The sequence below is a fragment of the Nelumbo nucifera genome, chromosome 4 (assembly GCF_055504915.1).
Source record: "Nelumbo nucifera cultivar China Antique chromosome 4, China Antique-T2T, whole genome shotgun sequence".
NCBI lineage: Eukaryota > Viridiplantae > Streptophyta > Magnoliopsida > Proteales > Nelumbonaceae > Nelumbo > Nelumbo nucifera.
In genome coordinates, this window is record NC_142652.1 from 47186473 (window position 1) to 47324819 (window position 138347).

Genomic DNA, 138347 nt, shown 5'->3' on the forward strand with positions numbered 1-138347 from the left:
CTTTAATAATTCGCTCTGAATTAATTTGAGAAAAAATCCGAAATTAACATTTTCATAGTGATTTGTGGTGGAAGCATAGGGCTTGGGCCGCTATTTGTAAGTCCAAACCGATACGAAAACTTATGTATTTTGCGGGTTTTCTCTCTTGTATGGTTAGTCTTTGTCTTATAAGATAAGTGTGAGACATATGGTGTTTTTGGGGCTTACGAATTTCAATTAACGAGGTTGTGAGTGCTCAACTTTGTATTTCTCCTCCATTGCTGACTACATAGTGGTTTTCTGCTCCTTCACTCGTGGATGTAGATAATAAGCTGAACCACAAAAATCTGAAATGTTCTCTTTATCTCTGTTTTTCTTTGGTGTCATTCAAATATATTTTTCATGGGTATAGGCTACACAAATTTTATTTTCCATCCACACAACCTCACGATAATAACTTTTAGTAGTTAGGTGATAGGGGGGTTTGATCTAAATTGAGGGATGCAAATTATGGAGGCATGATGGCATCAAAAGAGGCCAATTGGAAAGGCCACGTGGAGAGATAGGAAAAATAAATCCTAACACCTTTACGCGATTAGAAAGGACTTTGCTTGAACCATGGACTCGAGGAATTATTGGAGAATCTATAAATGTTCTCTAATGCATATGTTAAGAGCTCGATGAACTGGCGTCCATGGATAGTAATTTAGGATCTTATACATATTATACTTACAAAAATAGCTTCTTCTTTTTTTTTTCTAATATCCCCAAAGTGGTTTTTATTATAGAGCCTAGAGCCTAAGTTCTCTCACCAAATTATCTCCTTTTTACTTAACTAGTAAAAGTGTACATGCATTGCATGTGGCAATATCAAATGATGAAGATGATAATAGTCAGCAACCAAATGACTTTATTCGTTGAACCATTAGCCTATTTAATAAGGAAAATATACTATGATTAAGACATTAATTCATTTTTTTTATCTGTATTTTAATCATTTATATCTTTACTAACAATAATTCTTATTTTTCAAACATATTTTTGTTTAATATGAAGAATATATAATGTTAATGCATGCTCAAAAATTTATATAAAATTTATAAAAATTTAAATATTTTTATTTTTTATTATTTAATTTATGAGATAATAAAAATTACGTATTTACCAAGAGAAAATGCGATTCTAATATATTGTTTGAATATTGGTCTTAAATATTATGTTCAAATCAATTATATATATTATTTATTATTTATTTATAAATATGTTATTTATATTGCATTTTTGTAAGTTTCTTATATGATGAAAATAGTTCAAAAAAATACTTATATTTTTTGTTTTTCTTTATTTAAACTAGTATATATTCTTTTCCTTTTAAAATTTATTATTATTTAAAATTAAATTGGATCTTATCAGATTCAAATATCCAACATCTTGATCGGATTGAGATTCGAATCAATATTTTATGAGATATGATAAGATCTTTGGATTGAATCGAATTCAAATATACCACAATTCAAATCCGACCCGATCTATGTGCATCTTTACCAAATCACTTGTCTACAATGATCTAGCTAATTAAATCATTGAACCATTTGACATGGTTAGTGGGGTCACGTGTTAGACATTAATTATCTTTATTTTTTATCCCATTTATACTATTAATGAAAATAATTATCATTAATCACATTTTTTTTATATGATGAATAAATAATATTATAGAATGTACCCAAAATTATCTACAAATTTTTATATTTTCTATAATTTTATGTATTTTATTATGTGATAATAAAATTATGTGTTTATCCATTTGACATGGATAGTTGAACCACTAACCCGCCACTTAGATGGAAAAACCATTTTTTCCTTTTTTGGATGATTTTAAATATTGTATTCCATTTTCATCATCAATAAAAGTAATTCATATTTTCGCATTTATTTTTGCACGTGGTAGTATCAAATGATGATGATGATGATGATAATCAAGAACCAAATGACCTTACCGATTGTGCCGCTAACCTATTTGACCAGGAAAATGGACTATGATTAAGACATTAATTCATTTTTTTATTTGTATTTTAGCCATTTTATCTTTACTAACAATAATTACCATTTTTCAAAAATATTTTTGTTTAATATGAAGAATATATAATATTAATGCATGTTCAAATTTTTTTATAAAATTTATAAAAAACTATATATTTATGCTTTTTATTATTTAATTTATGAGATATTAAAAATTACTTATTTACCAAGAGGAAATGCAATTCCAATATTTTGTCTGAACATTAGTTTTTAATATTGTTGTCAAATTAATTATTTATATATAATATACATGTTTTTTATTATTTATTTATAAATATGTTTTTTATATTGCAAATTTGTAAACTTTTTAATGATGGGAATAGTTGAAAACAACTTATATTTTTTGTTTTTTTTTTTTTTATTTCAACTGTTATATTTTCATTTTATTTTAATAATTTATTGTTTTTTAATTAAATTGGATCGTATCAAATTTGAATATTTGACATCTTGATTGAATTCGGATTCGAATCAATATTTATGAGATCCGGTCAAATATTTGGATCATATCAGATTTGAATATACCTTGATTCAATTTTGTTATAATCTGATTGCATATTTATGAAACCACTTGCCTACGATGACCTAGCTAATTAAATTATTGAACCATTTGACATGAAAAATAATTATCGTTAATCACACTTTTTGTATGATGAATATGTAATATTATAGAATATACCCAAAATTATCGACAAATTTTTATATTTTATAAAATTTTATGTATTTTATTATTTAATAATAACATCGTGTTTTGATCAATTTGATACGGATAGTTAATAAAATCATGTATATATATGTAAAATATTCGTTACTTAGTTATTACATCGTAGATTGACCCATTTTGACTCGGAATGTTAGATTATTGACCTACCTACCATCTAGATATGGAATTAGTTTAATTTCCAATTTATTTTTAAATATTGCGTTTCATTTATATCTGGTGGAGGGTGATTTTACTCGACTTCCTAAGAAGACGATATGCGGACGTGACTCAACATAAGCAACAGCTAAGCATAACAGCCTGGTTGTGACTGAGTAACGAGCTCGCAGGATAGGTCGCCACAGAATGAGGTCGCTACAGCGCGAGCTCGAGAACTCTAGTGTACTGAAAGGGAATACTCCAAGACAAGTCTATCCCAACTCGCGAGCTAGGATAACCAGCTCACTCCGATACTTAGGCAGGAGAACTGCCCCGAAGGCAACCTCAGGAGAAATCACCTCGAAGTATCCTTAGGAGCTCGCTTCAAAGCAGCTTGCTACGGGATAGCTCGCTACAAGGCAGCTTGTTACTAAGTGACGCGACGTTTTCAGAAAGCTTCTATTTGAGAATATCGTACTGAAACATAGAGGCATTTTAAGAGATTTGCTTGCCTACCAAATAATTCGTAATAAAAGTTAGTAAACAAATCCATGCATTGCACGGGTCCCGAGTAGTTTAGTGAGTTTAAAACGCATTCTACTTCGACTCCAAACGCAGACGATCTCCCGTATTTCGGGGTTGAAGACATTTGAAGAGCTCTCAGTCTCAGGACCGGCGTAAGGTGTTTCAGATATTTATCGTATTTAAAGTGGTAGGTGTTGAAGAACACTGACCGTCGGCATCTGGTACGGTCTCATGTCTCGATATAACGCCCTCTTTCTCTTCCCTGTCATTGATAAGAAGAGGTACTGAAGTTATCTAGGGTTCTATCTCTATCCCTTTCAGGTTATTCCGTTGGTTGTCAATAGGGATCTTAAATTCTCAAATTTAATTGAGGCTGGTGATTTCACTTTTTTTTTGTTTTTTTTTTTCTTTAAGCTATTTCTGAAGATTTATAAATTTAGCAGCCGTTTCTTATTTTAGTAACATTTATCGGAGATGTTGGGTCATATTTGCTACTCTTACCAAAATTACATTGAAAATCTGCTGTATGAGAAAGGAAGGAAAACTTGATTTAAATCTTTGGGGAACACTCCACTGGGTGAATTGACAATTTTTGGATTGAGCTGTTATGTCCATAGTGTTGTTTGTGTTTGGCCCAAATTTTGTGTTATCCTTATGGAGTTGTGTTAATATTGACTACAATTTTAATGCCTAAGAGCTACGCTTCTTTCGGTTCATCCCTGAAATAGAATATAGTGATTTCTATTAATATTTTATTGGTTGTTTTAGTTTTTATAATAGAACCTAATACATGTTATCATGCTTTTGTTTTGAGGAAAATAAAAGCAAAATTAATCTTCGAGGGTTTCACATTGACAATAGAATCGAAGTATCGAACTGAGGAAGATGAGTGAACAACAGCCTCCATCGTTCCCACACAGTTCTCTAAAGTCAAGGTGAGTTAATCAGTTTTCTTTTTCTTCTTCTTCTTAGTTTTGTTATCTGTTTCCTTGTTTAAAACAGTGGTTATACCCCATTTTCTCCTCTTCCTTTTTGTGTCTTTTCTCCAAGTTTTTTGAATCATTTTATTGGACTAAAACAGGGGCTCCGCCTCCTTCTTTTGTTCTTAAATTTCCTGCATGTTTTCAGCTTTTTTTTTCTCATTATTGGTGTCTGAAACAGGGGCGGAACTGGGGCTCCGCCCCTTCTTTTATTCTCCATATTCATCTTTTATTTTAGTATTTTTTCACCAGCTTTTCTGGGTCTAGAACAGGGGCTCCGCTCCCTTCTTTTGTTCTTCATTTCTTCCATTTTTTCAGCTTTTTTTTTTTTTTGTTCTCATCATTGGTTTCTGAAGCAGGGGCTCCGTCCCTTCTTTTTTTCTTCATATTTCTTCTCTTGTTTTAATATTTTTTCACCAGATTTTTTGGGTCTAGAACAGGGGCTCCGTCCCCTACTTTTCTTTTTCTTTTTCTTCTTTTATTTTAGTATTTGTTCCCTATGTATTGTTGATCTAAAATAGGGGCTCTGCCCCCTTCACTTCTTTCAAGTTCTAACTTCTAACTTGTAAGTTGCAACTCTAATATATTGTTTTGCCTACTTAAGCAACACTGCAAGAAATACAAGCACAAAAGTAAGTGCAGAATACATAAAACCAAAAAAACTAGTTCAAAAGAGGTAGAAATCCATCGGCAAGCTATAGTTTTAAATTCCATCGCCTAGGTGAGGGCTAGGCGCCTAGGCGCCTGGGCGCCCTATGGTCGCCTAGCCTTGCCTTGGTGCCTTGAAAACTATGGCTCTAATCCTTTAAAAACAACCTTCTAGAAGAAAAGGAAAAAAGGACTAAAAGAGGAAAGGCTTGTAGGAAAAATCTATGAATAGGGTGGCCTCCTAGAGGTAGAGGACACACACACAAACACCATTCTCATGAGACCTTGAGAAGTTACAACTGTTCCTGCCTCGAGAAACTCTATATTCCTGCTTCTCCCCTCAGATCCCCTTTCTCTACTTTCTCCGACCACCCATTTGTGGCCATTTTACCATCCTTCTAGCAGAGATCCTCACTGTGCCAATCAATCCTCTACACCCTTACAACTTCATATTTGATCTTATCATTTCTAGTTTTTCCACTCATCCATCTCAGCACATCCATTTTGCCACACATGTTTTTGGACATGTTTCTTGGTTTCCCAACACTTTGCTCCATACAGCATTGCATTGCTTGCAATTGTTTTATAGAATGCTCCTTTTAATATATATGTTATTCACCTATCGCATAGGACTCTGGATGAATCCCTCCCATTTTGCCCATCATGCTCTAATTCTACGGGTGAGATCCTCCTCAATTTCTCCCTTGTCATGAATTGTGGAGCCAAGGCATTGGAAAAAGGTCACATTGAGTTATCTCTTGGTGTCCTATCCTTATGTACCCCAACAATTTAAGAGGCATGCCTTAGGTACACCTAGGTGCACAGAGGCGAGACACATTCCAAGACCTGTGCCTCACCTAGACCTAGGTGCAGCCCCTTTAAAAAGGCATGTGTCTGGTGTGCCTTGTGCCTTAGCCTAAACATGTGTTGGTGTCTTACATTGCATATATTCTAGTTTACTTCTTATTGTTTTGTCCATAAACTAAACTTAAACTTTGGTGGGAGCATCCTTGTTAATCTAGGCTCCTCAGGAATAGGAGGGGTGTTTAGAAATAAAGATGATCATATTATTGTACTGTTTTTGGGAACAGTGGGTGTGAGGGACTTGACTACGGTTGAATTTTCTACAGTAATCCAAGGCCTGCAGATAGTTAAGGAATTGAACATGACCAAATTGATTGTTGAAGGAGACTCCAAGCTAGTGGTGGGATGGCTATTGGAAGCCAGAGATTGTTATATGGGTGTATAGGGATGAAGCTAAGATGTTTAAGTGGCTAACTAGAAATATGAGTGTGAGGGTACGATGGGAGAGGAGGTTGGCTAATGGGATGGATGATTCTCTAGTTAAGCAAGGGATCAATAGGGTCTGTTATATTGGGCATTGTAATGTTTTTATTTATTTATTTTTCAATTTGAGAGTTGCATCTTGCATTCCTTCATGTCGTGCTTGTATTGATGTATTTATTGGTCTTTTAATGAAATTGAATTTACTTATAAAAAAAAGCAAATTTGCATGTAATCCTTCACTACAATATCATTAGTAAACAACAAGCACCATAGGACCTCCTCTTGAGTATGTATAGTTAATTTTTTTTTGAAAGGCAAAGTAATAAATTTATTGAATCAGAAGGAACTCAGTACAATAGAAGAGCAAGCCACAAGCAGCTGCTCAGATTACAGGACATGCTACAGATCCCAAATGGATATCGACCTAAATAATTCAGGAACATTCAGCTCTTTAAAATCAGGTGTAATAGACACCCATGAAATCAGCTTGCTGACTGCCTGCTGCACTATCTCCTCAGTGCTCTTAGCTTTGTTGCTGAAGATTCTTCTATTCCTTTCAGTCCAAATTACCCACATTACTGCCGCAGGAATAGTTCTCCAAATTAAACCTCCTTTTTTCTTCAAACCTTGGAGATTCCAGCAAAGCATCAGGTCTTTCATTGAATTTGGCATGATCCAATTAAGACCAGCTGCACCTATGAAATGGTACTAGGCTCTCGAAGAAATAGGACAATGTAAGCACAGGTGGTCTGTGGACTCAGGCAATAAGCCACACAACCCACACATCAGAGAAGGGAGCTGAATACCCCTTCTGTCCAGGTTGAGTCTTGAGAGACATTTGTTCAGCACCATAGTCCAAACAAGGAATATAGACTTCGAGGGAGCACAAGACTTCCATACTTGCTGGTAGGGGAACTCAGTAACCCCTGTACTACTAAGCTTCAAAGCAAGGGATTTGACTGAGAAACAGCCACCCTTACTCCAGGACCCGCTCCATTCATCTTCACCTGCAATGTCTATCGTCTGCTCATGTAAAATCTGCAGAATCTGCATCACACCTTCTATTTCCCAATCAAATAACTCTCTTCTGAACTGAGGATTCCAGATCACTGAGTTGTTAGAAATCACATAAGACTCTGCCACTGATATTTCTTGATTAACTGTACATTGGAATAGAAGGTGAAACGCCTCAGCTAAAGGTCTGTCCATGCACCAGGGATCTTTCCAGAATTTTAGCCTATTCCCACTTCCCACCTTAAACCTCACTCCCTCATACATCACAGGAAGAGATTTTAGAATCCCTTTCAAAACCAAACAACCCCATGTTGGGTATGGATCCTGAGGCTTCCAATTATCCCAATCCACACCAAATTTTGTTGCAATTAGGGACCTCCACCAAGAAGATCTTTCAGTGGCAAATCTCCAACATCATTTACTCAATAAAGCCGAATTAACCACCTTTAATCTTCTAAGACCTAAACCACCCTCTCCCTTAGGAAGACAAACTTGATCCCAATTCACAAGGTGCATCTTCTCTTCTTCCCACCCTCTCCAGAGAAAATCTCTCTGCATCTTCTCAAGTTTCTTTGCAATTTTAGATGGCATAGGAAACATGGACATGAAGTAGGTAGGGAGTATGTTAAGTTAAATCATCAATAACATTAGTCAGTTTCATTCATGATCTTATTAAATAGTTTAGTTAGTCATAATAAACCTACCTCTTCATACCTTTACACACTTCCAGTGGAATCTCATTTGGTCTTAACACTTTTCCCTTCTTCATCTTATTTAGCACCTCCTTCAGTTTCACAATTTTTTATTTTATGAAGGTACATTTTAACACTATTAGAGTACTAATCTCTCCCCCGTTAGCACCCTCCACATGTTTATTAATTATCTTTCAAAATAGCTTTTCCATCTTTACTACTTGATTTTCTCATCTATTACCAAGACTCTTTGATTTTCCTCTTTAATACATCTAACATGGTTTAAATCTCCGCCTTTAGTTACATTCAAAATAGCTTTTCCATCTTTAGTTACATTCTTTTTCACTTTCTTTTCTTATTGTTTTATATTTTTCTAAGTTTTAACTATTTTTAATCTTTTGCTAATCATTATAACATGTTTGTTTTCATCTGGTTATACTTTCTACCTCGTTTTTTCCATGCCAAGTTTCTTTAGCATTTGCCATTTCCCTACTGATTCTCCTAAAAGGTCCTTTGCTACTTTATTTATGCAGTTAGCCATTTCAAGCCACATACTATTAATCTTCCCATCTAAATTGCATTTTCCTTCTGCTGTCATCCTGTCTCGAAAATATGCTAGTTTTTCTTCTCTATTTTTCTTCCCTTGGACATCTATTTTCTTCTCTATTTCTCATTTCCATTTCCCAATGCACACATCTACCGCCACTAATCTCTGTTGTGTGGTTAAGCTTCCCCTGAAATAACTTTGCAATCATTACATTCCTACTATGGCAAAGTTTTATTTGACTTACTTTTGATCTACTTTTAATCTTATTAAAGTTCATCCTTCTTTTTAAGTATGTATGTTTACTATATCCATATTGTAAGCTATTGCAAATTTCAAAATTGTATCTTCTGTTTCATTCCTCTCCTGCACTTAAAAATGTTGATTTGGTGAAATATAATACATTATCAATAGGTGTTGTAGCCTCTAATATTTCTTTTGTGCTTATTTTGATGTAAATTAGATTTTAAGCATAATCTGGAACCATTATATATATATATTTTTCTTTTTTACTTTTTTTGCATTTTTTATTTGAGTGAATTGGATAATTGAGCAAACAGTTGAACTGTTCAACCTGTGACCCAGTGACTAAAGTTTCTACATCTGGTTTGTGTCTGACAAGACTGAGTGTAGGTTCTTGGCCTTTGGAATGGACAACTTGCCTAATCCAAGATTGGCAAACTTCCTCATTGATGGTCTTTTGGTGTGGTGGTGGGGATGCATCGTATTTGAGAATGTCCATCCTGGGGCAATTGTACCTCCAATTGAATGTGTTTCATGTATGTTAGCCTAATGGGCTGTCTCTCTGGTGCTTAATCAATAAACCTATTTTGATCTTGTCACTTATAGGGGGGGGGGGAGTGAAAGAAAAGTTCTTGGTCACTGATTAGTATTTGGTAATATCTGATTGGTTTGTGATGATTAGCAGCAAAGTGTATTTGTCTTTTAATGTAGTTCACAAATAAGTATGTTAGTATGCTGCACCAGTTATCTACCTTGAATTGCCTTGTCTGCTATTCGGTTATTTTCTTTCAATTGAGAAATCTGGAGATTAACTTTTGGATAGTAATACTATACAAAGTACATTATAATAGGACTTTTATATTTTGCCTTATGGCTTCTGGAGATCTCCACTTCATGCATGGAAACATTTCATTCATAATTTCTTATTCTTGTCACTCTGCTGTAGGATGGACTGTGCAGAACTGCTATTGCACTTCTACATTTCAAAAATTTAGGTTTCTTCCTACCAAGATCAACCAGGAGGAGTTTCATTATTTACTGATATTTGCATTTTTAGGAAGAGGCATCTTTACACCATGCCATCTCTACAGTTATTACAGTTAACTGAGCATGGAAAAAGTCTTCTAGCTTCAAGGAGGTACTGCCAGGTCTTCCATCTACCAAATGTTCATTTTCTATATGAATGCCTTAGAAGTGCCACTTATTCTGCTGTCTTGCATCTTGCTTTCTAATGATTGATCTAAATGCTTAATGGAGACAAACTTCTATTTCATTTTGGGTCACTTAAATTAGATAACTTTTCTTAGGCCATGATTAATTTTATTTTACTTTTCTCTAGTATTTTCAACTTGGTGAAAGTACAAAGTACAACCCATATCTTATCCTACTCAATCAGCCAAACCGACAAAAATTATTTGTGGAGTTTTCTCACTGTAATTTGAAAGGAACCAATCTTTTAGCATTTTATACTCTATACCTTATATTTATGTCTTCTATTTTTCTGCAATGTCCTTTGTTTTCCATATTTTAACTTTCTTTACTATGCACCTTGGAATTCTTGCAGCTTGGACTACTAATCAGGATTTTTGTCTTGTTGTTACATGGTTATGAATCTAAGTTTTAATTTTCATTCTTTATACTTGTTTATATGAGAACTGACTATCTATTTGTTTTTCTTGTCCTTTTGGATTATGTTACATGATCAGTTCAAAATGGGTGTCTTACATTTGTTGGGCATGCATGGAGACTATATTGACCCAACAATTGTGGGACTTTTTTTTTTTTGTTGAATCCTTAATATCTGACTAAAGAACCTTGATGTCTTGAGATGAAATACGAGCATGCAATTTGAATTTGAAATACTTGATAACTTAAATAATCAATCATTTGTTGTAGTTGTTTAGTGTTGTTTGCATTGATTTATGCTTCTCCATTTAATTTGTTTTCTTTTCTACCAAGTATTCTATTTTTATATTAAATAAAACACGTATTATTCAAAGAAAAACTTAAAAGTTAGAGTATGCCTGCTGAGTCCCTGAATCCTATTTCTCAGGCTTTTTAATACTTCATACCTTCGTTAATTTCTGACACTTATAACCATGTCCATGTGAATAGCTTTTAGATATATGAATAGAAAGGAATGGTAAAACAGTATTCATGTGGCCGACTCCGTATAGTTGGGAGAAGTTATAAAAAATTATGATAATGATGATAATATATGAATATGTCATGTGATTGTATTTTGTTCAGTTGGTACCATTTTACTTCTACCAGTTGAATTAGATGAATGTAAATTCTATTTCATTTAAATGTCTTTTTTTCCAATTATGGATAATATATATTTTTTGAGACAAAGTACAGTACACACTCCCCAACTCTTTCTGCACATTGTAGAGTTCTTATAATCTTCTTATTGCCAAACAGGAGAGCCTTGGCACTGACTACAGGCATCATAGTTGCTGGTGGAACAGCTGTGTACCTGCAACTACGACTGCAGAGAAGATTTACAAGTCCTGATTCTTTAGATGTTTATGTTGGACCTGTTAATTTTAAAGAGAAAACAAATAAAGCAGATGGCAATGATGGTATTGTAAAGAAAACTAGGCAAAAGAAAGGAGGATTGAAATCACTTCAAGTTCTGGCTGCAATCCTTCTCTCTCACATGGGTCAAATTGGTGCAAGGGACCTTTTAGCTTTAGTGGCTATAGTGGTATGACTTTTGTCTGAAATGTATGAAAGTTGTTTTTTGTATATGGATGGGAGGGTGCTGACTTTAGGCTTTACATTACTGTTCATTTTTCAGGCACTGCGGACTGCACTGAGTAATAGGCTAGCAAAAGTTCAAGGCTTCTTATTTCGTGCTGCTTTTCTAAGACGTGTCCCATCCTTTCTACGTCTGATAATTGAAAATCTTTTCCTATGTCTCCTTCAGTCGACCCTGTTTTCCACCTCAAAGTATATTACAGGGACATTAAGTTTGCGGTTCAGGAAAATATTGACTGAGCTTATCCATTCCCATTATTTTGAGGTACTTGTGTCTGTCACCACGGTATCTTGGTTTCTTTAAATCTTTAATATTTAGAGTTTGTGCTATGTGGTTGTGACTCCTTATACTTTATTTGGTACTTATTTACATATGTCATGTACTTTTGGGTTTGAATTTTTATTCTTGCTAACTTCCTTGGTGAATGACTATTGTTTCCATTTTCCTTTTTTATTGCATTTGCCAAAGCATTTTGTGATTAGTCCAGTTTTACTTCATCAGTCCTTTCCCCCCTTTTCTGAGATTATAATGTTTTATTGGTTGAGTGAGCAGATTTGAAAGTGTCTTTTCTGTTTCTCTTATAAAGTATCTGGGATTTGTTGGCCTTTGGTGAAGTGGTGTGTACTTTTATTGAAAAACTGTCCATTTCAAATAGCAAAACAAGCCTAATGCAATAAGATTGATACCAGGGAAAACAATAATATATTTGTGAGTGTTCTGATGCTGCAGCAGAAATCAAGTGCATTCTAGGATTTTGTGGTGATCAAATTCTGTTTTTTTGGATGGTAAATAAGGAAAATTTTCTTTGAGAAAGAAAGAGATCAGGGTAGATAGAGTGTGGAGGTAAATATTCAAATCCTAACATAGTACATGGACAATGAAGAAAGAAAGTTGAAAACCACCATTGACAATATCAAAAGATAGACCGAAAGTTCAATCTGAAAGATCTCTCCACATCTTCAAATTCTGGATTAGTGATCTTCCCTTCTAGGGTAATGTTTCAAATATCAGTACATAGTTTCCTGCAGTCCCATTTCTTTCTTTTAAGGAAGCCAAGCCACATCCATATATATCTCCAGAATACATCCACTTGAAACAAGGAATATTCTTTTGATTCTTTTTCCCTGAGACTCCACAAGCAATACATAGACAAATAAGGATCTAACAAAATGTTTTCCTTTTAGTTCCTTACAATGCAACTTTACAAGGCAGGAATATTTATGCAACATCTGCTCCATATACATGGTATGGGATCCTTTGGACTGCAAATGGAGGTGAGGTGAATGTTGACGTTAGGGTGGTTGGTAAGTTGCAAGAAAGACTGAGGGTGGTGTATGATAGCCTGGCTGGCAGAGTAGGTAGAGAAAGTTGAAGATTGGGTGGGGTTAGAATGGGGAAGAGAGGGTTATGGGGGTGAGGAAGTTGAACAGAGGTCTGATGCTTTTCATGTTCCACAATAGTCAGGCAGCGGTGTGTGTACTGTTATGGAATATGAGAGATCAAAAAAGAGGTGCCTTGATCTGCAACTTGACTGGTGGCTCCCGGTGGCAGGAGAAGTGTCTGAAGGTAGATGGAGATGGGCAGTGTGGATTGGGGTGATCAGCATACCTTTACACGCATGGAGTATTCTAACGTTTGAAGAGATAGGCAACTGGTGCAGAAGATTCTTGAAGTATGGTGACAAAAATAGGCCCTGGGAAAAACTGGACATGGCGAGAATCTTGATTGAGGTTGAGGATGCCACTTTTATGTTTTATCACATATAGGTGGTTCTTAAGTTTGCAGGTGAAAGCTATGGCCTGGGAGTAATATTCGAAGGGGATGACGGAACGTTCTTAAGAGCGGGGGAGGAGGGTTTGATGGAAGAGCAGAAGAATGTAGAAGAGGAAGGAGATAAGGGAGAGGAGGGAGGAGACAGAGGTGCAGAGGCCTCAGGTAGCAGGGTATTGGAGGAGACAGAGGAAGATTGGGAGCTGAAGAGTTGGGTTGTGGGTGAAGAGGAAGAAGAAAAAGGATGAAGTGGCAGGGGAGAAAGTAAGAGTTGGATGTGTGGAAATCATGAGTTCAAGTGGATGGGTGGGAGATGTCCACGTGGAGGAGGAGAGTTTTAAGAAGATAGAAGATCAAGGGTTGGGTGAAATTAGAGTGGGGGCAGATAAAATACAAATGGTAGGAGGTTTTCACACAAAGGAAATTAGGTGTGGGGCACCACTACTTCAAGAAATTAGTAAGGAGTTTAAAAAAGCAAACTGACACAAGTGGTTGTGGGTGTTAAGGGGTATTTTTGGGAAAGAAAGGTTGGGGCTGATCGGTTGGAGAAGCGAGAGAGACAGAAAGTAAAAATCAGGTCTGAGAGCTCAATGGATGGATGTCTCTGCGTGGTTGTGAGATTTGAGGAAGGAAGATTGCGTTGTTGGATCGCAGTGAAGCAAATCAATATGAGGAGACCAACTTACACACGGATGACCGTTAACTGAAAAGAAAGTTGGTGCTTGAAGAGGAAGTGGTTGCTCAACTCTACAGTTTTAACCAAGAACAGGAAGGCATCTCTTTGATCCAGATTGTGTTGCTGACTGCGGTCCAGTGTCCAAAACCTGTTATTGATAGTGGGAGAAGAGTCTCAAGGACTGCAGAAACTAAAGATAGGGAGAGAGGCAGTGCTAGTCTAGTGAACTTTACAGTGACGGCAAGAAGAACGAAAAAGTTTGTGACTGGTTCAAGATCATTAGAGATCATTCCCTGTCTGAATGCTGAGTTGAGTTTGAATTCCTTGTTCTCTTCAAAGACATTGGAAGAAGTCAATAAGATAAGGGAGGAGGGAATCAGAGCTGAAGAGAAGGGTGAAAGGAGAAACATAAGAAAAAGAAAGCTTACTAACTTGGAATAAAGTTGTGGATAGCAAAGAAGAGTTTACAGCAGAAAAAAGAAGAATAAATTATCAAGGAAATCATGAAGATGGGGCTGATAAGGGGAAGTGTGAGAGCAAGAGGTCTTGGGGGATGGGGTAAAGGAGGGGGGGTTGAGGCAGTTGAGGGCCTTGAGGGGGAGGAGGTTTCAAATGAGAGGTTTAGGGGAGAAAGGGTGGACATTGAGAAGCTAGTGGAGAGACAGGTGGAGGTGGGTAAATCTCTTGGTTTATTTATTTATTTTTTTTGGGAGTGGTGAGAGTGGTTAGAAGGGCAATTGAGCAGTTTGAAAGTAGCAGAAGAGAAGAAAAAAAAGTCTTAGGGGAGGGGGTGTGGAGTGGAAGAAGAGAGGGAAGATGATTTGGTAGAAGAAGAGCGAAGGGGCTGTTTGAAGAAAAAGATAGGAGGGATAGTGGAGGTTGAGACTGAAACGGGACTGTTATCCTGGAATGGTGGGAGTCTTAGAAACGGAAGGAGGGTGTTAGTAAGGAGTTTGGTGAGAAAGTTCATACCTGCAGTCCTCATGGCCAGGAATTAGAGGAGGTAAGATGGCCAGAATAAGTTGGAGCTGTCTTCGATTTTCCGTTTGCTGGAATACTAGGAAAGGAATTGAAGATGTTTTGAAGACAAGTTATGGAAGCTGGACAAGTTGGTCGTGGCTGATGGCAAATCTGTTGCTGACTGGGTTTTGATGTTGCTTGAATTTTCAAAGGTCAAGAGAGAGGCCTAGGGGGAAGTTTATGGGAGGTGGTGGGATTGCAAAATTGTATTATGAATGATTAAGGATGTTTAGTCTTCTACTTGTTTTTGTTGTTAGGTGTTGTCTTAAAACCTACTCAGACTTTTTTTTCTTTTGAATGGAATTTTACTTGTCGAAAAAAAAAACAAGTGAACAACTTGATAATGGAGGAAAAATGTCTTTCTTCTCCTGATAATTCACACCGTATTCATTATTCAGAGTTTTGGGAATCTTAACATATAAGATGAATGATAGTCTAAAGTTTGCCCCTCATCAAGGCCTGAAACTCTATATTCCTAGACATATTTTAGATACCTTTTTTTCCCTTTCTCTCATGACCCCTTGCTTAGCAAGGGAATCAGCTATGCCATTTGCACTCCTCACCCAGTTGACTTCAACATTTAGGTCCTTAACAATACCTCCCACTTTCCTAAAAGAAAGTCTAAGATTCCAAGAAATATGACTGTTACATATTTTTTTATTGATCAGAAAATATGACTGTTACATCTTTTTTTTTGATCAGAAAATATGACTGTTACATCTTTTTTTTTGATCAGAAAATATGACTGTTACATCTTGCCCATCAGATAATTAGCTTTGCTAGTTGAAGTCCTTCCAACAATGCCATCGATTCAGCTTTCAAAGAGTTTTGTAATAGGCCTTGAATATAAGGCCATTACCCTGCTTTAAGAGTTTTTGAAGACACCTCCTATACTTGCCAATCCCGGATTGCCCATCGAGCTTCCATCAAAGTTAGTTTTACTTTGTTACCTTCTAGAGGTTTCTAATCCATCCTTATCATTTCTAGAAGAACGTGCCACCTCCATCCAAGTTCTTATTATTTCACTCATAGAGAAGACCTGAAAGCTTTTTATCGTTTTTACCCAATGCGCAACCTTTATCTTTATGTTGTCTATTACCTCCTCCATTGATCTACTTTTCCCATTGAAGATTCTCCCATTTCTCTCTTCCTATACTACCCAAACCACTGCTGCCTTTACTGCTCTCCACAGTATCCTTCCTCTTTTCTTTTGTTGCCTCAAGAAATTAGGATTGAAAATACCAACCATGTCTTGTGGGGGATCCCATTAGCAACCAAACAATGAACGGAATGACTTGTGGGTACAATGCACAAAAGAGTAGGAGATTAATAAATTGGATAAGGTTTCACCACCAGCCTTGCATAGAAAGCATGTATGAGGAGTTAGGCAAAAATCATCCATTCTTCTCTGCAACATATCACAAGTATTTATCTTTCCAAGGAAATTTCCCAATAGAAAGCTTGAATCTTAGGTGGAATAGGCTTACTCCAAATCTCTTTCACTGGGAAGTTTATCCTGAGGAATTAGATAGAATTAGGTTTTTGAAAAAGAAGGCACAAGTGGTGTATGCCAGCCTTAGTTAGAGCTCTGTTAGAGGAATGACATATTTAGGGACTATCTAAAAAAGGAAAGTTATGCTGGAATTCCATCCCTTTGGCAATGCTGTGGGCTGTGTGGTCAGAAAGGAACAATAGGATTTTTGAAAAAAAAATCTTCTTCTGAAGCCGAGGTCATTAACTTGGCAATAGAGGTTTTGAAAAGTTGGATGTCTATACATACTGTTTTCAAAGATAGTATTTCTGATTATACTTTTTTAAGGATAACAAAATGAATTAAACCAAACTTCTTCTAGTGGGGTTAAGCTTCAACTACACATTCGACATGGTTGTCGACATGGCCGTCGATCAACAACAACCAACGCCCTCTTTCGTCGGTGCTTGCGACCGATGATAGAAGACAATTTTGACCAATGGCAACCGGAGACCCCATAGACGTCCTAACAACTTTCAGAGGTCTCGAGGTTTTCGGAAGCTGAGGCTTACGTAGAGGCAAGGGGGATTTTCGGATCTTTCTTCAGTGGATGACAAGTGGAGGAATTTGCGTGAAGGCAAATCGCAACTCTATCTTTTTGGAAGTAGACAACAAGAGCGTAAAGGAGAGATTGAGCTTCCTACAAACTTGTTTGATAGGAACCTTCGATTGAAAGGGTTTTGAGGTGGACGAAGTCCAAGTCTGGACATCCAAAGTGTGGAAGTGTCTGTAGGGGGTTGATGTGAGGTGCCTTGATGGTGAAAAGTGGCTGTTCTTCCTGCCCTCAAAGGAAGATGCTCGGAAAATACTTAACACTGGTGCGAGGTGCTGTAAAGGAGCCCTGCTCCATTTAGAACCTTGGATAGAGTCTATCGGAACTTGGCAGAAGGAGGAAGACATTGGGGGTTACATTTGGGTAAGGATCTTCGGATTGCCACTATAATTGTGGAGTATTGAAGTCGTCCAAAAAATAGGAGATCTTTGCGGAGGTTTTTTGGAATTAGATGACTCTAGAGCTTATAGAGAGTCTTTTGAATGCATCAGATTAAAAATGAAAACCCCATCAGACGGTAAATGCGGTAGTTGGGAAGGAGATGTTTGAAGTGACCATCTGACTAGAGATAAAAGCAGAATAAATGAAAACCCCATCAGACTTCAAAGCAGCGGTCCCAATAGGTCTTGACCTAATACAAAAGTTGTTAGTAGGTTAGACTAGTGAAGAGGACGTTAGATAGACCTTTGGTGGAGGCTTCAAAGAAGGAGCGGGACATGGGGGCTACTTCTAATGACCAAAAGGATGACGTGCAAGAGTTAACCTCGATCACTAGAAGTGAGGATGAAGGGGGATGGGAGCTAGTCAAAAGGAGGAAAGGTAGAAGACGAATTCAGAAATGTATATTTCAAAAGAAATTGAATGGCTAGGGTGAAATTGTATCTGACAAAGGGAGGCAGAGGTTGGGATTTTTCAAATTTCAAATTTCTCTTAGCTGGACTTGGATGATGTGGAAGTAGTGGACAAATTAGTTGAGACGGTGGTGGGCTGCCTTAAAAAACGAACAAAAGAGTTGTTTGTGGGCCTTAAAGGCCCCCGACTTTCTTTCTTAAAAAGAGAAAAGAATCACATCAAGCCCATAGGGATCCGGGCACATTACGCATCCAAAGCCCTGTTAAGGATAAACACCCTAGTTTCAAGTATCAGCAGGTAGAGGGCAAAGACAATGGCAAAGCCCTGTTTGAAGATTCGACCTCCTCTTCTTCTGTGTTCGAAGCTTCAATCGGAGGAGAACGATCAAGCTACCTTGATATTTGGAGCGAAGACGACTAATGGGATAGTGAGAGGTAGGAAGAGTATCAAGTCGAGGAAGAGTTTTCTCTCTCAGGTCACTCGAGAGACGGATTAAGGGCTCGTTCACAGCCTCCAAAAGAGAGTGGGTTAGGAGGAAAGGAAGTAGAAGCTGTGGCAACTCTTTCACCGGGTTCACCCAAGGAAGCTGCACCATTGTCGGCTAATATGGAAAAGGTAAGACACCTAGAAGTTTCAGTTACAAGCTCTTCGACGGGAACAGAAAGGCAGGGGGGCTGACATTATACGTTGCAGTAACTTCTGACTTTGGCAAGAAGGAAGATTTTCCTCCCTTGGCGCAAGCCCAATTGCAGACAGTGCCAGAACCTTTAGCAGTAGTTCTGCCAGACAATAAACCTCAGCGGACACAGCCACAACAGGTAAATCTGAGGTATTTAGATGATAATGAAATTTCCAATTGGGTCATGTATAAGTTTCTCGATTTTGGGGTGTTTTTGGGGGTCTCTTTCAAAGGGCTTGAAGAAGAAACAAAAGCCTTACTGGTGGTCATTGAAAACAGATTTTTGATGGAAAAGGGGAAGAAAAATAGGAGACAATCGAAAGAGTTACTGAAGCTTGCTTGGGGTTTAAATGACTGTGCTGGAAGTGCGAGAGAAGCAATAAATCTCCAAGAAACTAGCATATGGAAAAACTAAAATTAATTTTGTGGTATGTCCGAGGCCTCGGTTCAGGCAGAAGAAGATTAGTAATTGGGGTTTTTTTAAAGGAATGGAAACCTGATTTTCCTTTTCTTCAGGAAACTAAACTCCTTCAAAGTGGTGACAAGTATTTGGGGTTTTGAACCTTGTGATTGGATTGAAATCCCAGCAGTTAACACTGCTGGAGGGGTTGCACTAATCTGGAACTATAGTTCTTTCAAGTTGATAGATAAGCAAGTTGGGGCTTTTTCTATTTCTGCGAAATTTGTTTGGGAGGCAAACAATATGCTGTTTACAGTGACGGGTGTGTGGGCAGTAGATTCTAGTTTGAAGGAAGAATTGTGGGAAGAATTAGATCGTGTCAGAGAGATTTGGGAAGGACCTTAGGTGTTAGGGGGAGATTTCAATGCCACTGTATGTCCAGAAGACAAAAAAGGCTGTCATAGAAGTAGCAGGAGCATGAAACTTTTTGGAGTTCATTCAGAGATGGGGTCTGATAAATTTACCGCTTTCCGGAGCAAAGTATACTTGGACTAATAACCAGGAAGAATATTCTCTAGTCAGATTGGACAGGTTTCTGATTTCTTCTGAAAGGGAAGAAGCTTTCCCCAATTATAGTCAGGAAGCCTTACCAAGAGCAGTTTCTGATCATGTTCCTCTCCTATTAGATACAGGGGGGCTAAAAAAGAATCATCAACCTTTCAGACTGGAGCAATGTCGGCTGGAATCAGAAGAGCTGGCAACAATTGTTCAGCAGTGGTGGGCTGAAGCTTCTTTCACAGGTTCAGCAAACCATATATTTTTTAAAAAACTGCAATGACTGAAAAGAAAATTTAAATCCTGGCAGCAGGAAAGGGCAAGATTGGATGAGGAAAAAACAAAAGAATGTTTGAAAGTAATAGCTGATATTGATGCAGAGGAAGAAGGAAAGGTATTGGGTGAGGAGGAAAAAAGAAAAAGGAGTGCAGTAAAGAAAGTTTTTGACTCTCTAACGTACCAGAATGAAGTAAAATGGAGACAAAGATCAAGACCTACGTGGCTGAAAGCTGGTGATAAGAACACAGCTTTCTTTCACAAAGTAGCTAATGCAAGAAGAGGAGTTAACTAGGTAAAGAAGCTGGAAGTTGGTGGGCAAACTGTGGAACAAGAAAAAGACATAGCAAACTCATCTGTTAGTTTCTTCAAAGATCTTTTCAGTGAACCTTGCAAACGAAGACCAAAACTGGATGGCTTGGTGTTCAGCTTTCTCACAGAGCAGCAAGCCTCGGACTTAGAGAAATCCTTCCGGGTATGGATGGTTTTACGATGCTATTCTTTAATAAATTTTGGGAGTTAATTAAAGCTGACTTGATGAAGGTGCTGGAGGAGTTTCACGTGTCCACTTCTCTGGAAAGAAGTTTGAGCGCACCTTTTATAGCCTTAATTCCTAAGAAGAGTGGAGGAGCTGAACTGAAGGATTTTAGGCCAATCAGTTTGATCAGCAGTGTTTACAAAATTTTGGCCAAAATTCTGGGTACCAGACTAAGAGGTGATGGATACACTAATCTCTAAGTATCAAGGTGCCTTTGTTAATAACAAGCATATTCACGATGTTGTTCTCATAGCCAATGAGTTGATTGATTCAAGAAGTGGGAGGAGTGGGCTGGTCTGTAAAATAGACATACAGAAAGGCTTATGACCATGTCAACTGTGCCTTTTTGGATTATTTGTTGATGAGAATGCACTTTGGCTCTAAGTGGAGAAGTTGGATGAAAGTCTGCATAACTACCCCGAGATTCTCTGTCCTAATTAATGGTTCAGCAAGAGGTAACTTGAACTGTTTGAGAGGTTTGAGGTAAGGGGATCCCTTGTCACCGCTGCTATTTCTATTAGTAATGGAAGGTCTTGGTAAAATGGTTGATAGGGATGCAGAGCTAGAGATGTTGGAGGGTTTTGAAGTGAGAACTAATGGCACAAAAATTCCCATTCTGCAATATGCAGATGTCACACTCTTTTTCTGCAGTGCTTTAGAGGACCAAATCATTAACCTGAAACATCTTCTGTTCTGGTTTGAGATAGTATCAGGCCTAATGGTAAACCTAACAAAAAGTGAAATGATTGCTGTTGGAGGATAAAAAGTTTGATTTCTAAGTTGGAGGATGATGGGGTGTCTATTACTTGGCAAGATGAGATTTCTAGGGCCTTTGTGGAGCACTTTAAGTCTATATTTAGAAGGCCCTTAAACCAGAGAATCTGGATAGAAGGTTTGGATTGGCCAAAATTGTCTGAGGAGACTAAGAAGTGGCTTGAAAGCTCCAGGACTGGATGGATTTACTATTGGCTTTTTACCAAGACTGTTGGGAGATACTAAAGCAGGATATCATTAAAATTTTCAATGAATTTTTCTAGAAGGGGGCGATAATTCCGGGGCTGAACTCAACTTTTATTGTTTTGGTCCCAAAGAAAGTTGGAGCAAGTCACCCAAGAGTCTGTAGGCCTATTAGTTTGGTTAATAGTCTGTATAAAATTATTGCTAAGGTCATGTCTAAAAGATTTAGAGAGGTGCTTCTGGATTTAATATTATAGAATCAAGGGCATTTGTGGGAAACAAACAAATTGTGGATCAAATTTTAATTGCCAATGAGTGTGTGGAAGTCTGAGGAGAACAAGAAAAAAAGGGATTATGTGCAAGTTGAACTTATAAAAGGCTTATGACATGGTTGATCTTTTTTAATGCACGTGATGGATTGTTTTGGCTTTGGGGAGAAATGGTGTAAATGGATTTTGGGTTGTATTGAGACTTCACATTATTCCATCTTGATGAATGGAACTATAATGGATCACTTCCTAGTTATTAGGGGAGTTAGACAAGGGGACCCCCTCTCTCCTTTCCTTTTTACCTTGATTGTAGAAGTTTTGGGGAGGTTAATTGAGAGAGTAGATTCTAGAAGTCTTGTGAGGGGGTGGAGTGTTGGAAAAGATAATATTCCTATCACCCACTTGTAGTTTGCTGATGATACAATTCTATTTTGTGAAGGGGAGGATGTGAGGTGGGCCAGAAATATGAAGTTGGTGATTCAATTGTTTGAAAAAATGTTAAAGATGAAGGTGAATTTTGAGAAGTGCTTTGTGGTGGGGATCAATATGGAGGAGAGAGCTATAATGGAGAGGTCTGAAGCTTTGGGATGTGTGGTGTCTCAATGGCCTATGAATTATTTGGGGATGCCTCTAGGGGATAATCCGAGGAAAGGTAGGTTTTGGTGCCTTGTAATTTATAGGTTCACTAAGAAATTAGCCTTTTGGAAGAAGAATTACTTATCTCTGGGTGGCAGAATCACCTTGATTAGGAATAGTAGGCAGGATCACCTACATTGGCTAGCTTGCCAGTGTATTACTTATTAGTTTTTAGGATCCTGGTTAAGATAAGTAGCGTTTTGGAAAAGTTGATGAGGGACTTCTTGTGGGAACTAGGGGAGGAGAGGAAGGATCACAAGGTGAATTGGGAAATGGTCTCTAAAAGTAGGGCTGATGGAGGTTTTGGGTGAGCTGATTCCTCCAAGGATTTGAGCTTTTTGTTGGGAAGCCTTCTTGGAGAGATGTAATACTTGTGACTTACTCCAAAGAAAAAGGCTTTTTTCGTGCTTGTCTCCAAATTGGTGCGTTCTTTGCAAGTCTAATGGTTAAAGCTCTTACCACTTATTAATTTCTTTCCCCTTTGCTGCTGGTATTTGGGACTAGTATCTTTCTCTATTTAGTTGCAGGTGGATTCCGCTGCAAAGATATTCAAAGCTTGTTTAGCTCTTCTTTCCTCAGGTGGCCAAAGAAAAGGGGAAGGATTATGCGGAGGTGTGTGAGGGCTGCTATTTGCTGGGCTCTATGGGATTAAAGGAACTCTAGAACATTTTCTGAAAGTGAAAGAAATAAAGAAGGTATTATTGAAGTAATAACAGTTAGGGTGGTGCATTGGTTAAAACCTTTGGACCTATTTGATGATGTTTCTACGGGTATGTTGCTGAACAACTGGATGGAGGTGGGATATTCTGTTCCTGCTTGTTCTTCTGCTTGTCCTGAGGTCTATGCTGTACTGGATGGTATAGGAAAGACCAAGGAACTGAATATACAAAAGCTAGTTGCATATTGATACAAAAAAACGCTACTCATCTTGTTATTGATACAAAAAATTCCTTGATTTGAACATCACTTTGCAAGAAAAGCACCCAATCTTTTTCTAAGCACTGTGCATGTTAATTCTTCATGGGCTTTCTTTCCCAACATCAATTATTTGCACCCCATTTATCTAAACTTTGTCCCCTAATTTGAATTTTTTATACAGGATTCTTTCCCAGATCCACTGAGTTTTCTGGATGAAAAGGTCTCTCACTTTGATATGGACCACAACTGGGTTGTTTTGTCTATTAATTTTCTTTTTATTTCTCAATTCTGTAGGACATTGCTAAATAAGTTGAGATATGGCACCATCCATAATTTTGTGTTAAATAGTCTGAAATGTTTTATGGTTGGTTCTTGATAAATAGCTTATAGTTTGTCTTTGTATTTCAGAATATGGCGTACTACAAAATTTCACATGTTGATGGTCGAATTACAAATCCTGAACAGCGAATAGCAAGTGATATACCAAGGTTCTGTTCAGAGTTGAGTGACCTCATACAAGAGGATCTTATAGCAGTTACTGATGGCTTGCTCTATACTTGGCGTCTGTGTTCTTATGCAAGCTCAAAATATGTTTTCTGGATACTGGTACTTATTCCTCCATGAATCCAGTAATTCTTATTGCTTAGATGTTTAGATCCATTTTCTCACTTTAGGATGCTGGGTTCATTTTTTTTCTTTTATTATTATAAATTTTTTTTGATAATTTAGTAATTTTTTATTGCACCCATATGACATTTTAGTTTGGTATCATGCTCTCTTTCCTGTTCAGGCTTATGTAACAGGGGCAGGAGCTATGATTGGAAATTTCTCTCCTGCATTTGGAAAACTTATGTCCAAAGAGCAGCAACTGGAAGGTGAGTATCGACAACTTCATTCACGGTTGAGGACACATGCAGAGAGCATAGCATTTTATGGAGGAGAGAATAGGGAAGAATCTCATATTCAACAGAAGTTCAAGACTCTTGTTAGGCACATGAAGCGTGTTCTTCATGACCATTGGTGGTTTGGCATGATTCAAGATTTCCTGTTGAAGTATCTTGGTGCAACAGTAGCTGTAGTTCTGATTATTGAGCCCTTCTTTGCTGGCAATCTCAGACCTGATTCATCAACTTTAGGACGAGCTGAGATGTTAAGCAATCTGAGATATCATACAAGTGTTATAATATCCTTGTTTCAGTCATTGGGGACTCTTTCTATAAGTTCAAGACGGCTAAATCGCCTCAGGTTATTCCGTGATCCATTATTGGTTTGTTCATGTTATCAGAAGGGTGTAAAAGGATCTCATTTGAACTTAAGCCCATCTTGATGATCTTAACCTTAAAAGAAGTGTTATTATTGTTTACTATGACAGACACTGGAAAAACACAGCATGCCCAATTCTTTCATTCATTTCTCAAACAATTTGTGAAATTAAACTTAGATCTACTTTTTTTTTTTGGTCAATAAACTTAGATCTACTTATTTTTGAGATATAATGGTATTTTCACAATTTCAATGTGAAGGCAAATTGTTGCAGGTCTTGGGTTATTTTAAATTCTAGAACAAATTCATTATCTCTTTTTTATTATTCATTTTTTTTGGTAATTGCTAAGTTTAATTCTCCAGGAGGTTTACTGTAACTGGTAATTGCTAAGTTCTGGTCACTGATTAGTATTTGGTAATATCTGATTGGTTTGGGATGAGTAGCAGCAAAGTGTATTTGTCTTTTAATGTAGTTCACAAATAAGTATGTTTTATACTGCCTTAGTTATCTGCCTTGAATCACCTTGTCTGATATTTGGTTATTTTCTTTCAATTGAGAAAACTGGATCTTAGCTTTTGGATAGTAATACTAAACAAAGTACACTATAATAGGGGCTGTTATATTTTGCCTTCTGGCTAGAAGGAATAGGGAAGTTAAGTCATAAAAGTGTAATTTTCTTTTAATGTAGTTCACAAATAAGTGTGTTGGTATAAACTCATGAAACCATGGAACAAAACCAAGGATAAACTCATGAAACTGTTGCACAACTTTAGGAACCTCATAAAGCAAATAAATCCATGATTAGTTGGAAAAATCATCCACAAGTATTATAAAATATCTGTAACCACCCATTTCAAGAAAAATGCATAACGCTAAAAGGAAATTGAAATCTTTTATTACATAAGGAATAACAGGTACAATGCTTTGAAAGTTGACATGACTCACAATGAAGAGTTGACAAATTTATATTCTATAAATAATTTTGGAAGCTGTCGTTGCAGTCTCCAAGTGATTTATTAGCTGACAATACTTCCCAACCTCTGCTTTCGTCGTTGCTAACTGCTTCATAGTTGATCTCTTGTCACCTTCAGTTATTGCTGCTACATTTGCATTCCCAGTCTTGTTCTTGAATTGAGCTGGAAAGAGATGAGGGTGCAACTTCCAGCAAGTCTCCTTTTGTTTTGTTAAGTAATAGTGAAATTTTATTAATTCAGAACCTGATTTAGAATTGTAATTTCATGCGACATCCCATGGAAAGGTGCGAGCTGCAGCCTCTCCCTATAGCTTACAAGTTACAAATTAGCTAGGAATAAATTGAAAGAATCACAGATGGGCCCAAAACAGTGCTTCCCTGTTTACCCCTTGCTTGGCTAATATATCAGCCAATTGAATTTCTTAATTTCATTTTTGTAGCACCATATAGTATCCTTCGGGTTTTTCAACCAACCCGCCCCACCTTTGAATCCCCTTCAATGGTTAGCTGCTCTACCCCCAATTGTAATGCACCACCCCTCGTACAGCAGCTAATAACTCTGCCCTAACAGAATCTCTGAATCCGAACAGACCCAGGTAGAGCAGAACAGCTTCTCCAATCTCATTTCTCAGAGCGCCCCCCATTCCAGAACCCTGGATTACCCAAGCTAGAAATAGAGGATGCTCTGTTTCTAGGTTAGAATGAAAGAGGTTCTCGTTAGCTCGACTGGAGGAAGTTTTGGTAGACTTAAAGCTGTTAGATAATTGCTGGTTGGGTGTTTTGTTAATTCTAGAGGAAGTTTTTGTTAATTCTGAACCAGCTGTTAGATAATTGCTGAGGAGACTTAACGCAGGGTTCTTTCTTTTCACCTTCAGCAGTGAGAAATAAGCTCTTGACATCCCTGATCGTGAACAAAATTAGTTTTCCAGATTTAATGTTGGGGAGATGGAACCCCCTAGTTGGATCACTGAGGAACATGGGGTTGTCGATCTTTGTCTGGATAAACGTCTTTGGCATTCCTATAGTGACTTTTCTCAAAAAAAGAGGTACATGGGAATGCCAAAGATGTTCTTAAGAGACAAGGAGGGAGGGCCTTGGAGATTAAGTCACTATCTTGAAGAGGCCAGTGACTATTTGGACTGCCTAAATGTAAAGTTAGTTTGGATTCCAAGGGAATACAATCATACAGTAACTTTATAGTGACAAGCTTCCTCCTTTGTAATTTATAGGGGTTCTTCCCCTGCTTTGTACATCTTCCCATGTACCTCTTTTTTATCAATGAATCTTGGTTAGCTTTTCTCAAAAAAAAATTCCTATACATGCTTGGTGCTTCCAAACATTTAGAGATGTTGAGGACGTACGCATGAAGTTCAGGTTTGTAGATTCAAGAACCATTGAGTGGAAGAACTTAGTTTGTGCGTGGATTTTAATTGATGTGAAGGAAATTCATCTTGTTCCAGTTTCTTTGCTGCTGTGATATTTGATGGCGAATTCTTTGACTTAAGAGTGGTGGTAGAAGGAATGCACCCTGGTGGTTGGTGGGGTGATTTTTTCTCTAGGAAGGAGGGGGGGGGGTGGTTCTTAGTCTTTGGATGGTTCAAACAAGAAGCTGAAGAGGCTAGTAGCAGAGGAAAGGCAGGAGGTTGAAGACAAGGGTGATCTGGGAATAAAAAGAATTAAATGATGATAGCTGGGTCGACTTGAGTGTTTTTGGCTCTTGAAACTTTAGAAGGTAAAGAGGGGAAAGTTGGGGAAGGTTCTGAGAAAGGGTGAAGAAGTGAAGCCCAATCGAAAGAAAAGGCAAGGGCTAGCTACACACGCGATTTATTAACTATTAATGACTCATGAAGGATAATGGATGAGGGACATGTTGCAGACCAAGAGGAAAAAGAAAAAGGGTCTGATGAGGGAGTTGAAAGGTCTCTTTCATTGTGCATAGAATGGGTGTCTTCCGATGAGAATGGAGTGGCAAAAGGAAGAATTTCGTCCTGCTCAAGTTAAAGATCAATAGAAAGCATGTAGTGAAGTTCAAATGTTCAAAGGTTGGTAGTAGGAAGGGTTCAATTAATTCAGGTGGAGGATAAGCCAATGATTTAAAAGGCACGGTGCAAGTGTGCCTAGGAGCACAAGTGAGGCACATTTTAGGGTATGTGCCTCACCTAGGTCCTATTTTCAGCCCTTTCAAAGGGTGCACACTTGGTGCAATGTAATATGTTTTACATTGAGGAAAAAAGAGATTGTGGGTTTTACCTGCTTAAAAGTTTTTACATGTTTGATTTTATTTTTAAATTTTCATTTGGATATGCTTTACATGTTATGTTTATGTATTTTAATTTTAGATAATAGGTTTTTTAAAACATTTATTTTAAAATTTAACTTTATATTTTTTATTAATATTATGTTTAATATTTCTTGATTTTTTTTGCATATTTTTTGAATCTTTGGCATTTTTTGAATTTTTAACATTTCTTTTTATTTTTAGCATTTCCTTTTGTATTTTTACACCTTGCTTCAAAAAGGCATGTGCCTCGCCTTGTGCCTTGCACCTCGGGCGCAAATTTCCACTTGTGCCTTGCACTTTTAAAACACTGGGATAAGCTTCGTATAAGGAACACCTCAGGCACAAATTTCCCCTTGCGCCTTGTGCTTTTAAAACATTGGGATAAGCTTTGAATAAGTGGCAAGAGGGGTGATACAGTGGAAGAAGAAGAGTAATGTGAATCTTGCCAAGGTTTCTGATTATTGTAATGCGGAGCGAAGTCCTAACATAAGCGTGGAAGATCTTGTTGGCGGTGTTTGGAAAAAGGGCGACCCTATGGAGGTTGTGGAAGCTGCGGCGTAAAAGGCGCTCGATGGTAAGTTGCCTTTGGATTTTAACCCTACAATGAAGGTCGGTCTGAGTCAGTGATTTGAAAGGTGTAAAACAAGAGTAAACAGAGGAAGAAGAAGAATTTGTTATATTATTCATCAATTTCGTATGTATATATACAAGTTACAAATTCTATGTTAGGAAAGAATATATTAGGAAAGAAGACTAATCAAATTCCTACAAATCAGTCCTACAACCAAGGTAAATCATATCTCCCTAGTATTTACTTCCTATTTTAGTTATACAGTCTGTAACATCATATCTCCCTAGTATTTACTTCCTATTTTAATTATACAGTCTATAACATCTTCCTATTTTAATTATACAGTCTGTAACACTCCCCCTCAAGCTGGAGCATAGATATTAATCATGCCCAACTTGTTACAAAGATAATCAACCCTAACCCCATTAAGAGCCTTCGTGAAGATATCTCCCAGTTCTCTTGTTTTCACATAACCTGTGGAAATCAAACCTTGCTGAATCTTTTCACAAACAAAATGGCAATCTCGATATGCTTAGTTCGTTCATGAAAAACAGGATTAGATGCAATGTGAAGAGCAGCTTGGTTATCACACCACAACTTGGCTGGTACTGAAGTTTTAAGACCTACTTCAGTCATAAGTTGATATATCCACATTATTTCACACAGACTTGGCCATAGCTCTATATTCCGATTCTGCACTCGAACGTGAGACAACATTTTGCTTCTTGCTTTTCCATGAAACTAGATTCCCTCCAACAAATACACAATAGCCTGAAGTAGACCTTCGATCTTCCTTGGATCCTGCCTAGTCATCATCTGAAAAACATTCAATTCTAGTATGACCATGATTGCCATACAAAATTCCTCGCCCAGGTGCTCCTTTTAAGTAGCACAAAATTTGTTCTACAGCTGTCTAGTGATTAACTGTTGGAGAGGACATGTGCTGACTCACCACACTAATTGAATACGCAATATCTGGACGAGTTACAGTAAGATAATTCAACTTTCCAACCAATCTTCTATATCTCTCAACATCTTCAAATAATTCACCATCTTTTGTGAGCTGCAAGTTAGGAACCATTGGAGTGCTACATGGTTTAGTTCCCAACTTTCCCGTCTCAGACAACAAGTCAAGTACATATTTCCTTTGAGATAAGAATATTCCCTTCTTGCTTCTTGTTACCTCAACACCCAAGAAGTATTTCAACATTCCCAAATCTTTGGTATGAAACTGAGTGTGGAGAAAGGATTTAAGGGATGAGATCCCTGTAGTATCACTCCCTGTAATGACAATATCATCCACATACACAACTAACAAAATGATGCTGACAACAGAGTGCTTGAAGAAAACAGAATGATCAGACTTACTCTTCTTCATACCAAAATTCTCGACTGCCTGACTAAACTTTCCAAACCAAGCGCGAGGACTCTGCTTCAACCCGTACAGAGACTTATGAAAATAGCAAACTTTCCCATACTCCCCTGAGCAACAAAGCCAGGCGGTTGCTCCATATAAACTTCTTGAAGATCCCCATGAAGAAAAGCATTCTTGATCTCTAACTGATGAAGGGGCCAATTATAAGTAGCTGTCATAGAAAATAAACAACCTGACAGAAGTAAGTTTAGCAACAAGAGAAAAGGTATCAGATAAATCCACTCCATAAGTCTGAGCATATCCTTTAGCAACAAGATGGGCTTTCAATCGGGCAATGGACCCATCAGGATTGACTTTAACTGTAAACACCCATTTACACCCAATAGCCTTCTTATTTGCAGGTAAATTTACCAAGGTCCAAGTACCATTGTCCTCTAAAGTATTCATCTCCTCAATCATAGCATTACGCCATCCAGGGTGAGAAAGTGCTTCGTTAACAGTCTTAGGAACAGAGATAGAATCAAGAGATGCAATAAAAGAACAAGAAGAAGACGACAAATGATTAGAAGACACAAATGAAGATACTGGATAAGTACACTTACGCTTACCTTTACGAAGAGCAATAGGAAGATCATCATTAGAGACTGGTTTTGATGATGAAGGAACAGGATCAGTTGAGACTGGATCTGCCGACGAAGGAGCTGGTGTAGGACATGGATCCGGAGGGGTTGGTCGTCGAGAATAAACCTGTACTGTAGGTGGCTTAGGCTTGGCAGGAGCAGATTCAATAGGATGTGAACCAAATGATGTGACAGTATAGATTAACAAATCATCATCCTCCCCTTGACTTGAATGAGGAGTAAATGGAAAGAAAGGTGTATCTTCTAGGAAATTAACATCACCTGACACAAGATATCTGGGAAGAGTAGGACAATAACATCTATACCCTTTTTGAACATGAGAATACCCAAGAAAAACACACTTCAAAGATTTTGGATCTAGTTTGGTAACTTGAGGACGAACATCCCGAACAAAGCATGTACACCCAAATACCCTAGGCTTAATAGGAAACAGTGTTTTATTTGGAAACAAAACATGATAAGGAGTCTTACCCTGAAGGACAGGTGAAGACATACGGTTAATCAAAAAACATGCTGTGGAAACTGCATCAGCCCAGAAAGGTTTAGGAACCTTCATTTGAAATAACAAAGCTCTTGCAGTTTCAAGAAGGTGTCTATTTTTCCGTTCAGCAACCCCATTTTGAGATGGTGTATCTACACAAGAAGTTTGATGAAGAATGCCATGCTGAAGCATGTAAGTTTGAAAGGATTTTGACAAGTACTCCTTAGCATTATCACTTCTCAATATTTGTACAGAAACATTAAATTGAGTTTTAACTTCAGCACAGAAAGCAGAAAAATGAGAAAACACCTCAGAACGATTTTTCATTAAATATAACCATGTCATACGAGAGTAATCATCAACAAAAGTAACAAAATACTTAAACCTAGTTTTGGACTCAACTGGACACGGACCCCAAACATCTGAATGGACTAATTCAAAAGGAGCATTAGCTCGTTTATTGACTCTAGGACTCGAACTAAGACGATGATGCTTAGAAAACTGACAAGACTCGCAATTTAATGACGACAAATTCTGAAATTGAGGACAAATTTGCTTTAACACATGGACAGAGGGATGGCCCAACCGACAATGTGCTTCAAAAGGGGTTACAACTCCAGATTAGGCTATGGATCTTGGAACTTGTGTATCAAGGATGTAGAGACCTCCAGACTCATGTCCCTTACCAATAATCTTCTTTGTCGTAAGATCCTGAAATAAACAATAATCAGGAAAAAATGAGACACAACAATTAAGGGTACGAGTGAGTTTGCTAACAGAAATTAAATTAAATGATAACCGAGGTAAACTAAGAACATATGACAAAGGAAGTGATGGTGTTGAACTAATTGTGCCAGACCCAATAACACAAGATGTTGACCCATCTGCTAAAGTAACAGGAGAGGTAGATTTATGTGACTGAAAGGTAGAAAACAGACTTGAATTACCTGTCATATGATCTGTAGCTCCAGAATCAATGACCCATTTTGAAGAGGAGGAAACAAGACATGTATTAGGTTTACCTGACTCGACGATGGCAGTAACAGGAGTAGATTGAGGTTTCAATGATTCTTGGTACTGAGCAAATTTGGCATATTCATCTGCAAATATCATAACAGACTTCTCAGAAGTATCCGTGGTGGGTGCAATATGGGCTGACTGAGTTTTCTTATTCTGCAACTTCCTGCAATCCCGCTTCATATGTCCTGGCTTATGACAGTAATGACACACTATCTCTCCTAACTCCTGTCCACGAGTATTAGTATTCCTGTCATAGTTACTTGACCTACCACTACCACTCCTGTATTGTTGTCTCCTTGATTCAGATGTATTATTGCGGCTGACAAGGGCACTACTAGGCTGAACAGGTGGAGAACATTCTGTAAGAAGGACCCTACTGAAAGCATCTTGTAGAGAAGAGATCTCTGATTTGGAAAGAATATGAGATTTAGCAGTCTCAAATTCAGAAGGTAGGCCAGCTAAAAAACTCATAACAGCCATCTTTTCTCGCTGAGTTTGTTGAACAGTCACATCAGTACTAAACGGAAGCAACATATTAAGTTCTTCATATGTTTTCTTGAAATCCATGAAATAGCTTGTGAGAGATCTATCGCCTTTGTCCGCCCTGTAAAAGGCTTTGCACACATCATAAATGCGGGAAATATTCCCCTTTCCGGAGTACAAGAACTCTAGATAGTTTATTAATTCCTTAACAAATCCACAGTGAGTGACTAAACCAACCACCTCACTTTCAATGGAGTTGCGTATCTGCAAGAACAAACAGACATCCTCCCTCAACCAAGACTTTCTCGAGTCATCATTAGGAGGGTCATCAGTCAAATGGTTATCCATAGCAATACTCAACAAATATAGTTGAACAGTTTTACTTCAATCCAGATAATTAGAGCCTTTAAGCTTATGCTCAGTTATTTTTGACATCACTGGAATAACATCCGACATAACTACTGATTTCTTGTCTGCTTTAATCTCAAAATTCAAATAAACAGAATATTTTGAACACCGAAAATCAACAGAGCACACCTGTTGAAAACACCGGAATGGATATGCACGTAACAAAGCACAAATATGTGCTATACAGGACGAGGTGAGCCAAAAGACAACGACCGAAAAAATTTTCCGACGACAGATGCGCCACCACGTGCCGGCGCGTGACTGTGGCAGAATCTTCAGGTGGTGCGTGAGACACATGCGCAGGGCTGCTGATTGCCGGACTTTGCAGAGACTAGATGCTCTGACTGCTCCAAGGAGGTGACCCGAAACACCCAGAAATTTTCCTCTACCTACTGTTTACTTAAAAAAACAAAAGGGCTGGCAGAGACTAGATGCTCTGATACCATGTAAAACAAGAGTAAGTAGAGGAAGAAGAAGAATTTGTTATATTATTCATCAATCTCGTATGTATATATACAAGTTACAAATTCTATGTTAGGAAAGAATATATTAGGAAAGAAGACTAATCAAATTCCTACAAATCAGTCCTACAATCAAGGTAAATCTTATCTCCCTAGTATTTACTTCCTATTTTAATTATACAGTCTGTAACATCTTCCTATTTTAATTATACAGTCTGTAACAAAAGGCGTCCCTAGGTGCACAAGCGAGGTACATTTTAGGGTATCCGCCTCGCTCAGGTCCTAGGTGCACCCCTTTCAAAAGGTGCATGCCTGGTGCGCCTTGGCGTGCGCTTGATGTGCCTTGCACCTCAGACCAGGCACACTTCGAGGGGTGTGGTACAAACAAGGTTCAAAGTATCGATACGCCCCAATGTATTGGCAGGGGCATATCAATACTAAAAACCAAGCGCTCAATGTTTTTTTTTTTAGTTTTTTTTCCTTCATTTGAATACGCTTTACATGTTATGTTTATGTATTTTAGTTTTAGATAATAGTTTTTTTAAAAAATTTATTTTAAAATTTATGTTTATATTTTTTATTAACATTATGTTTAATATTTTTTAAAAATTTTGGCATTTTTTTTTAATTTTTTTGGATTTTTTGGCATATTTGTTTTTGTAATTTTTCGCCTTGCTTCAAAAAGGCATGTGCCTTGCCTTGCGCCTCAGTAGCAAATTGGCCCTTACGCTTTTAGAACACTGGCTTGAGTGATGCGATTGAGTGTGTTATAGAAGCTGAGAATGTTTTGAAGGAGGACTGGAGGAGGTGGATGTAAGAGGTTATGCTGATGCCGATTTAGGAGGTAATTGTGTTGTTGGCCTTGAAGGTAATGGAACTGTAGGTGAGAGTCGTTGTATCCTATCACTAACCGAGAGCACAATGGTTGACCATCGTTACTTCGAGGAGGTGGTGATTGGAAAGATAGGTGTAGATTTGGGTAGGAGGGGGGAGGCTAAGAATATTTTAGATGTGGCCAATTCAGTGAAGTCCAAAAAAACATGCGGAACTGTTCACGTTACCAAAATTTTCTCTTGGCTGAAATGTGGTTTGGTCAGGACTGGACCTACCAAGAATTTCAAGAAGGCTTATAAGAGAAGGGGCAGCAATCTTACAAAGAGGACAATCGGTGATGCTACTGGTAAAGATTTTTGGGTTGTTTCTAACTCAGATAAGCAATTGGGGACTTGACAGAGGGGGGAAAGCAATAGAGAACAAGCCTGATTTCACTGTAAGAGATTGTGATAAAAACATTGAGAGGAAGGTGACGAAATTAAGAAGTATCTCCTTGGAGGAAGCGACTAAAAAGATGTAGAGATCGGCAAAAGCCTGGGTCTGCTTTTCTAGGGTGGCGAGGAATTTGCTAGGAAATCCTTCGAAGAATTTGAGAGGAAGATGAGAGAAGAAGCTCTGAAGAAAAAGGAAAATGGAGGTTGGAGGTGGAATGAAGATGTCAACAGTCAAGAGGAGGTGTTCGAAGGGGAAGATTAGGGCCCTAGTTCCGCTAGGTTTGCTGATACTCGTGTCACAGTCATATCAATTGTGAAGCTGTCCGCTTTTTTGATCCTAGAGGTGTTATCATTCCTTTTTGTTTTTAAGTCTTGTAGTTGGTGGAGGTTCTAAGTCAGCAGTCATGTTATCTCTTGGGTGATACCTTCCTTATGGATTCTTCTTTTTATTTTACTTTCCAAAAAAAAACAGCTTCAATGATCCTTAAAAATTACCTACCTATTCTCAAAAAAAAAAACGAGGAACTTATAAACCAGTAAAGATGAAAGTAGAGTTTTGCAAGTATGTAATAAACTTCTCTGATCCTTTGTTACTGAAAAAAAAAAAAAAAAAAAAACAAGGATTGAGAAAACAAGTAAATGAAAAAGAGAGGTAATCACTAATCAAATCACCAAGAAAAACAAAACTAGTACACATGCTTGGAATACTTACTTGAAGAACTTTTCCTATTGAATATGGATTTTAATTTCCTCTTCCTTCTCAGTACAGACTGAAGATTCTTCTTCGCAAACTTTCTTGCCTTTTTCCCCAGTTTCCCCATTTCGAAACAAGACAAAGAGCTAAGAAATCAATGCAACGAAACTAGGTTAAAAAAAGTTTCCGGAATCAGAATATAATACTGAGAAAATACAAACATAGTGAAGCCAAAATCCAAAATATGCAGCCTAAATAGTTCAAAAAGAAACAAAACTTATCCATATCAATTTATCAGTGCTTTACACTTCTGTCTAAACAACATCCAACCAAGAGCCAAGAGGAAGGATAGGGGAAAAAAGAAATAAAAAGGAAAAGGAATGAGTGAATGAATGAATTCCATGAACCCATTAAATGTAACATCTACATATATACACATATATATGTATAAATGTATAAAATTGGGCCGGGCTCGGGCTACTTAAGGGCTAGGCCCAAGCCCGTCCCGGAAAATTAAAAATCCCAACTTCTTGAGCCCGAGCCCAGCTCGAGGACCAAAAATCCAAGCGAACTAGGGGTGATCATGGGCCGGGCTGGGCTTTGCACTTATGATAAGGGCTATAGCTTAGGCCCAGGCCCGGCCCGGCCCGGGGTTCCAGGCCTAAAACATAAGCCCTAGCCCAGGTCTATATGGGCCCAGGCCGGGCCAGGCCTGATTCCCGGCCAATGTCACTCATATATAAAACATTACATATCTATATATTAAATGACATAACATGCATATAAACTTATTTTAGACATTATATAATATAAAATATTACATATAATATAAATTATACAGATCATGTTATAATATTTATATATAAAATATATAATATAATGTAAAATAACATGTATACATATGTATACATTATACACAAAATGTGTAAGTTTAAATATATGTGGGCCGGGCCGGGCTTGAAGTATTAAGCCCAAGCCCGGCCCTAAAATTTACGGCCCTTATGTGGGCACGGGCCCGGGCCAGGCCTGAACACAAAACCTAGGCCCAAAACCAAAATTTCCGAGTCGGGCTTGTGCGGGCTGAGCCAAGCTGAAATGATCACCCCTAGCTCAGCCCGTGTAAAATTCCAGGTTGGGCTGGTTCAGGCCCGGGCTAGGCCCACCCAAGTTGCACCCCTATATATAAATATATGTTATATGTAATATATAGCATACATTGATTTGTTTAGAGCCCCCACCACATAGTATCATGTATTTCTTTTAAGATAATCACTTCACTTAATCCTAATCAGAAAGACTAAAACCTTAATAACATTATTTTATGTTTTTTGAAAATGTTTATTTTATGTTTTTTGAAACTTTTATGTTTTATCAGAAGTCATAACTCATAATAAAGTATAGTCATTTCTAACACTTGTTTTTTCTGAATTTTGTATCAAAAGAACAAAAAAAAAAAAAAAACGTTAACAAACAAATACTAATGAAACATAGGGTTAATAGATGTGGTGAAAGTTGAGTTAAGATCTAAAATCGAGAAATTCTATGAAGTTTTAAGGGATGGGAAGAAGCGAAATTGACTTTGGGTTGGGTTGGGTTAGGGTTAGGGTTGAAGGAATTTAGTTAGGGTTAGGGTTAGGGTTGGGTTGGTCGGGTTGGGTTAGGGTTAGGGTTGGGGTTTAGATCTTAGGGTTGGCCTCAACCCGACCTAACCAGCCCCGACTTGCAGCCCTAGTTAGGGTTGGGGTTTTAGAACTTAAGGTTGGGCTAGGGTTGGCCTCAACCCGGCCCGACTTGCAGCTCTAGTTAAATCTACACTCCTCCATTGTGAGTGTCGGAAAACGACTCACTTGGGGCTGATTTGGAGTCGCCACCCATCATTAATGTAAATTGGGAGTGATGGGCCTCCCGGGTTATTTATACATAAAATCATTTTGGTCCAAGTAGAGACTCTAAACTTAAGGTAACGGTCCAACCGGTCCAGCTAAGACTTGAATGAGAGAGGGATTCGATAGGTGGGGTCCACATAGGGGTTCTATGAGTAAATGCAAGTAAAGCTCAAAAGAGGTAATCCCTAAACAAACAAAAAGTTATTCAACAACCTAAGAAAAACGCTTTGATAATTGACGAAGGAGAGAAAAGAAACAAAATGATAATTATTTAATAATTTAAGAAGAAAGTGAGTCATTAGTCTAAAAAAATAAATCTAATCTGAGTAGTTGACATGAATGAAGAATTACTTAAAAATCTAATCTGAGATCATAATCATTAACTAACGAAAGAGGATTGTTAAATAACATGAGAAGATTCACCTAAGCAAATAGAAATGAATTAATTGAATATGATGAGTATTCCCTGTTTATGACAACAATGAAGAGCATTAATTAGTACCAAAAAGATCCTAAGTATTGTTTGATAACAAGAAAACAAAATAAAAGAGAATCATTAATTAATTACTAGTATACGTTTTTAGCCATTGAGAAATTGTAATTTTGATTGTTATTTAACATGGCAAGCGGTTCTAGTAATCAACTCTAACACAAACTGATTACAATTGATTTATAATGGAAAAGAAGTAAAATAAGATAAAAAAGGGGCATCCGGAAAAGAAAAAAAAAATGAAAGAAAAAGGAAACACCTAGCTACTTGAATGTGTATTACAAGGAAGAAAGAAAGAAAAGGATGAAGACCATGAGAATACCCAACTAAAAACTAAAAGCTGCCATCCGCTATGTTAATTAAATTCCACCTTTGTACGATGGTTTTTTTATAAAGACAGAGATTACGAGAGAGCTATCAAGATACACATCATGAAACAATCCAGCATCAATCTACTAAAGGCCAAACCATTACACATCACCACATATCAATATACAAACCGAGAAAAATCAAAATAATAAATTAAAGTTCAAAAAATAATATAAAGAAATTTGGGTAGGCATTAAAGACAATATGTGGCGAGACCGTTAAAATTTGCCATCGATTTTTTATTTGCTATGGAAGAAGAAGCTGCACCTGTTGAAGTGAATTCGATGAGCTGGAGTCAGACAACCCGTGCCGAATGAGCCACGTTCAAGAAAGGAGTCCGGGAGCTAATTTGTTAATTCGAGGAGAAGCTTGCCGCCGCTCTGTTCGTTGTCGAGAGTTTTAAGATTAACAGTGCCTTCGTGTTAATGGAGAGAGAGATAATGAAAGAGAGGGAGAGAGAAATGAGAGAGTGACAAGATGTTGGGGAAAAAGGAGCCACCGTTGGGTTGCTCGGTTGAGAGCTTTGAAACGAATGTGAACGGTGCTCTGTATCTCCGCCAAATGGAGAACACGAATTGTGGGTATTTCGTACTTCGGGAGAGAGATAAGAGAGAAAAATGAGAAAGTGAGGAACCTAGTTGGACGGAGGTGGAGAGGGTTGTCGCTGCTAGGTTGCTCGGTTGATATCTTCGAGAGGTTGGAAGACATCAAGGTGAACAGTCGCCCCCTCATAAAATAACTCGGATTGATTTTATATCAGGGTAAAGGCGTAATTTCGTAATTTTGTAAATTTAAGGGGTATTTTTGTCAAATCGATTAAAAAAAAAGGTGTAAATATAAGTATTTTTGGATAAAATTTGATCTAGAGTTTTTGAGCATTCATCTTGCACGGATAAGGAAATATCTTTCTCGAAAAAAAGGGTAAACAGAATCCCTAAAACAAGTAGAAAATGAGTGTGGTCTTACCGTCACTCAAAAACGCCAAAAAAGTGCCCATAGATATGAAGTAGCTTTTTATTTGACAAGGTTCAATAATTTTTCCTAGAGACGTCCTCAACTTTCTCAGTGATGTCACATCAAGGTTTTAAAAATCAACTCGGGGAACGAACCGATCAAGGTTCGATTCTTGGGTTGAACAGTCCAATCATTTGAACCAAACGATCGATTCATTGTGACAAAAAATAAAATAAAATAAATAAAAACGATCAATCCATTGAACAGTCCAAACAGTTCGACTACCCAGGTCAAATGGTTTGCTGATCAAATTAACGTTTTTTTGCCAAAATCCAGTTTTGGCGAAAAATAGGACCAATCACCTGATAGGTTCCCAGTTTTCCGATCCGACCATCCGATCTAGTCCAGTTTTGAAAACCATGGGCATTGATTGGACCCCATGTTCTTATTTTTAGGATCCCGCATCCCACATTTTTCCCATCCCATCCTGTGTCTTGGATTTGCTAGATCCAACATCTCTACCCACAAGACATTACAATTGTACATCCATAATATCTCCCTTCTCGGGAGATCTTTGCAATACATAATAGAAGTGCTCTATGGATGGGGATGTACAAACAATTTCTAAGTAGTAGATTCAGACCTTGAACAATTAAAAGCACAAGAAAAAGAAAGTTGATTGCGATAGAAGGATGTTGAAATAAGTCCAAAGAATATCATTTGTTGAGAATCTAATTAATTAATTGCTCTCCTAAGAAGACACCCATTATTTGTATTAAGCAATCCAATTCCAATTTGTTTATGTTTGTGCCTTGAATCCTTTGTGTCAACCGGCTTTAATAATTCGCTCTGAATTAATTTGAGAAAAAATCCGAAATTAACATTTTCATAGTGATTTGTGGTGGAAGCATAGGGCTTGGGCCGCTATTTGTAAGTCCAAACCGATACGAAAACTTATGTATTTTGCGGGTTTTCTCTCTTGTATGGTTAGTCTTTGTCTTATAAGATAAGTGTGAGACATATGGTGTTTTTGGGGCTTACGAATTTCAATTAACGAGGTTGTGAGTGCTCAACTTTGTATTTCTCCTCCATTGCTGACTACATAGTGGTTTTCTGCTCCTTCACTCGTGGATGTAGATAATAAGCTGAACCACAAAAATCTGAAATGTTCTCTTTATCTCTGTTTTTCTTTGGTGTCATTCAAATATATTTTTCATGGGTATAGGCTACACAAATTTTATTTTCCATCCACACAACCTCACGATAATAACTTTTAGTAGTTAGGTGATAGGGGGGTTTGATCTAAATTGAGGGATGCAAATTATGGAGGCATGATGGCATCAAAAGAGGCCAATTGGAAAGGCCACGTGGAGAGATAGGAAAAATAAATCCTAACACCTTTACGCGATTAGAAAGGACTTTGCTTGAACCATGGACTCGAGGAATTATTGGAGAATCTATAAATGTTCTCTAATGCATATGTTAAGAGCTCGATGAACTGGCGTCCATGGATAGTAATTTAGGATCTTATACATATTATACTTACAAAAATAGCTTCTTCTTTTTTTTTTCTAATATCCCCAAAGTGGTTTTTATTATAGAGCCTAGAGCCTAAGTTCTCTCACCAAATTATCTCCTTTTTACTTAACTAGTAAAAGTGTACATGCATTGCATGTGGCAATATCAAATGATGAAGATGATAATAGTCAGCAACCAAATGACTTTATTCGTTGAACCATTAGCCTATTTAATAAGGAAAATATACTATGATTAAGACATTAATTCATTTTTTTTATCTGTATTTTAATCATTTATATCTTTACTAACAATAATTCTTATTTTTCAAACATATTTTTGTTTAATATGAAGAATATATAATGTTAATGCATGCTCAAAAATTTATATAAAATTTATAAAAATTTAAATATTTTTATTTTTTATTATTTAATTTATGAGATAATAAAAATTACGTATTTACCAAGAGAAAATGCGATTCTAATATATTGTTTGAATATTGGTCTTAAATATTATGTTCAAATCAATTATATATATTATTTATTATTTATTTATAAATATGTTATTTATATTGCATTTTTGTAAGTTTCTTATATGATGAAAATAGTTCAAAAAAATACTTATATTTTTTGTTTTTCTTTATTTAAACTAGTATATATTCTTTTCCTTTTAAAATTTATTATTATTTAAAATTAAATTGGATCTTATCAGATTCAAATATCCAACATCTTGATCGGATTGAGATTCGAATCAATATTTTATGAGATATGATAAGATCTTTGGATTGAATCGAATTCAAATATACCACAATTCAAATCCGACCCGATCTATGTGCATCTTTACCAAATCACTTGTCTACAATGATCTAGCTAATTAAATCATTGAACCATTTGACATGGTTAGTGGGGTCACGTGTTAGACATTAATTATCTTTATTTTTTATCCCATTTATACTATTAATGAAAATAATTATCATTAATCACATTTTTTTTATATGATGAATAAATAATATTATAGAATGTACCCAAAATTATCTACAAATTTTTATATTTTCTATAATTTTATGTATTTTATTATGTGATAATAAAATTATGTGTTTATCCATTTGACATGGATAGTTGAACCACTAACCCGCCACTTAGATGGAAAAACCATTTTTTCCTTTTTTGGATGATTTTAAATATTGTATTCCATTTTCATCATCAATAAAAGTAATTCATATTTTCGCATTTATTTTTGCACGTGGTAGTATCAAATGATGATGATGATGATGATAATCAAGAACCAAATGACCTTACCGATTGTGCCGCTAACCTATTTGACCAGGAAAATGGACTATGATTAAGACATTAATTCATTTTTTTATTTGTATTTTAGCCATTTTATCTTTACTAACAATAATTACCATTTTTCAAAAATATTTTTGTTTAATATGAAGAATATATAATATTAATGCATGTTCAAATTTTTTTATAAAATTTATAAAAAACTATATATTTATGCTTTTTATTATTTAATTTATGAGATATTAAAAATTACTTATTTACCAAGAGGAAATGCAATTCCAATATTTTGTCTGAACATTAGTTTTTAATATTGTTGTCAAATTAATTATTTATATATAATATACATGTTTTTTATTATTTATTTATAAATATGTTTTTTATATTGCAAATTTGTAAACTTTTTAATGATGGGAATAGTTGAAAACAACTTATATTTTTTGTTTTTTTTTTTTTTATTTCAACTGTTATATTTTCATTTTATTTTAATAATTTATTGTTTTTTAATTAAATTGGATCGTATCAAATTTGAATATTTGACATCTTGATTGAATTCGGATTCGAATCAATATTTATGAGATCCGGTCAAATATTTGGATCATATCAGATTTGAATATACCTTGATTCAATTTTGTTATAATCTGATTGCATATTTATGAAACCACTTGCCTACGATGACCTAGCTAATTAAATTATTGAACCATTTGACATGAAAAATAATTATCGTTAATCACACTTTTTGTATGATGAATATGTAATATTATAGAATATACCCAAAATTATCGACAAATTTTTATATTTTATAAAATTTTATGTATTTTATTATTTAATAATAACATCGTGTTTTGATCAATTTGATACGGATAGTTAATAAAATCATGTATATATATGTAAAATATTCGTTACTTAGTTATTACATCGTAGATTGACCCATTTTGACTCGGAATGTTAGATTATTGACCTACCTACCATCTAGATATGGAATTAGTTTAATTTCCAATTTATTTTTAAATATTGCGTTTCATTTATATCTGGTGGAGGGTGATTTTACTCGACTTCCTAAGAAGACGATATGCGGACGTGACTCAACATAAGCAACAGCTAAGCATAACAGCCTGGTTGTGACTGAGTAACGAGCTCGCAGGATAGGTCGCCACAGAATGAGGTCGCTACAGCGCGAGCTCGAGAACTCTAGTGTACTGAAAGGGAATACTCCAAGACAAGTCTATCCCAACTCGCGAGCTAGGATAACCAGCTCGCTCCGATACTTAGGCAGGAGAACTGCCCCGAAGGCAACCTCAGGAGAAATCACCTCGAAGTATCCTTAGGAGCTCGCTTCAAAGCAGCTTGCTACGGGATAGCTCGCTACAAGGCAGCTTGTTACTAAGTGACGCGACGTTTTCAGAAAGCTTCTATTTGAGAATATCGTACTGAAACATAGAGGCATTTTAAGAGATTTGCTTGCCTACCAAATAATTCGTAATAAAAGTTAGTAAACAAATCCATGCATTGCACGGGTCCCGAGTAGTTTAGTGAGTTTAAAACGCATTCTACTTCGACTCCAAACGCAGACGATCTCCCGTATTTCGGGGTTGAAGACATTTGAAGAGCTCTCAGTCTCAGGACCGGCGTAAGGTGTTTCAGATATTTATCGTATTTAAAGTGGTAGGTGTTGAAGAACACTGACCGTCGGCATCTGGTACGGTCTCATGTCTCGATATAACGCCCTCTTTCTCTTCCCTGTCATTGATAAGAAGAGGTACTGAAGTTATCTAGGGTTCTATCTCTATCCCTTTCAGGTTATTCCGTTGGTTGTCAATAGGGATCTTAAATTCTCAAATTTAATTGAGGCTGGTGATTTCACTTTTTTTTTGTTTTTTTTTTTCTTTAAGCTATTTCTGAAGATTTATAAATTTAGCAGCCGTTTCTTATTTTAGTAACATTTATCGGAGATGTTGGGTCATATTTGCTACTCTTACCAAAATTACATTGAAAATCTGCTGTATGAGAAAGGAAGGAAAACTTGATTTAAATCTTTGGGGAACACTCCACTGGGTGAATTGACAATTTTTGGATTGAGCTGTTATGTCCATAGTGTTGTTTGTGTTTGGCCCAAATTTTGTGTTATCCTTATGGAGTTGTGTTAATATTGACTACAATTTTAATGCCTAAGAGCTACGCTTCTTTCGGTTCATCCCTGAAATAGAATATAGTGATTTCTATTAATATTTTATTGGTTGTTTTAGTTTTTATAATAGAACCTAATACATGTTATCATGCTTTTGTTTTGAGGAAAATAAAAGCAAAATTAATCTTCGAGGGTTTCACATTGACAATAGAATCGAAGTATCGAACTGAGGAAGATGAGTGAACAACAGCCTCCATCGTTCCCACACAGTTCTCTAAAGTCAAGGTGAGTTAATCAGTTTTCTTTTTCTTCTTCTTCTTAGTTTTGTTATCTGTTTCCTTGTTTAAAACAGTGGTTATACCCCATTTTCTCCTCTTCCTTTTTGTGTCTTTTCTCCAAGTTTTTTGAATCATTTTATTGGACTAAAACAGGGGCTCCGCCTCCTTCTTTTGTTCTTAAATTTCCTGCATGTTTTCAGCTTTTTTTTTCTCATTATTGGTGTCTGAAACAGGGGCGGAACTGGGGCTCCGCCCCTTCTTTTATTCTCCATATTCATCTTTTATTTTAGTATTTTTTCACCAGCTTTTCTGGGTCTAGAACAGGGGCTCCGCTCCCTTCTTTTGTTCTTCATTTCTTCCATTTTTTCAGCTTTTTTTTTTTTTTGTTCTCATCATTGGTTTCTGAAGCAGGGGCTCCGTCCCTTCTTTTTTTCTTCATATTTCTTCTCTTGTTTTAATATTTTTTCACCAGATTTTTTGGGTCTAGAACAGGGGCTCCGTCCCCTACTTTTCTTTTTCTTTTTCTTCTTTTATTTTAGTATTTGTTCCCTATGTATTGTTGATCTAAAATAGGGGCTCTGCCCCCTTCACTTCTTTCAAGTTCTAACTTCTAACTTGTAAGTTGCAACTCTAATATATTGTTTTGCCTACTTAAGCAACACTGCAAGAAATACAAGCACAAAAGTAAGTGCAGAATACATAAAACCAAAAAAACTAGTTCAAAAGAGGTAGAAATCCATCGGCAAGCTATAGTTTTAAATTCCATCGCCTAGGTGAGGGCTAGGCGCCTAGGCGCCTGGGCGCCCTATGGTCGCCTAGCCTTGCCTTGGTGCCTTGAAAACTATGGCTCTAATCCTTTAAAAACAACCTTCTAGAAGAAAAGGAAAAAAGGACTAAAAGAGGAAAGGCTTGTAGGAAAAATCTATGAATAGGGTGGCCTCCTAGAGGTAGAGGACACACACACAAACACCATTCTCATGAGACCTTGAGAAGTTACAACTGTTCCTGCCTCGAGAAACTCTATATTCCTGCTTCTCCCCTCAGATCCCCTTTCTCTACTTTCTCCGACCACCCATTTGTGGCCATTTTACCATCCTTCTAGCAGAGATCCTCACTGTGCCAATCAATCCTCTACACCCTTACAACTTCATATTTGATCTTATCATTTCTAGTTTTTCCACTCATCCATCTCAGCACATCCATTTTGCCACACATGTTTTTGGACATGTTTCTTGGTTTCCCAACACTTTGCTCCATACAGCATTGCATTGCTTGCAATTGTTTTATAGAATGCTCCTTTTAATATATATGTTATTCACCTATCGCATAGGACTCTGGATGAATCCCTCCCATTTTGCCCATCATGCTCTAATTCTACGGGTGAGATCCTCCTCAATTTCTCCCTTGTCATGAATTGTGGAGCCAAGGCATTGGAAAAAGGTCACATTGAGTTATCTCTTGGTGTCCTATCCTTATGTACCCCAACAATTTAAGAGGCATGCCTTAGGTACACCTAGGTGCACAGAGGCGAGACACATTCCAAGACCTGTGCCTCACCTAGACCTAGGTGCAGCCCCTTTAAAAAGGCATGTGTCTGGTGTGCCTTGTGCCTTAGCCTAAACATGTGTTGGTGTCTTACATTGCATATATTCTAGTTTACTTCTTATTGTTTTGTCCATAAACTAAACTTAAACTTTGGTGGGAGCATCCTTGTTAATCTAGGCTCCTCAGGAATAGGAGGGGTGTTTAGAAATAAAGATGATCATATTATTGTACTGTTTTTGGGAACAGTGGGTGTGAGGGACTTGACTACGGTTGAATTTTCTACAGTAATCCAAGGCCTGCAGATAGTTAAGGAATTGAACATGACCAAATTGATTGTTGAAGGAGACTCCAAGCTAGTGGTGGGATGGCTATTGGAAGCCAGAGATTGTTATATGGGTGTATAGGGATGAAGCTAAGATGTTTAAGTGGCTAACTAGAAATATGAGTGTGAGGGTACGATGGGAGAGGAGGTTGGCTAATGGGATGGATGATTCTCTAGTTAAGCAAGGGATCAATAGGGTCTGTTATATTGGGCATTGTAATGTTTTTATTTATTTATTTTTCAATTTGAGAGTTGCATCTTGCATTCCTTCATGTCGTGCTTGTATTGATGTATTTATTGGTCTTTTAATGAAATTGAATTTACTTATAAAAAAAAGCAAATTTGCATGTAATCCTTCACTACAATATCATTAGTAAACAACAAGCACCATAGGACCTCCTCTTGAGTATGTATAGTTAATTTTTTTTTGAAAGGCAAAGTAATAAATTTATTGAATCAGAAGGAACTCAGTACAATAGAAGAGCAAGCCACAAGCAGCTGCTCAGATTACAGGACATGCTACAGATCCCAAATGGATATCGACCTAAATAATTCAGGAACATTCAGCTCTTTAAAATCAGGTGTAATAGACACCCATGAAATCAGCTTGCTGACTGCCTGCTGCACTATCTCCTCAGTGCTCTTAGCTTTGTTGCTGAAGATTCTTCTATTCCTTTCAGTCCAAATTACCCACATTACTGCCGCAGGAATAGTTCTCCAAATTAAACCTCCTTTTTTCTTCAAACCTTGGAGATTCCAGCAAAGCATCAGGTCTTTCATTGAATTTGGCATGATCCAATTAAGACCAGCTGCACCTATGAAATGGTACTAGGCTCTCGAAGAAATAGGACAATGTAAGCACAGGTGGTCTGTGGACTCAGGCAATAAGCCACACAACCCACACATCAGAGAAGGGAGCTGAATACCCCTTCTGTCCAGGTTGAGTCTTGAGAGACATTTGTTCAGCACCATAGTCCAAACAAGGAATATAGACTTCGAGGGAGCACAAGACTTCCATACTTGCTGGTAGGGGAACTCAGTAACCCCTGTACTACTAAGCTTCAAAGCAAGGGATTTGACTGAGAAACAGCCACCCTTACTCCAGGACCCGCTCCATTCATCTTCACCTGCAATGTCTATCGTCTGCTCATGTAAAATCTGCAGAATCTGCATCACACCTTCTATTTCCCAATCAAATAACTCTCTTCTGAACTGAGGATTCCAGATCACTGAGTTGTTAGAAATCACATAAGACTCTGCCACTGATATTTCTTGATTAACTGTACATTGGAATAGAAGGTGAAACGCCTCAGCTAAAGGTCTGTCCATGCACCAGGGATCTTTCCAGAATTTTAGCCTATTCCCACTTCCCACCTTAAACCTCACTCCCTCATACATCACAGGAAGAGATTTTAGAATCCCTTTCAAAACCAAACAACCCCATGTTGGGTATGGATCCTGAGGCTTCCAATTATCCCAATCCACACCAAATTTTGTTGCAATTAGGGACCTCCACCAAGAAGATCTTTCAGTGGCAAATCTCCAACATCATTTACTCAATAAAGCCGAATTAACCACCTTTAATCTTCTAAGACCTAAACCACCCTCTCCCTTAGGAAGACAAACTTGATCCCAATTCACAAGGTGCATCTTCTCTTCTTCCCACCCTCTCCAGAGAAAATCTCTCTGCATCTTCTCAAGTTTCTTTGCAATTTTAGATGGCATAGGAAACATGGACATGAAGTAGGTAGGGAGTATGTTAAGTTAAATCATCAATAACATTAGTCAGTTTCATTCATGATCTTATTAAATAGTTTAGTTAGTCATAATAAACCTACCTCTTCATACCTTTACACACTTCCAGTGGAATCTCATTTGGTCTTAACACTTTTCCCTTCTTCATCTTATTTAGCACCTCCTTCAGTTTCACAATTTTTTATTTTATGAAGGTACATTTTAACACTATTAGAGTACTAATCTCTCCCCCGTTAGCACCCTCCACATGTTTATTAATTATCTTTCAAAATAGCTTTTCCATCTTTACTACTTGATTTTCTCATCTATTACCAAGACTCTTTGATTTTCCTCTTTAATACATCTAACATGGTTTAAATCTCCGCCTTTAGTTACATTCAAAATAGCTTTTCCATCTTTAGTTACATTCTTTTTCACTTTCTTTTCTTATTGTTTTATATTTTTCTAAGTTTTAACTATTTTTAATCTTTTGCTAATCATTATAACATGTTTGTTTTCATCTGGTTATACTTTCTACCTCGTTTTTTCCATGCCAAGTTTCTTTAGCATTTGCCATTTCCCTACTGATTCTCCTAAAAGGTCCTTTGCTACTTTATTTATGCAGTTAGCCATTTCAAGCCACATACTATTAATCTTCCCATCTAAATTGCATTTTCCTTCTGCTGTCATCCTGTCTCGAAAATATGCTAGTTTTTCTTCTCTATTTTTCTTCCCTTGGACATCTATTTTCTTCTCTATTTCTCATTTCCATTTCCCAATGCACACATCTACCGCCACTAATCTCTGTTGTGTGGTTAAGCTTCCCCTGAAATAACTTTGCAATCATTACATTCCTACTATGGCAAAGTTTTATTTGACTTACTTTTGATCTACTTTTAATCTTATTAAAGTTCATCCTTCTTTTTAAGTATGTATGTTTACTATATCCATATTGTAAGCTATTGCAAATTTCAAAATTGTATCTTCTGTTTCATTCCTCTCCTGCACTTAAAAATGTTGATTTGGTGAAATATAATACATTATCAATAGGTGTTGTAGCCTCTAATATTTCTTTTGTGCTTATTTTGATGTAAATTAGATTTTAAGCATAATCTGGAACCATTATATATATATATTTTTCTTTTTTACTTTTTTTGCATTTTTTATTTGAGTGAATTGGATAATTGAGCAAACAGTTGAACTGTTCAACCTGTGACCCAGTGACTAAAGTTTCTACATCTGGTTTGTGTCTGACAAGACTGAGTGTAGGTTCTTGGCCTTTGGAATGGACAACTTGCCTAATCCAAGATTGGCAAACTTCCTCATTGATGGTCTTTTGGTGTGGTGGTGGGGATGCATCGTATTTGAGAATGTCCATCCTGGGGCAATTGTACCTCCAATTGAATGTGTTTCATGTATGTTAGCCTAATGGGCTGTCTCTCTGGTGCTTAATCAATAAACCTATTTTGATCTTGTCACTTATAGGGGGGGGGGGAGTGAAAGAAAAGTTCTTGGTCACTGATTAGTATTTGGTAATATCTGATTGGTTTGTGATGATTAGCAGCAAAGTGTATTTGTCTTTTAATGTAGTTCACAAATAAGTATGTTAGTATGCTGCACCAGTTATCTACCTTGAATTGCCTTGTCTGCTATTCGGTTATTTTCTTTCAATTGAGAAATCTGGAGATTAACTTTTGGATAGTAATACTATACAAAGTACATTATAATAGGACTTTTATATTTTGCCTTATGGCTTCTGGAGATCTCCACTTCATGCATGGAAACATTTCATTCATAATTTCTTATTCTTGTCACTCTGCTGTAGGATGGACTGTGCAGAACTGCTATTGCACTTCTACATTTCAAAAATTTAGGTTTCTTCCTACCAAGATCAACCAGGAGGAGTTTCATTATTTACTGATATTTGCATTTTTAGGAAGAGGCATCTTTACACCATGCCATCTCTACAGTTATTACAGTTAACTGAGCATGGAAAAAGTCTTCTAGCTTCAAGGAGGTACTGCCAGGTCTTCCATCTACCAAATGTTCATTTTCTATATGAATGCCTTAGAAGTGCCACTTATTCTGCTGTCTTGCATCTTGCTTTCTAATGATTGATCTAAATGCTTAATGGAGACAAACTTCTATTTCATTTTGGGTCACTTAAATTAGATAACTTTTCTTAGGCCATGATTAATTTTATTTTACTTTTCTCTAGTATTTTCAACTTGGTGAAAGTACAAAGTACAACCCATATCTTATCCTACTCAATCAGCCAAACCGACAAAAATTATTTGTGGAGTTTTCTCACTGTAATTTGAAAGGAACCAATCTTTTAGCATTTTATACTCTATACCTTATATTTATGTCTTCTATTTTTCTGCAATGTCCTTTGTTTTCCATATTTTAACTTTCTTTACTATGCACCTTGGAATTCTTGCAGCTTGGACTACTAATCAGGATTTTTGTCTTGTTGTTACATGGTTATGAATCTAAGTTTTAATTTTCATTCTTTATACTTGTTTATATGAGAACTGACTATCTATTTGTTTTTCTTGTCCTTTTGGATTATGTTACATGATCAGTTCAAAATGGGTGTCTTACATTTGTTGGGCATGCATGGAGACTATATTGACCCAACAATTGTGGGACTTTTTTTTTTTTGTTGAATCCTTAATATCTGACTAAAGAACCTTGATGTCTTGAGATGAAATACGAGCATGCAATTTGAATTTGAAATACTTGATAACTTAAATAATCAATCATTTGTTGTAGTTGTTTAGTGTTGTTTGCATTGATTTATGCTTCTCCATTTAATTTGTTTTCTTTTCTACCAAGTATTCTATTTTTATATTAAATAAAACACGTATTATTCAAAGAAAAACTTAAAAGTTAGAGTATGCCTGCTGAGTCCCTGAATCCTATTTCTCAGGCTTTTTAATACTTCATACCTTCGTTAATTTCTGACACTTATAACCATGTCCATGTGAATAGCTTTTAGATATATGAATAGAAAGGAATGGTAAAACAGTATTCATGTGGCCGACTCCGTATAGTTGGGAGAAGTTATAAAAAATTATGATAATGATGATAATATATGAATATGTCATGTGATTGTATTTTGTTCAGTTGGTACCATTTTACTTCTACCAGTTGAATTAGATGAATGTAAATTCTATTTCATTTAAATGTCTTTTTTTCCAATTATGGATAATATATATTTTTTGAGACAAAGTACAGTACACACTCCCCAACTCTTTCTGCACATTGTAGAGTTCTTATAATCTTCTTATTGCCAAACAGGAGAGCCTTGGCACTGACTACAGGCATCATAGTTGCTGGTGGAACAGCTGTGTACCTGCAACTACGACTGCAGAGAAGATTTACAAGTCCTGATTCTTTAGATGTTTATGTTGGACCTGTTAATTTTAAAGAGAAAACAAATAAAGCAGATGGCAATGATGGTATTGTAAAGAAAACTAGGCAAAAGAAAGGAGGATTGAAATCACTTCAAGTTCTGGCTGCAATCCTTCTCTCTCACATGGGTCAAATTGGTGCAAGGGACCTTTTAGCTTTAGTGGCTATAGTGGTATGACTTTTGTCTGAAATGTATGAAAGTTGTTTTTTGTATATGGATGGGAGGGTGCTGACTTTAGGCTTTACATTACTGTTCATTTTTCAGGCACTGCGGACTGCACTGAGTAATAGGCTAGCAAAAGTTCAAGGCTTCTTATTTCGTGCTGCTTTTCTAAGACGTGTCCCATCCTTTCTACGTCTGATAATTGAAAATCTTTTCCTATGTCTCCTTCAGTCGACCCTGTTTTCCACCTCAAAGTATATTACAGGGACATTAAGTTTGCGGTTCAGGAAAATATTGACTGAGCTTATCCATTCCCATTATTTTGAGGTACTTGTGTCTGTCACCACGGTATCTTGGTTTCTTTAAATCTTTAATATTTAGAGTTTGTGCTATGTGGTTGTGACTCCTTATACTTTATTTGGTACTTATTTACATATGTCATGTACTTTTGGGTTTGAATTTTTATTCTTGCTAACTTCCTTGGTGAATGACTATTGTTTCCATTTTCCTTTTTTATTGCATTTGCCAAAGCATTTTGTGATTAGTCCAGTTTTACTTCATCAGTCCTTTCCCCCCTTTTCTGAGATTATAATGTTTTATTGGTTGAGTGAGCAGATTTGAAAGTGTCTTTTCTGTTTCTCTTATAAAGTATCTGGGATTTGTTGGCCTTTGGTGAAGTGGTGTGTACTTTTATTGAAAAACTGTCCATTTCAAATAGCAAAACAAGCCTAATGCAATAAGATTGATACCAGGGAAAACAATAATATATTTGTGAGTGTTCTGATGCTGCAGCAGAAATCAAGTGCATTCTAGGATTTTGTGGTGATCAAATTCTGTTTTTTTGGATGGTAAATAAGGAAAATTTTCTTTGAGAAAGAAAGAGATCAGGGTAGATAGAGTGTGGAGGTAAATATTCAAATCCAATGAAGAAAGAAAGTTGAAAACCACCATTGACAATATCAAAAGATAGACCGAAAGTTCAATCTGAAAGATCTCTCCACATCTTCAAATTCTGGATTAGTGATCTTCCCTTCTAGGGTAATGTTTCAAATATCAGTACATAGTTTCCTGCAGTCCCATTTCTTTCTTTTAAGGAAGCCAAGCCACATCCATATATATCTCCAGAATACATCCACTTGAAACAAGGAATATTCTTTTGATTCTTTTTCCCTGAGACTCCACAAGCAATACATAGACAAATAAGGATCTAACAAAATGTTTTCCTTTTAGTTCCTTACAATGCAACTTTACAAGGCAGGAATATTTATGCAACATCTGCTCCATATACATGGTATGGGATCCTTTGGACTGCAAATGGAGGTGAGGTGAATGTTGACGTTAGGGTGGTTGGTAAGTTGCAAGAAAGACTGAGGGTGGTGTATGATAGCCTGGCTGGCAGAGTAGGTAGAGAAAGTTGAAGATTGGGTGGGGTTAGAATGGGGAAGAGAGGGTTATGGGGGTGAGGAAGTTGAACAGAGGTCTGATGCTTTTCATGTTCCACAATAGTCAGGCAGCGGTGTGTGTACTGTTATGGAATATGAGAGATCAAAAAAGAGGTGCCTTGATCTGCAACTTGACTGGTGGCTCCCGGTGGCAGGAGAAGTGTCTGAAGGTAGATGGAGATGGGCAGTGTGGATTGGGGTGATCAGCATACCTTTACACGCATGGAGTATTCTAACGTTTGAAGAGATAGGCAACTGGTGCAGAAGATTCTTGAAGTATGGTGACAAAAATAGGCCCTGGGAAAAACTGGACATGGCGAGAATCTTGATTGAGGTTGAGGATGCCACTTTTATGTTTTATCACATATAGGTGGTTCTTAAGTTTGCAGGTGAAAGCTATGGCCTGGGAGTAATATTCGAAGGGGATGACGGAACGTTCTTAAGAGCGGGGGAGGAGGGTTTGATGGAAGAGCAGAAGAATGTAGAAGAGGAAGGAGATAAGGGAGAGGAGGGAGGAGACAGAGGTGCAGAGGCCTCAGGTAGCAGGGTATTGGAGGAGACAGAGGAAGATTGGGAGCTGAAGAGTTGGGTTGTGGGTGAAGAGGAAGAAGAAAAAGGATGAAGTGGCAGGGGAGAAAGTAAGAGTTGGATGTGTGGAAATCATGAGTTCAAGTGGATGGGTGGGAGATGTCCACGTGGAGGAGGAGAGTTTTAAGAAGATAGAAGATCAAGGGTTGGGTGAAATTAGAGTGGGGGCAGATAAAATACAAATGGTAGGAGGTTTTCACACAAAGGAAATTAGGTGTGGGGCACCACTACTTCAAGAAATTAGTAAGGAGTTTAAAAAAGCAAACTGACACAAGTGGTTGTGGGTGTTAAGGGGTATTTTTGGGAAAGAAAGGTTGGGGCTGATCGGTTGGAGAAGCGAGAGAGACAGAAAGTAAAAATCAGGTCTGAGAGCTCAATGGATGGATGTCTCTGCGTGGTTGTGAGATTTGAGGAAGGAAGATTGCGTTGTTGGATCGCAGTGAAGCAAATCAATATGAGGAGACCAACTTACACACGGATGACCGTTAACTGAAAAGAAAGTTGGTGCTTGAAGAGGAAGTGGTTGCTCAACTCTACAGTTTTAACCAAGAACAGGAAGGCATCTCTTTGATCCAGATTGTGTTGCTGACTGCGGTCCAGTGTCCAAAACCTGTTATTGATAGTGGGAGAAGAGTCTCAAGGACTGCAGAAACTAAAGATAGGGAGAGAGGCAGTGCTAGTCTAGTGAACTTTACAGTGACGGCAAGAAGAACGAAAAAGTTTGTGACTGGTTCAAGATCATTAGAGATCATTCCCTGTCTGAATGCTGAGTTGAGTTTGAATTCCTTGTTCTCTTCAAAGACATTGGAAGAAGTCAATAAGATAAGGGAGGAGGGAATCAGAGCTGAAGAGAAGGGTGAAAGGAGAAACATAAGAAAAAGAAAGCTTACTAACTTGGAATAAAGTTGTGGATAGCAAAGAAGAGTTTACAGCAGAAAAAAGAAGAATAAATTATCAAGGAAATCATGAAGATGGGGCTGATAAGGGGAAGTGTGAGAGCAAGAGGTCTTGGGGGATGGGGTAAAGGAGGGGGGGTTGAGGCAGTTGAGGGCCTTGAGGGGGAGGAGGTTTCAAATGAGAGGTTTAGGGGAGAAAGGGTGGACATTGAGAAGCTAGTGGAGAGACAGGTGGAGGTGGGTAAATCTCTTGGTTTATTTATTTATTTTTTTTGGGAGTGGTGAGAGTGGTTAGAAGGGCAATTGAGCAGTTTGAAAGTAGCAGAAGAGAAGAAAAAAAAAGTCTTAGGGGAGGGGGTGTGGAGTGGAAGAAGAGAGGGAAGATGATTTGGTAGAAGAAGAGCGAAGGGGCTGTTTGAAGAAAAAGATAGGAGGGATAGTGGAGGTTGAGACTGAAACGGGACTGTTATCCTGGAATGGTGGGAGTCTTAGAAACGGAAGGAGGGTGTTAGTAAGGAGTTTGGTGAGAAAGTTCATACCTGCAGTCCTCATGGCCAGGAATTAGAGGAGGTAAGATGGCCAGAATAAGTTGGAGCTGTCTTCGATTTTCCGTTTGCTGGAATACTAGGAAAGGAATTGAAGATGTTTTGAAGACAAGTTATGGAAGCTGGACAAGTTGGTCGTGGCTGATGGCAAATCTGTTGCTGACTGGGTTTTGATGTTGCTTGAATTTTCAAAGGTCAAGAGAGAGGCCTAGGGGGAAGTTTATGGGAGGTGGTGGGATTGCAAAATTGTATTATGAATGATTAAGGATGTTTAGTCTTCTACTTGTTTTTGTTGTTAGGTGTTGTCTTAAAACCTACTCAGACTTTTTTTTCTTTTGAATGGAATTTTACTTGTCGAAAAAAAAAACAAGTGAACAACTTGATAATGGAGGAAAAATGTCTTTCTTCTCCTGATAATTCACACCGTATTCATTATTCAGAGTTTTGGGAATCTTAACATATAAGATGAATGATAGTCTAAAGTTTGCCCCTCATCAAGGCCTGAAACTCTATATTCCTAGACATATTTTAGATACCTTTTTTTCCCTTTCTCTCATGACCCCTTGCTTAGCAAGGGAATCAGCTATGCCATTTGCACTCCTCACCCAGTTGACTTCAACATTTAGGTCCTTAACAATACCTCCCACTTTCCTAAAAGAAAGTCTAAGATTCCAAGAAATATGACTGTTACATATTTTTTTATTGATCAGAAAATATGACTGTTACATCTTTTTTTTTGATCAGAAAATATGACTGTTACATCTTTTTTTTTGATCAGAAAATATGACTGTTACATCTTGCCCATCAGATAATTAGCTTTGCTAGTTGAAGTCCTTCCAACAATGCCATCGATTCAGCTTTCAAAGAGTTTTGTAATAGGCCTTGAATATAAGGCCATTACCCTGCTTTAAGAGTTTTTGAAGACACCTCCTATACTTGCCAATCCCGGATTGCCCATCGAGCTTCCATCAAAGTTAGTTTTACTTTGTTACCTTCTAGAGGTTTCTAATCCATCCTTATCATTTCTAGAAGAACGTGCCACCTCCATCCAAGTTCTTATTATTTCACTCATAGAGAAGACCTGAAAGCTTTTTATCGTTTTTACCCAATGCGCAACCTTTATCTTTATGTTGTCTATTACCTCCTCCATTGATCTACTTTTCCCATTGAAGATTCTCCCATTTCTCTCTTCCTATACTACCCAAACCACTGCTGCCTTTACTGCTCTCCACAGTATCCTTCCTCTTTTCTTTTGTTGCCTCAAGAAATTAGGATTGAAAATACCAACCATGTCTTGTGGGGGATCCCATTAGCAACCAAACAATGAACGGAATGACTTGTGGGTACAATGCACAAAAGAGTAGGAGATTAATAAATTGGATAAGGTTTCACCACCAGCCTTGCATAGAAAGCATGTATGAGGAGTTAGGCAAAAATCATCCATTCTTCTCTCGCAACATATCACAAGTATTTATCTTTCCAAGGAAATTTCCCAATAGAAAGCTTGAATCTTAGGTGGAATAGGCTTACTCCAAATCTCTTTCACTGGGAAGTTTATCCTGAGGAATTAGATAGAATTAGGTTTTTGAAAAAGAAGGCACAAGTGGTGTATGCCAGCCTTAGTTAGAGCTCTGTTAGAGGAATGACATATTTAGGGACTATCTAAAAAAGGAAAGTTATGCTTTGGAATTCCATCCCTTTGGCAATGCTGTGGGCTGTGTGGTCGAGAAAGGAACAATAGGATTTTTGAAAAAAAAATCTTCTTCTGAAGCCGAGGTCATTAACTTGGCAATAGAGGTTTTGAAAAGTTGGATGTCTATACATACTGTTTTCAAAGATAGTATTTCTGATTATACTTTTTTAAGGATAACAAAATGAATTAAACCAAACTTCTTCTAGTGGGGTTAAGCTTCAACTACACATTCGACATGGTTGTCGACATGGCCGTCGATCAACAACAACCAACGCCCTCTTTCGTCGGTGCTTGCGACCGATGATAGAAGACAATTTTGACCAATGGCAACCGGAGACCCCATAGACGTCCTAACAACTTTCGGAGGTCTCGAGGTTTTCGGAAGCCGAGGCTTACGTAGAGGCAAGGGGGATTTTCGGATCTTTCTTCAGTGGATGACAAGTGGAGGAATTTGCGTGAAGGCAAATCGCAACTCTATCTTTTTGGAAGTAGACAACAAGAGCGTAAAGGAGAGATTGAGCTTCCTACAAACTTGTTTGATAGGAACCTTCGATTGAAAGGGTTTTGAGGTGGACGAAGTCCAAGTCTGGACATCCAAAGTGTGGAAGTGTCCGTAGGGGGTTGATGTGAGGTGCCTTGATGGTGAAAAGTGGCTGTTCTTCCTGCCCTCAAAGGAAGATGCTCGGAAAATACTTAACACCGGTGCGAGGTGCTGTAAAGGAGCCCTGCTCCATTTAGAACCTTGGATAGAGTCTATCGGAACTTGGCAGAAGGAGGAAGACATTGGGGGTTACATTTGGGTAAGGATCTTCGGATTGCCACTATAATTGTGGAGTATTGAAGTCGTCCAAAAAATAGGAGATCTTTGCGGAGGTTTTTTGGAATTAGATGACTCTAGAGCTTATAGAGAGTCTTTTGAATGCATCAGATTAAAAATGAAAACCCCATCGGACGGTAAATGCGGTAGTTGGGAAGGAGATGTTTGAAGTGACCATCCGACTAGAGATAAAAGCGAGAATAAATGAAAACCCCATCAGACTTCAAAGCAGCGGTCCCAATAGGTCTTGACCTAATACAAAAGTTGTTAGTAGGTTAGACTAGTGAAGAGGACGTTAGATAGACCTTTGGTGGAGGCTTCAAAGAAGGAGCGGGACATGGGGGCTACTTCTAATGACCAAAAGGATGACGTGCAAGAGTTAACCTCGATCACTAGAAGTGAGGATGAAGGGGGATGGGAGCTAGTCAAAAGGAGGAAAGGTAGAAGACGAATTCAGAAATGTATATTTCAAAAGAAATTGAATGGCTAGGGTGAAATTGTATCCGACAAAGGGAGGCGGGAGGTTGGGATTTTTCAAATTTCAAATTTCTCTTAGCTGGACTTGGATGATGTGGAAGTAGTGGACAAATTAGTTGAGACGGTGGTGGGCTGCCTTAAAAAACGAACAAAAGAGTTGTTTGTGGGCCTTAAAGGCCCCCGACTTTCTTTCTTAAAAAGAGAAAAGAATCACATCAAGCCCATAGGGATCCGGGCACATTACGCATCCAAAGCCCTGTTAAGGATAAACACCCTAGTTTCAAGTATCAGCAGGTAGAGGGCAAAGACAATGGCAAAGCCCTGTTTGAAGATTCGACCTCCTCTTCTTCCGTGTTCGAAGCTTCAATCGGAGGAGAACGATCAAGCTACCTTGATATTTGGAGCGAAGACGACTAATGGGATAGTGAGAGGTAGGAAGAGTATCAAGTCGAGGAAGAGTTTTCTCTCTCAGGTCACTCGAGAGACGGATTAAGGGCTCGTTCACAGCCTCCAAAAGAGAGTGGGTTAGGAGGAAAGGAAGTAGAAGCTGTGGCAACTCTTTCACCGGGTTCACCCAAGGAAGCTGCACCATTGTCGGCTAATATGGAAAAGGTAAGACACCTAGAAGTTTCAGTTACAAGCTCTTCGACGGGAACAGAAAGGCAGGGGGGCTGACATTATACGTTGCAGTAACTTCTGACTTTGGCAAGAAGGAAGATTTTCCTCCCTTGGCGCAAGCCCAATTGCAGACAGTGCCAGAACCTTTAGCAGTAGTTCTGCCAGACAATAAACCTCAGCGGACACAGCCACAACAGGTAAATCTGAGGTATTTAGATGATAATGAAATTTCCAATTGGGTCATGTATAAGTTTCTCGATTTTGGGGTGTTTTTGGGGGTCTCTTTCAAAGGGCTTGAAGAAGAAACAAAAGCCTTACTGGTGGTCATTGAAAACAGATTTTTGATGGAAAAGGGGAAGAAAAATAGGAGACAATCGAAAGAGTTACTGAAGCTTGCTTGGGGTTTAAATGACTGTGCTGGAAGTGCGAGAGAAGCAATAAATCTCCAAGAAACTAGCATATGGAAAAACTAAAATTAATTTTGTGGTATGTCCGAGGCCTCGGTTCAGGCAGAAGAAGATTAGTAATTGGGGTTTTTTTAAAGGAATGGAAACCTGATTTTCCTTTTCTTCAGGAAACTAAACTCCTTCAAAGTGGTGACAAGTATTTGGGGTTTTGAACCTTGTGATTGGATTGAAATCCCAGCAGTTAACACTGCTGGAGGGGTTGCACTAATCTGGAACTATAGTTCTTTCAAGTTGATAGATAAGCAAGTTGGGGCTTTTTCTATTTCTGCGAAATTTGTTTGGGAGGCAAACAATATGCTGTTTACAGTGACGGGTGTGTGGGCAGTAGATTCTAGTTTGAAGGAAGAATTGTGGGAAGAATTAGATCGTGTCAGAGAGATTTGGGAAGGACCTTAGGTGTTAGGGGGAGATTTCAATGCCACTGTATGTCCAGAAGACAAAAAAGGCTGTCATAGAAGTAGCAGGAGCATGAAACTTTTTGGAGTTCATTCAGAGATGGGGTCTGATAAATTTACCGCTTTCCGGAGCAAAGTATACTTGGACTAATAACCAGGAAGAATATTCTCTAGTCAGATTGGACAGGTTTCTGATTTCTTCTGAAAGGGAAGAAGCTTTCCCCAATTATAGTCAGGAAGCCTTACCAAGAGCAGTTTCTGATCATGTTCCTCTCCTATTAGATACAGGGGGGCTAAAAAAGAATCATCAACCTTTCAGACTGGAGCAATGTCGGCTGGAATCAGAAGAGCTGGCAACAATTGTTCAGCAGTGGTGGGCTGAAGCTTCTTTCACAGGTTCAGCAAACCATATATTTTTTAAAAAACTGCAATGACTGAAAAGAAAATTTAAATCCTGGCAGCAGGAAAGGGCAAGATTGGATGAGGAAAAAACAAAAGAATGTTTGAAAGTAATAGCTGATATTGATGCAGAGGAAGAAGGAAAGGTATTGGGTGAGGAGGAAAAAAGAAAAAGGAGTGCAGTAAAGAAAGTTTTTGACTCTCTAACGTACCAGAATGAAGTAAAATGGAGACAAAGATCAAGACCTACGTGGCTGAAAGCTGGTGATAAGAACACAGCTTTCTTTCACAAAGTAGCTAATGCAAGAAGAGGAGTTAACTAGGTAAAGAAGCTGGAAGTTGGTGGGCAAACTGTGGAACAAGAAAAAGACATAGCAAACTCATCTGTTAGTTTCTTCAAAGATCTTTTCAGTGAACCTTGCAAACGAAGACCAAAACTGGATGGCTTTGGTGTTCAGCTTTCTCACAGAGCAGCAAGCCTCGGACTTAGAGAAATCCTTCCGGGTATGGATGGTTTTACGATGCTATTCTTTAATAAATTTTGGGAGTTAATTAAAGCTGACTTGATGAAGGTGCTGGAGGAGTTTCACGTGTCCACTTCTCTGGAAAGAAGTTTGAGCGCACCTTTTATAGCCTTAATTCCTAAGAAGAGTGGAGGAGCTGAACTGAAGGATTTTAGGCCAATCAGTTTGATCAGCAGTGTTTACAAAATTTTGGCCAAAATTCTGGGTACCAGACTAAGAGGTGATGGATACACTAATCTCTAAGTATCAAGGTGCCTTTGTTAATAACAAGCATATTCACGATGTTGTTCTCATAGCCAATGAGTTGATTGATTCAAGAAGTGGGAGGAGTGGGCTGGTCTGTAAAATAGACATACAGAAAGGCTTATGACCATGTCAACTGTGCCTTTTTGGATTATTTGTTGATGAGAATGCACTTTGGCTCTAAGTGGAGAAGTTGGATGAAAGTCTGCATAACTACCCCGAGATTCTCTGTCCTAATTAATGGTTCAGCAAGAGGTAACTTGAACTGTTTGAGAGGTTTGAGGTAAGGGGATCCCTTGTCACCGCTGCTATTTCTATTAGTAATGGAAGGTCTTGGTAAAATGGTTGATAGGGATGCAGAGCTAGAGATGTTGGAGGGTTTTGAAGTGAGAACTAATGGCACAAAAATTCCCATTCTGCAATATGCAGATGTCACACTCTTTTTCTGCAGTGCTTTAGAGGACCAAATCATTAACCTGAAACATCTTCTGTTCTGGTTTGAGATAGTATCAGGCCTAATGGTAAACCTAACAAAAAGTGAAATGATTGCTGTTGGAGGATAAAAAGTTTGATTTCTAAGTTGGAGGATGATGGGGTGTCTATTACTTGGCAAGATGAGATTTCTAGGGCCTTTGTGGAGCACTTTAAGTCTATATTTAGAAGGCCCTTAAACCAGAGAATCTGGATAGAAGGTTTGGATTGGCCAAAATTGTCTGAGGAGACTAAGAAGTGGCTTGAAAGCTCCAGGACTGGATGGATTTACTATTGGCTTTTTACCAAGACTGTTGGGAGATACTAAAGCAGGATATCATTAAAATTTTCAATGAATTTTTCTAGAAGGGGGCGATAATTCCGGGGCTGAACTCAACTTTTATTGTTTTGGTCCCAAAGAAAGTTGGAGCAAGTCACCCAAGAGTCTGTAGGCCTATTAGTTTGGTTAATAGTCTGTATAAAATTATTGCTAAGGTCATGTCTAAAAGATTTAGAGAGGTGCTTCTGGATTTAATATTATAGAATCAAGGGCATTTGTGGGAAACAAACAAATTGTGGATCAAATTTTAATTGCCAATGAGTGTGTGGAAGTCTGAGGAGAACAAGAAAAAAAGGGATTATGTGCAAGTTGAACTTATAAAAGGCTTATGACATGGTTGATCTTTTTTAATGCACGTGATGGATTGTTTTGGCTTTGGGGAGAAATGGTGTAAATGGATTTTGGGTTGTATTGAGACTTCACATTATTCCATCTTGATGAATGGAACTATAATGGATCACTTCCTAGTTATTAGGGGAGTTAGACAAGGGGACCCCCTCTCTCCTTTCCTTTTTACCTTGATTGTAGAAGTTTTGGGGAGGTTAATTGAGAGAGTAGATTCTAGAAGTCTTGTGAGGGGGTGGAGTGTTGGAAAAGATAATATTCCTATCACCCACTTGTAGTTTGCTGATGATACAATTCTATTTTGTGAAGGGGAGGATGTGAGGTGGGCCAGAAATATGAAGTTGGTGATTCAATTGTTTGAAAAAATGTTAAAGATGAAGGTGAATTTTGAGAAGTGCTTTGTGGTGGGGATCAATATGGAGGAGAGAGCTATAATGGAGAGGTCTGAAGCTTTGGGATGTGTGGTGTCTCAATGGCCTATGAATTATTTGGGGATGCCTCTAGGGGATAATCCGAGGAAAGGTAGGTTTTGGTGCCTTGTAATTTATAGGTTCACTAAGAAATTAGCCTTTTGGAAGAAGAATTACTTATCTCTGGGTGGCAGAATCACCTTGATTAGGAATAGTAGGCAGGATCACCTACATTGGCTAGCTTGCCAGTGTATTACTTATTAGTTTTTAGGATCCTGGTTAAGATAAGTAGCGTTTTGGAAAAGTTGATGAGGGACTTCTTGTGGGAACTAGGGGAGGAGAGGAAGGATCACAAGGTGAATTGGGAAATGGTCTCTAAAAGTAGGGCTGATGGAGGTTTTGGGTGAGCTGATTCCTCCAAGGATTTGAGCTTTTTGTTGGGAAGCCTTCTTGGAGAGATGTAATACTTGTGACTTACTCCAAAGAAAAAGGCTTTTTTCGTGCTTGTCTCCAAATTGGTGCGTTCTTTGCAAGTCTAATGGTTAAAGCTCTTACCACTTATTAATTTCTTTCCCCTTTGCTGCTGGTATTTGGGACTAGTATCTTTCTCTATTTAGTTGCAGGTGGATTCCGCTGCAAAGATATTCAAAGCTTGTTTAGCTCTTCTTTCCTCAGGTGGCCAAAGAAAAGGGGAAGGATTATGCGGAGGTGTGTGAGGGCTGCTATTTGCTGGGCTCTATGGGATTAAAGGAACTCTAGAACATTTTCTGAAAGTGAAAGAAATAAAGAAGGTATTATTGAAGTAATAACAGTTAGGGTGGTGCATTGGTTAAAACCTTTGGACCTATTTGATGATGTTTCTACGGGTATGTTGCTGAACAACTGGATGGAGGTGGGATATTCTGTTCCTGCTTGTTCTTCTGCTTGTCCTGAGGTCTATGCTGTACTGGATGGTATAGGAAAGACCAAGGAACTGAATATACAAAAGCTAGTTGCATATTGATACAAAAAAACGCTACTCATCTTGTTATTGATACAAAAAATTCCTTGATTTGAACATCACTTTGCAAGAAAAGCACCCAATCTTTTTCTAAGCACTGTGCATGTTAATTCTTCATGGGCTTTCTTTCCCAACATCAATTATTTGCACCCCATTTATCTAAACTTTGTCCCCTAATTTGAATTTTTTATACAGGATTCTTTCCCAGATCCACTGAGTTTTCTGGATGAAAAGGTCTCTCACTTTGATATGGACCACAACTGGGTTGTTTTGTCTATTAATTTTCTTTTTATTTCTCAATTCTGTAGGACATTGCTAAATAAGTTGAGATATGGCACCATCCATAATTTTGTGTTAAATAGTCTGAAATGTTTTATGGTTGGTTCTTGATAAATAGCTTATAGTTTGTCTTTGTATTTCAGAATATGGCGTACTACAAAATTTCACATGTTGATGGTCGAATTACAAATCCTGAACAGCGAATAGCAAGTGATATACCAAGGTTCTGTTCAGAGTTGAGTGACCTCATACAAGAGGATCTTATAGCAGTTACTGATGGCTTGCTCTATACTTGGCGTCTGTGTTCTTATGCAAGCTCAAAATATGTTTTCTGGATACTGGTACTTATTCCTCCATGAATCCAGTAATTCTTATTGCTTAGATGTTTAGATCCATTTTCTCACTTTAGGATGCTGGGTTCATTTTTTTTCTTTTATTATTATAAATTTTTTTTGATAATTTAGTAATTTTTTATTGCACCCATATGACATTTTAGTTTGGTATCATGCTCTCTTTCCTGTTCAGGCTTATGTAACAGGGGCAGGAGCTATGATTGGAAATTTCTCTCCTGCATTTGGAAAACTTATGTCCAAAGAGCAGCAACTGGAAGGTGAGTATCGACAACTTCATTCACGGTTGAGGACACATGCAGAGAGCATAGCATTTTATGGAGGAGAGAATAGGGAAGAATCTCATATTCAACAGAAGTTCAAGACTCTTGTTAGGCACATGAAGCGTGTTCTTCATGACCATTGGTGGTTTGGCATGATTCAAGATTTCCTGTTGAAGTATCTTGGTGCAACAGTAGCTGTAGTTCTGATTATTGAGCCCTTCTTTGCTGGCAATCTCAGACCTGATTCATCAACTTTAGGACGAGCTGAGATGTTAAGCAATCTGAGATATCATACAAGTGTTATAATATCCTTGTTTCAGTCATTGGGGACTCTTTCTATAAGTTCAAGACGGCTAAATCGCCTCAGGTTATTCCGTGATCCATTATTGGTTTGTTCATGTTATCAGAAGGGTGTAAAAGGATCTCATTTGAACTTAAGCCCATCTTGATGATCTTAACCTTAAAAGAAGTGTTATTATTGTTTACTATGACAGACACTGGAAAAACACAGCATGCCCAATTCTTTCATTCATTTCTCAAACAATTTGTGAAATTAAACTTAGATCTACTTTTTTTTTTTGGTCAATAAACTTAGATCTACTTATTTTTGAGATATAATGGTATTTTCACAATTTCAATGTGAAGGCAAATTGTTGCAGGTCTTGGGTTATTTTAAATTCTAGAACAAATTCATTATCTCTTTTTTATTATTCATTTTTTTTGGTAATTGCTAAGTTTAATTCTCCAGGAGGTTTACTGTAACTGGTAATTGCTAAGTTCTGGTCACTGATTAGTATTTGGTAATATCTGATTGGTTTGGGATGAGTAGCAGCAAAGTGTATTTGTCTTTTAATGTAGTTCACAAATAAGTATGTTTTATACTGCCTTAGTTATCTGCCTTGAATCACCTTGTCTGATATTTGGTTATTTTCTTTCAATTGAGAAAACTGGATCTTAGCTTTTGGATAGTAATACTAAACAAAGTACACTATAATAGGGGCTGTTATATTTTGCCTTCTGGCTAGAAGGAATAGGGAAGTTAAGTCATAAAAGTGTAATTTTCTTTTAATGTAGTTCACAAATAAGTGTGTTGGTATAAACTCATGAAACCATGGAACAAAACCAAGGATAAACTCATGAAACTGTTGCACAACTTTAGGAACCTCATAAAGCAAATAAATCCATGATTAGTTGGAAAAATCATCCACAAGTATTATAAAATATCTGTAACCACCCATTTCAAGAAAAATGCATAACGCTAAAAGGAAATTGAAATCTTTTATTACATAAGGAATAACAGGTACAATGCTTTGAAAGTTGACATGACTCACAATGAAGAGTTGACAAATTTATATTCTATAAATAATTTTGGAAGCTGTCGTTGCAGTCTCCAAGTGATTTATTAGCTGACAATACTTCCCAACCTCTGCTTTCGTCGTTGCTAACTGCTTCATAGTTGATCTCTTGTCACCTTCAGTTATTGCTGCTACATTTGCATTCCCAGTCTTGTTCTTGAATTGAGCTGGAAAGAGATGAGGGTGCAACTTCCAGCAAGTCTCCTTTTGTTTTGTTAAGTAATAGTGAAATTTTATTAATTCAGAACCTGATTTAGAATTGTAATTTCATGCGACATCCCATGGAAAGGTGCGAGCTGCAGCCTCTCCCTATAGCTTACAAGTTACAAATTAGCTAGGAATAAATTGAAAGAATCACAGATGGGCCCAAAACAGTGCTTCCCTGTTTACCCCTTGCTTGGCTAATATATCAGCCAATTGAATTTCTTAATTTCATTTTTGTAGCACCATATAGTATCCTTCGGGTTTTTCAACCAACCCGCCCCACCTTTGAATCCCCTTCAATGGTTAGCTGCTCTACCCCCAATTGTAATGCACCACCCCTCGTACAGCAGCTAATAACTCTGCCCTAACAGAATCTCTGAATCCGAACAGACCCAGGTAGAGCAGAACAGCTTCTCCAATCTCATTTCTCAGAGCGCCCCCCATTCCAGAACCCTGGATTACCCAAGCTAGAAATAGAGGATGCTCTGTTTCTAGGTTAGAATGAAAGAGGTTCTCGTTAGCTCGACTGGAGGAAGTTTTGGTAGACTTAAAGCTGTTAGATAATTGCTGGTTGGGTGTTTTGTTAATTCTAGAGGAAGTTTTTGTTAATTCTGAACCAGCTGTTAGATAATTGCTGAGGAGACTTAACGCAGGGTTCTTTCTTTTCACCTTCAGCAGTGAGAAATAAGCTCTTGACATCCCTGATCGTGAACAAAATTAGTTTTCCAGATTTAATGTTGGGGAGATGGAACCCCCTAGTTGGATCACTGAGGAACATGGGGTTGTCGATCTTTGTCTGGATAAACGTCTTTGGCATTCCTATAGTGACTTTTCTCAAAAAAAGAGGTACATGGGAATGCCAAAGATGTTCTTAAGAGACAAGGAGGGAGGGCCTTGGAGATTAAGTCACTATCTTGAAGAGGCCAGTGACTATTTGGACTGCCTAAATGTAAAGTTAGTTTGGATTCCAAGGGAATACAATCATACAGTAACTTTATAGTGACAAGCTTCCTCCTTTGTAATTTATAGGGGTTCTTCCCCTGCTTTGTACATCTTCCCATGTACCTCTTTTTTATCAATGAATCTTGGTTAGCTTTTCTCAAAAAAAAATTCCTATACATGCTTGGTGCTTCCAAACATTTAGAGATGTTGAGGACGTACGCATGAAGTTCAGGTTTGTAGATTCAAGAACCATTGAGTGGAAGAACTTAGTTTGTGCGTGGATTTTAATTGATGTGAAGGAAATTCATCTTGTTCCAGTTTCTTTGCTGCTGTGATATTTGATGGCGAATTCTTTGACTTAAGAGTGGTGGTAGAAGGAATGCACCCTGGTGGTTGGTGGGGTGATTTTTTCTCTAGGAAGGAGGGGGGGGGGTGGTTCTTAGTCTTTGGATGGTTCAAACAAGAAGCTGAAGAGGCTAGTAGCAGAGGAAAGGCAGGAGGTTGAAGACAAGGGTGATCTGGGAATAAAAAGAATTAAATGATGATAGCTGGGTCGACTTGAGTGTTTTTGGCTCTTGAAACTTTAGAAGGTAAAGAGGGGAAAGTTGGGGAAGGTTCTGAGAAAGGGTGAAGAAGTGAAGCCCAATCGAAAGAAAAGGCAAGGGCTAGCTACACACGCGATTTATTAACTATTAATGACTCATGAAGGATAATGGATGAGGGACATGTTGCAGACCAAGAGGAAAAAGAAAAAGGGTCTGATGAGGGAGTTGAAAGGTCTCTTTCATTGTGCATAGAATGGGTGTCTTCCGATGAGAATGGAGTGGCAAAAGGAAGAATTTCGTCCTGCTCAAGTTAAAGATCAATAGAAAGCATGTAGTGAAGTTCAAATGTTCAAAGGTTGGTAGTAGGAAGGGTTCAATTAATTCAGGTGGAGGATAAGCCAATGATTTAAAAGGCACGGTGCAAGTGTGCCTAGGAGCACAAGTGAGGCACATTTTAGGGTATGTGCCTCACCTAGGTCCTATTTTCAGCCCTTTCAAAGGGTGCACACTTGGTGCAATGTAATATGTTTTACATTGAGGAAAAAAGAGATTGTGGGTTTTACCTGCTTAAAAGTTTTTACATGTTTGATTTTATTTTTAAATTTTCATTTGGATATGCTTTACATGTTATGTTTATGTATTTTAATTTTAGATAATAGGTTTTTTAAAACATTTATTTTAAAATTTAACTTTATATTTTTTATTAATATTATGTTTAATATTTCTTGATTTTTTTTGCATATTTTTTGAATCTTTGGCATTTTTTGAATTTTTAACATTTCTTTTTATTTTTAGCATTTCCTTTTGTATTTTTACACCTTGCTTCAAAAAGGCATGTGCCTCGCCTTGTGCCTTGCACCTCGGGCGCAAATTTCCACTTGTGCCTTGCACTTTTAAAACACTGGGATAAGCTTCGTATAAGGAACACCTCAGGCACAAATTTCCCCTTGCGCCTTGTGCTTTTAAAACATTGGGATAAGCTTTGAATAAGTGGCAAGAGGGGTGATACAGTGGAAGAAGAAGAGTAATGTGAATCTTGCCAAGGTTTCTGATTATTGTAATGCGGAGCGAAGTCCTAACATAAGCGTGGAAGATCTTGTTGGCGGTGTTTGGAAAAAGGGCGACCCTATGGAGGTTGTGGAAGCTGCGGCGTAAAAGGCGCTCGATGGTAAGTTGCCTTTGGATTTTAACCCTACAATGAAGGTCGGTCTGAGTCAGTGATTTGAAAGGTGTAAAACAAGAGTAAACAGAGGAAGAAGAAGAATTTGTTATATTATTCATCAATTTCGTATGTATATATACAAGTTACAAATTCTATGTTAGGAAAGAATATATTAGGAAAGAAGACTAATCAAATTCCTACAAATCAGTCCTACAACCAAGGTAAATCATATCTCCCTAGTATTTACTTCCTATTTTAGTTATACAGTCTGTAACATCATATCTCCCTAGTATTTACTTCCTATTTTAATTATACAGTCTATAACATCTTCCTATTTTAATTATACAGTCTGTAACACTCCCCCTCAAGCTGGAGCATAGATATTAATCATGCCCAACTTGTTACAAAGATAATCAACCCTAACCCCATTAAGAGCCTTCGTGAAGATATCTCCCAGTTCTCTTGTTTTCACATAACCTGTGGAAATCAAACCTTGCTGAATCTTTTCACAAACAAAATGGCAATCTCGATATGCTTAGTTCGTTCATGAAAAACAGGATTAGATGCAATGTGAAGAGCAGCTTGGTTATCACACCACAACTTGGCTGGTACTGAAGTTTTAAGACCTACTTCAGTCATAAGTTGATATATCCACATTATTTCACACAGACTTGGCCATAGCTCTATATTCCGATTCTGCACTCGAACGTGAGACAACATTTTGCTTCTTGCTTTTCCATGAAACTAGATTCCCTCCAACAAATACACAATAGCCTGAAGTAGACCTTCGATCTTCCTTGGATCCTGCCTAGTCATCATCTGAAAAACATTCAATTCTAGTATGACCATGATTGCCATACAAAATTCCTCGCCCAGGTGCTCCTTTTAAGTAGCACAAAATTTGTTCTACAGCTGTCTAGTGATTAACTGTTGGAGAGGACATGTGCTGACTCACCACACTAATTGAATACGCAATATCTGGACGAGTTACAGTAAGATAATTCAACTTTCCAACCAATCTTCTATATCTCTCAACATCTTCAAATAATTCACCATCTTTTGTGAGCTGCAAGTTAGGAACCATTGGAGTGCTACATGGTTTAGTTCCCAACTTTCCCGTCTCAGACAACAAGTCAAGTACATATTTCCTTTGAGATAAGAATATTCCCTTCTTGCTTCTTGTTACCTCAACACCCAAGAAGTATTTCAACATTCCCAAATCTTTGGTATGAAACTGAGTGTGGAGAAAGGATTTAAGGGATGAGATCCCTGTAGTATCACTCCCTGTAATGACAATATCATCCACATACACAACTAACAAAATGATGCTGACAACAGAGTGCTTGAAGAAAACAGAATGATCAGACTTACTCTTCTTCATACCAAAATTCTCGACTGCCTGACTAAACTTTCCAAACCAAGCGCGAGGACTCTGCTTCAACCCGTACAGAGACTTATGAAAATAGCAAACTTTCCCATACTCCCCTGAGCAACAAAGCCAGGCGGTTGCTCCATATAAACTTCTTGAAGATCCCCATGAAGAAAAGCATTCTTGATCTCTAACTGATGAAGGGGCCAATTATAAGTAGCTGTCATAGAAAATAAACAACCTGACAGAAGTAAGTTTAGCAACAAGAGAAAAGGTATCAGATAAATCCACTCCATAAGTCTGAGCATATCCTTTAGCAACAAGATGGGCTTTCAATCGGGCAATGGACCCATCAGGATTGACTTTAACTGTAAACACCCATTTACACCCAATAGCCTTCTTATTTGCAGGTAAATTTACCAAGGTCCAAGTACCATTGTCCTCTAAAGTATTCATCTCCTCAATCATAGCATTACGCCATCCAGGGTGAGAAAGTGCTTCGTTAACAGTCTTAGGAACAGAGATAGAATCAAGAGATGCAATAAAAGAACAAGAAGAAGACGACAAATGATTAGAAGACACAAATGAAGATACTGGATAAGTACACTTACGCTTACCTTTACGAAGAGCAATAGGAAGATCATCATTAGAGACTGGTTTTGATGATGAAGGAACAGGATCAGTTGAGACTGGATCTGCCGACGAAGGAGCTGGTGTAGGACATGGATCCGGAGGGGTTGGTCGTCGAGAATAAACCTGTACTGTAGGTGGCTTAGGCTTGGCAGGAGCAGATTCAATAGGATGTGAACCAAATGATGTGACAGTATAGATTAACAAATCATCATCCTCCCCTTGACTTGAATGAGGAGTAAATGGAAAGAAAGGTGTATCTTCTAGGAAATTAACATCACCTGACACAAGATATCTGGGAAGAGTAGGACAATAACATCTATACCCTTTTTGAACATGAGAATACCCAAGAAAAACACACTTCAAAGATTTTGGATCTAGTTTGGTAACTTGAGGACGAACATCCCGAACAAAGCATGTACACCCAAATACCCTAGGCTTAATAGGAAACAGTGTTTTATTTGGAAACAAAACATGATAAGGAGTCTTACCCTGAAGGACAGGTGAAGACATACGGTTAATCAAAAAACATGCTGTGGAAACTGCATCAGCCCAGAAAGGTTTAGGAACCTTCATTTGAAATAACAAAGCTCTTGCAGTTTCAAGAAGGTGTCTATTTTTCCGTTCAGCAACCCCATTTTGAGATGGTGTATCTACACAAGAAGTTTGATGAAGAATGCCATGCTGAAGCATGTAAGTTTGAAAGGATTTTGACAAGTACTCCTTAGCATTATCACTTCTCAATATTTGTACAGAAACATTAAATTGAGTTTTAACTTCAGCACAGAAAGCAGAAAAATGAGAAAACACCTCAGAACGATTTTTCATTAAATATAACCATGTCATACGAGAGTAATCATCAACAAAAGTAACAAAATACTTAAACCTAGTTTTGGACTCAACTGGACACGGACCCCAAACATCTGAATGGACTAATTCAAAAGGAGCATTAGCTCGTTTATTGACTCTAGGACTCGAACTAAGACGATGATGCTTAGAAAACTGACAAGACTCGCAATTTAATGACGACAAATTCTGAAATTGAGGACAAATTTGCTTTAACACATGGACAGAGGGATGGCCCAACCGACAATGTGCTTCAAAAGGGGTTACAACTCCAGATTAGGCTATGGATCTTGGAACTTGTGTATCAAGGATGTAGAGACCTCCAGACTCATGTCCCTTACCAATAATCTTCTTTGTCGTAAGATCCTGAAATAAACAATAATCAGGAAAAAATGAGACACAACAATTAAGGGTACGAGTGAGTTTGCTAACAGAAATTAAATTAAATGATAACCGAGGTAAACTAAGAACATATGACAAAGGAAGTGATGGTGTTGAACTAATTGTGCCAGACCCAATAACACAAGATGTTGACCCATCTGCTAAAGTAACAGGAGAGGTAGATTTATGTGACTGAAAGGTAGAAAACAGACTTGAATTACCTGTCATATGATCTGTAGCTCCAGAATCAATGACCCATTTTGAAGAGGAGGAAACAAGACATGTATTAGGTTTACCTGACTCGACGATGGCAGTAACAGGAGTAGATTGAGGTTTCAATGATTCTTGGTACTGAGCAAATTTGGCATATTCATCTGCAAATATCATAACAGACTTCTCAGAAGTATCCGTGGTGGGTGCAATATGGGCTGACTGAGTTTTCTTATTCTGCAACTTCCTGCAATCCCGCTTCATATGTCCTGGCTTATGACAGTAATGACACACTATCTCTCCTAACTCCTGTCCACGAGTATTAGTATTCCTGTCATAGTTACTTGACCTACCACTACCACTCCTGTATTGTTGTCTCCTTGATTCAGATGTATTATTGCGGCTGACAAGGGCACTACTAGGCTGAACAGGTGGAGAACATTCTGTAAGAAGGACCCTACTGAAAGCATCTTGTAGAGAAGAGATCTCTGATTTGGAAAGAATATGAGATTTAGCAGTCTCAAATTCAGAAGGTAGGCCAGCTAAAAAACTCATAACAGCCATCTTTTCTCGCTGAGTTTGTTGAACAGTCACATCAGTACTAAACGGAAGCAACATATTAAGTTCTTCATATGTTTTCTTGAAATCCATGAAATAGCTTGTGAGAGATCTATCGCCTTTGTCCGCCCTGTAAAAGGCTTTGCACACATCATAAATGCGGGAAATATTCCCCTTTCCGGAGTACAAGAACTCTAGATAGTTTATTAATTCCTTAACAAATCCACAGTGAGTGACTAAACCAACCACCTCACTTTCAATGGAGTTGCGTATCTGCAAGAACAAACAGACATCCTCCCTCAACCAAGACTTTCTCGAGTCATCATTAGGAGGGTCATCAGTCAAATGGTTATCCATAGCAATACTCAACAAATATAGTTGAACAGTTTTACTTCAATCCAGATAATTAGAGCCTTTAAGCTTATGCTCAGTTATTTTTGACATCACTGGAATAACATCCGACATAACTACTGATTTCTTGTCTGCTTTAATCTCAAAATTCAAATAAACAGAATATTTTGAACACCGAAAATCAACAGAGCACACCTGTTGAAAACACCGGAATGGATATGCACGTAACAAAGCACAAATATGTGCTATACAGGACGAGGTGAGCCAAAAGACAACGACCGAAAAAATTTTCCGACGACAGATGCGCCACCACGTGCCGGCGCGTGACTGTGGCAGAATCTTCAGGTGGTGCGTGAGACACATGCGCAGGGCTGCTGATTGCCGGACTTTGCAGAGACTAGATGCTCTGACTGCTCCAAGGAGGTGACCCGAAACACCCAGAAATTTTCCTCTACCTACTGTTTACTTAAAAAAACAAAAGGGCTGGCAGAGACTAGATGCTCTGATACCATGTAAAACAAGAGTAAGTAGAGGAAGAAGAAGAATTTGTTATATTATTCATCAATCTCGTATGTATATATACAAGTTACAAATTCTATGTTAGGAAAGAATATATTAGGAAAGAAGACTAATCAAATTCCTACAAATCAGTCCTACAATCAAGGTAAATCTTATCTCCCTAGTATTTACTTCCTATTTTAATTATACAGTCTGTAACATCTTCCTATTTTAATTATACAGTCTGTAACAAAAGGCGTCCCTAGGTGCACAAGCGAGGTACATTTTAGGGTATCCGCCTCGCTCAGGTCCTAGGTGCACCCCTTTCAAAAGGTGCATGCCTGGTGCGCCTTGGCGTGCGCTTGATGTGCCTTGCACCTCAGACCAGGCACACTTCGAGGGGTGTGGTACAAACAAGGTTCAAAGTATCGATACGCCCCAATGTATTGGCAGGGGCATATCAATACTAAAAACCAAGCGCTCAATGTTTTTTTTTTTAGTTTTTTTTCCTTCATTTGAATACGCTTTACATGTTATGTTTATGTATTTTAGTTTTAGATAATAGTTTTTTTAAAAAATTTATTTTAAAATTTATGTTTATATTTTTTATTAACATTATGTTTAATATTTTTTAAAAATTTTGGCATTTTTTTTTAATTTTTTTGGATTTTTTGGCATATTTGTTTTTGTAATTTTTCGCCTTGCTTCAAAAAGGCATGTGCCTTGCCTTGCGCCTCAGTAGCAAATTGGCCCTTACGCTTTTAGAACACTGGCTTGAGTGATGCGATTGAGTGTGTTATAGAAGCTGAGAATGTTTTGAAGGAGGACTGGAGGAGGTGGATGTAAGAGGTTATGCTGATGCCGATTTAGGAGGTAATTGTGTTGTTGGCCTTGAAGGTAATGGAACTGTAGGTGAGAGTCGTTGTATCCTATCACTAACCGAGAGCACAATGGTTGACCATCGTTACTTCGAGGAGGTGGTGATTGGAAAGATAGGTGTAGATTTGGGTAGGAGGGGGGAGGCTAAGAATATTTTAGATGTGGCCAATTCAGTGAAGTCCAAAAAAACATGCGGAACTGTTCACGTTACCAAAATTTTCTCTTGGCTGAAATGTGGTTTGGTCAGGACTGGACCTACCAAGAATTTCAAGAAGGCTTATAAGAGAAGGGGCAGCAATCTTACAAAGAGGACAATCGGTGATGCTACTGGTAAAGATTTTTGGGTTGTTTCTAACTCAGATAAGCAATTGGGGACTTGACAGAGGGGGGAAAGCAATAGAGAACAAGCCTGATTTCACTGTAAGAGATTGTGATAAAAACATTGAGAGGAAGGTGACGAAATTAAGAAGTATCTCCTTGGAGGAAGCGACTAAAAAGATGTAGAGATCGGCAAAAGCCTGGGTCTGCTTTTCTAGGGTGGCGAGGAATTTGCTAGGAAATCCTTCGAAGAATTTGAGAGGAAGATGAGAGAAGAAGCTCTGAAGAAAAAGGAAAATGGAGGTTGGAGGTGGAATGAAGATGTCAACAGTCAAGAGGAGGTGTTCGAAGGGGAAGATTAGGGCCCTAGTTCCGCTAGGTTTGCTGATACTCGTGTCACAGTCATATCAATTGTGAAGCTGTCCGCTTTTTTGATCCTAGAGGTGTTATCATTCCTTTTTGTTTTTAAGTCTTGTAGTTGGTGGAGGTTCTAAGTCAGCAGTCATGTTATCTCTTGGGTGATACCTTCCTTATGGATTCTTCTTTTTATTTTACTTTCCAAAAAAAAACAGCTTCAATGATCCTTAAGATGGAGGAAACCACCTTGTAACTATCTTATTCTTAATGGAAGAGCACCTTGCTACTACTGACCAGTTTCTCCAAAAGTCATATAGGAGAATTGGTGAGAAATTTCCAAAGTCTTCAGCGAAAGTATTGCCCTATTCAACACACAGCCCTTCAGTTTGTGGCTGCTCCCTTCCTTCTTTTGAAATACTCTAGCATTCATTTTTTCCCATAAAGTCCAAATCAAGACTGTTTGAGCTCATCTCCACAAAATTCTCCCTCTTTTTGTAGGCTAAGAGAAAGTAGAATGGTCAAAGATCATGCGAACTACTGGCAAGTTCCAAGTACTCCCAAACAATGAGAGTAGCCAAGCCCATAAGTCTACAGGGAAAGGACTAGATATTAGTAGATGGTAACAATCCTCCCCATGGGCTCTACAGAGGGTACACTAGTTGGGAGAAATAGAAAGGAAGGGTCTTCTCTTTTGTAGGTTATCTAGAGTGTTTACTTTCCCATAGTACACTTCCCAACAAAAAGCCATAACCTTTAGGGGAACCGGCCTGCACCAAATTTCCTTTGAAGGAAAAATCTTTTGGACAAAGGACTAGGAGATGGACTTGAAGTAAGAATCACAAGTAAAGTCCCTTTAGGCCTAGGAACCCACACCCTTTTATCTGGTTTGGAGGGATCCAAGCAAACCTGATTAAGGAGTCAATTTCATCATCCCTTAATCCCCTACAAATCCCGAAATCCCAATTAGGAGCTATAGGTGTTCCCAAAGATGAGACAAATCTTGAGACCACCTCTTTTTTATACATTGAAATAGAAAATAACTGGAGGAAAAAGTCCTTTAAAAGGGGTGTTTCCTACCCAAATGTCCTCCCAAAAATGGACAGCATTAACATAACAAACTTCATATTTCACAAACTTGAGAAATTGAGGAGGGTGTTGTGAATGGCCTTCCAAGGTGCTGCCAAGTTAGCCTTCTTTGATACACCACCGTCTTACCCATTCTCTGATCTCCCATGAATGCTTCCCACCACTTTCTGCCAAAGTCTCTCTTTTTCCAATGACTTTCACCACAACCATTTCCCCAACAGAGCTTAATTTTTTTTTTCAACCATTGTCCCTATTCCCAAACCTCCCCTCTTCTTTACTTCTACATACAATTTCCCGCTTAATCAAATGATCCGATCTTCTTTGTCTCAATTCCCATAGAAAATCTTTCATTAGGTTCCAACTTCCTGGCTTCCCTAGGTGGTATCCTAAAGATAGATAGAAAGTAAGTGGGTAAATTTGCCAATGTAGCTCTTATTAAGGTGATTCTACCTCTGAAAGAGATGTATTTCTTCTTCCATGAAGCTAATCTCTTCTCAAACTTTTCTATCACTGGAGTCCAAAATCTACTCTCCCTAGGATTTGCCCCTAATGGAAGCCCTAAATAGGATATAAGCCAAATAGACATAGAACACTCAAGACACTCCACAATAGCCTCGACCTCCCCATCCTCCAAGTTAATACCCGCTATGCAGCTCTTTTCTAAATTTATTTTCAAATTAGATATTCTTTCAAAACTTTTGATTAGCTCCTTTAAGTTTGCTACCTTCTCGCTCATACCCCCTTCACAAAAAATCATCAGGTCATCTGCACATGGAAGATGAGTGACTGGATATGCTTCCACCCTACTCTCCAGCCCCTAATAATATCTTCTCCATTGGCCTTAGTAATGATTCTACCAATCACATCGGCTACTAAAGTAAAGAGGAAAGGAGAGAGTGGATCCCCTTGCTTGATCCCCCTGCAAGCTGAAAAGAAATAATACACCTAAATATCCAGCTACACGATCTGTCCCCAAACCCACAGTTCCTCATCACATCTGAGAAAACTTCCAATCCACTAAATCTTAGGCATTTTCAAGATCCAATTTACATACAAAACCTCTTTGCCTAGACCGTTTCATCTCCTCTACACATTCATTCGCAATTAGAATCTGATCTATTATTTGTCGCCCTTGAATGAACGCCCCTTGGGTTTGACTAATGATGGATGGGAGAACTTCTTTGATCCTTAGAGAGAGCAGTTTAGCCAGAATTTTATAAATGCTTGTCACCAGATTAATAGGCCTAAAATCTTTTGGGTTGTTAGCATCAATTTTCTTAGGGATTAAGGCTAAGTATGTGGCAATGACTCCAGGGATTAATATGTGATTGTTTGCAAATTCCTTAAAAACTTCAAATAGGTCTTATTTTAGCACCTTTCAGCAATCTTGATAAAAAGTCATTGTAAAGCCATTTGGACCTAGAGCCTTTGATCTTTCCATTAGAAAGACAGCTTGCTTGATCTCTCTCTCTCTATATTTGATAAGTAAAAATAAAAATTTTATTGAAGAGAAAAAGAAGTTACTTCAGGAGGTGACAAGACATCACCCGATTACAGACCAAAATTCAAATTAGAGAACATTTTCCACAATACATATCTGAAAATCCAGGAGTTCTCCTAATCTAAAACCAAAGTCTTCTTTCTCTGCTTGGCTGAATTCTGGAAGAATCAGCAGCCAATCTACCACTGATCTGCCCACAGCAGCAACCATCTTGTCCATACTGCAAGCTTTATCTTCGAGTATCCTTCTGTTCCTCTCCTTCCAAATGTTCCAACAAATTGCAAATGGGATGCACTCCATAGCAGATTTACCTTCTTATTCCCATTCAGCCTTGGCCAAGTAGAAAAGATTTCTTCTGTTGAAGTTGGGTGAAAGTTTGAGACCCTGAACATTGATGTGAAAACCTTCCATAAAAAGCTTGAGAATTTGCAGGAAATGAACAGGTGAGTAGCATCCTCTTCCTGCTCCTCACACAAACAGCACCTGTTAGCCATGCTAAAGCCTCTAGATTTCAGGTGATCAGCTGTCAACATACTGTCCATGGCCACCAACCAGGCCAGAGCTTTGACTCTAGGAGGGACTGGGTTCCCCAAATTCCTTTAATGTGATTTGAGGCTGAGATAGAGCTGCTTAGGGCCAACAGCATGATTTGAGTGTGAATTTGCCATTCTTCCCCTCCTTCCACCAGAGCTTATCTCTCTGCTGAAAAGAGGGTTTTGTCCCCTCAAGCTTTTCTAATAGTAAGATGCATTCTTCAACTTCTCTGTCCAGCAAAGGCCTCCTAAGCAATCAGAGATTGCTTGATCTCTTCTTCCTTGGAGATCCTTTCATCTCCTTAGTATGCTTAGGTTTCTTGCAATATTTATACCTTTTGTTTGCTCTCCTCAGTGCTAACCATTGCATATGCCTCAGAGAAAGTTACTTCGGCTTTTGCCAGTATGTTTTGTTTGGTGATATCAAACTCTGGATTGAGGCCAGTTAGAAACTCAAAAACACTATAGCTTTCAACCAACTTCCTGTAGATCTTGTGTCCTTGGTGCTTTCCCACACAATAGTCTCCATCAGATCTATTTCTTGTCATAATGACTTAAGCAATCAGCATTGAATAATATACAGCCAATGGCTTCTCCCTCTGTTGCAAATTGTTCACATCATTCTTCAACCGATACACCCTGGCTACACTCATCTTCAAGGAGTATGTTTCAGCCACATTATAGGATAGAGGATCTTTGTATTATGGGGACTTTCTAAACTGTATTACTCCAGAAAGTACTTGTAATCTGTTTTTAAATTAATAAAATTATCTTTCGCTGATAAAAAAAATTTCATGGATGCCCCTAATAGTGGACCTGTATGCTGCATATAAACTAAATATAAAGAGAGCTGTGAGAGCATAAGTAAGTAGTAGGGCCATAAGATTATGAAGCCCTACAACCTGTGGCCCATCGACCAGTATTTCTACAAATGTTTTCTTGCCCATAAGAACAGATCGTGTACTAGAGATAAATTAACACTGATGTGTGGCAAAAGGATTATGGATTGGGTTCAATTCCTTCCAGAATTTGTAGGAGTTTCTAGATCTGGGCATTGGCTTTTGGAACCTTCTTGAATTAATCTAGCTTTTCTCTTGTTTCTGTTGTAAAAGATCTGTTCAGCTTTTCTGTTTTTGCTTTGTTTTTTATCTTTTGGTGATCTTTCATCACCCTCCTGATGTACTTTTGCTTCTTTTATAAAAAAAAAATCTTTTTTATTTATTACCAAAAAAATTGCTTCAGTAGCTTCTATTGGGTTACTGAGTCATCTCATTCATGTTAGGCTTAAAATATTTGTGGATATCCTGAAGTTCCATATATACATTTTTGATTTATGGCTACTACTATATATGGGATGTTTGGCTTTGATTTTTGTTCACTTTGTTCTTTTATTGATTTGCAGTGGCTATGCTGACCGGATTCATGAATTGATGTTTATTTCAAGAGAGTTAAGTGTCATCCATGATAAATCTTCTATTCAGCGAAATGGAGGCAGCAACTATTTTAGTGAAGCTAACTACATTGAATTTGCTGGTGTAAAGGTATTTGAACTTCACTCGGTAATTTACCTTGGTTTATCTATTTTCTGATAGTAACGAGGTTCTTCCAGGTAGTTACACCAACGGGTAATGTGTTGGTGGAAGATTTAACTTTGCGGGTTGAACCAGGATCAAATCTTTTGATTACAGGTAATGTTTGACAGTGGATTCAATGGCATTATTTTAATTCTTTCTTAGAGTTTTTTTTTATTAATTTGGATTGTTCAAATTTTATCTGTTAAAGGATACCTGACCTACCATGTTAAAGCTTTAGATGAAGAGAATCCTTAAGAGTTAATACTTTGACAGTTAGAAGTTTGGACTACACTATATATAATTGTAGATGTGATGCCTAGGCTTTATTTTTCAATACAGCCAATCCATGTTAGCCTTCAGTGAAGAAGCTAAACCAGATAAAGCAAAGAAAATAAACCAATAGACATACTCAAGATTTACATGGTGTGGCCTGAAATTTACATAACTGCTTAGGGCAATGACAGAATCTTGGGCTTACAAGTCTGAGAAGTGAGAATGTTGATTTGAGTTGAGTCTGAGAACCCACTTTGTCAAAAGACATGCCAAAGGTAAGATCCGTATCCACTTCACCTCTCCCAAGACCCTAGATAGTGAGGGCCAACATTTGGTCTTGGCATTTATCTCCCTTTGGCCTAAATGGTGACTTTCTTGGGGGATGGGAGCCATTCTACTATCATTGAAACCGTGAAGGAATACGACCACGAAACCCACCAACATTTTTTAGATTCCCTTACCTTGAACCTTGCAACTGATGGCTTAAGTAAGCCTAAAACGTAGTTATCCTATAGTATACATATAGGCCCCTTATGCATGAGAATGTGGATTCAAGTCTGAGGGAAGCTACATATGTGCTAAAAGTGGCAGAGGTTAGGAATATCCAGTCTACCCCTCCCAAGACCCAAGATATCTGGGAGCAACAATGGGTAGTGGCCTTTTTTGTATAACATCTTTACATAAAGACTCTCACAACATCCAATAATTACTATTGATATCTGCAGATGATTATATTCTTGTTAAAAATATTTGTCCTTGAATTTAAAACAATGTGATGATCTAATGGAAATTGTTTCTTTGATTATTAAGTATTCTTTGCTTGTCTTGTTATGGTAATGCTGTTGTTTTACTCACTGAAATCCTGAAATTCTGTTCTTCCTGGTTTTGAGTTTTGACCATGTAAAATGAAATATCTACTCTTGTTCGTTAAGTCAATTAGTTTATGCGCTTTTCTGTTTTTGTTGCCTTTCTATTCTGGCTCTAATAACTTTGTTTGTTCTATTTTTCTACTAAAGGTCCAAATGGTAGTGGGAAAAGCTCTCTCTTCCGTGTTCTTGGAGGCCTTTGGCCACTAGTATCTGGCTACATTTTTAAACCTGGGATTGGTTCTGATCTTAATAAGGAGATTTTCTATGTACCACAAAGACCTTATACAGCTGTAGGAACACTTCGCGATCAATTAATCTATCCTCTGACTGTGGCTGAAGAGAGTGAACCACTTACTCAAGAGGGAATGGTTGAGCTCTTGAAAAATGTAGTGTCTCTCTCGCTCTCTTTCTCTCTCCCCCCCCCCTCCCAACAAACAATAGAAAAGAGAATACCCTGATCCATGTTTTTCAAGTTTATAAGACTACTAGAATTGTTAGATCTGCTTAACATATTCTAGGTGTATGTCTTTTTCCAATCTTCAGGTTGATCTTGAATACCTATTGGATCGTTATCCACCAGAGAAGGAAATAAATTGGGGTGACGAGCTTTCTCTTGGAGAACAGCAAAGATTGGGAATGGCCAGGCTGTTCTATCACAAACCCAAGTTTGCTATTCTTGATGAGTGTACTAGTGCTGTGACAACTGATATGGAGGAAAGATTCTGTGCCAAGGTTCGAGCAATGGGGACATCATGCATTACTATTTCTCATCGTCCAGCCCTTGTTGCATTTCATGACATGGTTTTGTCCTTGGATGGGGAAGGAGGGTGGAAGGTTCATTCCAAGAGGTTGTGTTTGTGAGCGATCCACTAAGTTTTCTTCAGATGCTCATTAACCTTGTAATAACTAATAAGTTTAATTTTATGAAAACTATAGGGAGGATTCTCCACAACCTGCTGAAGTTCGGCTGAGTAGTTTTATGATAAGGTCATCTGAGATGAACCGCCAGAGTGATGCATTGGCAGTTCAGCAAGCCTTTTCTGTCACAATAAAGGTTTGAAAATTCACATTTCTTCTCCTTACTCGTTATAGAATGTATTAGAGGATGTGGTTTATTCTTTTGCAACTTATATGGTTACTTTATTACTAGTTTTACATTTTTCTACTTTTAGCAGGATAGTGCATTTCCAAATTCAAAGGAGCAATCGTACGTTGGTGAAGTTCTGGCAACATCCCCTCCTGTTGACCATAAGGTGCCATTGCCTGTTGTTCCACAGTTGCAAATGACCCCAAGGACATTACCATTAAGGGTGGCTGCAATGGCTAAAGTACTAGTAAGTAGCCTTTAGCTCAGAAGTCCTTTACCATGTTTCTTTTACAGGAAGGTTAGGAATAAATTGCTTAACTGTTATGTTGGTCAGGTTTTGGTCAGTTGTTTTATGATGTACATTTTTGAGGAAATGAGTGGTGAAGAAAAAACTGTGAAAAGAATAGCACATATAGATCATGAAGTAACTTGGGGAAATATATATATATATATTGAAAGGTAACTGATTTCATTAACAAAAGAGAAAAGTACATAAGAAGGTGTACAATTCAAAAGAAAGGAAAAACAAAAACAGGGATCAGGCCCTTAGGAGTTATACAGGAGGAATCTTTGAGTACAAATATTCTAACGGAGCACCTAATTTTGTTAGCCCAACAGGTTTGCATTAGAAGCATTAGAAGCATTCAGTAAATCCCTTGGCTACTTTCATTGTTTGGGTGTAGTTGGAGTCTACCAGCAGAAGTTCACATGCTCTTCAACCATTCTACCTTTTGTTGGCCTACAAAAATAGGGAGAATTATGTGGAGATGTGCTCGTGCTGCCTTGCTTTGGACTCTTTGGGAAGAAAGGAATATTAGAATTTTTCAAGAAAAGGAAAGGAGTAGTCTAGAATTGAAAGACTGCGTGTTAAATAGGGCAATACCTTGGAAATCTTTCATCAATTCTCCTTTAATGACCTTTGGACAAATTGGTCAGCAGTAACGGGGTGTTCATCCCTAAAGGACAAATCAATTACAAGCTGTTCTCCTCCATCCGAAGGCTCACTGAAGTTAAACTTTGATGGAAGTAGCATGGGTAATCCAGGATTATCCGTAATGGGGGGTGTTTTGAGAAATGAGAAGAGAGAGATTTTGTTGCTCTACTCAGGTCCCTTGGGAATTGGGGACTCCATCTGGGCAAAACTTTTAGCTGTTGTACAAGGGGTGCAATTTGCAAACCAGCTGGGGGTACAACACCTAACAATCGAGGGGGATTCCAAAGTGGTGGTGGGTTGGTTGAAAAATCCTGCAGAGGCTATGTGGCGTTACAAGAATGAAATGAAGAAATTTAGTTGGTTGACAAGGAATATGTTGGTCACTGTACAGTGGGTGGGGAGATCAGCAAATACTTTGTCAGATGTGTTAGCTAAGCAAGGGGTAAATAGGGAAGAATTGTTTTTGGCTCAGTTGTGATTCTTGCTTTTCTTTCCTAGTTTACTTGTAAGATTCTAGGAGGGGATGCAGCTCGCGCTTCTCCATTGGGTGTTGTATGAACTCAGTCTAAATTTGCTTCTGAATTAATAAATTTATTATCATTCATAAAAAAAAAGTAATATCTTTCAAACTTTATATGTCTACTCTTTTTATTTTCTCTGCTTTTGATAGATAATAGTGACTTTAGTAATAGCAGTTTTGACTTGTACGTAGACTTCTTGCTTATAAAACATTGTTCTGAATGGTGATTTCTCTAAGGTTAGGTTTATCATGTGGGTTTGAATTGGAGTAATGAGTATTTTTGGAGCAGATTGATACAAGTTTTATAAATCTAAAGTTCTTGATGCTGAATCCATAGGGAACAAAGAAAGATAGAGGGGAGGGGAGAGAGAATTTAGAAGTGTAGCAAAGAGTAGAGAATATATAGAGTTTGAGGGGACACACACAGATAATTGACGAATGGCGATGTTTGAAAACAAAACTTTCATTCACTCTGATTCAATACATGGTAATAGTTAGGGTTGGATTCATAATTTCATACTTGTCATGGTGTCTCCTAGGAAGGCACTCAGGTGATGACTAAGTGCTTTTCTCTTTCTCTTGCCCCCTGCCCCTACCAGACCAAAGTCTTTGCCCTTCTTTTTTTTTCTAACTTATCTCTGTAATATTTTCTCTCTCTCTCTCTCTGTATTTGTGAATAGACATGAAGCTCTACTCCTTTTTGTATTCTATATATGTTTTCTTCTTTGCCCCTTGAATTTTTTTTCTTGATCCGTCTTACTTCTCATTTTCTCTGTTGGCAAAAATAAGAGCTTGATCCCTTTGATTCTTTGACTCATGCACTCAGAAAACAAGGACCCTCTCTGAAAATGGTACTGTGGTCTGCTCTTGTTTTTTCTTTTTGCATTTTCTGAGTAATTAATAACTGCCTTTCTATTCTCCTCCCCCCTTCTCTTTACTATCAGGCCAGGGGCTTTGCCCTTCATTTTTTCTTCCAAATTTTCAGTGCTACCCTTTCTAGCTTGAACAGACAAGTGCTCTACTCATTTCTTTGTTTTGTTGTTTTATTTTGTATATGTATATCTTTCTAGATAAAATAAAAATATGGGCCCCTTTTCTTTCCCTATCCTTTTCCCCTTTCCATCATCTATGTAACATTGAGTATAACAAGGGATTCAAAACATTGATTTTTCATTGGATTGAATGAAGTCATGATTATCTACTTCCGTATGTGGTAAGTTCTCTCTCTATCTTAGTTTTTTCCCCATTTGCTTTTCTGTTACTTTTTGTCAATTTATTAACCAGTTTTTTTTTTATTTAATTTGTTTTTCATTATTTCTTAGTTATGTTTTACTTCTTGTTATTGTTGAATTCTAGCCTAGATATGTGAAATTCTTTATTGCATGTTGTCTTGACATGTAAAATTCATTGTTTGGTAGTTGCTATTTTAGTAGGAAAGCAACAAAAACTGCCTTTTTATTGTCAAAATTCATCATCTAGGTCAGTGCCTAGTTGACTAGTTGCCACCTAAATTCCCCTTAGTACCTTGACAACTATGGTTGGATTGCATTGATCACAGGAGAAAATATAGAAACTGCCACTGCCCTCTCTATTAGCATATGGGAATTGATTGTCCTACAAAGTGTTTCTATTTATTTTGTTATTGCTTCCTTGTAGGTGCCTACACTGCTTGATAAACAGGGGGCACAACTCTTTGCCGTGGCTTTACTTGTTGTTACGAGGACATGGATCTCAGATCGCATTGCTTCTTTGAATGGTATTTCTGATTTCTGCCATGTAGTTGCATATGCATATCTTTCCACATCATTCCCCGTTATGTACATGTGCTTGCATTCACAGGGACAAGTGTAAAGTATGTTTTAGAGCAGGATAAGGCTGCCTTTATTCGATTAACTGGTATCAGTGTTCTTCAAAGTGCCGCTTCATCCATTGTAGCACCATCTTTGAGGTAACTCCTATGTTATAAGACAAAATAATCTGCTTTAGGAAAAAAGTAGATTCAAGTTCTTTGAATTTTTAATGTAACTGTCTACATCTTCAGAAGTCATGTCTTTAGAAATTATCTCACTAAAGGAATTTATAATAAGAAATTCCATTTTAGTTGTCATTAGATATATTGGGGATGAACTGATGAAGCCATATGTTTGTCATAGTCATGCTTAGACATCTAGGACTTCATTGTAAATTGCTTATTTTTCTTGTTTTGAATATATTTAGCCAAAGGATTTGTTATTTTACAGGTACTTAACAGCCAGATTGGCCCTTGGGTGGCGAATTCGTTTAACTCAACATTTGCTGAAAAACTACTTGAGGAAGAATGCATTTTACAAGGTATTGATAAAAAAATTTGCATTTTACAAGGTATATCCAGATGATGGAAGAGTCATAATATCTAGCCATTCTCTGATCAGGTTGAAACTTCTTGAAGAATAAACAGTGTGTTGTATTTAGTTACACTTTGCTGCATAAGAATTGGTTATATCTGCACTGTTTTTATTAGTATATTTAATTTAAAAGTTGTGTACTTTTTTCATCCAACCCTTTTTTGGGTTTACAGAAAATGGTAGTTTATTAATAATATCTCTCATTGGTATATTTAATCTGAATGCGTTTTCTCTCCTACCATTTTTTGGATTCAGAGAAAGGGATATTTATGCACCATTTTTTCATGCTTTGTCTATGAACAGTACCGATTCTTTCATTTATAGTCTATGGTTCATAAGCTGTTACTTTTGGTGACATTTGCTTGTCAAATGGATCTTTCTGTAGGACTGATAAAAATGGATCTTTTTATAGGTATTCCACATGTCAGGTCATGATATAGATGCAGATCAAAGAATATCGCATGATGTTGAAAAGCTGACAACTGACCTTTCAGGACTTGTGACAGGAATGGTAAAGCCAACCGTGGATATTCTCTGGTGAGTACTTGTCACATTAAACTTTCAGATGATGCTCTCCTTCATTTTTGGCTGTCATGAATAATGATAATGATTTATGTAATGTTGAAAGGATAAAACCTGTATACAGAAAATTGCTGTTGAATAGCATGAGTTATGAAACTTCTCTAGTTACTAGTCACATGGGACATGCAATCTGGGAGAGAACTGGGACAAAAAAAAAGTATGAAAATTGAAAAACGAGAGAGGGATAGGGCTTCCAATGGAGTTTGAAAGTCTGAGATTTGATCAAAGATCCAATCTAATTATTTTGGATCTTTATGATCCATTAAATAAATTGAACTTGTATTAAGTTTGGATATGTTTAATAATTGGTTTGATCCTATTCGATCTGCTTAGATCCTTACTATATAATACTGATACTTCAAATATTTGTAGTTACTAACCACATGAGACATGCAATCTGAGAGAGAACTGGGATCAACAAAAAAAATACGAAAAGTGAAAAATGAGTGATAGGGATAGGGCTTGCGGTGGAATTAAAAAGTCTTAAGATTTGATCCCAATACCCAAGGTAATTATTTTAGATCTTTATGATCCATTATATAAACTGAACTTGATTTTTGAAGTTTGGATCTGTTTAATAATTGGATTGAATATGGATCTAATCCTATTCAATCTGATTAGATGCTTACTACATCATGCTGATACTTTACATCCTAGCCTAAAAAGTCATATCAATTTTAGGTATTATACATGTGTGCCTAGCCAATTAATTTATTTTTCTATTTTATTTTTCAGTTTTTCTTTATTATAAAGATGGTAGATTTAACTCGAATTAGATCCAAAAGTCAGATAGGATTCAAATTTGACCCGAAACCCTCTAGATCTGATCAGATTTTGTATCCAGTTCAGTAGTGGGTGGGGACATAACTGGTTATCCCTAGATGAGGGCAGAAGAGGGATGAAAGGTGGAAAGAGAGGTGTGGACATAATTGGAAAAAAAGAATATGGTTTATAAGTGGAAGATAAAATGTTTCAGACTCTAATAAAGAGAGAGTGTGAAATAAGTAATATGATGTATACTATAAGTAAGAAAAATATCAGAGAAACTTGAACTTTCAAAACATCCATCTTATTTCAATAAGTTTCACAACATTCCCGTTGTTAATAGAGAAAAGTATCTTTGATTGAGAAAAGCATCAATCTTTTGTGAAATTACATGAGATATCGGGCTATCCAGGTTGGCCCCATCCTTTCTAGGCGGCTTCAATTGATTTGGGATGTTTCAAAACCATTTTCTATCTGCTTCAATGATATGGTCTTGGAAGTGTGGCTTCTCTGTTTGAAGCCTACTGACCAATGTTTTGTAAATCAGAACTGATGTGATGGTTGAACTATAAAACCAGGAGGCACCATGGTCAACAAGTATATGGCTTTTAGATGGGTGTAATGGTTCCAACTGGTTGAACCATGAAAACCTTGGAATGAAAGCGTGCAAAGCTTTCCGTTTAACTTTTCATTTTGTTTCCAAAAGATTGGTGATGAATCTAATACCAAAAGATCTATAGGTAGGGGAAACCCCACTAAAAAACAAATTCCCTGATCTCTTTGCGCTATCTAACCTTAAGGGGTAAGCTATATCCATGTTGGGATCACCGTGTCCAATTGGTTTGAACTAGAATTTGGGCTTTAGAAGGGGACTAAGGGAGAATGAGTGTGAATCCTTAACCCGTTTGCTGGACCTCTTACGGCAGATCCACTTGGACCCTTCGTTGGAAGACTCTAGAATTTGGGTAAGCTCTCCAGAAGACCTCTTTTCTTTCTCTTCTTTCTTCAGAGTACTTGCTTCCCCTAACCCTCTAGGTGGGATTTTCCCTGTGAAAGAAATTTGGTGCAAGCCTATTCCCCCGAAGATCCAAGCTTTCTATTGGGAAGTATTCCTTGCTAAGGTAAACACTTATGATATGCTGTAGAAAAGAAGGCCATATATTTGCCTTTCTTCTCATGTGTGTTCACTGTGTAAGGAAAGTGGTGAGACCCTTTCTGATTTAATGATATCCTATTCTTTTGTGCATCGATTTTGGGAATTCTTGTACTCTCTTTGGCTGCAGGTGGGTTCCCCTCAAGATGTGGCAGGACTCTTCAATCATGATTTCTTGAGACAGAGAAAGAAAAAAGGGATGGTAATGTGGAAAGCAACAAAGGCAGTAATTTGTTGGGTAACATGGGAAGAGAGGAACAGCAGAATTTTTTTGGAAAAAAGTAGAACAATAGAGGAAGTGATTGATAGTATCAAGGTGAAAGTAGCCCATTGGGTAAAACCCTTGGACTGCTTTCAAGTCTTTTCAGTCGCAGATATTCTAAGAACATGGTCTGAAGTAGCATAGTCTTCGAGAGTAAGAGTTAAAGTAAGGCTGGAGTGGAAACCACCTGAAGGCAATAAAGTAAAGCTGAATTTTGATGGGTGCTCATATGGAAATCCAGGCATCACAGGAATAGGAGTATTAAGAAACTCTGACAGGAGGATATTGGGTATGTTCTCAGGACCGGTCGGCAACGGAAACTTGCTGAAGGCTGAACTATTGGCATTACAACAAGCGTTACAGCTAGCCAAACAACTAGGATGCAGACATGTTGAAGTGGAAGGGGACTCAAAAATAGTAATTTCATGGGCAACAAATAGCAGCCACAGCCCATGGACATTTAAACATGTGATTAGGGAAGTGGAGAAAATTGCAAAGGAGGTTGAGTCGAAATTTAAATGGGTCAGAAGAAGTGCAAATGGGCTAGCTGACGGATTAGCAAAACAAGGGGCATTGAGACGGGAATTATTTTGGGCTACACTGTAATGAGGGGTGAATAGAGTGATGAAAGTTGTTCATCAGTCCCATCATCAAGTTGTATAAACTGCTTACAATCTGAATTTTAATAAAATATATATTTACTGATAAAAAAGACAAACCAAAAGAGTTTAAGATTCTGCTCTCTGCATTAGTCATAATGATCAACATTGTTAGTTACTTAAAGTTGTATATGGACATTATGTTGTCTTTTTCACCACAATGCTTTTACTACAACAGTTCATATGTACATTAGTAAGGTCAAAAGCTGTGAAATGTGGCAAAATGTCTTGGCATTTTTGGTTATATGTCAAACGAAAGGAAATTGTCAACCTGCTTTTTTTTTATACCTGACTTATGAGTAGCATTGTTTTTTAGCCATATCCCCCTTCCTTTTCCCCCTCATTATGAATTATGAGTAGCATTGTTTCTCTAATCTCAGATTGCTTATCATATAGTTACCTTCCTTCCTCATGTCATAAATCCTGCTACGTCCTTTACCAAACTTCTGCTTCTTGTGGCTACTCTGGTGGTCAACTGAATTCTGAACTAACTGTTAGTTTAAAGAGAAATCTTTGTTCTTTTTTCCTCTTCCCTTCTGTCCCTTGTCCTGCCCATCTGAGTTCCTTATTCTCTGATCTGGCATTCTAGTGGCTTCCAGTCTCCAACTTTTACTAATCATTATAAGCATCACTGAAACTTTGCAGGTTTACTTGGAGAATGAAACTATTAACCGGACGGAGGGGAGTTGCCATATTGTATGCTTATATGTTACTGGGTCTGGGTTTTCTGCGGAGTATTACACCTGATTTTGGGGATCTAACAAGCCGAGAACAAGAACTTGAAGGAACTTTCAGGTTCATGCATACAAGATTACGAACTCATGCTGAATCGGTTGCTTTCTTTGGAGGTGGTTCCCGAGAAAAAGCTGTAAGTGATTTGTCTTTCACATTCCACCATCCATTTCATAGTTACAGTAATATACTAAGTATTATTACTTAGTTTATATTAGCTTATTTCTTATATTACCAAGTCAGTATGATTCTAATTGAGACTTGACTTGAGCTTCTAGTATCTTTTCATCTTATTCTTATCTATCCTTAATAACTTATACATAAACTGATTTTTCAGGGACACTCTTTTGAAGTTCATTTTCTTAGTGCCATCTAATCTTCTTTGACTTCTGTCCTTTAAGACTTGCAAATTACATCTATAATTTAGTTATGCTCACACATAAATTGAATAGTGGTTTGTTCATTCGTGGCATGTCTCTTCTGGGTTGTTAATTTTATTTTTGGCCCCAAAATTTACTCTCAGTGGAGGGGTGGCACTGTGAATTTTATTAATATTAAAAAAGGAAGAGGTGGGGGAGGGGTGACGTAAATACCTTACCCCTCAAGAGAAGCTATACAAGGAGATCATCTCAAAAAACGAAGATATAGAAGACGATAGGTATCTTCCTAACAAGGGAGAGGCTAAAGATGGCTATGGTTCTTGTGGAAGGAGTCAAACGATAGCAATTGAGGAAGTGGAGCTATGTGGCAGCTTGGGGATGGATAAACAAAAGAAACTGGGAAATTTCACCAAAATGGAAAGACAATCTTTAAGCAGTCCAAAAAACTTGGGTCAGGAGAATAGTAAAAAACTTGAGATACTAGGTAAGGGTATGACAGCCAACAGGATGTTTGTTCAGGTAGTAGCCTCCGACGCCATGTAAAATATTTTGAATGGTTTAAATGAATTAAATACTTCAGGGAAGGGGAAGGGTCCGTTGTTAGTACAGGCTGAACCACAGGATGGGGGAGGTAAACCATCGGGTCTGGCCGGTGCTTCTCTAGAAGCTGAAAATCATGTGGTGGTCGACCCCATGGACAATGGGCTTTTAATATCAAGATCAGCTCCTGGGCCTAGCAAGCCCAAAACCAAGTTAAGTGGGCCAAAACTAAATGACCCAGGTTTTAAGATGGCATGTGCAGACTTAAAGGAGGATGTGACAGCTCTGCAAAGGCTTCCAGCTCCTTACAGTGGATCCCATCCAAGAAACTGACTCAATTCTCACAGGATCACCATAATCCAAGATGTGTGAAGCGCAGTGAGATAGATAACTCAGATATGGAAATGTCAACAGATAATGAAGAGTTTTCTGATTCGGATTCGAACTCTGGAGAAACACTCAGTCTGGGAAGCATTGACCTTCAAAAACCTAAGGATATCATGGAGGGAAGCTTAAACACTGAGTTATTATTTCCAGAGGAGGAAATGGACCCACAAGATTTCAGCAATGACAAACAGACGAGGGATCCGAGTTTCAACGGCATTGAACAGATATCTTCTATTCCAGAAATTATCACACAAAAAACAGATGGTTTTAGAAGCACTTACAGAGGTTTGGCAGATTACATCTCATCCAATAAACGAGCCTACTCCTTTAGCACAACCTATTCAGGATATCAGGCCAGAGAGATGGGAATCAGCTTTGATGCCTCACCTAAGGATTACATAGAGGGAAAGAATAGAGAGGTACCTTCGACTGTTAGGGGTGAAAAAGTTATGGTTGAACCTAGTCCACTTCCACAGGTGAGTGAGAAAAAAGGAATGGGCCTGGTCTTGATTTCAGCAGTTGATACCCAACATCCGGTCTTGTTGCAATCACTGCCATCAATCATTATAGTTGAAATTGTGTTGGCTCTTCTTTGGGTTTTGGTTGATATATGGAAGAATGATGTGTTGATGTGTTCTTATTCCTAGCTTGTAGCCATTGGGCACAGGATTTCTGCTTCCAAGATACCCTCTATATATGCCAACCTGGAGAATTCTTCTTTGGCTTTGGATCTTCTACAACCGTCTTCCTCTAACAGCGTACCTTCTTCCTCTTTTGCATCCAATCCCTGAACAGTTTCCAGTGCCTTATCCTTCTAGGTTGAAATGCATCCAGGAACCTCTGTATTCCACAATTTCATTCTAACTTTCAGAAGCTTGATCTTCTCTACAAATCATTTACCTGGATTCTCTAGCACTAGTGCTTTCCCCCACCATCTCTGCAAATTGTTAATGTAACCTAGTTCTTCGTAGAGCATAAGTTCCAAGCAGAAAGGCCCACCTTGTTCTTATTTGAAGCCTATTGCAAGAAAATCAGGCAAGGTTAAGGTAGCTTGAAGGGACTTCCTAATTTACTTCATATAGATGACATGACCAATTCTTCTAATCAATAAAATACTTCATTATGCATTGACTATCCTTAGAATCAGGTCTGTTAGATGCAATGTATCCCCCCTCTTTGGTTATTTGAATGGGCTTAGACGGGATTGTCTGTAAGCTTTTTTTAACCAATAAAAGTAATCCAATTATTTTAAACTTTTTTAGGTGATTGTGCATTTAGCATGATGTATACAGACTCTTTAATTAAGTTTAAGTGCATACATGATGTATGATAGTCTTGTGGTTGATCAAATCCCAACTATTGTAGGGTTCTGATAGGTGATGCCAAATAATATCAAAAGTTAGGAAAAATGTATTCAAATTAGGGATTAAAAGACTCCTAAACTAGGGTTTTAATTAAATGTAAGTGCTTACATGATGCATAAGTGTGCCAAATAATATCAAAAGTTGTGAAAAATGTACGCAAATTAGGGTTTAAAAGGCTCCAAAACTAGGGTTTTGTTTAAAATATATTAGGATATGTTTATTGATGTATTTAAGTGGGTTAATATGGCTCGATATGAAATTTAACAGGAAATAAATTATGGCTGGAATGTGAAATTTGTAGAATGGGAAAAAGTGCTAAGAAAGGAATATTGGGTTTGTATCCAGTTTACCCCTCCAAAACCCCCCGGTTTCTGCGACCATCATTGGATAATGACCCTACAATGCCACCTTCTTTAGACATTTCTTTTTCTAGATCTTAAGTATTTATCAGAGAGTAGATTTTCCCTAGAAGACATCTCTTGGGTTTTAACTAATGAAAATTCTCAGATAATGTTCAAGGTGGTTTTTGTACCATTTGTGATGTATTATTAAATTCAGCGATGCAGAAGCTTTTACATGGCAGTTGTAGCAAGAGAATTAGAAAGAAAATGGAAAGGCGAAGAGATGAAACTAAACACTAGAATTAATCTACAGTTAATGGGAATCACTAACCAACTATGGATGCATAAACTATTATAAGATTCCATTCATTTGGTTAGCAAGATCTGAGAATAACAACTATAGTTGAATAAGTCTACGGAAGGACACTGTTTAACATAACTATGGAGTTGTCCCTGCACAAAAGAGAAAAACATGTGTAACCCACCGTCCCCAAAACTATAAAATCTGGTAGGTATTTGAACACGATGATCAAACTACCCTTGCTGCCAAAATTCCGAAACTTCCTTTATTGGCTTTTTTATCTTCTCCACCATTACATTTCCACATTTATTTTCCTAAATCTTGTCTCTGTGACTTTTTCCTTTCTTAAATTGTATTTGACTATCTCTAAGTTTTCATCAGTCATTAATCTGTGAATGTCTGTGCTAAACAGATGGTTGATTCAAGATTCCAGGAACTGCTTGATCACTGTAGGATGCTTCTGAAGAAAAAATGGCTGTTTGGTATATTGGATGATTTTATCACAAAGCAACTTCCACACAATGTTACTTGGGGGTTGAGTTTGTTGTATGCTATGGAGCATAAGGGAGATCGAGCATTGACTTCTACCCAAGGTGAGATTGTTGAGCTCTTGTTATAGTCATATTGTCTCCTTCTTACCTTTCTAAGCGTTTCAGGTGAACTGGCACATGCACTGCGATTCCTAGCATCTGTGGTATCACAAAGCTTCCTAGCATTTGGTGACATTCTTGAGTTGAACAGGAAATATCTTTTACTATCTGGTGGTATCAATCGGATTTTTGAGCTGGAAGAGCTTCTTGATTCTGCTAAAAATGGTAACTTCGTTTGTATAATTTTTTTTTGTTTGACAAGTTTTAGTTTTGGCACTGTATCACATAACTTGGATGTTTAGGTTTTAAATCTAACTAATAATGTGATATGTTTTTCTTTGTTCATTTATGAAGTTGTATTACCCTATTTCTTTTTAATTTTAGGAGCTTTACCACATTGTTAGTTGAAATGCTTCATAACAAGAGACTTCGTGAACAAATGATTCAGGTTGCAATTGTCATGGGGATGACCCATAACATTAATACTGTGATATGTGCATGTTGCACATGGTTAGTAAACTGAAACATTAAGATGTGAGGCCATCATTGTCATTGGGATGACCCATAACAAATGCCATTCTGACAATACAACAGATCAGTGAAATATTGACAGTTGAATTGAGCCCTAGGATTTCTCTTGAAAGGATTATAGGGACCTATGAACCGTGTGGATTCATGACAACTAAGACACCAGGGTCTCCTTAGTGGTTGGATTTGATTATTGCTAGTTGTGCAAATTTTCCAAGTCAGTGGTCTGTTATAGTGTATGAGTTGTACTACTTCATATAGATCTTTATCTTATTTATTTTTATATCCACAATTTTCTATATATGGTTTTATAATTTCATTCTTTCTGTAAAATCTCTCCTTATAAAAGTAAAAGAGAAAGAAAATGAGAATAGTTTTATTTTGTGTAAAGGCAGAGGAATTATTGCTCAAACAAATTTGATAGGTGAATGGCCTAATGCTTTTTTCTGGGAAATATTAAAACGGCTGAAGTTATCAACTTATTGACGGAAGCAATATTTCTTGACTTCTTCATTTTATAATGGCAACAGGGTAGTTTAGGCATTTTACTTTATAAAATAAGGACACTCCAGTCCATAAATCTCCATAGACAGGGTTATTATTGTAAATACCTTTTATTAGGTTAATTTAAAAGGCTGGCCAACTGCTTTAGAACAGATTAGACATTCTAATTCTTTCTAATCAGTTCGCTGGGTTTTCTTCTCTTCCAACCTCTTGTTTCTTAGTTTCTTTCTCCCTTTCTCTCTTGATCTTTCCTTACTTTCTCTTCTTTTGTCCTTTCTTCCTCTACTATTCTGATTACAGGATACCATATTCACATGGTATCGGAGCAGGAAAAGTGAGGGATTTCTATTTCCCCCATAGTTGTCAAGGCGGCGCTTAGGCGACAAGGCACCGTTTGAGGCTCGCCTCGCCTAATCGCCAAGCAGTTTTGTACTATGTATTCTAAAATGCTTTTTTATTCTTTATTTTTTGACATTATAATTATAACATATGCACTATTAAACTAAAATATTCATTTTGTGTATTTCTATACTAATTTTTTTATTATTTTCTTATTTGTTAGGATTTAATCAATACAAATATTGCTAAATGCTGTATTGAACCCTCAAAGACTTTAAAACCTGAACCAATAAGTAAGGAAGAACATAAAATTTTGTCTAATCAAGACATTTTCTATACTTTAACATGAACTCTATACTTTTCATATGAAAATTATGAATAATTATTAAGGAAATATGGCTATGGTACCTAGGGAACTACCCTAGGATCTATGTTTTCTATATAAAAAAATCCATCGCCTAGGCGACAAGGCGCCCTCTAATGCCTAGCCTCGCCTTGGTGCCTCAAAAACTATGATTTCTCCTAATCAACTTGACTAGGTTTTCTTCTCCAAGTGCGCTGTAACTTACATTGGGGAAATGGAGGTAGACGTGGAAGTAGTGGACATGACCCATTTGGACCACAAGTTGGTAGAATTGATAATGGAGGTGGGGGTGGCCATGTACGTGGCAAAAGTACATCAACCGAGTTTTGCACTCATTGTGGATTAGAGCGCCACATTGTTGGGTATTGTATAAATCTATATGGAGTTTGGTTCTGCACATATTTTATGAGGCCATATAGTTGACTATTGCCATTTCCAAGGAGGAATATAATGGACAGTTAGTCGCTACATCTTCCTCCATTACTATTCTTGCCTAGACATCAAGTACTGGCTCTACTTGCCTTCTCTCTATCATGTCTCCTTTGGTCATTGACTCAGAAGGTATAAACCACATAATAGGTAGTTCATCTACTTATACCCATTTTAATCCTTTATCTTCTTCTACCTGACACGTTACCCTTAGCCAAGGTTCAAAGTAGTAGTCGTACAAGACTACAATCTGTTTTAAGTTTTAATGGTAAAACAAATAAAGATTGAAGAGAAGAAGAAGAGAGAAGAGAAGAAGAGGAGAGGAGAAGAAGAACTCAAAGAGAGAATTCAGAAAAGAGAGTGACAGTAACTAGCAGTAGCCGCCCCACTCTTATAATTTATATTCATATTCAAATAACTGTAAAGGGCTGAATTACCCTTATTGCTTACATGGCAAAATAATAAAAGGAAAACTAATAACATGTCTGAAATAACTACTAACTAACAAACTGAAACAACTAACATAACTAACTATCTACTACTATCATACGAACACAGTGGGGACCACATCAGTGGGGGTCCCATCAGTGTTCTCTACACTCCCCCTCAAGTTGGGGATAGATATTTGTCATTACCAACTTGCATAGGTTTGCCTCTAACTTCTTCCTTGAAATAGCCTTGGTGAGAAGATCTGCAAGCTGCATGTTGGAGGTGATATATGGAAGACATAGTTCTTGGGGTGCAACCTTTTCTCTGATAAAATGTCGGTCCACTTCAATATGCTTAGTTTTGTCGTATTGTATTGGATCATGGGCTATATTAATAGCCCACATTTCTGACCCTCCCCATTGGGTTAAAATCATCTGATGAAAGATCCGGGTCAATGTTGGAATCTCATTTCGAAAACGCATAAGGTAAACCCAAGAAAAACAGGTATAATCATCAACAAACAACAAGAAATATTTGTACCCCCCATAGCAGTGATATGATAAGGTCCCCAAACATCTGTATGCACAATTTCAAAAGGAATATTACTTCTTTTATTACTCAATGAATAGGTTGGACATTTGGACAAACTCAAACAAACTAGGAAACAAACTCTTCAAAGCCTGAAAAGATAGACAACCCAATCGATTATGCCAAAGCATAACCTGACCAGCAGACTGAGAAACAAAAGACCTCCTAGCTTCACTATCTTCCCAATGAGAGCTCCCTCCAAGCAAATAGATTCCATTCATCTCACAGCCGGTCCCAATCACCTTCCTTGTCTCTAAATCCTGAAAAACACACCAATTAGGGAAAAAAGTCACTGAACAATTTTGGTTTTTAGTAATGCTACTAACTAAAAGCAAATTAGTACTAAGTTTAGGAACATGCAAAACTGAAGACAAGGAAATGGCATTAGACAGCTTTATGTTTCCCTTGCCAGAAATGGGAACAAGGGAACCGTCAGCAATGGACACTGTCTCTGCCAGAAGATAAGTGGTACGTAGTAAATAGTGAGGGCAAGCCAGTCATATGGTCAGATGCACCTGAGTCTATTATCCAACAATGTACAATGTTACCTGGAGCTGAAGCATGATAAGCTGAGGCCCGAGTACTTGAATGAGCAAAGGCTGAGGTGATGGAGCTGAATTACCAACTTCATTTTCCAACTGAGTTAGAGCAGCCAGGACAGCAGCTAGGGTGTCTAGTGGTGTGCTTCCTATGAGGTTGCACAATCAGTACTAACACCCATATTAGCATTACCCTTTTTGTTCTTGAGTTTTGCTAGAACTAGATGAGGATGCAACCTCCAACAGGTGTCTTTAGTATGTTTAGGTTTCTTGCAATGTTCACATTACTAGGTCCCTCTTGTCTTCCTTCTTCATATCCCTCTCTTATCACCCCCAGGCTTAGGTTTAACTGCTGCCAAGGCTGATTCGAAGGGATGATGCTGAAACATAATCTCCTAGTCTCTTCACTGTGCGCTAAGGAATAGGCTTGTGATAGGGTCACACTGTCTCTTGTCAGTAGTTGTTGTCTCACAATATCATATTCAAAATTCAGACCAGTGAGGAACTCAAAAACCCTATTAGTTTCAACCTGTTTTCTATAAGTCTGTACATCGTATTGGCTTTCCCACTCAATTGTTTCTAGATGGTCAATTTCATGCCACAAGGATTTCAAGGTTGAGAAGTAAACCGAGACCTGTTTCTCTCCTTGCTTAAGATTACCAACCTTACATTTCAGCTCATAAGCCCTAGCAACATTAAGGGGTTGGGAGTAGGTCTCTTTCATGACATCCCATATTTCCTTAGATATTTTTGCCCTTAAATAGTTGCACAGCCATGTCATCACCAAATAGTTCTCCTGAATCCATTTGGCATAAGTTGGGTCCTCCTTAGTTGGTTCTTTCACATCCCCCAACCAACAGTTCAGTTTTCCTCTACCCCCAATGGCCATCATGGCTGATTGGGCCCATTCTAAGTAGTTCGATCCACCAAACTTAATAGTTGTAATCTGAAAGGTGTTCTCAGACATGTTACCTGAACCACCAGCTCCCAAAACACCTTTCCCTTGGTTTTTAAACTCCATTCCTGGTTAGGAGTTAATTAAAAAAACACTTTTTTAATCACTGTAATAGGAGAAACTGTACCCAAAACTGATAACAGCCGACCTAGGAGGATGGTTTAGATTCGACAGTTTCCCAGAAACAATGAACAGCTCTACTGGATTTTCCAGAGAGCAAAAAACAAACTCAGATTGAAAGAAGCAAGTCCAACTACTGCCCCGGAATCAATGGCAGACCTGGATTTTAGGTTTTCCTCTTAAAAACCCTAAAAATCAGGTGAAAAAGAAGAGATTTTCCAGTCGCACCTCTCAGAATAAACAAAGATGATTTTTTTAATATCGATCTCAAGAAAAAAAAATCATGAAAAGATGAATTCCAACTTATCCCTTACTGCTGCCGACCTCAAGAAGAGAAGAAAAAAACTTGACTAGAAATTTTTGATTGCCACCTTCAATCTTGATAAAAAAAAATGCTGCCGGCCTCAAGAAGAGATGCAAACTTATCTAGAAAACTCTGATCGCCACCTTCAATCTTGGTAAAAAAACTAATCTTGATCCCTTTATTCTTCTCTGATTCTTTCTAATTACCAAGAAAACTCTCCAATCTTTGGACAGCTGCTAAAGACTTCTGGTATCCTCCAAGAATCAGCCGAAAGGAATGATCTTTCTAAACTTCCAGCCCTAGGTAATTCTCATGTGGTTGGCTGGATTAGACTCACATGTGAAACCCTAGATCGTGCTCTGATACCAAGTAGTTGTACAAGACTACAATCTGTTTTAAGTTTTAATGAGAAAACAAATAAAGATTGAAGAGAAGAAGAGGAGAGGAGAAGAACTCGAATAGAGAATTTAGAAAAGAGAGTGAGAGTAACTAGCAATAGCTGCCCCACTCTTGTAATTTATATTCATATTCAAATAATTGTAAAAGGGCTGAATTACCCTTATTGCTTACATGGCAAAATAATAAAAGGAAAACTAATAACATAAGTCTGAAATAACTACTAACTAACAAACTGAAATAACTGACATAACTAACTATTTACCACTGTCAGAGGGGTCAGTTTAAGGCCCAGCTACCCTCTGAACCAGTGTCTGACCCGATACAACCTGGAGGGGTGTATCGGGAAGCCATCTGCACGATATGTATCGGCCGATACGGGCTGATACGTATCGATACTTTGAACCTTCCCCTTAGCAATGGGGCTATGTCCCAAGTTTTTGGAGTTGAAAGTGTCAGTCCAACTGCAAAACTTCCTTTATCATCTGTGCTTTATGTTCCCAAGTTCCCTTTTAATCTTATGTTTGTGATTCTGGTGGTCTCTATTATATACAAGGTGGCTTAGCAAATATGTCTTAACTTGGCAAACATCATCAAGCTACCTTTCTACATTAGTAACTTGGGATGTTAGTCATGTGTCTCAACCATTTCAGTTAGTGCATTCAGATATTTAGGTTAATTGTCCTATTGTGTCATATTTCCGGTTCAAGTATTTTGCTACTTTTGCTGATGATTTTTCTAGAGTTACTTGGTTATGTTTGTTAAAAAAAAAGACCAGATTTATTTTCTATATTCTAATAATTTTTTATAGAAGTAAAAGACCAGTTTGGCTTCAATATGTGCTATTCAATACCCATGGGGGGGTCCTATGGGTATTCTCCCAACACATAGGACCCCCATTTTTCTTATACTGCTCTAATTCTATATTTTACATCCTCCTGAATCTCTTGTTATTGATTGTCAAACCAAGGTAACAAAAGAGGTCACATTGAGATATCTTTTAGTCTCAATTTCTAAATGCACCTTGATTTCTTCCCCTGAGGTTATTAAATTTGCATTGTATATATTCTGTTTTAGTCCTATTTATTTTAAAGCCTCTTGTTTCCAAGGGATTTGTCAACATATCTAATTTGGATTGAATCCCTCTTTAGTCTCATCAATTAATGCTATGGCAGGTTTTGCAAACAAAGTGAGTACTACCAATAGATATGTAGACTTAATTGAGGACATTCTATAAATCAATAATACTATATGAAGATTTTATTTGTCAACCTAAATTTTCTATCTATCGTCTCGATAAAACGATACACCATTTATGGTTGATCTTACTATTATAAAACCAAGTTAGTTTTTTGAAGATCTTGTTCATATCGATACAAAGATTGGTCAGTTTTCTGGCTTAGACCTTGGCAAGGGGTGGATATGGATGTCTTAGTTGTCCTGGGGTCTTTCTCCTTTGATATTCTATGTTTGTTTACTATTTGTTCTTAGTTTTTTATCTATATGTTTGTGTACTTTAGCCTTTCCTCTGTCATTTATGTTGAGCTTTGGTTGGCCTTCTGGTAGTAAGGTCTGTTGTGTTCATATTTTTCTCGTCTTTGGGAAGACCTGGCAAATTTACTTTATTTATGTTGAAGGAGTAGTATTTTGAGTGTATTTGGATGGCAGGGTATTTAGGTCTTTTCCTCTTAATATAAGGATACTCCTGTCAAAAGTTTTTATAAACAAGGACAGTCTTGTAATTCTCTTTATTATTAAAGCTAATATATTAGTGGGCCGACTGCTAAGAGGATATTAAGACATTATAATCTCTCTCTAATCAGTTCGGCAGTTCTCTCTAATCTCTCCCTTTCTTTCTTTCTCTGTTCTTTACTGTTTGGTGTCTCTGTAATACCATATTTTACAATTTCCATTGTCTTGCTAATGAATTTCTTTGGTTGTCAATAAAGAGACAGGTTATGTGGTTTTACATAACTTGTTCACTTAAATAGGTAAAAACATTCTACATTGATCATAATTTCCAAATATAATCTCCTTCATTATAAAACTAGATAAATAATGTCAATTGTCTTCAATTTGATCTCTGATAACGGTACTTCACAATCCCAAGTCCTTAACCATGGCTCTGTTCACAGAAACCCACAAACATGCAGTTATGGTAGGGATATATTGTTTTGATCTGGAAAAAATACTTGCTAATTAATACACAAGGAACTGTTGATAACTTATACAGAATGCAATGACAACAGATGTACACAATTTCCTCATTCTTGCAGCACCTACAAGAAAAGCTTTGGTTAAATATTAGATATTTTTTTCAAAAAGTTGGGGACTTTAGTGTGTAAATATTATTTTATTGTCTTAATGATACACCCATTTTAATGTATGCCTTGTTCATTTTCTTAAATGAAATTCTGGCACTAGCAGATTTTGTCACTAGTGTTGCCCTTGTTTGATTTTAGCATATTGCATCAAAATATATAATTTCTTGGTTAACTAAATGAACATATAGTGTTTAAGAAGTATGCACTCACATTAATTTGTGATACAGGGGTTTCCCTACCAGAATCTCAGTCAATGTTCAAGAAAGATGATGTTACCACTGAAGATATTATTTCCTTCTCTGAGGTTGATATTATCACCCCAGCCCAGAAACTGTTGGCAAGGCAGTTGACATTTGACATTACACCTGGAAAGAGCTTGCTTGTTACTGGTTAGTTATGTATACTCTCTTTTCACATAGTTTGTGCTTTCCATTTAGCTTTGATCTTAGGTCTGTTTGAAATTTTGAAGGTCCAAATGGGAGTGGAAAGAGTTCCATTTTCAGAGTTCTTCGAGGTGTATGGCCTATTGCAACCGGAAGGCTGGTTAAACCTTGCCAAAATATCAAGGATGTGGGAGGTTCAAGATGTGTATTTTATGTTCCTCAGCGGCCTTATACATGCTTGGGAACCCTACGGGATCAAATCATTTATCCTCTCTCACAAGAGGAAGCTGAATTGAGTGTAGTGAAAATGCTTGGAACAGGTGTGTTAATTATGGAATTTTTCTTTTATGCTCACACCCTATATTTTAGGTTAATTGTAGATAGACTTCTCATGTACAACTTCCTGCTCCAGTTTTCTCTAATTCTCCTTTTCCAGATCCATCAAACATTGGCATTTTAATTAAATGGGTAGATCATCAGTTAAAAATCAGCAGAACTGATACCTATGGAACATTCTTTCAAACTCTGTAACTTTTTGGGAGCTTTCAATGAAAGCTTTACATTCAGCACATGAACATCCTACTTGTGCGTTGATATCAGATATTGGTGTCTTACTAGATGGTAGAAAGGTAAATTTAGTTGATTCACGGGACCTTATTTTTTTCTTTATGGTGTGTAGGAGTGTGAACAGTTATTTATTTATTTACTAGCAGGGACCCGTGTGATGCACGGGCTTTGTTAAAACAATTTCAGGCAATAAAGCTAGGGGTGCAAGTTGGGTGTACCCAATTCAAGCCCAACCCGATTCAATCAAAACTTTTGCAGAGGTTGGGTTTGAGTTTTTGAACTTTAAGATGGGCTTGAGCTAAAAAAAAAATTCAGGCCTAAACTAAACTCGGGTTGGGCTTAAGTTCAGGTCTCAGGTACTGATCCAATGCAATTTAAGTTTCCCAATATTTTATGATATATATCTATATATTATCAACCTATTCTATCTGGAAATTGAGCTACAAAGCTCAATATGCCCAAGCCTAGCCTGAGCAGGGATGGCAACAGAGTGGGTTCAGGGAGGGTTTTGTAAATTTTAGACTCTACCCGCCTAGCGTGTCGGGTTGGATTTTGAGAATCCAAACCCTCCCTGTACATGAAAATGCAAAACCCTCCCCGTATTCAAGGGTAGGGGTGGGTTGGGTTTAACACCCGCATCTAATTTCCTATTGAAGAGAGATTGGGCTGAATGTGTCGTAGTATCTTTATGGGCCTGTTACTTCCTTTTATAAGTTTATTTTAAGTTCTTGCATAGCTGGCCGCCCACTTAAGGGCATACTTGTAATTAACTTAGAAAATGAAGATTAACAAAAGGATTAGTGAGGGGAGAGAGGAGATTATCAAACTCTTCTTCTTCTTCCTCTTCTTTTCTCCATCTTCTTTTGTTCTGTTGTCTTCCACTTTCCTTTTACTTTTTTCTCTATTTTTAATCCAGTTTATTCAGTTTTAGAGGACTGATTTACTTCTAGGTATCAGAGTAGGTTTTTCCCTTATCTTTTTTTTTTTTTGTTTTCTCTTTTCCCATACACCCTTCAATTAGGAAAGTGTATGGATAGATAAGTTCCCTATAGTTCAGAGGATCTTTTGCCTAGTTGGTAGAGGGTTTGGAGAGTTGAAGTCCAACCAAAAACTGCCAAGAAGTGATGTTGTATTTTGAATCCTAGCCGATTAGAGAGCTTTAAAGTTACAGGTCAAGGAGAAGCTTTTGGTGTGTCGCTCAGTTGGGAGGTGTATTTTGAATCCTAGAAGTGTGCGGTCAAGACTTGAAGGAGGTTGGGAAGCTCTGGTAAGAGTGTTGCCTATTCTCTCTCCCTTCCCGACAACCAAGTGCAGTGAAACCCTAGTTGTCAAGTATCCGGGTACTATTTTGATCAATGGAGCAATATGGAAGTGAGTCCAAGCAGATGCATGTATTTGGGCTTGGCTTGGTTGATTCCTTTTTGACTGGAGTGACTACAATTAAGTTGGGCACAATCTATATGGATTTATGTCTATAGTAGAGGTAAATTAAGGTATCTCACAGGTAGTAAGGTGAAACCCACAGAGACAAATCCTGCATTTGAGAAATGGATGCAGGTGAACTACACAGTAATCGGATGGTTGGTCAACTCTATGCAGCCCCATATAAGTCAGCACTATCTTTGGGATAGTGTTACGGAAACCTATTCACAGAAGTTAAATGTGGCAAGAGCCTATAAGCTGAAGAATGATGTGAAAAATCTGAGACAAGGGGAGAAGAGTGTAACAATCTACTACTCTAAGCTGAAACCACTATGGCAAGAAATTGATGTTATGGAGACAATTGTATGGGAGAGTACTAAGAATGCATAGACTTTTAGGAAGTTGGTGGAGCGAAATAGGGTATTTGAGTTTCTTACTTGACTCCACCCTGAGTTCAACATTATTAGGTAGAATATTCTGGCCAAGGATGAGGTCACTCTTGCCCAAGCATATGCTATGGTAAGTAGTGAAGAGAGTAGGTGGCAGGTTTAGTTACAGAGTCCACCTACAAAACACTTTGCACATGCTGGAATAAAGCTGAAGGGTCCAACTGAGAAGAAAGAGGTGATATGTGAATATTTCAAGAAACCGAGGCATACTAAGGACACTTGTTGCAAGCTTCATCCAGATATTATCTCGGACAGGTTTAAGAATAATAGCAATAACATCAATTTCAAGAAGAATGGTCAGACAGGTAAGCCTAAGAATGCTAATGTTGCCACAGTGCCTGAAGGAGGGAATAAGGAGAGTGAAGAAAAGTCAGCCATGGAACAATTGGCAGCAACGAAGGCAGAGCTTGAAAAGTATGGAAGGATATTGAATCTCTTTGAAACCACTGTCTCAACATCCCACTCTTGAGGCAACATATCATCATTCGCATTTGCTCACTTAGGTATCCGTGCTTCTGCAAACCATGCTTCTGTTTCAGGTAATCATAAAATCCGTTGGATTGTTGATTTTGGTGCATCAAACCATATGACCAACTTGTCTAACCATTTTTGTTCATCTCATCTCCTCTCTGGTAAAGAGAAAATATCCCTTGCTGATTGGTCTCTTGCTCCCATCGCTAGTAAGGGGGATATCAAGACCTCTAACACCCTTATTTTATCCCTTGTCCTTTATGTCCCCAAACTTAATACCAGTCTTTTATCTGTTAGCAGTTTAACTAAATCCATTAATTGTAGCATAACCTTTTTTCCTACCTATTGTGTTTTTCAAGACCTGAAATCTCATAGGACGATTGGGAGTTTCCATGAGGCAAATGGAATATACATGTTAGACACACCTGATAGGAGTCTTGGACTACCTCATGGAATAACCTTGAATTTGTTTTGTCAGTCTATTGATAGAGTCATCTTATGTCATTTCCGGTTTGGTCATTTGCCTTTTTTCTGCTTTGAGTCATTTGTTTCTCAATATGTTTAAGGGAGTGCCATTATCGAGTCTTCATTGTGAGTCTTGTGAACTTGCAAAGCATTGTAGACATTTTTATTCAGTAAGCAATAAAAGATTTATTTCTCCTTTTCATATTGTGCACTCTGATGTGTGGAGGTCATATCATTTGCCTACTATGGGGGGTTACAAGTACTTCATCCTTTTTATTGATGATTATTCTCATTACACTTGGATTTATCTCATGAGATCTCGGGATGAAGCATCGATTATTGTGCAAAAATTGCATGAACTTATTCTTACCCAGTTTAACTCCCAAATCAAAATATTATGTTATGATAATGCTAAGGAATATTTTGAGAAGAACTTTTCATCATACTTTGAGACTCTTGGGTTTTTTATTCATCAGAGTTCTTGTTCTTACACTCCATAGTAGAATGGGGTGGCAGAAAGGAAGAACCACCGTGTGGTTGAGGGTGCTAGATGCCTAATTTTTGCATCTCATGTTCCTATTAAATTTTTGGGAGATGTTGTCCTTACTACTACCTTTTTGATTAACTATATGCCTTCCCGGGTTCTGAGTTTCAAAACCCCATTTAGTCTTCTCTTTCCGGATGAGGATCTCTTCTCTTCCTCTCTGAGTTTTTGGGTGCACTTGCTATGTACATGTTCATAACCATCAAAGACACAAATTTGAACCTAAGGCACACAAGTGTATTTCTCTAGGATATGCCTCCACACAGAAGGGATATTGCTGTTTTGATCCGGTTTGTCGCACCCGCTTTGTCTCTTAGGAAGTCACATTTGTTGAGTCTACTCCTTTCTTTAGTATTTCTTCTGAGGGGGAGCAATCTGAGGAACCTGTTTCTATGTCTCCAGTTATTCCTCTTCCAGTTCTATTTGAATCCTTTGTTGAGTTGTCTTCTCCTCCCACAGTGTCTACCTCAAGTGTTCCTGCTCCCCCTCCTCCACCTCATCCTCCTATAATTCCCCCACATCCTATTTTCCAAAGGTGGTACCAAAAGCACAAATTCAGGCATGAGAAAGTTGTTTCCACTCCTGCAGCAGAGCCTCTTGGATCTCCTATCATGAGGTAACAGGTCAGCCTTCCTCTAACCCACCTACTTCCTTCACAGACATTGATCTTCTTATTACCCTTCACAAAGGCAAAGCGGAAGTGTACATCATATTGTATCTCTAAACACTTGTCCTATAGCCTTCTATCCCCTACCTATTACTCTTTTCTTGCTTTTGTCTCTTCTCATGTGATTCCCAGGTATGTACTAGAAGCCCTATCTAAACCTAAATGGAGGGATGTTGTGATGATTGAACCGGATGCTTTGCATAAGAACCATACTTGGGATATTGTGGATTTGCCTGAAGGGATGGAACTAGTAGGTTGTAAATGGGTATTCACCATTAAATATCATTCTGATGGCACTATTGAGAGGTTTAAGGTCCAATTGGTTGCTAAAGGCTACACTCAGATGTATGGTATTGATTACCTTAAGACTTTTGCTCCTGTGGCCAAGATGACTTCAGTTCGGGTTTTGTTGTCTCTAGCTGCTACTTTTGATTGGCCTCTCCACCAGTTCGATGTTAAAAATTCCTTCTTGAATGGGAGACCTACATGAAGAGGTCTATATGTCTTTTGCCTCCGGGGGTGTATGGAAAGGAAATGCAAGGGAAGGTGTTCTTGTCTCCTTTGGTTACACACAAACTCAATCTGACCATACTTTGTTTTTGAAAAGAAGTAACTCTTTGGTGACTTTTCTGATTGTTTATGTTGATGACATTGTGGTCACGGGTAATGACAGTTAGGAGGTGAGTAAACTCAAAATATTTTTCAACTCTAAATTTGAGATCAAGGATTTACGAACTTTCGGGTATTTCTTGGGAATTAAAGTTGGTAGATCTAAGGATGGTATCTCCATTTCTCAATGCAAGTATGTTCTTGACCTCCTTGCAGAGACTAGTAAACATGGTGCTAAACCGACTTCCATCCCTATAGATCCCAATCATAAGCTTTCAGCTACTAATGGTGAACTTTTGCCTGATAGGGAAGTGTTTCAGAGACTGCTTGGGAAGTTATATCTCTACATGACTCGGCCGGATATTTCCTATACAGTGTGTTATTTGTGAGTTTATGCATTCTCCCAGAGCTACACATTTAGCTTCTGCAAAAAGAGTTTGTGTTACTTGAAAGCATAGTTTTCATGGCGCTTAGGCAAGGTTAGGTGACCATAGGGCGCCCAGGCGCCTAGGCGTTGGAATTTTAAAATGCTTGTTTTATTGAGTTTTTACTTTATATATGCTTTTCTAAGTCATTTTATTGGTTTTGTGTGCTAATTAGCAATCATGTACACTTAACTATTAACACTATAAATCATTCAAATGAGTACAAATTTCATATAAAAGCTAAAAATATAAAATATTATCAATAAAAAGGTGTCTAAACCAACTAGGCAAGGCAATTACACTAAAAAACTAAACTAATAAAGTAATAAATACTAAAAAAATTTTAAATTCACAAAGAGTCAAAGGCATGCATTTGACTTTGAAGTGAATGTTGAGCATTGCCCTTCTTGAGTGCTCTCTTTTTCTCACCTTTCCTTTAACACACACACACAAAAATCATTAATAAATTAAACAAAAAGCATTGTAAATTTACAATAAATGAAAAAATAATAAAAGGAATCAAATCAAACACATATGACATACCTTGATTGAAATTTATCTATTCTAGGCATTTAAAGGAAGTAGATAGGAACTAGGAACCAAATCAAGCAATGAATAATAAAACCATAACAAAAAATAAATACGACACTTATTCAATTCTCCAAAATCTCCACAAAAGGATTAAGGATAACAATTAACAAAACATGAAGTTTATAGATGATCAATAAAGAAAAATATCTAGCTAATTTCAATATCTAGGTAATGAAAGCCTGCAACCCCTCCACTAAATCCACCAACAACATCAACAGCACAATCAACATCATCCGCATCCTCATCGTCTTCATCTTTCCCATCAAGCACTCCGACTTCATCTTCATCTTCATCTTCATTATCCTCAATGTTTCTATCCTACATTGAGTTTTCATCTTCTTCTTCTTGCACAACACTCTTTCCTTTGTCTTGTCCCCTACCATCGCCTCTTCCATAACCACCTCTACCTCTGCTTCTACTTGCACGTGTATACATCGTATATGCACTTCTCCTCGGCCTATTTGCACCCTCAACAGCTTCAGTTGCTCCTAATGCTTCATCCACTTCATTCCATGTGAGGTCACCACCTTCATGAACGAGCTCATTTGATGGGTCACTTCCAGTCAACCATTCATTACTCTCATCAACATCATCGAAGCAAATGGGATCAAATTGTTGTGGATTTGCACGTCTTGTCAAGAACCTCTCACGAAGACATTGATTATATTGAACAAAGACAAGATCGTTAAGCCTCTTTCAATCAAGTCTATTCCTCTTCTTGGTATGAATCTACGTTCATAATAAACAAAAATAAGAAGATTATAAAAGTAAAATATTTTAACTTTTATAATTAGAACTCATAAATCAATTAATAAATAATAATAAAATTACTTACATGCTCAAAGGTGCTCCAGTCATGCTCACAGGCAGAAGACGTGCACGTAAGACCTAATATGCGTAATGCAATACGCCTATGGTTTGGTGTGCAATGTCCATAAGTATGCCACCAATCAACTACAAAGTACAAATTACAAATCAAGAAAAAATTAAATTGGAGAATACAAATTCAAAGATAGCAATACAAAAAAAAATTAACAAAAATAAGATTCTAGTGGTAATGAGGTATATCTTAGTTGTTTTGTTTCCCATTGTCTAATTGCCATTTTCTTAGAAAATGCACCACGGGCATGCTTATATTCTTCCATTTGATGGGAGATCTTATCTTGAATTTCAATGTCACTCACCATCCTCTCAATACAATCTATAAAGCCCATTTCAAACTTCCCAATTGGTGCTTCATCTTCAGCTTTTGCTTTATAAAAGAGGGCAGGATTGAGGAAGAAACTGGCAAGATGCAAAGGATGTTGCATCATATTATTGCAACGCCTATCAAAAATTTCCAAAATGGGCTTATATTCTCTTTCTTTCCCACCAAAATTTGTTTTGATCTTTTCCCTTGCCCGTTCCATTGCAAAGTGGAAGTACCCCATTGCAGGTTTTTCATCACCATCAACCAACCGTAAGACCTCCACAATTGGTTGGGAAACTAAGAGGGCAATCCTTACATTTTGGAAAGAATAGTGCTTGAGACTCTTAAACCCTTTGGTTTGTTTGCCCATTTACTTCTATTTCACACATCACTAACAAATAAAGAACGCAATGGCTCTTTCAAAGTGGACAAGCTTTGCAAAGTAAGAAATGATGTGGCAAACCTTGTAATAGCACATCTAACAAGATCCCTCCCATGTGTTTTCTCCCTCGTATAAGCAAGGAGAAGAGGATGTCTGTAGATAAAGGCCATCACATGTCATGCTTTGGCAATGCAATTCTTGATAGACTTCAATCCTCCAATATCCTCCCACATGAGGTCCAAACAATGAGCAGTGCAAGGTGTCCAAAATAAATTCTTTCTCTTAATCTTCAGAAGGTCTCCTGCAGTAATATAAGCAAACTGGTTATCAGTAACCACTTGCACCACATGTTCTCCTATTTCCTCAACAACCTTATCAATCAATTCATACAAATTAGCTGCATTGTGGATTTCATTGGAGGCATCAACTGATTTCAGGAAGAAAGTACCTTTAGGAGAATTCACCAAAAAGTTTATCAAACTTCTTTGCCTCTTATCTGTCCATCCATCAGACATAATAGTGCAACCATAAGTTCTCCAAGAAGCCTCATATTCCTTGTAAAGCAATTTTGTTTTCTCAACCTCCCCTTTCAAGAGTAGCTCTCTCAAGTCATGGTAACTTGGAGGTTTGTACCCAGACCCAAACTATGCAATTGCTTCTACCATAATCTCAAAACTCTTCAACTTTACTGTGTTGAAGGGTATTTCGGCTTTATAAAACCATTTTGCAACATATTCATTAACCTTTTCTCTTTCTTCCTTTTTCAACCGGCTTTCTATGCTTGTTTGCACCAATTGTCCCTTGTGCCTTGCCTCTACCACTTCTTCTAGACTTGGCCTCACAAAAGCATCAATGGGTCCTCTAACATTTTCCTTCTTTTTTTGTGAAAACATGGGGTTTAATGGTTGGGCACTCCTACCAATTGAAATGGAGCCACCTACTTCTGTAGGTTGGTTACTTTCATGGTGAGATTTTCTCTCGCAAACCATTTGCTCCCATGGCCCACAACTGTCCTCCACTGCAAAATCACTTAACAGTTTCTTCCTCTTATTTTTGCACATGTATTCTTGCATCTCCTTTGCAATACTCGTTGTGGTTTTTGGACACTTGGTAACTTCCCCAAATCCTCCAATTAACTGTTGTTTTACTCTCTTAATTCCTCCTTTGACAATCTTTCCACACAACGAACATGTAATAGCATTTTTGTCCTCTAAATCATGCCAATATGCATACTTCCTTGCTAGATCTTTTGGCTGGGCCTTATTCTTAGTGCCAGAAGTGTTTTGATTTGCCTTGTTTGCCATTATCTAATGAAAATAAAAACAAATCAGCATTCAGCAATAACATATCAGTAATGAATCAATGATATAATCAGCAATGAGCCAAGGACAATGACAAATCACCAATAAAAAGACTAAGAGTGTAAGACCAAGGGCAAATCATCAATGACATTAATTAATAAATTAATAAAAACAAAAACAAAGCAAGTAAATTTCAGCCAAACAACAATTCAGTTATTCAGTTTGAACTTAAAAATACAATTTCATTAATAAACTTTCATTTATTTTTTCTTGCCAAGCATTTTTTTTTATCAGTAAAAAACTTTCATTAATAACAGAGAGATTAAGATACAATAGCTAAAGATTGCAATCTCCAGCAATCAGTTACAATTCTGCCCAATACAATGAAGATCTATTTGCCCCTTGTTTTGCTAGGGTATCCGCCATCCCATTTGCATCCCTTTTAACCCAACCAAACTGAGAGTTGAACTTCCTTGCAAGTGTGTCAATTTCTCTGAAGACAAATTTGAGCTTCCAAGGTGCTGATGTGATGTTTTTGGCCCAAGAGATGACCAATAGAGAGTTTCCTTCAATTTCTAAATCTGTTGTTCCTATCTGCTCAGCCATCTTTAGACCTTGAAGTAGGGCTAGAGATTCAGCCTGTATTGAGTCACCATAACCATTGGTCCAGAGTAGAATGCCACCACCACACCCAGATAATTTCTAAACAAACCCCCTATGCCTGCCCTTCCAGGGTTGCCAAGAGAACTCCCATTGAAATTCAGTTTTAGTTTGTTCCGTGCTGGTGGCTTCCATTCCATGCTTACAAGAACTTTGGGTACATCTGTTTGTGCTATTTCAGCCCAATTCCTTAGTATCTCATTCGTGGAGTAGTTTCTAAAAATCTCCATGGTCTTCACCCAATGTGCAGTTCTGATTTTTATGGCTTCAATAACTTCCTCCATTGTTTTGCTTTTTCCTGAAAAGATTCTTAGGTTTCTTTCCTCCCAAATAGTCCATACTGTAGCTGCTCTCACTGCCTTCCATATACATTTTCCCCTTTTCTTCCGTTGATACAGGAAAGAGGGGCTGAATAGATTTACCACATCCTGTGGGGGAGCCCATCTGCATCCAAAGAGAGAACAAACAACATAAAAAATACTAGAAGCAAAAGAGCAGGATAATAGCAAGTGGGTTAGAATTTCACCACATCCCAAACAAAGGACACACACATGAGGGGAGAGGCAATTGTTTGGCCTCCTTTTCTGTAGCACATCACAAGTATTTACCTTCCCTAGGAACACTTCCCAACAAAAAGCTTGTACTTTTGGAGGTATCGGTTTAGTCCAAATTTCTCTCACTGGGAAGTTCACCCCCATAGGATTAATATGAGTGAGCAAACCAAATAAAGATGCACAGGAAAATAAACCATCAGAAATTGGGGATCACATTCTACAATCAGCTATAGTTTGGTCCAAGTAGACCCTCTCAAGTGTTGAAATCAACTGCACTAGAGACTCACACTCATTTTCCCTCAACCCTCTTCTAGAGCCAAGATCCCAAGAGATCCCTGATTCTGAAAGCACACCAAACCTAGCAACAGGTTTGTTTTTATAGTTTGATAAAGCGTAGAGGTTTGGGAAATTGAACATAAGAGGCACATCCCCAACACAAAGGTCTTCCCAGAATAAAACTTTGTTGCCACAACCAACATCAAACCTGATAAATTGAAGAAAAGTTGGATATACCTCAAAGATTGCCTTCCAAGGAGAGGATGGAGCTGCATTGGGGGCTAATTTTGCATCCTAGCCGATATCTGCATCACCATGTAAGCTTTTAATGACCCTGTGCCACAACCTTTCTTCCTCACAAGGGAATCTCCGTAGCCATTTCCCTAGGAGGGACTATTTTCTCTTTATTAGGTTCCCTATACCTAATCCACCCTGGTCCTTGGGGTAACAAACTCGCTTCCATTTCACTAAATGATCTTTCTTTTCTTCACCTGGCTCCCACAAAAAGTCCCTCATAATCTTCTCCAATTTCCTAGCTATTGTCACCGGGATCTTAAAGGTGGAAAGGAAGTAAGTGGGAAGGTTTGCAAGGGTTTCCCTTCAAGGAAATATAATTTATCTTCCACATTGCCAACTTCTTCATGAACCTCTGTACCACCAGTTTCCAGAAGCTTTCAGCTTTCGGATTCCCACCCAAGGGCATTTCTAAGTATTCCAGAGGCCAATTTTTCACTTCACAACCTAGCAGATTTGCCATGGCTTGGATATCCCCCCCTTCAATGTTGATTCCAGTTACACAGCTTTTTCCCCAATTGACTTTCAATTTGGAGGCCTGCTGAAATTCATCCACCAATCTTTTCAGATTCCTTAAACTGGCTTCATCACAGCTTTCATAGAAAATAATTATGTCATCAGAAAATTGCAAATGAGACACCACCACTTCTAATCTACCCATTCTCCAACCTTTAAACTGGTTTTCTTGATCAGCTTTGGTGATTTGTCTACTCAAAACCTCAGCCACAAAGGTGAATAAGAATGGAGATAAGGGGTCATCCTGTCTTAGTCGTCTTTTAGCCTAGAAGAAATCCTTTGCTACCCCATTCATCAGAATAAAAAAATGTGTTGAGCTAATACATTTCTTAATCCACATCCTCCATCTTTCACCTAGCCCCATCTTTTCCATTAAATTCAACAGGAAGGACCAATCCACCATATCATAAGCTTTTTCAAGGTCCAATTTACAAATCGAACCTTTGTCACCTTGTTTTCTCTTAGCTGCCACACACTCATTTGCCACTAAAATTTGATCCACAATTTATCTCCCCTCTACAAAAGCTCCTTGGTTCTAAGAGATAATATAGGCCAGTACAGTCTTCAACCTACCAGCTAGGACTTTAGCAATGATTTTATACAAGCTACCCACAAGACTTATCGGTCTGTAATCCTTAGGGGTTTTGGCCTCCTTTCTTGGCACTAAAGCAATAAAAGTTGCATTTGCTCCAAGCGATAATTTCCCTTCTTGATAGAACTCCACAAACACATCCATTAATTCATCTTTTAAAATTTCCCAACAATCCTGATAAAAAGCCATTGAAAATCCATCTAGCCCTAGTGCTTTAGGTCTATCCATCGAGAATATTGCTTCATGTATCTCCTCACTAGTGAAGGCTTTTTCTAGGAGGTTAATTTTGGATTCTGGCACTCTATCCCATTGTAAATCTCCCAATTCTGCCATGTTTTCATCAGAGGATGCTAGGATTGACTTTAAGTGATCCACAAAGCATCTTTTAATTTCCTCTTTTGCAGTTGTCACTCTTCCATCCACCTCTATACTGGAAATTTGGTTTTTCCGTCTTCTCCTATTTGCTAGAGTGGAAAAAATTGGAATTTCCACCCCCTTCCAGAAGCCATTTACATCTAGATTTTTGCCTCCAAGAAATCTCTTCTTTTCTTAGAATCTCTTCCAATTGCACTTTTAAGTTCCACCTTTCTATTCTATCCTCCACCCCACACTCTTTCCGGGCCTCCTTTTGGTCCACTTCCTCTATTTTCCTGGCTAAATCCTCCTTTATGACCTCAATTTTTCCAAATTCCTCTTTGTGCCACTCCTTGACCTTTTCCTTCAATCTTTTCAGTTTCTTAGAGAATTTCACCACTTTGTTTCTAGCCCTAATCCCATCTTCTTACCACCATTATTTTACCCTTTGCAAAAAGTTTGGAACTTCTAGCCACATGTTTTCAAATCTAAAAGGTGTGGGGCCACCAATAAGGCTTAAAGGGCAATGATCAGAAGTCACTCTAGGTAGGGCTTTTAGTGTCAAAGTGCCCCACAGCTCTTCCCAATCAATGGAGTATAGGAATCTATCCAGTTTTGAGCACACTTGATTTTCTTGGAGATTTGACCAGGTGAAAGAGGCTTGTAACAAGGTAGGCTCTTTTAGTTCTAGGGACTCAATTAGGGAATTGAAGTGTTTCATGCTAGATGTTAAGGGTTGGTTGGGGTTGTTTGTCTCATTTGTATATCTTATTACATTGAAATCCCCACTCAAACACCACGGACCCTCCCATATGCCTCTAACTGCAACTAGCTCTTCCCAAAATGAGTTCCTCTCTCTATATGAATTCGGTCCATACACATTAGTCAAGACCCACTCCCTTCCATCACTCATCTTCTTGGCTTTTATTGATACTGAGTATTGACCTATTAGTTCCTCCTGACAGTCAATTTCCTCATTCTTCCACATTGTAAGGATTCCACCCGAGGCACCCCACGACGGGGCAAAAGACCAACTTAGACCCCTGCAACTCCAGATACTTCTTATCCACTTTCTGTCCAAGTCCGAAAGATTTGTCTCCTGTAACATGACTATAACCGGTCTCTCCTTTCTTATCACATTCCTGATGACTCTCCTTTTCTTTGCACTTCCTAAACCTCTTACATTCCAGCAAAGCACTTCCATTTCACTCTTTTTTCCCCGACCCTAATTCAATCCCAAATCCCAAATCCTATTCTATTTGCCAAGCATGAACACACAAAACTGGAGGCATACACTGATGTTGATTGGGTTGGATGTATTGATGATAGGAGATCCACCTCAGTACATTGTGCTTTGGTGGCAGGGAACATTGTCTCATGGAAGAGTAAGAAACAGTCTGTAGTTGCTAGATCCTCTGCTGAAGTAGAGTACAGGGCAATGGCACATGGAGTGTCAGAATTACTGTGGCTGCGATCACTTTTAGAAGAGTTGGGAGTTGACTATGAAAAGCCAATGATGCTTTACTGTGACAACCAGGCAGCTATCAACATTGCACATAACCTTGTTCAACATGACAGAACTAAGCACATAGAAGTTGATAGACATCATATACGGGAAAGAGTTGCTTCAGAGGAAGTTTGCTTGCCATTTATCTCTTCAGAAGAGCAATTGGCTGATGTTTTGACCAAGGGGTGTTCCAAGAGGGAAGCTGACACACTATATATGCAAGCAAGGCATGATTGACATCTATGCTCAGCTTGAGGGGGGAGTGTAGAGAGACTAGGCCGAATGGGCCCTAGTATCTATTCTTTTATTTATGTAGTGTGTTATTTATTTGCTTGTTAATGGGCTTGTTACTTCCTTTTATAAGTTTATTTTAAGTTCTTTCTTAGCTGGCCGCCCACTTAAGGGCATACTTGTAATTAACTTAGAAAAAGAAGATTAACAAAAGGATTAGTGAGGGGAGAGAGGAGATTATCGAACTCTTCTTCTTCCTCTTCTTTTTTTTCTCTATTTTTAATCAAGTTTATATTAATTTTAGAGGACTGATTTACTTCTATTATTTCTTGTTATATAAAAGCAATAAATAAGTAAAATAACATAAATAAACAAAAAAAAATTTCAATTATTTGATTAAGATGTAAAAGAATAGATAAACTACCAATTATGCTTTACATCTAATTCAAAATATTATTAAATTCAACACCTAGTACATAAAGTTTATATGCTTTCCAACAATATACAGGTTGAGGGGGTCGGGTTTAGCCTAATATCGTACCCTACCCGTAACGTACGGGTTGTAGAATCCCAAAACCCGACTTGCCCCAAAACCTATCCTTCAAACAAAAAATCCCGCCTCGTTAAGGTGGGTAGGGTAGAATTGCCATCCCTAAACCCGAGATGCTTAGTTATGGTTGAGTTGGGCCCAGGTTGGTAAACTCAGGCTTAATCTTGAATTGGACCAAGCTTAAGCATGAGGTTTGAGACTTAGCATTGGATTGACCCTTAACCCGACCCAATCCGCTCAAGTTGCACCTAGCAAGGACTCATGCAATGCATGGGCTTTGTTAAGCGAAAGCTAAACAATAAAAGCACATAAGAGTAGACAATTGTTTTATATTTTAACCTTTTAAGTAATTAATAATTAGTTATATTTTATATACTACTTTTAATAATTTTTTACAATACTAAAATAACAATAATTAATTTCAGCTAGGTTGTTCATCAAACCGGTGAAACCAACCAACATGACCCAACTTGACTCGAGTTGGCCGGTTTTCTAGTATTTCTGGTTGGTTTCGGTTGAGCAATTTCCCAACCTAACCAGGTTGGGTCAATTTCGGGTTGGCCATTTGTAAATCGACAAAAACCAAACCGACCCAACCATATAACAAAACAAAATATTTTATATTGTAAGGAAAGTGGGAAAGTTCCCATATTCTTTAATTTATTTTTGAAAATTTTCTATTAAATAACAAAACAAAAATAGATTTATACATAATTGTTGAAAATATATTTATCACAAAAATATAATAAATAATTACTAAAAATACAATAAATATAACTTTTAGTATATATAACTATATATAAGATATAGATTAAGATTTTCAAATTATTATTAATAAATATCAATTTTTTGAAAGTTATTTTCTAGAATTATTAATTGATATAAGTGAAATAATGCTTTTATTATAAGTACATTAATAACTGCAATTAATATTATATTTTTAATATCTATTAAAAACATTTTTTTAAAGTTATTGCCTATTTTTGTTATTTGAAAGCTTCAATACCTCTAAATTATTTAATCTTTTTTTGAAGATAAATAAAAATAAACTTTATTAGAGAAAAAAAGGAAAAGGAGATTGCAACAGGGTGATAAGGAATCACCCAACAATAGTAGACCCAAAAAAAAACAATAGACCCGACGAAGCCCCTAAAAACAGAAAAAAAAAATTCCAGACATACCAAAGCACCTTAAGAAACAACCCATTATCCAAATACAAGTATCACAACAAAATCACAAAGGTCCCTACCACCAACCCCTAGAACAACTAAAATACACAATTGACTAAAAATTCCAAAAACCCAAATCTTGCCAAACATCCTGAAGTAAAATAATCCAGCTGATGAAAGGCTCAACTTAAACTTTATCCATTTTCTCATGATGCCCCGTCTAATCTTGAAATCTCTTGTCTCATCTGGGTAACTTGTATTGTTAGTACATAATTTCGTTATGAATTTCATAAAAGTATAAAATTATTAATATTTCTTTTGATAGATATAGATGAAAAGTGGAGGATAGGATAAATAGGAATTAGAGATAATTTAGGAGAGAAACTCTCTACTAAATTAGAGATAACTTAGTAGATAATTAGGAATTATATATAATTTAGGAGATAAATAGGAATTCTAGATAATTTAGGAGAAAGGGAGTGATGAGGTGGCTTCATGTGGGAGCAAGGAAGGCTAAAATGAAGAGGGGCTGAGAGTTCTCAGTTGGGGTAAGGGAGAAAGCTCAGGCCATCTGATGTGTCATTATTTCTACTTTATTATATATATAGATTTATTTGTTTATTTTGATAGATGGAGTGAACAGTTATTGCTGGAACTGCAAGGTGCCGCCAACCAGTGGGTTGGTAAGGTCTCCTGCTGGTTGTAGTGGAGACTTGGGACCGAATCCTGCCTGCACCTGGATTGGAGGATGGGCCACCCTCCATTGTGAAGCCCTTCAAAAGATATCAAAAGAAAAACAAACAAAAAAGAAAACGGTTATTGCTGGAACCAAAATCTTCAAGTGGTATTATTTATTAAAAGAACTTGCAATGGGACAGTTTGATTTTAAGCAAATAACTAAATGAGGAAGTCGATCATGATTCGTGCTCTCTGGAAAGTTGACATGTGAATGGGCTAAATGTTTTACAATACATGCAAAAGAGATGAGCATTGTATGGTCTTCTCCTTTCATCTATTCAAAATTGACACTTTTTGTTTAAAAAAAATATGTGTGAGTGATACAGACTGAGGTTTATACCATGTTCTATTTGAACCAAACTAAAATTACAGAACCTAGAAAATTGGGGGATTGATTCTAGTTATTGAAGTCCCAAATAATTTATATTTATACCATGATTCAAATCATGCACAATATATATAAATTCTTTCTCTGAGTGAGTTCATGCCACATTTTAGGTGACAACTCTGATGATAGAGCACATATACTGGACACACATCTTAGATCTATTCTTGAGAGGGTTCGATTGATCTATCTTCTTGAAAGAGAGGGAGGTTGGGATGCTAGTGTGAATTGGGAAGACATTCTTTCTCTTGGAGAACAGCAAAGACTTGGCATGGTAAGCCCAAAAAGTGTGATGTTTAAATATTCTACTTTAAGAACTTGCCACTAGAATATTTCTGATGGCTTCTTTTTATCAGGCCCGCCTATTCTTTCACAATCCTAAATTTGGCATCCTTGATGAGTGCACCAAGTACGTGACAAAACTATTTGTTTTCCCTTGGTTCAGTGATAAAAAAAGGAATACTTATTTGTTTGCATATACTTTCATCTGATGACAGTGCCACAAGTGTTGATGTTGAAGAACACCTGTACAAACTGGCAAATGAGATGGGCATAACTGTTGTTACAACCTCTCAAGTAAGTGGTGTATATAGCTTGCTGGTTTGATTTTTTACCATTATCCATTTTGACTCTTTGCAATGTATTCCATGTCTTATCTCAGCGGCCTGCTCTGATACCATTCCATTCCCTCGAATTGCAATTGATTGATGGTGAGGGTAAGTGGGAGCTACGTTCAATTAAGCATTGAGTTTGGAGTGCCACCTTCAATTGAGCATAAGTTGAGTGCCGCCTCAAATTGCAAGTAATATAATTTCCGTTGGGGTAATCAGAGTCGGAGCCCTTGACTGACAGTAAGGGAAAGGACCTGAAAATCTATTAGTATCCTTTGTGCCAAGATTGGCCAACTCTTATGATGCCTTTTTGCTGTCACCAAGGCCTAAAATGCTAAAACAGATACATCACAACATGCTAAAGATTTGGTGGTTGGCTGGATAACATTCAATCATTCTATGAGCTATGACTGTCAAAGAGACATTCAAGTAAAAGCGGGGTAATAATGTGATAATTGGGACAGGGCATGTTGTATGTAATATAAAGAAATCCTTCATGTACAGGCATGCCTGTTGGCATGCACTCATTTACGGTGTAAAAATGGATTATTGGCGATTGATTAGCTATCCCAAGAATAAAAGGGCAGAAGCTGGAGTGAAAGATGTATTAACAGTGAAGGTATCTCTTCAATTATTTATAAAATAAGCCCGAAATGTATTAATTTATTTTATTCCCGAAGAAGATAGGCCCTGGAGTAAGCAGGTGCTGGGAATTTTCCCATGGGTTCAAAGTTTATATTCTTTACCAGAAAACGTAGTTCATTAAATTTTTGCTTGTTTTACGTTTATTTATTTATTTATTTTAATTGTGGTGGATAAGGTGGAATGAAACAAGATTCAAAGTGTTCAGGAAAACTTTAATAATCCAAAAAATATGATTTTGTAACACAATGTGAGCAATGATTATAAGTTATATATATACACAACAGGCATCACCCTTTTACATACTTTAAAGGGTATGGGTTTCAATTATGGGGTTTGATTGCATGAATTCCGTTTCATCATTCCATTCTGTTCGGTTTTGTCAGAATGTGTTTCAATTATGGGGTTGATTGCATGAATTCTGTTTCATCATTCCATTCTGTTCGGTTTTGTCAGAATGTGTTTCAATTATGGGGTTGATTGCATGAATTCCGTTTCATCATTCCATTCTGTTCGGTTGTCAGAATGTGTTTCAATTATGGGGTTGATTGCATGATTTCCGTTTCATCATTCCATTCTGTTCGGTTTTGTCAGAATGTGTTTCAATTATGGGGTTGATTGCATGAATTCCGTTTCATCATTCCATTCTGTTCGGTTTTGTCAGAATGTGTTTCAATTATGGGGTTGGTTACATGAATCCTGATTCCCGATTCCGTTCTATTTAGTTTTGTCAGAATGTGTATCCCAAATCCCAATTATGGGGTTGGATACTTAATCCTGATTCCTGATTTGTCATTTCATCAGAATGTTTCAGTTGTGTAGTATGAGTATTATCTCAAACCACTTTTTTTGTCGGAATTTGTCATCATCGTCATCTAAGAATTATCCCAACTCCCAACTATGGGGTCGGTTACAATGTTGCATGAATCTCGTCTTGCCATTCCATTCTGTTCAGTTTTGTCAAAATGCTTCAGTTAATATAGTTTGTGTTAAATATCTACAGGTATGCAAATTTTGATAATCAATTTTGTACCATTTGTTGGCAAAATCCTCTAAGAGAATGTTAGAAGTTAAATGGTTTAGTTAATTTAATGTAACAATGTAGTGATTGATTTCATAATAGATAATACAATAAACCTTTCACCACAAAGGCACCAAATTCTATCGTACCAGTCATTAAAAGGGTGTATGATATGGGTATGGAGAACGTTTCAACTTACAATTTCTTATTTAAAAAAAATGATCCATGCGCGGCATGAAGTTGGTTAAAAGACGCTAATGAAGTAGTTGTGTTGGTCCAAGGCTTTTCAAGTTTTAACAGAAAAGATTTACTTATGTCAAGAGAAGCACTATTTGCCCCAAAATTTACTCTAAGTGCAATGGTGGTCATCATAAATTTTGTTAATAATCAGAATAAACTGTCCATGAGGGGGAGACATGAAAACCTTACCTCTCTAAAGAAGCTATACAAGATGGCATGATTAGGGTAGTCACCGATGCCAACCCATGAATCCTGCGTGGTAGATGTACATGATTAGGGTAGTCACCGATGTGCTCCTGTCATATGCGTGGTTAGCAAGAGTGAATCCCATGTTAAGCTCTTGAAGTGTGTGGTGAAATATGACTTTTATACTTAATCTTGCACTATAGAGTATAGAAGTATATAGATTGATATTGGCGGTGCCTGAAAGTAACAGCATCATAAATTGTTCTGAGCTCTGCACTAAGATTTGTTTCCATACCATAGAAAGTGGTAAAGGCAAATAAGATCATACTAGATTCATCTCTTAGCACTCCACCTCCACCTGAAAATTCAACGATTTACCCAAGAAGCCCCATCCATATTTCACCTAATGATCTCTAGGCTGTGTGGGAGGAGTGCAAATGCAACTATATAGAATGCAAAATCTTATATTTTATATTATTTTGTATGCATTTATACTGTACATATTTGTATTTGTACTTCTTCCAAACAAAGCCCTAAGGCTCAGTTTGGAAGGAGTACAAATGCAAATATGTGCAATGCAAATACAGACAATAATACAAAATATAAGGTTTTGCATTTGTACTCCTTCCAAACTGAGCCTAAGTAATTCCCATTGATAATTTCTGATCCATCGGGTGATTTCTCATATGTGAAGAAATTATAACTGAATCTTGTTAATCAGGTTTTCTTCCCTGTAGGTTGGCGACCAATTAATTTCCATTCAAGAAAATAATAGCATTTTTTTTTTGTTGCATAAATAGGAACCATTAAAGAAACATTAAAGGTACATAATTACACTTCTCAGGATCTCCTACCCACAAGAACTCTACTCTGCCCCACGTTTTAAGATCCCCAATTTGAGACTTATAATGGAACAACAAACCTAGTGGACTATACGTACAGAGTTTCCTAGCCCTTATGCTTTTGCACGAGCTCGGTGGAAAATATGTGCCTAGAATTTCCTACCACTTTGAGAAAAGCAACCTGGTTATGGTATTCTGAACTTCCCCACTGTTCCATTTCTTGAGAGCTCATTGAGCAATTCATAACCCATTTTGCCACTTAACGGCACATCTAAAGGCCATTTAATAGAAGCCTGACGAGACCCTCTGAGAATACATCCAGTTGTTCAATTCGAAGGCCCTCAAAGTGAACAACCAAGATCAATGGTGGTAGTGGTAGCAGTAATTCATAAAGTGAGATATGCCCGATTACCTTTTCTTTGGCGAAGAAGCCCTCGTAGACCATGACCAACTTCCACAATAGAGCTGAAAAGTACATTAATGTTGAGGAAGCGATGGGACTATGGCGAGACCAAGACGATAAGAAAAGCAAGAAGAGAAAAAACCAAGATGAAGAGAAGGAAGGAGGAAAAGGGAAAAAAGCAAAGTCTGGAGAGATCTTCCCTATGTGAAAGATCGTCACCTTGTTAGTACAAAAGGTATACACCTTTAACACTCGTTAGAGCAAGATCTTTATGTAGGTGCAACACACAGAAGTTTGAACAAGTAGTACAAGTTTCATAAGAGCATTGGATAAGACATAGAGTAATGTTGTGATTAAAAAAAAAATGAGATAGAAGACCTAATCAGAAGGGGAATCTGAAGTCCTTTGTCCAGGATGAACGTATACAATCCAATAGAAAGAGAAGGAACAAGCTAATGAACCCACTGCCAGAGTTATCGTTGTAATCATGAGGGGATCAACCTCCGCCAAGCACAACAATTCAACATCAAGCCTATGTACAACGGTTGTCTTTATCTTACCGTTTGACATGAGAAGCAAAACTGAGTCGAAAGCCACTAAAGTAATGCATGACTAATCAGACGAAGACATCTTTTGTCACTAAAAGAGGGTTATATTGTTATAAAGTAATGTCCCTTGGTTTAAAAAAATGCAGAGGCAACATATGAAAGACTAGTTAATACCATTTTTAAAGAACAAAGTGGTCGTAACATAGAAGATTTTGTCGATTATATGGTAGTTAAGAGTAATCAAGCCAATTCTCATATTTCTGATCTAACTAAGATTTTTTATGTATTTCAAGTAAATGTGTTTTTGGTGTCATCTCAATAAAGTTTTGGGTGTTTATGATAACTTGATGTGGAATCAAAGAAAACCCAAAAGAAAAGATCTAGGCCATTCTTGAAATGGAGCCAACAAAGCTAGTTAAGGAAGTACAAAGGTATTTAGGAAGAGTAACTACATTGAGCAAATTCTTATCCAAAGTCAGTTGGGCAATGCTTACCATTTTTTTTGAGTTATCAAAGAGAAAGGATTTCTAATGGATGAACGAGTGCCAAAAAGCTTTTGAGGAACTGGAAGATTACCTACTCAATGCTTCTATTGAGTAGACCTAAACCAAGAGGTGAGTTGTACCTTTACCATTCTATGGATGATGAAGTGGTTAGCTCGATATTAGTATGAGAAGTACATGGAATTCAAAAGTTGATCTATTACAACAACAAAGTCCTCCATATTGAAGAAATTAGGTACTGTAGTATACAAAAATTAGCATTTGCTTTGATTATATTAGCTTGAAAGTTGCGGCCATATTTTCATGTCCATACTATTTATGTGCTTACTAACCAGCCGCTAAGGCAAGTATAATAGAAGCTTAAAGTGTTGGGCAGACTAACAAAGTGGGTAAGTGAGCTTAGTAAGTTTGACATTAAGATCCAATCAAGGGCTTCCTTGAAGGCCCAGGCCTTAGCAAATTTTCTTATTAAATTCACTTTCATCAACAACTATCTTAGACACCCCATTCTTCTGCCCTTTAGTCATTTTTTATCTCTTTGTAGCACTTTGATCTTTAAGCATGCATCAACTAACTTCACAACCAACATTGGGGTATTTCCAAAATTTTATAGAATTTGGATGACCAAGTTAAACTAATTTAACACTATATGCATGTAGAGCTCAAAATTCCAAGTCCGACGATACTAAGATCACCCAAATCTAACATCATTTACTCCATTCTAAGACTCGAAGCTTGATCCTATCCTGTCCAATAATACTCGATTTTTTAATTAATCATTTCATTAGAACCCGTGCACATGTGATTGTCATAAGAATTGGTATTAACAAATCATAGTTGCATTAGAAAATATAGCCCATTGAATTCAATCATTTTTCTTGATTTCATTCAAATTGCATGAAAAGCATTCAATCTAAGACATTCAGCCGTAGTCTTTCTTTTACCTAACCACTTAAGCTCTTCTAAGAGATAAATCATTTCATTGACACATATGGGGTTGTATTCTCATTGTCACATTCTTTGCATATTCATTATCCAAATCTAGCATAACATTCATTCATTAATAAATAGACTGTTTTATTCCTAAATTAAACAATTAGTCGATCATCCAACTTTTTGTTTGTGACCATCATTCAATTAACAAACCCCCAACTTAGGATTTGATTAATCAATCATGACCTTTCAGATTATTTTTTTCAGACATTATCTCTCACTAATTGAGCATCACATCTGTTACACCACCAAACCATCTTCCGTTACATTTTCCATAGCATAGCACCTTTCTTGTATTAGATCAACACCAAGTTAGGGTCCTACCCAACCACCTAGGCACTAGTCAATCTTTAGTTGGCACCATCTTAGTTCAGTTTTTTTTCTTTTTTTACTTACCATGCACTTGCATTTAATTAAATTCATTGATCATCATATATGCTATTCGTTAGTGGATCGTTTAATTCATTTGTTGTTTCAGCTTTTTAGTTACATTTACCATTGCCTCATATCCCTTTAATATAATGTTTGATTATCTTAATTTCTCTTTGACTTTCCATAGTTAATCTTTAATATTTCTTTGTAGTTTCATTTAGATATCAATTTATTCTTTTAGTTAATTGTGTGTTCTTATTTTCATCTTTAATGATTTGTTTTGCCTATTGTTAAATTGAATAGTTAGAATATTTTTTCTTGTTGATACTAGTGTGTGGTAATTTTAATTCTTCTACCTAAAAATTATTAAATTTTTCTTGGAACATTGGCGAACTAGAGGTTAGTTTAACCGGGCATACGTGGGGTGCCTTACAACTTCCCACATTGTACCTTGGTCCCCGAACACCAAAGAATCTCATCCCCACTAGGTAATGAGTCACCAAAAAACCTTTGTTTTTCTTATAAAACCTCGTTTTTCCTAAATTCCCATTTACTGAAAAAATTTAGGTGGCAACTCCAAACCATTCCATCGTCCCTCTAGATTGGGTAGCCACAACTGGGAAGAACTAATTGATGATCTTAGAGATTGCCTAGACTTTACATGTTGATGAATCCTCCAATTAAAAAGGAAATGGAGCTAGATTGATCCTCCTCAGCCCTAACGATGTAGTCTTGGAGTATGCTTTGAGGTTTGGTTTCAATGCCTCAAACATTGAAGCAAAGTATAAAATATTGATTGTTGGATTGCCAATAGCTAAGTGGGAGCAAATCAGGTCAATGCATTTAGTGATTCTCAGCTAGTGGTAAGTTAAAAAGTTAGATTACTAAGTAGTATGAAGCTTGGGAACCAACAAAGTATCTAGTGAAGGTTCAAGAACTTATCTCTTAGTTTAGCCACATTTCACTTCAGAAAATTCTAACACTTGAGAATGAATGATCAAATGCCTAATCATGATAAGCCATTCAACCAAGTTGGACTTCAACCGGGTTGTGCTCGTTGGGGAGCTAAACCGTCCTAGCATAGGAGCTTAAGCTTAGGGTTTTTCTTGTATTTGTAGGGATGTGCTAGAAGGACATGATAGAAGACTATCTCCACTATGGCATGTTACTAGAAGATTTGGATGAGGCATAGAAAGTCATACGCATGTTAGCTTTGTATATCCTAATGATCACTTATATAGAAAGTCTTTCTCTCTCATATTTAAAGTGTCTTAGACCTAAAGAAGTAGAGTATGTATTGAGGGAGATTCATGAAGGAATTTTTGGATAACACTTAGGGGTTGGCCACTAGCCCAGAAAGCATGAAAACAAGTTGCACTTTTGGCTCACTACGAAGGGAGATGTAACTCTTCTCATCCAATGGTGTGACCAATGTTGCCAACATACCACATAAGCTAGCCACTCTTTTGACTTCCATCTTTAGTTTGTGGCCCTTTGCAAAATGGGGCATGGACATTCTTGAACCTTTTTCAATGGCCATAGGGTAAAGAAAGTTTCTAATTGTGGTGATTGATTATTTCACTGAGTGTATATAAGTTAGATTGGTAGCCTAGATAACAACTCAAAAAATTTAGAACTTCTTCTAAAATGATATCATATGTCGATTTGGCCTACCTAGGGTCCTCATCACTAATAATGGTAAGTAGTTTGGTAATGCAAGGTATAGAGAATTTTATGCTAGCTTGCGGATTAAGAAAAGATTCACCTCGATTAATTACCCTCAGATAAATAGGAAGAAGCCACCAATAGAATAATTCTTCATAGGTTGGAGACTAGACTCGATAAGGTATAGGGATTATGGGTAAAAGAGCTGTCAAGTGTACTATGATTGTACTAAACTACAAGTAGAACAACAAGTAGAGAAATCTTGTCTAGTCTTACCTTTAGGGAAAAAGTAGATATTTCAACTGAGATTGGGCTTCCCACACTTCACACTAAGATGTATAGAGAAGTTGATAACAATGCAGAGCTAAAGGAGAACCTAGACCTATTAGAGGAAACCTAAGAAAGAGTTCAGATCTGAACTGTGGCCTACTAGTAGAGAATTGCCCCAAGTATTACAAAACACAAGTTAAGAAGTAGTTTAGAGTTGGAAAGATTGTCCTCAGGAAAGGTCATAGTTGAGGTAGGTTTTAGAAAACTTGCCTCAAATTGGGAAGGACCTTACAAAGTATTGAGGGTGTTGGGACCCAAAACAAACGTGGAACTCAAAGAACTTGAAGATGTACCATCAATAACCAATGTATTTCTCCTATCTTACATTAATAAATTTTTAATTCATTCCTGTTATGTTTATTGAATGATCACAACCTAGCTTAGTAATCCTAGCGACTGAGTAAGGATAACTCAGGTACAAAAATGAACTACTCGGGAAGAGCTACAACTTATGGTTAAGTCCTAAATAAAGTTAGGCATGGTTGGAATGGTGATACACAACCTAAAGTGGTTACATGTTGACCTGATCAACTTAATCATTCTCAAAGGAAAAATGGGGAAATGACTAAGCTAAACTCAACTATCCTCAAGACAATGAGAGGATTTAGAAAATGGTAGTACACCTTCAGAAAAAGATCTCAAACAAAAGGTTCAAAAAGTTTTTGTTATATTTCAAGTCAACTCAATATAAGAAAAAAAATCTATTAGTAAAGCAAAATTCAAGCACAAAAGACTCAAAAATTTACAATGTACAAGGGATGAGAAAAGAGGTAAAAGTATTAAGCATCAATGGGAGCACATCGTTAATAGCTTCTTCGTCCCTGACTTCTTAATCTTCTTTACCCTCCTCCTCATCTGCCTTTTAGATCTCCTCCAAGTTGAGCTTTAGTAGGTTGATCCCCTTAAGGTCGAGGTTAGGGAAGTGAGATGTAACAACTCAACAACATTACTTGAAGTCCTTTAGCATCAAGTCCAAAGGGTGTACTCATCATGACTAAGTACTCTAGGGAGGCTAAGTAGTCTTTTATTGCCTTAGCCTTGGCAGCCTCCACCCATTGTGTATACTCGGTTGTCCTTTTCTCCTACTCAACTAGAAATAGTTAGCCTTCTTCTCAACCTTCGGTGCTCCCTTCTTGGCCTCCATCACCTTCTGCTTAGTCCTGATAACCTGACCTTTAAGCAGCCTTTTTCCTTTCATCCACCTTTCCCAACTTAGCCTAGAGAAATGCCACCCAGTTGCAAACCTGGTCTTCTCCTTAGCAAAAAACTTGGAGCTCCATAGATGACCATTCCTCTTGCTTCATGAAGCACTCAATTTGGAGTGCTTGAAAGATAGCACACTCGACTAGGACATTAGAAAAGGTGTTGACTTGATTAGAAAAATGGCTCTTAACAAATTATCAAAACCCAAAATAAAAGAAAGTCATGTAAGGTTGAAAACTAGCTTACTTGGATAACCACCTTTAGTAGATGGGCACTCAGCACCAAAAGGAACAAGGTGGTAGGGATGATCATGAGTCGAGTCAAGCCAGGCCTAGGTTGGGTTTAGCACTAATGATAAGTGCTTTAACCTAGGCTTGGGACCGGCCTGGCCCACACCCCGCGCCTAGTTTGCAAGCCTAAGCCCAACCCTACATGGGCCTAGGCTTGGCTTATGAGCTTTTTAGGCCTATGACATCCAATAATAAAAATTTAATTATTTAAATTTTAAATATAATATAATATAATATATGCAAAAAGATATGGCATAAGCCCAAGGTAAATTGGGCTTGGCTAAGCGACTTAGAACAACACTAAATAATAAGTGCTACCATTTAGTGTTTTTCCAAGTCCCATAGTGCTTAAGCAATGAAAATGAAGGCCTTGCCTAGGAGAACAATTTACATACTTGAATTGGCTCAAGTGTTCACATATGTATTGACATGTATCAACTAATTAATATTTATTTATATGTTAAAACTTAGAATTTTTATATCTTATATAAAATAATAAACATTTAGTACAAAATAAAATATATTTGTATATATAACATATATAATATAATGTTATAATATATATTATATTATATTGCAGGCCTGGCTTGGCTTGATACGGGCCCGAGTTGGGCCACTAGGTTTCCCATATTTCGCCCCCAATCTTAACAAACAATTTTGGGGGTGAAGTGAGGGATCTTTTGAGTCGGGATAACTTGCTCAATTTCGTCTGCGCCCTCCTTTCCAAGAGTCCCTGAAGGATTGGCCTCATCAGTAATGGGATTAACAAACAAGGTAAACAGAAGAGCCTCGATATCTGTAGCCTTAGTATTTTAAAGGGCAGAATGACGAGATCGACTTGCCTATGTTCATCCTCATCTACATCGATCTCCACCAGCTTGGCCTCCTCAGGGGTACTAGTATGCTTTTGGGGAGGCCCAAACTACTCTTCAACTGAGGTAAGGAATGAGGAGGCCTTTGTTTGCTTTGGTTACTTCTTCCTAAAGGTGGCCACCACTCCCGAGGTGTTAACGTCCACCATCTCCTCCTCTACCAAAGGTCATATGAGGTAAAGTTATTAAATAATATGAAATGTGCTACTAAAAATATAAATATTGTGGGTGACTAACTTCCTAGTCGAGTTGAACTCAAGCCTGCCTATGCCAGGTTGCCTCAAAAAAGTAGGAGGCGACCAATTTTAGGAATTAAGGGCAGAGGAAACCTCGTATCAACGAGGAAGTCTGCCTCATATGTGCATACCATATTATCCTCATGGTTCCATGGTGTTAGGTTAGGACCTAGTAGCTTAAACCTAAAGAATCGGGCACATGGTACTACTCTTTAATCTTCCTAAGGTTTGCGTGGCTCAACAAAGTTGGATCAATTTTAGACTCTTTTCTCTTGAAGTTAGAAGCCCTTTAAATGGACTTTTGGCACTCTGAGGTAGGGGATCCCTCTCCTTAAATCTAAGGAGAACCCTCATCTTCCTTAGAATTGAACCCTTGGAATGAGACTTATTGATAACAAAATAAAGGAAATAACAAACTAAAGGTACCTCAGACTTAGAATTGAACTCTTCAACCTCAACACTAGGACAAGCATGGGAAAATGGACCCCCCATTTGCACTATTTGTAAATAGCACCAATGGCTCAGATTCGTTGAGGTCTGATGGTGGAGAAGGTGATTGATCCTCTTCTCAAGAACTTAAAATAGTTTATATAGCATGGAACATTACGTTCATTCACAATTGATGAGTCACGGAATACCCAATCTTGGATACATGTGCATGTAACGAAGATGGATCAAATGGTGTTTGAATATCATGCTTAAATCAACACGTCTCCTAAGCCGTACGGATCAAAGTAATAAAAGGAACTCCACACTAAAGTGTTTGACAAGGTACCTCAAATTGATTCTACTTCCTTTGATCAAACACTTGAAGTTGTATTATTGGACATGTTAGCCTTGAAAGTGGGGGTAATTGGTACAACCAAAATTGAGCACCTATCAAGACTAGACACGTGGCACCAACTCCTGACATGCACACTTTCATCACCTTAGCTTGAGAACCACTACGTCTAAGTCGACTTGACAATCTCTTGATATCTCACATTGATAAGACCACCTTGGCACGTTTAGGTACAACTTGGTGAAATGGTTACTAAATCAAGGAGAACAAGTGGCATTGACTAGTAGAACTACAAAAATTCTAGTTAACCAAACCAAACCAAAAACCAAAAAATCGAAAAATTGAAAAACCAAACCGATTGATTTAGTTTTGGTTAACCAATATGAAAAACCAATGGTTAATTGAACTGGCCGGTATATGTTTATTTATATTGTGTATGTGTATATTATATCTATGTTTCATATGTATTTTATATTATCTACATGCTATAAATAAATATATATGTAGTATATAAATGTATATATATTTATAATATATAATATATTACTTATTATTTATAATATAATATATTATATGTATTTCTAATAGTTAACCAATTTGTTTTGGTTCATGATTTTCAAAAAATTGGTGGTACCGATTTGATTTGGAAAATAGGCTTGTCGAACCATGAGCATCCCTAATTCCTTGTAACCAATTTATAAACATGTAAGACATAGCGGGGCCCTAGCATCCTACCATGTACACCAGACATGTCCGTATGTAGTGAAACAAGTATCTTGGGAGATTAGACATGTGTTGCATAGAGGTCATTTTCGTTCAAGGCCTCTATGACCTTTGGAATCTTACTTCGGATCAATTACTTTTAGCCCCGTTCTATAGAGGTCATTTTCGTTTAAAGTTCTGTTATGAAGAAGATTATAATCGAATTCGTAACGATGGTCCCTGGACTTTAAATGGCCAATGGATCCTGATGGAGCCTTGGGTCCCAGGCAAACCCCGATATTCTTGGAATCATCAGCAAATTGAGTTATGGGTCCAATTTCATGATTTTCCCTTTGAAACCCTTTCTGTTGATGTTGGCAGACCTTTGTTTGAACATCTAGGTCCTACTAGGTTCATTTCTGTAGTGCAAAATTTTATCTGAGCTAAAGTAACTATTTCAGTTGATAGACCTTTGAAGACTGGGTGTTTTGTTAGTATTCACCAATGGGTGACTTATCGTTATGAAGATTTACCCTGGGTTTGTTATCTCTGTGGAAAAGTTGGTCATCTTTTCTGTCAATGCTCTCAACCAATGCCCCATACCAATAATCTGTCTTATGACCAGTTCTTTAACCGATGAACTATGAATCACCAGGACCTTGGCTGAAAGCTAAACAAACCCTCCGTCGTACTTGGAATAGGCCTGAGTTTAGTGACTTTGTTGATCTCCCGCCTGCTTCCCCTCCCCAACCCACCAACCTTAATGGTGAAGCTTTTTCTAATCTGCAGCCGGAATTCATGCCTCCCATACCTAATCCTGCTTCCTCAGATATCCAACCACCAAATCTTTTGGTTGTGGCATCTTCATCCAATCCCCCTGTTAAAGTTTCTGCTTATACATTTCACCTGGCCGAAAATGTGCAAACCTTACTTAATCGTGTTTTAAATGACCAGCCAGGTTCTTCTTCCGAATCCAAAGGAAAAAGACCTCGTGTGGACCTTCTGACAGATCTGCAAATTAAGTCTGAACCAAATATTATCCTTGTTTTTGATCGGCCCGATGTGTAAGAGCCATCCTCCTCTTCTGATCGTATCATTACAATGGATAGTGCAACGCATCAAGACTTGGACTCTGATACTGATCATCAGGCTTTAGTAAAGTTTTCTTTAATTTTGTTTCCCTATTTAATATCTCTATGGGCGGAGGTGGCTTGCCCTAATCTGCCCCACCTGTATCCATGTTAATTATGAGCTAGAAATATCGTGGGGCCTCGCGTCCCAAGGCAGATCAAGGTTTAAAGGATTTTGTCTCTTGTTTTAATCCAGATATTATCTTTCTTTGTGAGACAAAAATACAAGAAGATAAATTAGATTCTTTATTAAACAATCTTTGATACCCTAACTCTTTCATCATCAATTCTGAAGGCCGTAGGGGGATTAGTAGTAATTTGGAAAGCGGATTTAGGTGCTTCTGTTTTTTTGTCGAACTCCAGGTATGTTTTCTTGAAAATGCAGTCCACTTTTGATAATTGGCTATTAGGTTTCATCTATGGCCCTTCAATTAAACACCATAGGAATACCTTTTGGGAAAATTTAAATGCTTCCTTGCAAATAGTTGATCTCCCTTTTGTCTTAATAGGTAATTTTAATGAAGTTGCTTTTCTAGACTCTCTAGATCCTTCATCTTCTTCTTCTAACATAACTTGTTTAAGTCTGTAAGGTAGTGGAATTTCTTGGTCAAATAAAAGAACAGTGGGACATATTCATAGGAATTTAGATAGAGTTCTCTTATCCCCAGATTGGTTACATCTTTTTCCAGATACTTCTCTATCTCTGGGTTCAAAATGGGGCTTTGATCACCACCCATTGTTTTTAAATCTCCACCCACAAACTCACAACTTTTCCAAACCTTTCAGATTCTTCGAGATGTGGCTAGCAGAAACCTCCTGTAAGCAAATTATAGAGGAAGGCTGGAACTGTCAAGTTATTGGACATGCAGCTTTTCGGATAACTCAAAAGTTGGATATGATAAAGAAAAATCTAATTCAATGGAGAAAACAATCTTTCATTGATCTAAAAGTAAAAAATAAATAAATTGGAAGCCCAAATCATACAAGTTTAACAATTGGAAGATTACTCAAATTTACATAGTCTGTACAAAGAATTGGAAGAAACAACTTCGCAACTGGAGAGTTTTTGGAGACAGAAATCTCATCATACTTGGCTTCACTTGGGTGATAGAAATACAATTTGTTTCCATAAAAGTACCCTCTTTAGAAGAAAAAAGGAATCATATTGAAGGAATAATGGATAATAACAATCAGTGGAAATCCTCTCATCAAGATATTGCAAATATTTTTGTGGATTATTTTTCGGACCTCTTCTCTTCCCAAGATACCTAGGAAATTGAAGAATTACAAAATCTATTTCCCTCAATTATTACTGAAGAGGATAATATGATGTTACTGAATATTCCATCTAAAGAAGAAGTTAAATCTACTCTTTTCAATATTGGCCGTCTGAAATCTCCTGGTCCAGATGGGATGCCAACTTTATTTTTAAGGATTGATAGGATTTAATGGGGTTAGAAATTGTACAAGTAGTTCAGGAAATTTTTAGGAATAAGAGAATGCTCAGAAGAGTAAACCATATTTTCATCTATCTTATCCCTAAAAAGATCGATTGTATAAAAGTCCAAGACTATAGGCCTATTAGCTTATGTAATGTCATGTATAAAGTTATAGCTAAACTGATAGTTTCTAGGCTTCAAACCATCCTGGATAAGTGTGTAGCTCCAAATCAAGTAGCCTTTGTTCTAGGTTGTCACATGTCTGACAATACTATCCTCACTCACGAGGCTTTTCATTATTTAAAACATTAAAAACATGGTACAGGCTACCTTGCTCTAAAATTAGACATGTCAAAAGCCTATGATTATATTGAATGGAATTTTCTGTTAAATATTCTCTCTTTCCTAGGTTTCTCCGAGGACTCTTGTCAAATCATTAACGAATGTGTTTCCTCGGTTTCCTATTCCATTCTATAAATGGTATTTTTGAAGGTCATTTTTCCCCACTAGAGGATTAAGACAAGGAGATCCTTTATCTCCTTATTTATCCTAGCAATGGAAGGGTTAAGTCGTCTTCTTTTTTAGGCCGAATTTGAAAGTAAAATACAAGGCATATCTTTAACTTATAATTCTCTGAAAATTTCTCATCTTTTTTTTTGCAGATGGTGTGATGCTTTTTTTGAGAGATTATAGAGAAGACTTAGATAATTTAAACCAACTTCTCACTAAATTCCAACAAGCTTCTGGTCAAATGATTAATTTTGAAAAGTCTAGAGTCTATTGTAGTAAGAATATTCACCCTTGGCACCAACGTACGATTAAAAGACAACTACATATCAGCATCAACCAGAATTCTGAATACCTAGGCATTCCTCTCTTTTGGTCCAACAATAGATATTCTCAACTTAGCTTTATCCTGGACAATATGAAAGCTAAATTAAACAACTGGAGAGCCTCTGCCATTAGTCAAGCTGGAAAGAAAATTCTTATCTAGTCAATTCTTCAAGCTTTACCTATTCATTCAATGAGTCTTATTCAGTTTCCCCATAAAACAATAGATCAAATGAATAAAATAGTTAAAAGTTTATGGTGGGGTGTTTCTGGTTCTCGAAAGCATCATCATCATTGGTGTTCTTGGAATACTCTCTTATTACCAAAAGATTTTGGTGGATTAGGTTTTAAAAATCTCACTCTGGTAAACCATGCCCTTCTCAAGAAAATTGCTTGGAGATTTTTAAATGAACAACACAAACTCTAGGCACAGATATGGAAGTCTAAATATCTCAAACCTGATACTACTAGTCCATATGTCATTACCTCTACTAGTTCTATTTGTTGGAAAGCTGTTTGTCCAAAAGTAATAGAACTAGCTTCTGAAATAGGTTATCTGGTGAATGAAAACTCCAACTTCTTCATTCCGCACTTCCCTTGGATTCAGAAAAATCACAAATTTCACTAGACTACTTTTCCTATTGCCCCTCATTTGCAAAATTTTAATATTTCTTCCATAATTTCTGAAGGACAATGGAATACCAATATAATTTAGCAAATTTTTTCGAGAGAGGAAGCAAGGGATATATTACACACCCCTATTTTTTCTCCCAACAATGAATTGAACTGGATTTGAACCCAACACCATTCTATAAAATACACAGTTAAGGAGGAATACAGAATTAAATAGAAGACTGTGCTTCCACATCTATTAGATAATTGAACTGGATTTTTCCTCCTCGTTATCAACTCTTTCTATGGAGAATTCTTAACAACTTTGCTCCAGTGAAAGCTTCTCCCTTTTTAGATCTTTTAGATAAATTGTGTCCTCTGTGTGAAGAATGAAAAGAAACTCTTGCTCACCTTTTCATTAATTGTCAATTTCCTCAAGCTGTATTATTTGGCAACCTTTGGAACCTCAATTTACATATTTTTTTTTCAGGACTCTTGGACTTCCTATCTTAAGGATCTTTATAACTAACTTGCTAATAATCAACTTTTCCTTCAATTTTTAAATTGGTTAGCTATTGCTTGTGGTATGCCAGAAATGAGAAAATCTTCAGGAAGAAACAAATTCTACCTTCTCAAATCCTTTATATTGTTAACAGAATTTTTCAACAGTCCAGGCGACCAACACTATAGGAAATTTCACATCACTATTCCTTTGAAAATCACATACTGAATATGTCTGTTAATCATACTAATGAGCTAATTATCTTTATTGATGCAGGCAAAATTTTAGATTCATTATATACTTTTGGTATTGTGATTTTAAACACATAATTGGAATGTCTAAAAATCCTTGGAGGGAGAACATCTCATCCTACCTCTATTAACCAAGCTGAACCTTTTGCCATTATGCAGGTGATATTTAAATTACAACAATGGAGTCAAAGAGAAGTTCTGATATGCTCAGATGCAAAACAAATAGTCCAAGCTTTATAGAAGGATCCTACTCTTCCCTGGTTCTGCCATTGGTTTTTGTTAAGAACCAAAAACTTAATTTCCTTTTTACACCTCAATACTACCTTTCATTTTGTAAAGAGAACTTTTAATGTACCGGCTCATAAAGTCTCCCTATAGGCTAAATCTCATCCTTTATCTTATTTTGAATACTATGACTATCCTGAAGGGATTCCACGAGCTGAAAACTTTGTACATCTTTCTTTGATATAATATATATTTTGTTTATCTTCCAAAAAAATATTAGGTATGCATTTATTCTTTTACCCATTTACTACACTTTCATCTTGTACACCTCATACTTACTCACCTCATCCCTAGACACATCTCACTTGATCATTGGAATCCTCACCCTAGGATCTCTAATGAGCTGATTGTGATAATAGGAGCCTATAAAGTTCGTGGTGTAAACCAAATCATAATGCTCTCATTGGTGACTTTTCTGAATGTCATCACAAATAAAGTTCTCTTATTGAAGTCTTGATGACCACATCAAAAGTCACTAGAATGGGGCATAAATTGTGCAAGGTTGCCAAACAATAGGTTGCATGGAAAAAACTTTTGTGAAGTTTAGATGTTGATATCAACAATGACAACATTCTTCATGGCCTTAACAGAGAGGCACCCCTTAAACATATTTAGTGAGAGGGAATCCACTTCCAAGGATTCCTTTGAACAAGCCAAAATAGTTATATGGTGGATTTAAAAATGGGCTTGAAAAATCAATGGTTCTAGGCCGAACAGAGAGGCTTAAACATATTTAATGAGAGGAAATCCAAATAGTTCTCTAATGCAGTTTAATTTGTAGTTTTTGTTGCATTTAACTTCATTTGCATTGATGGGATTGCAAAGGCATTTAGAGTAGAAGATTGAGTTTATAGCTCCATCAATTGGAGCACAACAGTATTGTGTCTTTTAATGTGTTGTATTAAGGAGATTTTGAAAAACCAATTTTCCCTTATTTAATATGCAATGAACTGCAACAACAAAAAGTATTTTACATCTAATAGGAATGGCAACTCCGCAATCCCCGCTAGGGTTAAAAGTTGTCCCCTATCCCCAATCCCCAGTGAAGTCGGGTACTCGACGGGGATGGGGAAAATTGCCATCTCTAACATCTAACAAAAGGTCTAGAAATTGTGTTAGGCTATTAGTATCTTTTTAGGGTAAAATATACAAGCCTCCCTTAAGTTTTTTGACAATCTTATCTCCTATGTTTTGGTCTTAATAGAATCCTCCCCTATAGTTTTGAAATAAAGGTACAAATACCTACCTTCCAATAGAGTTTAAATGATTTATAAGAGAAAATTACCAAAATACCCTTAAATACTACGTACCAAGTACCATCATTCTCTTTGGGATGGATCCTCCTACCTCAAGTACAACAATAATAGTTTGATAGCAAAAGCATCTCCATGTAAATTCTTTGGTAACATTTATGTAGATTTTCATAAGATTTTAACAAGCAGTCGATAATCTTAGTTTTGATTCCATGTTTGGTTTCTCTGGTTTGTTAAGATTGTAACAACTCCATTTTTGCTCTTGATGCTCAATTTGAAGGAGTACAAATGCAAATATGTACAGTGCAAATACATACAAAATATAAGATTTTGCACTCTACATATTTATATTTGTATCCAAACGGAGCCTGAGGATCAATTCGTATGAAAGGCAGTATCTTTGCTTTGTTCATGTTAAATTTAATAAAATAATCTAGGTATGATTAAGAGAAATAGATTGCCCTTAGAACTTTGAAATATTAGTTTTTTTTTGTTCTGTTTTATGATGGAGGTTGTGTAAGGAACTTCTTTGAACACTCAGAGTTTGGTCACAAAAACATCATATGAAAACATTTTAAAGAAGAGTTGTTCTGTTTTGTTACTACCATCTAGCTTGTCCTTTTCGCCAAGTCTTACTTGTATCTATGGAGTTCAGATTTGTGCCCCACATCACATCTCTGCTGTGTATTTCAAACACCTCCCGATGATAGACTAAAATCGATGATGTCATCAGCTGGAGATGTTCCCAATACATGGCGGGGATATGTTGTGGGGCACCCGTTTGTGGGGGGCAGATGTGAACTCGTATCTATGATATATTGAGCGTATGAGATTGCTTTGCATATGATCATCAGGTTGTAATGGCTATATGGAATGCAATCAAAAGACAGCTAAAGCTTGGCCATAGCCATGTAATGGAACATAAGGAATATGATGCATCTTTGCATAACAACTAGTTATACAGAAACACATAGTTGAGAGGATAGGATTGAGAGTTCTTCACAGAGCTTAAAGGCTTAAATGCTTTGTTAATGGTTCCTTGATACCAACTTCACTTTGTATTAAGTTCATCAAATGGCATAGTTCATCTTGTATGAACACAGAACGGTGTGAGTAGAAATCCTGTGAGGACTGAATCCAGATTCCAATCAAACCATCTTAGCTGAATCATAAGCTCAGTCCTCCCAAACAGGCCTGAATATTTATTTGACAAAGAATAAGGGCTCGTTTGGTTTGCAGTTATAATTAGAATCAGAATCACT

At 37.4% G+C, this 138347-nt stretch overlaps 2 protein-coding genes across 25 annotated transcripts; both read left to right on the forward strand.

Annotated features, from left to right (window-relative positions):
- The first annotated feature begins 3398 nt into the window (after positions 1–3398).
- LOC104591053 (ABC transporter D family member 1-like) lies at positions 3399–24772 on the forward strand. Of its 13 annotated transcripts, none has more exons than XM_088903157.1 (8): positions 3400–3723; positions 4257–4377; positions 9797–9988; positions 11275–11560; positions 11654–11878; positions 23426–23464; positions 23653–23850; positions 24035–24772. In XM_088903157.1, the coding sequence occupies exons 3-8, from the start codon at positions 9927–9929 to the stop codon at positions 24569–24571; spliced, it is 1347 nt and encodes a 448-aa protein (XP_088759283.1). In that variant the 5' UTR covers positions 3400–3723; positions 4257–4377; positions 9797–9926; the 3' UTR covers positions 24572–24772. The 13 variants fall into 13 exon arrangements, with proteins under 13 accessions (XP_088759287.1, XP_088759283.1, XP_088759280.1 ...); XM_088903154.1 differs by having other exon boundaries at positions 4268–4377; XM_088903159.1 differs by having other exon boundaries at positions 4304–4377.
- Positions 24773–43140: 18368 nt separating this feature from the next.
- On the forward strand, positions 43141–119624 carry ABCD1 (peroxisomal ABC transporter 1). 12 transcript variants are annotated; one of them, XR_016085602.1, is made up of 27 exons: positions 43141–43420; positions 43965–44074; positions 49494–49685; positions 50972–51257; positions 51351–51575; positions 63114–63152; positions 63341–63538; positions 63723–64177; positions 78938–79076; positions 79145–79223; positions 80399–80637; positions 80795–81099; positions 81188–81305; positions 81427–81585; positions 84449–84548; positions 84632–84740; positions 85033–85123; positions 85589–85713; positions 89243–89465; positions 93055–93235; positions 93299–93457; positions 101279–101440; positions 101501–101754; positions 118456–118616; positions 118699–118751; positions 118840–118918; positions 119004–119624. XR_016085602.1 is itself a non-coding variant. In XM_088903531.1 (27 exons), the coding sequence occupies exons 3-27, from the start codon at positions 49624–49626 to the stop codon at positions 119088–119090; spliced, it is 4068 nt and encodes a 1355-aa protein (XP_088759657.1). In that variant the 5' UTR covers positions 43141–43420; positions 43965–44074; positions 49494–49623; the 3' UTR covers positions 119091–119624. The 12 variants fall into 12 exon arrangements, 11 of the variants coding, with proteins under 11 accessions (XP_088759657.1, XP_088759661.1, XP_088759665.1 ...); XM_088903531.1 differs by having other exon boundaries at positions 101521–101754; XM_088903532.1 differs by having other exon boundaries at positions 43147–43360; positions 101521–101754.
- Positions 119625–138347: the final 18723 nt, after the last annotated feature.

Coding starts and splice junctions, on each gene's coding strand:
- LOC104591053 (XM_088903161.1), top strand. CDS start 9,927: ATGCCATCTCTACAGTTATTACAGTTAACTGAGCATGGAAAAAGTCTT. Junction 23,465..23,652: donor TGAGTTTTCTGGATGAAAAG/GTCTCTCACTTT, acceptor TTTGTATTTCAG/AATATGGCGTACTACAAAAT. Junction 23,851..24,034: donor AATATGTTTTCTGGATACTG/GTACTTATTCCT, acceptor TTTCCTGTTCAG/GCTTATGTAACAGGGGCAGG.
- ABCD1 (XM_088903531.1), top strand. CDS start 49,624: ATGCCATCTCTACAGTTATTACAGTTAACTGAGCATGGAAAAAGTCTT. Junction 84,549..84,631: donor TCGCATTGCTTCTTTGAATG/GTATTTCTGATT, acceptor TTGCATTCACAG/GGACAAGTGTAAAGTATGTT. Junction 89,466..93,054: donor GTGGTTCCCGAGAAAAAGCT/GTAAGTGATTTG, acceptor TGTGCTAAACAG/ATGGTTGATTCAAGATTCCA.